Source organism: Electrona antarctica (assembly GCF_951216825.1).
Source record: "Electrona antarctica genome assembly, chromosome: 14".
Taxonomy (NCBI): domain Eukaryota; kingdom Metazoa; phylum Chordata; class Actinopteri; order Myctophiformes; family Myctophidae; genus Electrona; species Electrona antarctica.
This window is the reverse complement of record NC_136795.1, coordinates 36,374,894-36,518,197: the sequence shown is the minus strand read 5'-3', so window position 1 is coordinate 36,518,197 and position 143,304 is coordinate 36,374,894. Positions and strand designations below refer to the sequence as shown.

At 42.5% G+C, this 143,304-nt stretch overlaps 10 protein-coding genes and 1 long non-coding RNA gene across 15 annotated transcripts in view; 5 read left to right on the top strand and 6 right to left on the bottom strand.

Moving 5' to 3' along the window:
- Positions 1–4,325, bottom strand: part of LOC306937428 — a 13,033-nt gene extending 8,708 nt beyond the window's left edge. The window contains exon 1 of the long non-coding RNA XR_013791603.1: positions 4,286–4,325. This is a non-coding gene — a long non-coding RNA (uncharacterized lncRNA). The remainder of the gene's footprint in view (positions 1–4,285) is intronic.
- Positions 4,326–6,431: 2,106 nt separating this feature from the next.
- On the bottom strand, positions 6,432–11,309 carry rpl3 (ribosomal protein L3). Its single transcript, XM_079521160.1, has 10 exons — positions 11,180–11,309; positions 10,398–10,590; positions 9,973–10,141; positions 9,484–9,619; positions 9,093–9,279; positions 8,546–8,706; positions 8,356–8,457; positions 7,943–8,038; positions 7,406–7,525; positions 6,432–6,555 (listed from the first exon to the last, which is right to left on the bottom strand). Exons 1-10 carry the CDS (start codon positions 11,180–11,182, stop codon positions 6,511–6,513), a joined length of 1,212 nt encoding a protein of 403 aa, XP_079377286.1. The 5' UTR covers positions 11,183–11,309; the 3' UTR covers positions 6,432–6,510.
- Positions 11,310–12,933: 1,624 nt separating this feature from the next.
- On the bottom strand, positions 12,934–24,464 carry slc25a39 (solute carrier family 25 member 39). 2 transcript variants are annotated; one of them, XM_079521164.1, is made up of 12 exons: positions 24,267–24,462; positions 21,251–21,356; positions 20,835–20,894; positions 20,177–20,215; positions 18,555–18,670; positions 17,998–18,065; positions 17,515–17,639; positions 16,790–16,963; positions 16,319–16,428; positions 14,843–14,924; positions 14,653–14,733; positions 12,934–14,463 (listed from the first exon to the last, which is right to left on the bottom strand). In XM_079521164.1, the coding sequence occupies exons 2-12, from the start codon at positions 21,345–21,347 to the stop codon at positions 14,345–14,347; spliced, it is 1,071 nt and encodes a 356-aa protein (XP_079377290.1). In that variant the 5' UTR covers positions 21,348–21,356; positions 24,267–24,462; the 3' UTR covers positions 12,934–14,344. The 2 variants fall into 2 exon arrangements, with proteins under 2 accessions (XP_079377290.1, XP_079377291.1); XM_079521165.1 differs by lacking the exon at positions 20,177–20,215 and having other exon boundaries at positions 24,267–24,464.
- A 196-nt stretch (positions 24,465–24,660) lies between these two features.
- grna (granulin a) lies at positions 24,661–41,872 on the top strand. 2 transcript variants are annotated; one of them, XM_079521148.1, is made up of 15 exons: positions 24,661–24,808; positions 25,658–25,798; positions 27,107–27,244; positions 32,949–33,077; positions 33,201–33,282; positions 33,789–33,895; positions 35,123–35,276; positions 36,139–36,207; positions 37,347–37,531; positions 37,927–38,223; positions 39,157–39,339; positions 39,690–39,986; positions 40,268–40,504; positions 40,736–41,008; positions 41,518–41,872. In XM_079521148.1, the coding sequence occupies exons 1-15, from the start codon at positions 24,800–24,802 to the stop codon at positions 41,659–41,661; spliced, it is 2,445 nt and encodes an 814-aa protein (XP_079377274.1). In that variant the 5' UTR covers positions 24,661–24,799; the 3' UTR covers positions 41,662–41,872. The 2 variants fall into 2 exon arrangements, with proteins under 2 accessions (XP_079377274.1, XP_079377275.1); XM_079521149.1 differs by lacking the exon at positions 39,157–39,339.
- A 3,312-nt stretch (positions 41,873–45,184) lies between these two features.
- rundc1 (RUN domain containing 1) lies at positions 45,185–52,416 on the top strand. The gene is made up of 5 exons (XM_079521153.1): positions 45,185–45,783; positions 49,732–49,890; positions 50,094–50,292; positions 50,751–50,846; positions 50,960–52,416. The coding sequence occupies exons 1-5, from the start codon at positions 45,379–45,381 to the stop codon at positions 51,823–51,825; spliced, it is 1,725 nt and encodes a 574-aa protein (XP_079377279.1). The 5' UTR covers positions 45,185–45,378; the 3' UTR covers positions 51,826–52,416.
- Positions 52,417–55,660: 3,244 nt separating this feature from the next.
- On the bottom strand, positions 55,661–58,568 carry rpl27 (ribosomal protein L27). Its single transcript, XM_079521169.1, has 5 exons — positions 58,495–58,568; positions 57,835–57,917; positions 57,331–57,500; positions 56,017–56,127; positions 55,661–55,826 (listed from the first exon to the last, which is right to left on the bottom strand). Exons 2-5 carry the CDS (start codon positions 57,913–57,915, stop codon positions 55,778–55,780), a joined length of 411 nt encoding a protein of 136 aa, XP_079377295.1. The 5' UTR covers positions 57,916–57,917; positions 58,495–58,568; the 3' UTR covers positions 55,661–55,777.
- Positions 58,569–66,425: 7,857 nt separating this feature from the next.
- ifi35 (interferon-induced protein 35) lies at positions 66,426–71,161 on the top strand. The gene is made up of 9 exons (XM_079521163.1): positions 66,426–66,629; positions 67,025–67,129; positions 67,314–67,472; positions 68,172–68,288; positions 68,600–68,750; positions 69,357–69,466; positions 69,592–69,775; positions 70,071–70,180; positions 70,493–71,161. Exons 1-9 carry the CDS (start codon positions 66,615–66,617, stop codon positions 70,691–70,693), a joined length of 1,152 nt encoding a protein of 383 aa, XP_079377289.1. The 5' UTR covers positions 66,426–66,614; the 3' UTR covers positions 70,694–71,161.
- A 173-nt stretch (positions 71,162–71,334) lies between these two features.
- On the bottom strand, positions 71,335–94,918 carry LOC306937421 (branched-chain-amino-acid aminotransferase, cytosolic-like). 2 transcript variants are annotated; one of them, XM_079521162.1, is made up of 18 exons: positions 94,589–94,918; positions 94,450–94,488; positions 94,130–94,227; positions 92,048–92,114; positions 91,852–91,943; positions 91,576–91,680; positions 91,408–91,475; positions 91,198–91,294; positions 84,249–84,320; positions 83,278–83,478; positions 82,517–82,627; positions 80,747–80,866; positions 80,269–80,432; positions 76,492–76,634; positions 76,304–76,389; positions 73,896–74,036; positions 73,630–73,704; positions 71,335–73,433 (listed from the first exon to the last, which is right to left on the bottom strand). In XM_079521162.1, exons 1-18 carry the CDS (start codon positions 94,683–94,685, stop codon positions 73,392–73,394), a joined length of 1,818 nt encoding a protein of 605 aa, XP_079377288.1. In that variant the 5' UTR covers positions 94,686–94,918; the 3' UTR covers positions 71,335–73,391. The 2 variants fall into 2 exon arrangements, with proteins under 2 accessions (XP_079377288.1, XP_079377287.1); XM_079521161.1 differs by lacking the exons at positions 91,198–91,294; positions 91,408–91,475; positions 91,576–91,680; ... (3 more) ...; positions 94,450–94,488; positions 94,589–94,918 and adding an exon at positions 85,463–85,497.
- Positions 94,919–95,778: 860 nt separating this feature from the next.
- kcna7 (potassium voltage-gated channel, shaker-related subfamily, member 7) lies at positions 95,779–101,042 on the top strand. Of its 2 annotated transcripts, none has more exons than XM_079521157.1 (4): positions 95,779–95,952; positions 96,319–96,360; positions 96,862–97,582; positions 100,038–101,042. In XM_079521157.1, exons 3-4 carry the CDS (start codon positions 96,914–96,916, stop codon positions 101,031–101,033), a joined length of 1,665 nt encoding a protein of 554 aa, XP_079377283.1. In that variant the 5' UTR covers positions 95,779–95,952; positions 96,319–96,360; positions 96,862–96,913; the 3' UTR covers positions 101,034–101,042. The 2 variants fall into 2 exon arrangements, with proteins under 2 accessions (XP_079377283.1, XP_079377284.1); XM_079521158.1 differs by having other exon boundaries at positions 95,779–95,959.
- A 7,026-nt stretch (positions 101,043–108,068) lies between these two features.
- slc1a9 (solute carrier family 1 member 9) lies at positions 108,069–122,298 on the bottom strand (the record flags this gene model as incomplete). Its single annotated transcript, XM_079520833.1, has 10 exons — positions 108,069–108,273; positions 108,401–108,845; positions 110,550–110,684; positions 111,857–112,051; positions 113,519–113,752; positions 116,835–116,961; positions 117,083–117,188; positions 120,695–120,954; positions 121,614–121,766; positions 122,163–122,298. 10 exons carry the CDS (start codon positions 122,296–122,298, stop codon positions 108,091–108,093), a joined length of 1,974 nt encoding a protein of 657 aa, XP_079376959.1. The 3' UTR covers positions 108,069–108,090.
- Positions 122,299–136,987: 14,689 nt separating this feature from the next.
- The window catches only part of ntf4 (neurotrophin 4), a 10,010-nt gene continuing 3,693 nt past the window's right edge, over positions 136,988–143,304 (top strand). Inside the window, exon 1 of the mRNA XM_079521159.1 lies at positions 136,988–137,445. The gene's annotated coding sequence lies outside the window, so the exon portion shown is untranslated. The remainder of the gene's footprint in view (positions 137,446–143,304) is intronic.

Here is a 143,304-nt window from a genome sequence, read left to right as displayed (position 1 = left end):
TGTACTTTATCTCTGAGTTCAGGGGAACAACTGACATAAAAGGGCTGTTCACATCACTGCAGACAGTCTCAGTATTGTTAGCAATGGGTTACCAAATTCCAAGTTTGTGGTGGGACTGGAGACAGGTCTATCGCACCCATCTTAACCCATTCTGACCTGAGATCAGATTCTAAAAATGTCTTCTACATCCTGACAGTTTTCTGAAAAAGCTATGTTTATGTCAGTCGTTCTTCGATTTTTCAAAAATAGCAGACCTACAAGCTCGTAGCGCGCCACTCGGTGGCGCGCTATGAGCTTGTAGATCTGCTATTTTTCAATAGCTAAAGCACAACATAATGCTAACACCAAAATGGGTTAATGATGGGTTGGGTGTGGTGTGGGAACACCGGCTGCTATATCTTGCGCCACCCCTTACCCTGTATCCCTAAACTTATTTGCCATTTTTTACTATTTTGAAAAACATTTTAAAATAGTTCAAATAGCCAATCTACAAGCTCAGTCACAACGTGTCGATGTAGATCGGCTGGTTGAACTATTTTAAAATGTTTTTTTTTAGATAGTAAAATATGGCAAAGAAGTTTAGTGATAAAGGGTAAGGCACAGGCCTGGGCTGTGGCTCAGCGGTCCAGGCAGTTTGGCTGCGGCTGGTAATCCAGTCTGGCAGTGTGCTGCGGGTTCCCGACGGCCTTTATACTGCATGTCACCCCCCCATCTCTCTCCCCATATCCTGTCAGCCTACTGTCTATCCCTCTATAAAATAAAATCACACCCGTGTGAACCGAGTGGTGTAAGGTCTTATATAGACTGATCAGCTGTGGTCTGACGTAATGTCTGACGTAATGAAATCACACCCGTGTGAACTGGGTGACCATAGCAACCATGCTCATTTTTTGGTACGAACAGACAGACAGACAGACACGTAAACTAACAAAGCCAGTTGTAGGAGTGGTTTACACCACTCAAAAATATAAAATAAAGGCGAAAGCCACACAAAAAAACATTAAAAAGGGTAAGGTACAAAAGATAGGGCCACTAGTCTCGTGCATGACATAACAATTGCATTTGATTTTTTTTGTGTCAGTGTCCACTATCAGTGTTATTGGATGTTCCAAGAACTATATGCATTGCAACAGTATGGTGCAGTCTAGTTTACTTTGAAATAGGCAAATCTACCATTTCGATGTATAAAAACAGTGATTATGATCTAATGATGTGGTGCAACGGTGCAAGTCACATTTAGCTGTGTTGCAGTTATCTGCCTGACAGATCGATCGACCAGACAGGCTATGACAGTGGTTTTCAACCTTTTTCACATCAAAGACCATTTATTTATTTGGTATTTGAGCCACGGACCACCATTTGATGACATTTAGCCTCTCAGAACCGAAACTAAAGAATATGTTGTTATGTCGTTGGATAACATTTTGTCCACAATTCTTTCCAAATTGATGTTGGTATAGCATAGGAGACAACAGATAATTATTCTACATTCTGTAATTGTGTAGACTTCTTGTAAAGTAATGCAGATGTTTTAACAATAGCTTAACTCTTGATAGTGTCAAATGAAACCAAATGGTTTCATTTTACGCTCTCAATAGTTAAGATCTATAAGGGTCCATTTGGTTACCAACTCTCCATCATTTAGCTGGGGACCACCTGGAACCCCCTCAAGGACCACTGGTGGTCCCTGGACCACTGGTTGAAAACCACTGGGCTATGAGATGGAGAGCCCTGGTCCTTGCAGGCCTCCACACTCCCCTGCCTTCAAACCCTGTCCTCACAGAGGAGAGGGGAAGCCGGCTAGAGCCCATAGTTGTGGCGAGGCACACGCCCTTGAAAAGTCCAAGACTTTTCTTGGCCCTCTAACAGAGTTGGATATTCCTTGGTGACGTCACGGAGGGTTAGGGGGGGAGCTCAGTGCTATGCTAACGCTTGCTTGGCTGAAAGCTGCAGCACAGCGCCGTTTGCAGCCAGAGCAGAGCAGGGCCCCAGTTTGCATCAAGGCTGGATTTCCATTCGCTCTGTCGCTGCAGGGTACCCAGTGTCATTTTGTCTCTCTCTCTCTCTCTCACTCTCTCATTCCTGGTGTGTTGATCAAAGTGCCCGGCATGTCTCTCTGCAGTGCTGTGATCAAGGGGAGTGGAGGAGGAGAGGAGGAGGTGGTGGTATGTATAATGTGTATGTTTGTGTGTGCATGTGAGTGTGCTTGTGTGTGGCACTGTGTGCGTGCATGCATGGAGGGGTGGGATGGGGCGGGGGGGCTTTGAGGAGAGGAGGCCCGAGGAACATACTGTCCCCTCCTGGCTGGGAATACTAAGAGCAACACTCACTGCTTAGCACGGCTTTGTGTCTGCAAGGTTACATAACCCCACATCAAACCCACAATGACCTTTCTTTGACTTTAACCAGCCAGCAGCATCCCAGGACAGAGCACTGCCCCCATGGGACTCGGGCGCATCCCCTTAAGTCTCTGCCGTTAAAGTCAACTTACGATAAAAAGAGGCTAATTCATACTTTGTAGTATGCCGAAAATGACTGATTTGAAAAGAGACAGTGCGACAATGGTGAAGTATCTGCTCACAGGGCTAAATTCCACAACATCACTGGTGTCTCTCTCTACCCAATATGGGGGGGGAAAAGAGTTACTAATATCTAACTGGCAAATAAGTAAAAAACAAAGATGCTTTAATGTTTTTAAATAGTATACACTTATATAGATGTATGCATGCACACACACACACACACACACACACACACACAGTCTGTTTCTACACAAGCATGCACGTGTGCATGTCCCTGCACGCGAGCGCACTCAGCGCAGTGTGTGTGTGGTGTGCTCAGCTGACCAGAGTTGCTGACAGCACTGACCCCAGGTTATTTTTGGGTCATGCAGAGTTACAGAGCTACAAGCACAGTCAATGCACTGAGAGAATATCACCAGGAAAAAATGAGTCAACAAATCACATCACCATCAGATATAATACATACGGATTATAAAAAGGGAGCGGAAGGGGAGAAAAAAAACATGAATTCAAGAAAACTGCAAACTCTGTGGTAATTATTTCATGAAATAATTATAAGCCTTTAAATCTAACCCTGAATAGAAAGCAGTAAAAGGGGAGGGGTGTGTGTGTGTGTGTGTGTGTGTGTGTGTGTGGGGGGGGGGGGGGGGTAAAAGAAGTAAAGTAGGCTACACAACACAAATTGCTCTGAGATGCGTGAAGAACAAGGCCGACTCTGCTCTGCCCTCTGGTGGTGTGATGGGATAGTGAATGCAGGCTCCCTCTGTCAGCCCAAGGAACGCTGTGTCCATGAACGGGCTTGGAATACTGATGCCACAGTGCAGGGGTGCAGGAGGCTGCAGTCTGGCATGCTCAGGCAAACACTAAAGGGCTCATTTACACTTGCTTGTACGACCGTGTCGCTCCATAAAAGGTATTTTGCTGAGCGGCATGGTCATAGGCCTACCAGAATGTATAGGCCTACTTTAGGTTTCAAGGCCTCAAGATACTGTCCTTTTTACACATTATTGCCTGCAGAAATTGTTGCCGATTCAAGCCAAAATAGCAAAACCGTGTGCTCTTGACTCTAATCAGATTCTAGTCAGAGGAACTGGACTTCTTGTGTGTGTGTGTGTGTGTGTGTGTGTTTCACCATCAGACAAACAAGTTAGGTACTGTATATAAGCCATGACAGCAAACTATTCAGCCAGATCAAATAAAACTACACTTCACCTATAAACAATGAGATCCATTACACTCCTGCTCCACACAGCAACAAAGGGTAGTACATTTTATCAGTTTCTAAATAAGTCAATTCCTCTCTTGCTGGAACCAACCCTGGATAACCCTTTGTCTGTGGGAGAGAAGAATAGAACACAAAAAGCACCAAAAAAAACACCATGGGCCCAGTAGCTAGTAGCTACAACTGAAGCCTCCATCAATGTGTGTGTTCCTCCCCGACAGTCTGTCCCCCTATCAGTCACCAGTGCCACACACCATCACAGTCAGTTCCCTCACTTAGCTGGGAAGCCCAGCACTACTGACTCTCTGCCAGACTGCCAGACCTGGACACTCCTCACACTCCACACACACACTGCTGTGTGCTCACATTCATGCAGGCTAACACATGGGGATGCACACACATTGCTGCTCACATACAAAAGCAAACACACATTCATTCAGTATAGTATACTATAGGCACATTTGCCTCCTCTCGAACGCACACACACAGAAATCAAATGCTTGGCCCACTGCTCTGCTGTCCCAGCATGCACCCTGCTTACCTGGCTCCAATCCCACTAGCAACAGCTGCTACCTCAGGACTGATGGACACTGGTCTGCAGGATACACCATTTGAAACAATGAACACACACACACACACACACACACACACACAATCTTGTCCACATGCACACAAGAATGCTCACATACTGTACATGCTCATAGTCTATAGACATGCAATACTAGAAGTGAGAGATCACCTGAATGTATGCAGAATATAACTAATATGGTGGAATGGTGCAGAATGACACATTTAAAAAAAAAAAAGTGGAATCCCTAAGAGCAAATACAGACCCTAAATGGCATTGTGGGAGCAATTATTCTTGTAATTTTGGATTCCACATACTGTAGAAAACAAATGCTGCTGCAGGGCTAGGATTAGTGCCTGGAGAAAGTGGAGATTATAAAATAATGGAGCCACCTCCATGGGTACAAATAACAAACTGCTCTTCTCCACTCTTCTCAGATAACTGCAAGCAACACCAAACGCATACATATAGGCCAGGGGTTCCCAAACTTTTACATGTCAAGGACCCCCAAATTGATACTCATTAGCCTGCAGACCACCATTAGAAAATATATGCCAAGGAACCACCATAAGTTTAATGCATGATTTATGCTACAATGTGTTTTCACACAACCAGACCAGGGCTGCAAATGTTTTCAGTAATAAACCCAGAAAAGTCCAACAAGACATGTTTGAACAATCAAAGTGAGGAAAGTCTAAACACATTTCATCCCTTTATTCACAGAAACCAAGCAACATGTTTTGACCAAAACATGGCCTTCTTCAGGCAGTTGTTTAGAGGGCACGCTGGTCTGCTCTTTAGGTAGCCTGGCGCGGCCAGACTCATAGCGAGGATTCACTGACGCTTCATCAGTGAACCCTCGCTATGAGTCTGGCCACGCCAGGCTACTCTTTAAGGGCCACTTCACCCCTTTTTTAACCAAATCTTATTTCAATGATGTTTGGGAGACAAGAAACATTTTCCTGGACACTGGTCTCACTTCCTTCTTGGACTACATGTTGTCTCAGTAAGACAGCCCAGTTTCCATGACATCACAGAAAACCCCAGAAAAGTGTTTGTCTCCCAAACATGATTCAAAATAAGATCTGGTTGCAAAAGGGGTTAAGTGGCCCTTTAAGGTGAATGCTTTGTTGTTAACACATTGTCCCCATGAATTTGCTGATAATCATGTTCAGTATGATTTTTACATTATAGAAATCACACAAGTAAACATTTAAAACACTTACTCAATTGCATAAACATTCTACATTGCAAACCCAATAGATATCTCCCACAGTATTGTGCAGCAGTGCACTCTTACTAGACAGCACACTGCACCACTTCTTCAGGGGATGGGATAAAGCATCATTCTATAGTCCCATTGAGGCCCTTTTCTTTCCTCACTTCTGGAACTGCTTTGGTTGGGGATAGACAGAAAATCTAAAAAAAAAATGCTGCTTGGAGAACTGTCCGAGCTTCCGAGGCATTGGGTTAATGGTAAGTGAGAGAGACCTTGAAAGTCTTCATGAAAATCCACTTTTCTGCAAAGATTGCAGAATATTATGCAGAGTTGTCTTGCAAAGGCATTTTGAGAGACATCGGAATGGCTCTCGTGACCCCTCTCAGGGTTTCTCTCATTACCTGCTGAAGTGGATACTAATATTGGCAATGATGAGTCAGGGGGTTAGACTTATTACTGTAGTGAGTGATTACGTTTTCTCACGTCAGCCAAATACTCAAGGACACATGGCCAGCTTAAAGGAATGCATGTGGCCACTTTAAACACATGAATTTTGAACACCATGTTAAATGCATTTATATAGCCACTGAGAATGGAAAAAAATTAAATGCCCAATATTGCTCTCAATGTCAAGCTACCCAAACACTTTTAAATGCCTTCTACAACAGCACCAATGAAGTACCACTGCTGAATTAATTATTGACCAAGCTGTCATTTGCAGCACTCCCAATATTGCTGACTACAAGGTTACTAATACTGACCAAACTACCATTTCCATCTACAATCAAATGGTTTGAGTCAGCCACAAGATGTCATCCTGAGTCATATTCCTGAGCACCCATATACCGGTAAATTGATTTGTACACAACTCAAATTGATTTGACAAAATAAGCAACAGTCTTTGTAAGGTTTTTTTCTTTTTTTTAATCAAGAGGTGTACTGCATGATTACATCAAACCAGCACAAAAGGACAGGGGCTTCAAGCAGTCTCTTCCTTGACCAAGCGGTCCTTCTTGAGTGGTCCCTGTAGAAAGAAAAGTCAGTCAGTCCATGCACAGACATAATATTGCAATTGACCGAGTCGGTCAAGAGGTGTGTTCCCAGAGAGTGAACAGGGAGCTAGCACAAAAGGGCACTGCTCCCCTGCCTCACTGAAGTTTAATCTGGCACTGGAATGGAACCCAAGTTCATAATGGGGTGTGAACCAGGTTACGTTCAGTGCAGGGGTTGAATGTATACTGAAATACACTAGATGTATAAGTTACATTTGAAATATCCTTATATGTACAGGCACTAGCAGTGGTTTTCCACTGCATGGTATAGGCCCAAGTACTACCAAGTACTCACTGCATAATACCCCTGTACCCTGTGTAGGAGTTGCTAAAGAACATTTTTTATGGAAACTATTTCCATTACACCCATCCAGTCAAAGAAAATGTTTCCCATAACATTGATAGGCCATGGCAGTTATAAACTGCTGCACAATCAGGAGAAAAAAAAAAGAGACACTTATGCAATTCCATTTTGTGAAGAATCATGCAGTACTAGTTGGCTGTCCATTTTATTTTTAAATATTTATGGAAAAGACGAGAATCATGAGCTCAATTCTTGTGGAGGAAAATCGATATAGATATCACATTCAAGAATCATGCAGTTAAGCAGTCAGTTGTTGAAGCCAGTGACGAAAAGTAGTGTGCAGACCTTTTAGCATCACCTTAGCTCACCAATGGAACCGCTGAGTCTGAGGCAATAAGTATGAGGCACTCTCCACAACAGAAAACCCCCCAAAAATATGAAGTTGAGCTAGTACTATGGAGTGGAAACGAGTCAGAGGTCTTGAAAGCTGCTGTGATGCAATGAGAAATTTGTCTTACCATAAACGCCTTCTTCTCCTCTGCAGTTTGGAATCGACCATGTCCAAATTTGGAAGTGGTATCGATGAACTTTAGGTCGATCTTCTCCAGGGCACGACGGCTCGTCTGCACCAGCAGAGACTGAAAGGGGGGATAAAACGTTTTTTTATAATGCATTTACTGAGCAGAAGTAGTTCAAGCCAAAGGGTAGTTAACTTATATCCTCTGGGTTTCTGCACCAAGAGGTGTGTTCCCAATGAGTGAACAGGGAGCTAGCACAAAAGGGCACTGCTCCCCTGCCTCACTGGAGTTCAATCTGGCACTGGAATGGAACCCAAGTTCATAATGGGGTGTGAACCAGGTTACGTTCAGTGCAGGGGTTGAATGTATCTGAAATGTGATACTAGATGTCTATAAATCAAATAGAACAGTACTGGCTATGCCATGATTTTATGAAACAATTTTACATGGATGGACTGCTGGCACATTTCAGTGCATGGCTAGCCAGATGTCAAAGTTAAAATAGTCCACTCAAAATGTGCTTGCATCTGATCTCACCTTGCGCAGAGTAAGCACCCTCTTTTTGGTCCCGATCACACAGCCCTTCAGCATGATGAAGTCGTTGGTCACCTCTCCATAATGGACAAAGCCTCCCTGAGAAAAAAAAAATATATATATATATTTTTTTATAATGCATTTACCCAGCAGAAGTAGTTCAAGCATAGCCTCTGGGTTTCTGCACCAAGAGGTGTGTTCCCAATGAGTGAACAGGGAGCTAGCACAAAAGGGCACTGCTCCCCTGCCTCACTGGAGTTCAATCTGGCACTGGAATGGAACCCAAGTTCATAATGGGGTGTGAACCAGGTTACGTTCAGTGCAGGGGTTTGAATGCATCTACATACATGTATTACATACATTATACAAGTCTTAACAGGAATGCTACATACTTGCAGACACTAATGCACACTCACCATGGGGTTGATGCTCTTATTTGACAGATCATACTCTGTAGAGGCATTGTTCTTCACAACCTTTCCATCCTTGGTGTGGTAGCCCTGGCCGATCTTGTAGATCTACAAAGAAGAGGTGGTTAACGCCTTACAACTCTCATACGGCAAGTGCAATTTAGAATCTCAAACACTGACGAATGGCGTTACCCACCTTCTTGTTGATTTCTGTGCGGTGGTGGTAGCCCTTCTGACCAGCACGGGCCACAGAGAAAGCCACACGAGCAGGATGCCAGGCACCAATACAGGCAACCTTGCGCAGACCACGATGAGTCTTGCGAGGAAGCTTCTTTGTGTGCCAACGGCTGGTAACACCTACAAAGCAGAGGTAAAAGGAAACGTTAAGTCTTCACAAACATAGAACCTTGAGTCATACATGCATCCTCAAATGCTAAGATAGACTGCACTCAGTACTCGACATTCAGCAAGGGCTATAAACCCATTCAGTCCGCCCGTCGAGAAGCCTCATCACAGACAGACTACAATGTTATAGAAGGCATAACTTCAGCTACCACTCAGGTATTCACTCCCATTTACTGCATCATGTTTAAGTAAATGGCCATGGAGAATGCAATAAGAGATAATGATTCCCATATTTCAAAGAAAATGTGAGATTCATATTTCTCATGCAGGCCTAGGGAGGCACGAGTGCTGCCAACCACCTTGTTAAACAAAGATTACGCTTGATAATCATGTCGTACCTTTGTATCCGTGACCCTTTGTGACTCCAATGACATCAATCATCTCGTCCTGTGTGAAGACTGTGTTGATCGGCACGGCCTGTTCCAGCTTCTCACGAGCCCAATCAACCTTGTCAGCGATGGTGCCTCCGTTGAGCTGCACTTCCATGAGGTGCGACTTCTTCTGCCTATGGGGCAGTAGGCGCATCTGCAGTGATCAAAACACAGTCAATACATGTTGCATAAAAATGTCACCGCTCTCTGTAAATACAAATACTTGTGGTGTCAGAAGGAAGGCAGTAGAAAGTGTCCTCATGCGGTTCGGGCGCCATGCCTGACGCAGTTTCCATGGTCTCATCACATAAACACAAGGGGGACATTAGGCCTTAAGGTAAAGCTTCAATACACAAACCTGAGTGTGGGCTAGGACACGGATGACCTGGCAGTACTTCTTCATGGATGCAAAGTCCTTCTCCAGCTGCTTCTTGCCGTCGTCGTCCTGCCATTTTTTGCAGTACTTGGTGAAGGCCTTCTTCTTGGACTTGTACCTATGAGCATGCAGCGCGACCGCAGTATACAAGAGAGAAGCACAGGTCGGCACAGGTCCTTCATACACCACAGTGGGCCAGAGGAAGAACACAATGCACAGCTGTTCACCCTTTCCTCCTTGGGAGGAGGAGAAGGGCAGCCACAGCTTTTAAACCGGGAGGTTTTGGCTCATGGCTCGGCTTCTAAGAAGCACTTTCCACCGGCCAGAGGAGCCCGGAGCTCATCAGGGCACGAGGCACCTGAGCGGAGCTGCAGCGAGGGGCCACCGCAATGTTAATATACTTAACATTTGCTTCAGGTATTACTTTAATATATGTATTTGGGGGGAAAGAAATGATAAAAAATTACTCACCAGTTCTTATAGAAGCGACGCTTGCACTCGTCACTGATGTGCTCAGCGAAGATGGTCTTGAAGGAGCGCAGGCCACGGGGAGTCTGAACATAGCCCACAACACCAACCATCATCATGGGAGGAGTCTCCACTATGGTCACAGCCTCAACCACCTCCTTCTTGTTAACCTCTGTAAAACACAATAGTCTTGAGTCATATACACTTATCAGTTTGTTCTGAAATGCACCCTCATTCCAACCATTAAGATAGACTGAACTCAGTACTCGACATTCAGCAAGGGCTATAAACCCATTCAGTCCGCCCGTCGAGAAGCCTCATCACAGACAGACTACCATGTTATAGAAATGTTAACTTCAGCTACCTCATCACATTTACTGCATCACGTTTAAAGTAAAAGCTGGAGGACGCATCGGTCCTGCACTCACTTGAGCCAGGTCTGTCGACCTCACGGACAATGTGGGTCATGCCAGCCTTGTAGCCAAGGAAGGCGGTAAGGTGGACGGGCTTGCTGGCGTCATCCTTGGGGAAGCTCTTGACCTTGCCACGGTGACGCTTGCACCTCTTCCGGGGCAGGAAGCCCAAGGATCCGTGTCGTGGAGCTGAGAACTTACGGTGAGACTGTGGAGAGTGGACAAGACCAGTGGTTAGCAACAAGGCGTGTGGGTCGGGCGGGGAGCACACGTGGCGGTGCCTTTAACAATCCAATGCCCCACACATCCATTATGACATTAGTCAACAGCTATCATTCATGAAACAGTTAAAAACAGTTCTTGTTGTCACTACTGCACTGTCAAATATCCGCAGCAGCCTCGTGTAGAGACTAGACGTCATTCAGGCTGACGTTAGCATTAGCAAGCCTACTGGGCTACTGGGCCGTGACTTTCATTGCGCCAAATGTTGATTTTCAAACAATGTTACATCTCTTGTGACTAGCTGTCAACGAATTAAACCGACAAGTAGTGGCCTACTCCCACCAGCCATTTTAAACCTCTGAATAGCCGGTAGGCCTATGGCTAGACCAGAGTAGGGCTAGACATGCATTAATAGGAAAATATATGCAACTTCAAATGTTCGTGGCATCAATATCTACACAGGCGTGTTTAGCTCCTAAGCATGAATACTTTAAAATCGTAAGAAGCATGAATACACAGAGGATGGTTTAGATAACAAGTAGATGGCTATCCTTATTAATCTACGACATGCTCACCATTTTGTCTCCAAACCGAATGAAAGAGAGCGAAAGAGGGGAGGAGAGTGCATATATACAGACGCAAACATCGCGGGATCCGGCGTGAGTGACGTGACTGTGACGGTCCTCGTTCAAGAACCGCCCATTGAGTACATCACTTCATAGCCGTTAGATGTCGCTGTCTGTCCGATTGTTCGAATTAAAGGCTATATTCAGAGCCAGAGGCATGCTCTGGCTCTGGTCATAAAGTGTTTCTACTCTATATATGTTCATGAAGTGTTCCTACTCTATATATGGTCATGAAGTGTTCCTACTCTATATATGGTCATGAAGTGTTCCTACTCTCGCCTATGGTCATGAAGTGTTCCTCCTCTCGCCTATGGTCATGAAGTGTTACTACTCTATATATGTTCATGAAGTGTTCCTACTCTATATATGGTCATGAAGTGTTCCTACTCTATATATGGTCATGAAGTGTTCCTACTCTCGCCTATGGTCATGAAGTGTTCCTCCTCTCGCCTATGGTCATGAAGTGTTCCTACTCTCGCCTATGGTCATGAAGTGTGGGTCATGACCGAAAGAATAAGGTTGCGAATACAAGCGACAGAAATGAGTTTTCTTCGACGGGTGGCTGGCATCTCCCTTAGAGATAGGGTGAGAAGTGCAGTCACACGAGGAGCCAGCTTAGGTGGTTCGGGGCATCTGGTAGGGATGCCTCTCGGGAGTCGGGCGTCTCCCTAGGGAGGTCCTCGAGGCACGTCCCACTGGGAGGAGACCCAGACCAAGGTGCAGTTGGAGGAAACACATCGACTCACTGGCCTTGGAATGTCTCGGGATCCCCCAGGAGGAAGTCACTAATGTTGCTCTGGAGAGGGAAGTCTGCATGGAGCACTCAGGTGGAGCTGTTGCCCCTGCGACCCGACTACGGACTCGACTATGTTTTACATCTCATTTCAAAGAAAGAATAATGTTACTGTAGTTAGAAAACAAGCTCGAAGGGCACACTCCAATAGTGCAGAGGTGCTGACCACGGTGCAAAAGCATACAAATGAAAGAATAGGTCGCACAATGCAGCAGAGTAATGTATTAAATAAATAATTAAATAAATGATTAAAAACCCCATGTTAGGTTTCTACCTAACAAAAGAGGTCTTCTTCAGGGATCGACAACATCAAGAAGAGTGAACTTCACTTATATAGGGAAGAACACAGGTGAGTTCCATTTGGAGGTGTGTCCTCAAATCAGAGTACCCTAAGGAGGTGCAACCAATTATCCAATGTATTTTACATTGGATACATTTGTTTTGTAAATGTATTATGGATATTGCAATAGGCTACATTCTCAAAGCTTGATAAACTGATTGCCCCTCTGTAGTTACTAGTTAGGGCACCCTGATTTGAGGACACAAATGGAGTCTATTATCAATCACATACAGGTTATTTCAGAAATACCTGGTGTGACATTCACATTCTGTACAGTAAAAGAAAAAAATCCATTCCATTCAGAAAACTAGGAGAAAACCAATACCACATACATTCATGGAAAACACAGGGCACGTGTATTTGAACTTTGAATTTAATGATTCAGCGTTGTAGCTAGGTAACATGTTCTGATGACTTATGTTTCATAATATCTACACAGATTATTGAACCAATAATAAAGCACCCAAGACATCCATTAAAGTTTTCAACCCCCTATTATTGATCTCCAACAGCCCCTGAGAACAAATAGCCAGACATTACATCGCAAAAAGTTATCCCAAACAGGATTTCTTTTTCTCAGAACACAATACTCATATCTGTAATAAGTCTTGTGGGTGGAATTATTGGTTCAACAATTCCTGCACTTTGATGATTTGTGAAGTTTACACAAAGTGGTGAAATGAACATTTGCTTTCTTACAAACTGAAGATTAAACGGTGGAATCATATCACCTATGGCTTTCTTCCAATGAGAAGACATGACATACAAGATTCAACACAAACTATTTAATTGGTAGAACAGGATTGTCTTGCTGTACAAGCAAAGTAATATGCTCATCTGCGGACACGTTGTGATCTAGCAGACCTGATATTTTCAGTGTGCGACACAGTGTATAAATCAGGCTATACACTTCACCTCATGACATATTTACTTCTCATTCATCACATTGCCTAACTGGAATTTCCTTTTATTGTCTTGGCATTTCACTGTCATTACACTGACGTACAATATAAACAAAAACATTAAATGATAAACAATAAACCTATTGACTCTATTGAATTGTATTGCAATATGAGATGGTAATATTGTAGGGTAATTCAATGCCCAATTAAATGGAAATGCACATACTGTACCACCATGCAGTGTCTGAGGCATTGCTGGGGAATGAAGACCTGCTTGCTTGTCTGATTTTTCATGCAGTTGCAGTCATTGTCTCCACCAGGCCGAAGGCATGGGGAGAGTATGTTTTTTATTTATTTTTTGTCCATGATGCAATTACATATACTATATATACACACCAAGAATGAGCATGTCCCATTAAGAGTGTGTGTGTACTGTATGTAGTTGTACATGCGTGTGCGTGGCGTGCGCATGTGTGTGTGTGTGTGTGTGTGTGTTCCATGCCGATGTGCTTTGGAGTGATTCCTTTTGTAAGGCATCAAAAGACAATTCATCTGTGCTGTCACTCATGCCTAGAGTCTCATTGGACTTCTTGGCCATTTTTGAAACTAAGCCCTCGCCACTCGCCCTACACACTTCCACTTTGTTTAAGCATAGATATATAAATAATAGAGACAGCACCGGGATTCCCCTCGCCTCCAGTGCCGTCTCTATTATTCATATATCTATGCTTAAACCAAGTGGAAGTGTGTAGGGCGAGTGGCGAGGAGCTAGTTCCAAAAAGGGGGCTTGGCTCATCATGTTGTGCAGAAACTCTTGTCAGGAAATCCTGTCTAAAATCACTGCACAGTTGATGTCAGCATGTGGCACATATGGGGGATGTATGGAGCAACCTCACTGAAACGTGAGTTCATAAAAGAAGCAGACACTGGACTGCTGCACTGGAAAACAGCAATTCCAAGTGATCTTTTAAGCTTCTGTTTGAAGAGACCTGCCAGAACTGTCCTGCACACAGGTCCAATGTTATGTAAATAGCCTCTTCCCATTAATGTGGGATCAACCAACATCAAGAGGAGATCCTTCAAAAAGTGTGCTGTGCTCGATCAAGGTTCCTCTTCTGGAAGAAGGCCTTTCCAAACTCATAACTGCTGATCATAACCGCACAGGCTGGGGCCACTTTGATCACCCTGGGCAAGAAACCTACAGCACAAATGAAGAAGATGTACAGTCAGTAAACAATCAAATTTGAAGTGTTCATTTTACAAGTGTAAAATGGTCCTTTATGGATCAAATTATATGTGTAGTTCAGTTGAATTTCTAACATAGCTAAAGTAATATGGTATGGTGAGTTAAATCATTGAGTTAAAATAACAAGAGATAACTGTATACCAGCAAAAAGGCCCCTGTAGCCCAACTCGGACCGTATTTCCTTCATTATTTGCCAAGTGGATGTGGCCTTCTTCAAGGTAACTACAAGGAAACAACAATGGACAATTTTAATTCAGGCTAGTGCATTCCATGGAGTGTACTTTAGCATCCCTTTTGAATACAATACTGGTTAAGTAACACATTAACTGACCTCCCAGCGTCTCCATCTCCCCCAGTTGGATCTGTCTCCTCGTCTTGACAACATCAAAAGGCAGAGTCAAGATTCCAGCAATCTAGTAAACATGACTGAAAGTTAAGTCATATCTAGGACAATGTAAGCGCTCTCTGCCATACATTATAACACATTGTGTGTATTATCTCACTTCTTCATTGTTACTGGGTCAATGATTACACCTAATATGTTAAATGGTGCATTTATATAGTGGTTTTATCCAAAGCGCTTTACATAGATTGTAAATGGTGCATTTATATAGCGTTTTTATTCAAAGCGCATTGTGCATTACATTCACCCATGTAACCACACATTCATACACCGATGGCGGAAGAAACCATGTAAGGCACCAACCTGTACATCGGGAGCAATTAGGGGTTCAGAGTCTTGCTCAAGGACACTTCCACACTAACTCTGGGGGAGCCGGGATCAAACTGGGAACCTCATGGTTCCCATCTGGCTGCTCTACCGGCCACTCTACCCCAGAGCCACTCCCGACACCTATTATTCTCTCAGCCAATTGGTGGCCTGACCCTACCCATGTACCGTATTTCATTTGTGATCAAAACACTGATCCTTGAATTCAACAGTGGGAGTGTGCAGACTTTATCGTTATCTTTATGCATATCTAGCATGATGCCCAGGTGTGGCAACATGACTGGTACTGCCAGCGGTTAGAAAAACTTCATGTTATTGTACAAGGAAATAACATTTTGTATGATAAACGTTGCCTTACAGTCAATGAGGAAAGCTAAGACAAAACAACGTATTCTTTAGGTCAGACACGGCTCATGACAAATTAGTTGTGTGAACTTGTGTCCTGAATTGCAAGAGCTGGTTGAACATTTGTCTGCCTTTATTTGATTCGTTGTTCTATAATGGAATAAAATCAGACCTGTCCACGATGTTGTTAAAACATTGTGTAATTAAGGGTGACAATATGTACTTCTGCTAAATTTTCAAATGCCGTTTGACAGTTTTTTCCAGTATTATGTAAGCGCATGCAACAAACTGCTCCAACTGAATGCCGGATGGTTGAGACATTCCTCCATCCCGCAGGTTTTCACGTGTTATGTTAGTAATACTATTTCTTAATTATATGTAGGGCAATATTTCCCAAAAATATATATATAGCCGAGATTTCAGTGACAAATTTAATACACATGTGATGCTTTCCTTTGATGCAAGACATCTTTACCACACTGCACCCTACCTCTGTCCTGTTCAACCAAGATCATGTTTTATTGATTCATGTTTATTTATTCTACAAAAATATAGTGAAGTGCGTAACGGTCCTTTTTTCCATGCTGTAACGTGGTAGCTGCCTGCAGGTGTCACCTTCCCCGATAAAAAACACAAATGTTTTTAACCGTGTTAAATCGGTCAAACTTATTGTGGGCTAAAATGTAATTATTAACACACCTAAAAAGGACTGTGGTTTGTTTTGGTACTCACTGCTCCAGAGACAGCTCCTGCAGTAAAGCTGATGGAGAAGGTGGCCTGAGATGTATGGTACTGCTCACACAGCTGGGCCTTCACCAGTTCATAGTTAAACCAGTACAGCGCTTCACAAACATACAGAAAGAGGAACTTATTTAAATTACATACTTATGCAGCATAATGCGATAGTTCAGGTAGGCACGGAAGGCAGGAGGTGAACATTACTAGCTCACTCTCCCCGGACTGAAGTATAAATATACTGGTGTCTTCCTGTTGTTTTGTACTTTCCCATTTCATTTATTGTGAGGCCTAATTGTCCCTGTCCATGTGTGTTATTTACAATTTAAGATTATTCCATCACAGTTTCTGTTCCTGCACCAAGGTCAGCACAAATTCCTAGAAAGCTACTGGCCTTGGTAAATAATGTGACTGGCATATTGGTGATAATGCAGTGGTGTTGTGATTTTGGTGGGTCTCTGGTCTCACCCGAGAAAGGCACATCTCTCAAAACGGTGGGCCCCCAGCCCCTCCAAAGGGACAGCCAGCCGTCCTGGGCCAGAGCTGAACGCATACACGCGTGCAGCTCATTGTAGGACAGTTGGCGAGACTGCATCTTAGTCCGGATCAGCTCCAGTGGGCTGATCACACTCACAGCTCCCACTGCAATACACACAGGACAAAGACAGCAACAACACATCATCAAGACACCTATCAATACATCATAAACTCATGCTTTTTAATGTGGTTCGTGCATGCGTGTGTGATGTTATGCAACCTAGTATCATGCCCGCTAGTCCACTTTGTTTTAATCTATTCAATATCTGTACATGTCAAATGTATACACAAGTGAAAATGTGCAAATAAATACCCAAATAAATGACACATGATTGGTAGTAATGTTAATGTTAGGTGGGTTAAGGTTTTGGTGAGGCTTAACATCAGTAAGTTTAATGCTTGTTTAATGTTTAGTAAACATGGTCCACAGGGCGGATGTTTACTACCTTTTAATTTTATGATGTTGATTTACGACATAAGTACCAAGTAAGAGCGGCGGCGCATTTCTGTGTGTTTATGCTCTTACAGGTGTGTGCGAAAGGTTGCACACACCTGCTGACATTTTCTTTGGTTTCTTGGTGTGACACATTAAGTTCTGTAACAATGGGTGCATTACATGATTGGTCGTAATACTGGGTTGATTTTATAATACTTACATCTTGCGAGAGCTCCAGCAACTAGGGGGATATGGTTGCCTTGAAGACCCATGTTGTATCTCAAGAAGTCCCGGAGTTGATCATAACAAGTGAAGTAGATGACCGTGGCGGGCACTGCCATCACTCTACACAAATGATTAAATATCAACTATCAGTCACTGAAGCCAAACACTGCTGGTAATATATTGAAAGTTAGTTCACTTCATAGTCTGTTCTACCAGCCTCTTTGGCAAACAACAACCAACCAGTTGAGGTCTTATTCTTTTCCTAAATGTTCCATTGGTTTTCTTATGTGGCTGCAACCGCTGCATAAATTCATTAACACATACATGTTCATATTTGGCATTGTACACACAGTATCAGTCAGACCGGTCTAAAAGCTCACAACACGTGGCGATTTGATGCATAGTAATCATGCAGTTCATGCAGTTCTGTTTTCAACCCCAGAACAGTGACGCAAGTTAGCTTTTGTGTAACACTCACAGCGTTGGTGGTAACCCGCTCCATAAAGACCTGACACCCTCATGGCGTGTAATCTTCACAAAAGCATCCTTTGGGTAAGAAAGACAAAAACATAAATAACAATGGAGATAACCACAACATCAGCATTGTTTGCAAGTACCATAGCATGGAATAAACTCTCCTCTTGCAGTCAGAACTGCAGACTAATCCCCAAATTTCTGCCTCTACACCTCACCCCTAGCACTCTCTCCTTTTATCACTTCTTGTCACCTTTTTCTACACTATGCTAGTTACTATGAAGATATATGTTTGTTACATGTTGTCATGCTATTCTTGACCACTTAGTGTTAAGAATCTCATTTAGCATGTTTGGAAAGATGTTTACTTGGAAACATGCTGGGTTGATTATTTACCTGGTATCCTACTTTCTGTGAGCCACTATAGTGTTCTCTCAGCACTCTACTCATGTGACAATTTACTCTGTTGTTTGTTAGAGTTTGCAGACTCCAATCTCGCACTTGTAAGAAGAAGAGTGTCCGCTACATGCCTAAATAGTAATTGTAATAAGGATTACTTACTAGAGTCCCACTGAAGTGATTAGGAGTTTTATACCAGCTGGCACAGCTGGTTCCATTCTGAGTCTGACAGACATAGATGTGATCCATCAATCCATTACAATACAAGAAACATTTCCCTGAGAGAAAGACATAACCAAATAATCAGCAGAATATATTAAAGGAGCACTCGACTGTATTTCAACTTGATCTCTCTGGTGTACACGTGTACAGATGATGTCACCGTGTGAGACAACACACAACTGGGTATCACGTGTAAGCATATACATATAGATCTTCTAACATAGGAAACGCAGGCTATTAATAATACAGGGAAATGTCAATGACTATTTGGCCACTATGATGGTAACATCAAGGCTGCCGCAGGCAGTTTGTTTCAAGCCTCCTGAGCCCTTTACATTTCTCTCTCTTATACACAATGACAGAGCAGAGAATACATCGGAGGTGTGGTCAGTTAGCCTCGGAAACCCAGACGCTTTTTTTTCCAGGGAGAAAAAAAAAGTCTGGGTCCGAGTCCACTTCAATTCGGCATAGAGTAGTGCAAACATCTCTCACTCTCTGCTGATTTCTGATCCTTTGTTAAATTGACACGTACACATGTACACACACACACTCCTCTCTCTCTCTGTTGCTCTAAGTAATTAGTCTCATGTCGCGCAGCTGCCATAGTTTCTCCCGGCAGCTCCTGCCGGGAGCTGCCTATGCCATAAAAAGCATAGGTGAGTTCAAGGCTAGTGGTCAGTGGACATGGTCAAACATGGGTCTTATGTAAGAATAGGTCCTCTGACAGACAACCAACAGGTGGAAGCCTTGCTTCCAATGTTTCTAAGGGAGTGTAGTATTCTCATCTTGAAAATCCCATTACAGGTATTGGAAAAACCTCAACAGGTGTCAGGAACTGCAGAACAAGGGACTTTGTACAACCATTTACAAAGGAAAACAACCCAAAAAATGAGTTATATTCAAAATAAATTAAAGATGTGATTATAAGGTAGTGTGACTCACGTCAGAAGAAAGCAGCCTCTTAATTAACATAGATATCACGTATGACCCATATCACAGTGAAGTAAGACATATATATTTAACACTACCAGGTATTAATCCATTCATTCTTCTGCTGTGTGTGGAGGGGCAGTCGATCACTCTTTCACCCGGAAAATTGATTTTGTAACCGCGACCATCGGTTCTTTAGTTATGGGCCGTTAGCCGTGAGCTTGTTTTGACCAATCTGTTTACATTGAGGCAGATGGAGACAGAGTGTTCATTTCCGGTTGTATGATATCGGTCGCTTATGTATCTATCGTAAACCACTGAAAAGACCATTGAACGTAGTCTTTGGCAGTGAAGCGTTGGATTTGAAAGGACATAAATTGGCAGTCAATGTGTAAACAGCTCTTAGAACAACTTATGGACGTCTAATGGGCCCACTACACTTCTGAAACTACTAATAAATACGTTTCTTGTTATAGTTGGTGGTTATTTCGTTTTACAGAAACACTGTTTATTAGTTGGGCTATGCAGTGGCATTTGTTGAGTTACTGTTGTTTTATGAGCTACAATTATTGCCAGAATGTTGTTGAACTGGTGCCAGATTTGAGCAAGCAGAGGTCAGGTCTGATACTCACACTTAGAGGGGCGGATGACACCACTCCAGGGAGCGGAGGCTAAAGCAAAAGAACCAGAGATAAAGTACAAAGACGGTGCAAAAGACACAAAGAAGCAGAGAGGGTTTAGTAAACGCATGCAGATACAGATACAGAGCATCTACTAACAGCTCTCATGGTCAGAGGCCTTAAAGGGGCATTCCACTCATTTTCAACATTTTACTATGTCGTTAATATACCTTAGAGCTGGTGTGTGGAAATAATAAAAAGTCCCCCCATTCTGCGTTTCCTAGAACTAGAGGTCATCAAGATGTGTTTCACCATTTTAATGATTTTTTCCATAATTACAGTTCTAGGAAACACAGAATGGGGGGACAGCTCTAAGGTATATTAATGACATAGTAAAATGTTGAAAATGGGTGGTTTTCCCCTTTAAGCCCTAACCACACCAGAGGGTCACCATGCAACTCCTTGCAACATGCAACTCTTATTCCCAATGGCCGTTGCAAGGCGTTGCATTGGTGTGTTTGGGCCTTACGAAACCCGTTATGCAATCTACCTGGAGAAATAACTTAACACAACACAAGGAGACAAGCAGCAAAAAGAGACAAACGGGGGGGGGACACTAAATACACACACTAAATAAATGGCAAGTAGTCAGTGTGCTGTATCGTTGTACCTTGATGGAATGGTGTTTGCTGTGCCTGCAGTCTTGTCTTCACAACATCCAGCGGTGTGACTGTAGGAAAAGGGATGCGAGACAGATACAATTCAGTGATCTACTGTAATCACAATCAGCATTTAGGACGGTGGGTGAATTATAGTGCCTGGGACCTGGGTCAATAAGAAAACTAATGAGTAAAAGAAAAAAACTCTTTGGCACAAGTTTCTACTTTTCCAGATCAAGGACATTCAATCAGGATTGATTGATTGAAACTTGAATGGGTACATTTCAAACAAAAGCACATGTCAATACAAAAACTGCTACGAGGATGAAACCGATAAGCACTAAGAATTGTTTACATCAGGGTCCCCCCTTTTCAATACATCAGAACAATTAAAGACGTACAAATATACACACTGATGTGATCTCACCAAAAAGTGATGTGAGGAGAGCTCCAGTGCCAGACGCCAGCATCTGCTGAACCGGCGAGATCCCATCCCCAGGGGTATGAACTGTCCGCTCGTTCATTCTGGCCGCCTGACAGAGCAATACAAATATATGAAAACAGACAGAACACACGCAAGCACTCCTTAAGACCTAATGATGTGCAGCCAGTGTGTAGCTAGTTCAGGCAGACAACTCGTGAGCACGCCTACCTGATCAGGTTCTCGGATGCCCAGCATACACCTGCAGGCTGTTTCTAGACCCACAGAGTGTCTTAATTCATTCCCTGTAGCCCAATTCTATTTGGCTTATTATACCTCAACTAAAACATTTCATATTACAGGGAACGAATGGAGACAGAGCCCTGAAGCCAAACAATGATTCATACATCTATACTAAATTATGCTCAATATATATTCTAAATTCATTCTAAGAGTTTTCTGGCTGAACTAACTGTGTTGGTTATTCTCATACCGTGTGACATGGATGCCATTGCCAATAACTGCATGCTAAAGCTATAGCATTATGTAAGACAACAAGTAGATAAGAGTGCTAGTGTCACAATGAACAGTAACTGAATACTGACGTTGTGGTTGATGTTATGTCAGTGTCCTACATGTATCTGTTATGTATTGTATAGTGTGTGTAATGTATGCCCCTTGAGATGTTCCAAAATTGTCCATCCATCGCAATATGAATTAGGGGAGAAATCTATACGAAGTTACGAACCAAAAACAAGAGTTTGATGTTAGATTTCTAAGTCATCTGCATAAATACATTTAAAATAAAGCTACAGTATATAGACGAGTAGTCGGGCACTCAAAAAGAAAAGAAAAGAAAGAAGAAGAAAGAACTGCCTGAGCCTTTGAGAAGGGATTTTTTTTCCGAAATACTTAAGTTAGTAAGTACAGTTCTTGAGTAAAAGTGCTTCGGTACTTTACAGTTTACACCACTGTTGAGGAGGGCTAGTAGGAGGAGGTGGTATAACGAAGGGTTCGACGACACACTGATAACTTATCTGTTGTGTGCACAACCTCTACTACGGTGGTTTTCAACCAGTGGTCCGGGGACCACCAGTGGTCCTTGAGAGGGTTCCAGGTGGTCCCCAGCTAAATGATGGGAAAGTTAGTAACCAAATGGACCCTTATAGGTCTTTAACTCTTGAGTTTCATTTTACGCTCTCAAGAGTTAAATTATTGTTAAACATCTGCATTACTTAATTTACAAGAAGTCTACACAATTAGGGAATGTAAAATAATTGTTATTTTGATCAACGTTTGCCTGTTATCTCTCCTAATGGGGGGGGGGTTGAAAAGCACTGCTCGAAAACATGTCCCTGGTCCCTACAGCTAAACGGACTGACCCATAAACCCCACAGAGAATATTGTTTGTGTGTAAACAGTAACATGCACATTGCAAACACCCTCCATTAGAAGTCATTAAACCATGGAGGAAGATTACACATGTTATCCTGATCTGCCAAGAGCATGCCTTTTAATTAAATCACATTCAATGTAATTTGATGACATTTCATTGTGAAATAAAATTAAAAGTAAATGTGGCATTGACAGTTTGAACCTTATCTGTAGCTTATATATGTGTTTGGCATTTATATACCCTAGTAGTGAATTACTGAATGTTATACACAACATAACCCAAGGCCAATAAGCTACTTACTAAAACTTCAAATACATGACTCCTGAGTCAATTAACAGAAAATAATCTACCGGTAATCATTCTGTGTAGTTAAATTATGATAAATTCCTCAATTTATGATTCGCAATTAGGTTGATAATTGAGTTCAATCATATAATATGTGCATGACCACATACAGACATGACACAATTAAACTGCCTGACAAATTAAGATTAATTACAAATGGCCGCAGCAGCATAACAGCTAGCTCCTTTCGGAACCCTACGTTAAAGTTTCTGACATTTTGATGACTTTATGTAGGGTTCCTTCTCACCGGATTCAAGCGACATGGGATGCCATCTGATTTCCCCTGACTTAGCCCTGTGCTGCGGTGTGGGTGTCACGCTGACATATTCCAAACGAAGCATATGAACGCTATAGGAGACAACGAACCATCTGACCCCCCCCGCGAACGGCTCAGAAGCCGTTAAGTATTTTTAATGTTTGTACGACCGTTTTGCCAGCTCTGAAATTCTCTCTTCGGTCCCTCCTTGTTGACATCTCGGTTGGCTAGCTGCGCCTACGAGGCGCGTAGGGAGGCGCTGCTAGCCAACCGAGATGCCGAGAGGCGGTACAATGGGATGTCAACAAGAGAGAATTTCAGAGCTGGCAAAACGGTCGTACAAACATTAAAAATACTTAACGGCTTCTGAGCCGTTCGCGGGGGGGGTCAGATGGTTCGTTGTCTCCTATAGCGTTCATATGCTTCGTTTGGAATATGTCAGCGTGACACCCACGCCGCAGCACAGGGCTAAGTCAGGGGAAATCAGATGGCATCCCATGTCGCTTGACGCCGGTGAGACCGGACCCTACGTGGTAGGTCCAAAGGAGCTCAACCCGGGGGGTCCGGAGACGGGCTACATAACAGCTACCTTTCTCATAACTCAAAGTCAGGATCATACTGTAGCTCTGGTCCATAGCTCTAATGCCGAAACGGCAACGACATTAGAGCTATGGACCAGAGCTAAGCTAGATCATACTAGCTCTGACCTCTGTCTACAGTAGATGTATACACATAAAATAATAATAATAATAATAATAATAATAATAATAAATGTTGTCTAAACATTTGTTTTTGCTTTTACATTTTCCAAATATATATATTTTTTAACATTTTCGAAACTATACCCAATTTATAACACCCACCTATCCTGTTAGTTTAATACCAATATTTTTATAGAACGTATGAATCCTACTACCAACTGGCTCTGAAGCTAACTGTAGGCTACATGGCTAACAGATTAGCAAGGTAGAAAAGGAGTTAACGACATGGACAGCGTGGTGGCTTGAATTAGGTTAACTACTCACCGCTTCTTTTCCTAAGATTGTCGTTGTAAATCCGACGTGTTTTCCTTCATTTTTGTTTACAATATAATAACGTTACCAGCCACGTTCAACTGCTAACGTAACGTTACATAAAAGCATGCTAGTAGTAGCAGTAGCTCTCTGTACACTGTGTACACTAGCGTCAGCCATTTTCCATTCCAATGACAGACAGAATCTACAGCGCCCCTGGTGGATTAACCTTGACGTTCATAATAGTTTTGTAAACAAAAGATTTCCTTTCCTAAAAGGTATATGCGAGTTCACACCAGTTCACACCCTGGTTCACACACAGCACGGTACAATTTAACAGATCATCGCAGCATGAAGATGCTTTTAATCTGTGAATTAATTCAAACGTTTTGTTTGCAGGTTGAAGTTGAACACCAATGGGAACTCATACATGATGCATGATGGGATGTCGTTTCGTTTTTATCCGGGGCGTGTGTATGCTCTTTGTAATATAAAAGAAACTTCTCAAACACATGACTGACCAGTGAGCAGCAGCCTGGACGTCCATGGGAGAGGTAAGAGCAATTTATTATTAATTTATTATGCTATATTCTCCTTATGGAGATGCAAAGGTTTTTCATCCATTGTAGTCGTGGATCAGGGTGGAACTATTCAAGGTGTTTGTATCTTATTCTGCTTTAATCGAACAATATCCTCATGTCATGAGTAACTTGAGTGAGAGAGATTTTAGAAATTAATGCTTCCACTAGTAATAGTATAGCTTAATTCATATTCACTAGTAGTAAGTAACTAACTTATGTTCTGCATAGTGTTTTACTTGGCTTTCTACTGTAAATAACATTAAACAAGGGATTCAAAATAGGGAAATAGCAGAAAGTTTATTTTGATATTTGCTTTTAAAGTAGGGTAATATTATTATATAATAATAACAGACCCAAATTAAATATATCCCATGGTCATTGTTATAAACTGTCCATGTACAGTACATCTAGTCTGTGTACTTGAACTGGATTATCACACACCACCCAGCCTGCACACACTACCAGTCTGTCAGAACCAGACGAGGGTCCAGTTTAGAGATTACAACAGCATTAAACAAAATTATATTTTAGGAAATATTTCATCTTCAACCACATTAACCCTATAGCATCCCTTTTCTGATCGATATAGACATTTTGCAAAAAATATCAGATCCCTCGCTCACTCGCAACACATTGCTTTGCAGTTTGCAGGCGTTGTGAGCCTGTAGATATTTGTGGTGAAGAGATTTGGAGTAGTGAGTGAAAAGCACCCCTCCTTTTCACCCCTGGGCGACCCAGGTGAGGTTGAAAGAATAAACGGCACCTACTGTACCATGACTTCTCACTCTCTCTGGTTCTTTCTTCCCCTTTGTCTCCGTGCAGATGCAGAAGTGGCTTGTATTGGGTTGGGCCCTGCTGGCCCTGGTTTGTGCACATGACTGTCCAAACGGTGGTCATTGTGAGGACGACCACACATGCTGCAGTGCCCTGGAAAATGGCTATGACTGCTGCCCATTTCAGCAGGTAACACAGAAAAATATCGTTTTTTAAATGGTTCTTTGAATTACAGGCTGTATGATTCCGTGAAGAACCATAATTATTATTTAGTGAATGGTTCTTCATGTTCCTCTTAAGGTTCTAGAGAACCTTTTATTTATTTTAAGTTCTTTGAGAAACCACAAATGGTTCCTCAAAGAACCATTTTGATGATTCTTTGAGTCACCTTTAACCACCACCATGTCTTAAGCGAACATTCGCCAAAAGTCGCAGATCTATAAGCTCACGAGTTGTTGTGAGCTTATCGATCGGCTGGAGTGGGCCAAGTACAGAGCCCTGGGAGTCAGCGGTCAATGAACCATTAAAATAAATGGTTCTTTAAATAACCTTGGTCTGAGAGTAGCCCTGGTCCAGTGCTTACAGCGAGTAGAGCGAGTCTCTCTCTGACGCCCTGTGGAAGTCCCTTCCGCAGCCCTCTGGTCATATTCTCACTCCCGTGCGCGGGTTTTCAAATACCAGCAAATAAACAAAACGACGTAACTACTCACCGAAACAAAGCCTGCTAGACCTTGGTAAAAGTCTATTCTCGTAGCTGGGAAGCGTCTCAGGTCCCCAGCTTCTCTCTAAAATGCACTTTGTGCCATTTTAATAACGCAATGTACCCTGAATTTACCGGGCAGAATCATTTCTTCTACTATGGCATTTCCGGGTTTTGCCTGCGCCGATCTGGTTGGATTTATTTTATTCAATGATTAAAATAGTGCATTTTAGAGAGAAGCTGGGGACCTGAGACGCTTCCCAGCTACGAGAATAGACTTTTACCAAGGTCTAGCAGGCTTTGTTTCGGTGAGTAGTTACGTCGTTTTGTTTATTTGCTGGTATTTGAAAACCCGCGCACGGGAGTGAGAATATGACCAGAGGGCTGCGGAAGGGACTTCCACAGGGCGTCAGAGAGAGACTCGCTCTACTCGCTGTAAGCACTGGACCAGGGCTAGTCTGAGAGGTTCTTTCTGGAACCAAAAATGTTCCTTCTTTGGCATCACATCATTCTTGTACATGACTGTGCTTCACTTTACAGTCACTCAACCACTGACACAAAATGACATACAGTAGCTGAAAGATATGGTTGCTGAAATGTACACTGAAGGTGCTGTCTCTCAGATAACTCCTACTCTAAAGTAGATAGACCAAAGTTTGCACACGTATGCTATTCATCTTCGATTGTATTTAACTGTTTTATGAGACTGCCAGTACCATAACCTTCAATGATAGTATGATAGTAGCTTTAAAATCACTTTGGTAGTCAAATATTCCTTCCCATTGTTCCCTCTATAGGCTGAGTGCTGTGAGGATAATATACATTGCTGTCCGGAAGACACACTCTGCAATGTGCAGGAGTCTGGCTGTATGAATGCAACCATGTCATTCCCGTGGTCTGAGAGAGTTTCTGCCGGACCACCCAGACTTTCGAAAGTAAGAGATATTACCCCCAAATAAACATCATATCCCCAGTAGTAGCCCGTCACGTCATTGGCGGAGTAGCAATCAGCTCTTTGTTGAGAAGCTTCAGAAGATCGTTTACCTCTTGTTCCAGTTAAGTTTTCCATAGCTTTGTTTGATTATCTCGGCAGCTGGTTTGCACCGGAAACACACAGCGCCTTCACCTGTTTCCGGTGCAAATCTGCTGCTGACCCAATTAAGCGAAGCTATTAGGAAATTAATTGGAAGATAAAATCTGTATTTATTTTTTATTTTTTATTTTTTTGAGTGGTGTAAACCACTCCTACAACTGGCTTTTTTGTGCAGAAAAAATGAGCATGGTTGCTATGTTCAAAATAATTTCTGACGTAATTAAATCACACCCGGGTGAACTGGATGACCGTAGCAACCATGCTCATTTTTTCTGCACAAAAAAAGCCAGTTGTGAAATCACATCCGGGTGTGATTTCATTACGTCAGATCAGAGCTGATCAGGCTATATAATACCTTACCTTATATAATACCTCACATCGGACAAAAACTCCAGCTGAATCAACTTCATGGTCACAAATCATCACATCAGAAGACGACCCTACCTAGCCAAAGATCTTTAAAGACGGTGGGAAGCCCAATAGACGAGACGCAAGACAAAGTCTTGTTCAACACCAAGAGAATATTAGATCACGGCTGCTCTTTACCAAGACAGACCCTCCTGACCAGACCCCAGCCAGACCCTCCTGACCAGACCACAGCTCATAGCTGATTAGGCTATATAATATCTTACGTTATATAATACCGTACACCAGACAAACACCCCAGCTGAATCAACTGCATGGTCACAGATCATTTTCAAGGAAAAGAACATCAGAAGACGATACTTTCCATTTTTGTATACATCCTCTCTTCATAATGTAAATAATATCCCAAGCGGCACACTTTACTACTTATTTCGATGGAAATAAGCGAATTAGCACAACACCCCATAGCCCCATTCAATGCAATGCAATTCATTTAGGGCTTATGGTAGGGGAAATAGCCAATAAGGAGGTTTTGCACAAAAAAACACCTGGACCTCTTTGGTGGGGACGTAACAACTACAAAGAAAGATAAGAAAGCCTTCTAGCATGGAATTATCCTTTAAACAACGGTCACTAAAAGGAAGTGGTGGAAAAAGTACTCAAGTAAAAGTACCAATACTGCAATTTAGAACTACTCCTAAAATGCGTCGCGTTGCGACACATTGTGAGCTTGTAGATCAGCTATTTTCAATTGGCCAAAATGTATATGGTTGAAGTGGTTAATGTAGGCTATGTTTTCTAATCAAAATCTCCAAAGTAACTAGTAACTAAAGTTTTCAAATAATTGTAGTGGAGTAAAAGTACAAATTTTGGCTCCGAGATGTAGTGGAGTAGAAGTAAAAGTATTGGAAATTAGAAATACTCAAGTAAAGTACAAATACCTCAAAATTGTTCTTAAGTACAGTACTTAAGTAAAAGTACTTAGTTACTTTCCACCACTGCTAAAAGGGCATCAAGGGGCTTACCTGGTGTTGTTCTGTATGATGCCGTTTGTAAGGTCTGCAGGGGCTCAGTGCACGGTGACAGGTTTGAAGTGCCTGGGAGGTCTGCAGGGGCTCAGTGCATGGTGACAGGTTTGAAGTGCATGTGGGCCAAGTTGTGTCTCTTTTATACACAGAGCTTTAAACAGAAACTTCTCGGTTGAGATTCTGGTTGGTTTACATTACTGGTCAGGCTGCATTCAGGTGCTAATGGCCGGAGGTACTCGGGAGCTCTCCACCATAGATACCCTCACCAATACCCTCACCAATCCCGTATAGGCTATGTGCAGACTTTTAAATGATAGTGGATTTTAGATTTGAGTTTTACACCATTTGGATTTTTAGATAGGCTATTGCATTTTAGTTTTATATTTATGATCGGCAAAATAATTCAGTGTTTGGGAGGGGATATCTCACTTTCATGAGGACTTGTTACTGCTCTTTCTTTATTATAGTAAAGAGACGTTCAGGGGCCCCATAATCTATTTGATCCAACACGGGGCCCTCTGGCTTATATTATTTTTGTTGCACATCTACAAAGTCTGTAAATTTGGGCTCCTTAACCAATTTTAGACCTGAGAATGATTCTACAAATGTCTTCTAAATCCTGACCGTTTTCCAGTCGTTCTCAAACATTTTCACGTCAAGGACCCCCAAAAAATATCGGCATTTGGCCGCCGACCCCCATCTGGAAATATGTTGTTCCAGGGACCCCCCCATCTGAAAATATGTTGTTCCAGGGACCCCCCCATCTGAAAATATGTTGTTCCAGGGACCCCCCCATCTGAAAATATGTTGTTCCAGGGACCCCCCCATCTGAAAATATGTTGTTCCAGGGACCCCCCCCATCTGAAAATATGTTGTTCCAGGGACCCCCCCAGCCGCAAAGATTTGAGTTATGAAAAACGTTGGCTCTGAAAGAACATAATATTCAAATATTTGCACCACATATTTACGAGTTTTCAAAAATAGCAGACCTACAAGCTACGAGCTTGTAGATCTGCTATTTTTCAATAGCTAAAGTCATAATGCTATAAACACCGTCTAGAATGGGTTAAAAACCTAACCTAATTTAGGGGTCCCTAAATTAACTTAATTAAGCAGTCACCGTCTCTGTGTCATGTGGTTCCTTGTTAATTATATGAGTATACTACTATACTGTATAGAGATCGACTACTATACAATCAAATAAATCTGTATAGGGGAGGGCATAGTGACGCGTTCGGTAGGATTTTGGTTTATTTGGGCGCCACCTTGCTGCCTACATATAGGCTAGTAGTAGTAGTAGGATGCTAGGCTACTTAACTGCTACATATAGGCTAGTAGTAGGATGCTAGGCTACTTAACTGCTACATATAGGCTAGTAGTAGTAGTAGGATGCTAGGCTACTTAACTGCTACATATAGGCTAGTAGTAGTAGTAGGATGCTAGGCTACTTAACTGCCAGTCTTTAGTTCCTAAATGTGCTTGTCAGTGACGCTGGTGTGTATAGAGCGTCGCAGTCCCGCCCCCTACCATGGACCAGGAAATTAATCCCAATGCATTTTTCCCATAGACATTTCAACAAGTATTTATTTAAAGACGGTTACGCCACGGACAAGGCCAACTCGAGTCGTGACAACTCATGACAACACAAACAATATTTTGGACCAAACAAATAATTACAAAGAAGAAAAACAACAAAAAAAGTGTTGTAACCTTTTTCTTTCTAATTATTTGTTTGGCCCAAAAAATTGTGTTTGTTGTCATGATTTGTCACGACTCGAGTTGGCTTTGTCCGCGGTGTAAACGTCTTTAAATAAATACTTTCTGAAATGTCCATGAGGAAAATGAACGGAGAATAATTTCCTGGTCCATGGTAGGGGGCGGGACTGCGACGCTCTATACTGTCACTGCAGTACACCATCTTCCATCTCTCTACTATTATTTTGTCATCTGACACCCAAACCATACAGTGTTTATAGGCTAGTAGGCTACTAGGCTACTATAGCCTACTAGCCTACTGGTAGGCAGGAAAATGGTAACCAGAATAACCCGTTCTGAGTGAAACTCCTCCCTATACAAGATCATTTCAGATTTCAGAGAGGGAGGGAAATACTAAATGAACTGTTAACTTCATTAAAACATTTTGGACTGAGGTCGATTAAAAAAAAGGCTTCAAAATCCTAATTTTTGAGTGGTGTAAACCACTCCGACAACTGGCTTTGTTAGTTTACGTGTCTGTCTGTCGGTCTGTTCGTACCAAAAAATGAGCACGGTTGCTATGGTCACCCAGTTCACCCGGGTGTGATTTCATTACGTCAGACATTACGTCAGACCACAGCTGATCAGTCTATATAAGACCTTACACCACTCAGTTCACACAGGTGTGATTTTTTATATGGACATAACAATCACATTGCTCATTGCACAGTTGTACAAATAGTAGATGCATCATTTACAGTGTGTTAGCACATGTGCTAATTTTCACCACTTGTCCACAGTAGACTTTTCTAAAAAATACAGGGACACTATAGTTTAAAAAACACCCAATCAAATACAAAAATGTATACATTCTAATAATATTTACAGCACAATTACAATATCCATTACATAATCGCTAATACAAAAGTAAACATACTCACTCTAATAACCAGTCAGAAGCTATACATGTGAACACAGTTGATTTGATTTCAACCATAGTTTGAGTCCTCTGTAGAACACGTTACCATCCGACTCTAGTTTTAGAACCGTAGGCAAAGAGTTCCATAAGTTTGCTCCCTTTACTGAGAAGGCAGACTGTCCGAATGAGTTGTTACACCTGGGAACAATACAGTTACCACTTGTTGAGGCTCGTGTGGTTGCTCTACCAGAGCTCGGAAGTCTATCAACCAGTCCAGAGAACAAAGGTGAAACATGACCGTTTAAACATTTAAAAAACAATTTGGTAGTAGAAAAAAACACAAAATTGTCAAACGTAAAAAGGTTGTGTTTTTTTAAGATACCACAAAGGTGCCATCTCATCGGTTTTTGATCCATGATTTTTATAGCCTGTTTGTATATTGATGTTATTGGTTGTAAGACAGTTTTAGAGGATTGTGACCATGTTGTAACGCTGTATGCTAGGTGTGAGAAAATCATAGCATGCATGTACAGTTGTGCAGTTTTAGCTGATAAGTCCCTTCTGATATGAATTTTAAGTTTTTATCCTAAGTATTTTACTTCACTCATTTCAGCAAGAGTTTCATTTTTGATGCGTACCTCAAAGGTATCCGCAGCAGGCCTGCTGGAGATACACATTGAAACTGTTTGTTGTACATTTAAAGTTAATTGTGACGACTCTAGCCAGTTTGAGATGTTCTCCAATTCCTGTGTCAGCTGCGCAGCTGCCATGCTGGCTGGTTTAGCAGACGTGTATATAACAGTGTCATCAGCATACATATGCCATCTTCTGATAACTGGGACTACGGTTATGCACAGAGAAGTTTGTGTGCTCATGTTGTACTTGAGCAACACACTTACCAAAGATGTTGTGATCTCTCCAATGTCTGGCTTTCACTTGTGACGTCATGTGGCAGCCATGTCTATGGACTTTTAATGTGTCTTAAGCAGGGCCCCACTATAGCCACGTCTATGGACTTTTAATGTGTCTTAAGCAGGGCCCCACTATAGCCAAGTCTATGGAATGTTATTCTTAAGCAGCTTTTCAGCATGCCCCCCATGGCGTCATGTGGCAGCCACAGTGGGCACCCCTCACTTCACACAAGTGTGAAACACTTTAATTGTTCGAACCTTTGCTTACTATAAAAAGCAAGTCTCAATTGCACACCTGCAAAGGTGACGGGTGCGTAGTAGAAAACCAAACGAGGGCCCAACTTTCATCAGGTTATCTTTCAAAGATAACCTAATGAAGGTCTAACAGACCGAAACGTTGTTTCCCATTTAAAGAAAAATATTTGCATTTGAAGATTTGCATTTGAAGATTTGAAGTGTGCGCGAGAGTTTTCTTTCAGTATTGTTGCTTACTGACTTGACCTAAATTGTGTCGCCAGTGTTAAAACGTGTAATATATATATATATATATATATATATATATATATATATATATATATCTGTACATCTACTCTCTACTTGTCTAATAAAACGATGCCATCCCTGCAGTCTTTTAGAATGATCAGGCCGTACTTGGGGGAGGATGATGACAACATCTGTCCTGATTTGTCTCGCTGTCCGCCTGAGTTCTCCTGTCTGAGGACTTTGACACGATTTGGCTGTTGTCCCCTGGCCCAGGTAATCCAGCCTGGGCCGAACACACACACACACACACACACACATGCACACACTTAGAGTTAGACCTAGATTTAGTGAATGAACCATTCCATTAACTTCAGTGCATTTCCTGAACACTCGCAGGGAGTCTCATGCTCTGACGGGAAACACTGCTGTCCCGAGGGCCACCAGTGTAGCGCAGACAGCCGCTCCTGCATCAAAAAAGGTTGATGTTTTCTCTGTCTTATTGTCATCGTGTACATTTGTTGTAGATTAAATAATCTTCCAAAGATGAAGGAATGACAAAGTTCTTCAGGGTGAAGTATTGAGAATTTATTAAGAAGATTCAGCAGAATAACAACATACAGAGAGTGAGGAACAGGCCTCCTTGCCTGTTCCACCAGCCCCTCCGGACGCAAGCCTCCTCCACCCCATTCTCAGACAGTCCTTATAGTCTTGTCTTAACAGAGATGCAAATACTAACTGTCCATATACGGATCTGCACTAAAGATCCGTAAGGCAGACACAAATAAGTATACCTTTGCTGACAGCGTGGAGGGGTCAAGTCAGCTGTTAGATAGACAGCTGCATGAATTAGACTGAGCACATTGGTGAGCAAAGAGACTTAATGGAAGGAAGATAAATACACAATGCATATATTTGGACTGTAGTTGGCATTCTAAAATACACATTACAGTTTTCAAACAGCCCGTTCCTCTTCCATCTTTGCAGAGCTAGTCAGCACAGTGATGTGCAGTGACGGGAAATCCGAGTGTCCTGAAGAAACCACCTGCTGTGAGGCCCCAGATGGTAGCTGGGGTTGTTGTCCCAGTCCAAAGGTATAGATCTAACCAGTGGCGTGCACAGACATTTAGAGGGGCAGGTGCTCAAGTTAAAAAAGGGCACCTTGTGCAGCGCGTGGAACTGGCCGGTTGCCTTAATCTATTTTGGGCGGGAACCCCTTTTGGTGTTAACATTATGTTATGCTTTAGCTATTGAAAAATAGCAGATCTACAAGCTCATAGCGCGCCACCGAGTGGCGCGCTATGAACTTGTAGGTCTGCTATTTTTGGGAAAAAAAAGAAAAAAAAAAAGTTTTTTTCTTCTTTTTTTTTCAAAAGGGCACATTGCCAAAAGGGCAGGGGGTGCTCTAGCACCCCCTAATGTCTATCTGTGCATGCCACTGGATCTAACTAAGGGTATTTTCTTCACCCACAGCAAAAGAAGATCTACCCAGTAAAAGTTTACTTTCAGAGTTAAAAAATAGTTTACAGTACTGTGTAGTGTGTAGATCACATTCTAGGGTCTTTTGGGCCCAAAGGGTTAAGCAGATCTTGTGTTGTGCTTGTAAAAGTTGCCCACCAATGGTCTATATAAGACAAAAAACACCAGGTTATTTGACCTCTGGATTATTATCCCATTGAGAGATACTTAACCCATTCAGGCCTGACGTCGAAATTTAAAAAAAAAAGTTTTCTAAATCATGACAATTTTCGGAAAGATTTGAGGCACATTTTAACGATTTTTCAAAAATAGCAGACCTACAAGTTCATAGCGCGCCACTCGGTGGCGCGCTATGAGCTTGTAGATCTGCTATTTTTCAATAGCTAAATTATAACAATGTTTAAAACACCAAAAGGGGTTCCCGCCCCAAAATGGGTTAATGGTTAATGTGGTTAAACGCTAACGTGACATGGATGCGTTCCAGGTCTCAATGGATTAATGTTTCTTTATTAGAAACATCGCGCACATTAGAGCCTATCATTCGATGATGCAAAAGCGTTGATCCAAGCTTTTGTTTCTCGACTCGATTACTGCAATGCACTTTATTTTGGCCTGCCTAAGAAAACAACTGACATGCTACAACTTGTTCAGAATGCGGCAACGAGAGTTTTAACTAAAACTAAGATGAGAGAACATATCACTCCAGTTTTAGCCTCTTTACACTGGCTCCCAGTTGTTTTTAGGATTGATTTTAAATATATTTTACTTGTTTATAAAGCTCTAAATGGTCTAGCACATGTCATGAAAGGTGCTCTATAAATAAAGTTAATTATTATTAACAGGCTGTGTGCTGTGAGGATAAGACACACTGCTGTCCTGAAGGTAGCACCTGTGATGTTCAGCAGTTGAAATGCATGTCCTTATCCACCAATAAAGCTATGCCCATGTGGGCCAAACTTCCTGCCAGAAGGAGAGCAGACTGGGAGAACCAGAAAGGTCAGAGTTCATTTTTTTTATATATAAATCCAAACCTATTTCCATTGAAGGAAGAAGTACTCACATGTTTCACTTAAGTAAAAGTATCAATACTGCAATGTAGAAAATTAGAAATGCTCTGTTACAAGTACAATTCCAGTATTAAAAATGTACTTAAAGGGGCATTCCACTAATTTTCAACATTTTACTATGTCATTAATATACCTTAGAGCTGTTGTGTGGAAATAATAAAAAAGTCCCCCCATTCTGTGTTTCCTAGAACTAGAGGTCTGAAAAAAATGATTTTTTTCATAATTACAGTTCTACACAACAGCTCTAAGGTATATTAATGGTATATGAATGACATAGTAAAATGTTGAAAATGGGTGGTTTTCCCTTGAGTACAAAATGATTGGCATCAAAATATACTTAAAGTACCAAAAGTACAGTGTGCAGTATTGCACTTTAAGTATATGTTGTACCAAGTTCAAATTGTATAAAGATGTTTTGAAAATAGCAGATCTACAAGCTCAGTGCATCGCGATGCAATGCATTGTGAGCTTGTAGATCAGCTAATTTCTTTTTAAAGATTTTTTTGGGGCCTTTTGGCCTTTTTTGGCCTTTTTTGTTTTTAATAGATTTTAAAGTAGTTGACCGCTCGGCCAGCCCAGGCCATAGATCAGCTATCTGCAATAAGTAGTTAACTAAAGCTGACAAATAATTGTAGTGGAGTAAAAAGTATAATATCTGCCTCTGAGATGTATTGGAAATACTGAAGAAAAATACCACAGTCACTTTACACCACTTCCTGCTCACCCTGATCACTGTCTAGATGGGTACTGTGTGTTCATGCTGCTCTCTCTGGGTCTATGTTCACTTTCAGAAGGTGCACAAGTAACAGCACAAGTTATGAGGAATGAAGTGACCACATCACCTGTCACTGAGCAAGCAGGTAAATGCTTCAGTCCTTGTGGTGCATTGTGGAAGGTTCTCATTGATATCAAGCTATTCCTGTTTTCCCAAATAAATGGGAAACCGTTGGAATGGAATATTGCCCTCTAGAAATATGTATGTGGTTCTTTGGGGCCCCCAGTAGCCAGGCAACATTTCTTGATATAGCATCACAATCATTCTCATTCTAACCACTTTATACATATTTTATACATTAGCTATTCAATATATACAACCTAACGGTGTGTCACTTCGTTCTGCTGCTGCTGTGAGCTTAGTACATCTGCTATTTTCTAAAAAGAGAGAAAAAATAATAATAATACTCCTTGAAAGTATTAAGAATAATAAAATTACCACAAACGAAAATCTAAGACTAATCCAGTATAAAGCAATGACAAGAATGTACTACACTAGAGATAAGATTAATACGTTTGATCCCACATCCTCTGACAGATGTTTAAAGTGTTGCACACAAAGGGACTCCCTTAAACATGCCTTCTGGTACTGCAATAAAGTTAGAAAGATCTGGGAGAAAATTGAGTTTTTTAAATGAATTAATAAAGTGTGCAGTCGTGTTTACACCTATGATCTGTATTTTTTTAAATATAGAGGAAACCAGATTCCCAATTGGCAGACAAATTCTTTTTTCATGTTTAGTATATAAAAAAACTGTTATTGCAAAACTGGAAAAACAAAGAAGCACCCTCCCTTCAAGATTGGAAATCACTAATGAAATATTATTTGACTATTGAGAAAACGATGGCGGAGGACAGTCATAAAGAAAACCAATTTAACTATCTGTAGAGTTCAATTTATGAGGCATTGTAGAGAGGTGTGTGTGTGTGTGTGTGACTGTGACTGTGACTGTGTGTGTGTGTGTGTGTGTGTGTGTGTGTGTGTGTGTGTGTGTGTGTGTGTGTGTGTGTGTGTGTGTGTGTGTGTGTGTGTGTGTGTGTGTGTGTGTGTGTGTGTGTGTGTGTGTGTGTGTGTGTGTGTGTGTGTGTGTGTGTGTGTGTGTGTGTGTGTGTGTGTGTGTGTGTGTGTGTGTGTGTGACACACCACTCAATCACCCAATAAAAAAGAAAGAAAGGGGGTCCTGTGCTTGCGATCCACTCCTGTAAACACCTCTATATATTCCAGAAACTACTGTTACCTGCGAAGACTGTGGGCAGGAAAGCACCCAGGGCACAGAGCATGTACTAACAATGCTCGGAGATGCTGAAACGGCGTGTAATGTATCCTGTGATTCCAACACCGCTTGTCCAGACAAGACCACCTGCTGTAAGAATACAGAAGGAGGATGGGCCTGTTGTAATCTACAGGAGGTAAAGAGAATACAAGTACATTATCTAGAAGTATTTAAGGAAGAGACTTTTTTTTAAAGTCAATGTTATTGGAAAAAGGTCTAACGTGACTACACCAGACTGTTTTGGCCTGTTGTAAACATCAGCGAAATCTTTAAAGTGGCATAATAAAAAGGTGCCTCTGAGAGTGGAAACCACAGGGTCACCACATTCAGCATGGTTCATTCTTCAGGGTGGCAGGTGAAATGATCAACCCCTCAACAAAGAAAATACATGGAATTTTATGAGGACTTGCATGAGGAACTAATTATATCCTTAAATTAAGTCTTTTCGATAACTTCAACAATTATTTTACTTTGAGCCCAAACCCCAGTATAGTGGCCATAATCTTTGTCCCTCTCATTTTGCTCATATAGGCTGTGTGCTGTGAGGACCACATGCACTGCTGCCCCCGTGGCTACACCTGTGATCTGACCACCCAGACATGTCTGGGTCTCTCAGGGTCTGTGCCCGCTGAGAAGAAGGTACCAGCTTATACAACGGTGGCCCCCAGTAGTCAGGGAACCTCCCAGGGCACAGAGAATGCACCAACAACCCACAGAGACGATGGAAAGGCGTTTAATATTTCATGTGACTCCACCGCCTCTTGTCCAGACGGGACAACCTGCTGTAGGAATACATCAGGAGGATGGGACTGTTGTAATATGCCTGAGGTAAAGAGATGGCCTACATGTATAGGCCTGAATAATTTAAGTATGAGAAAATGCAAGGTTTTATAAAAAACATTAAAGATGGAGTGCCGTGATTTATTTCCACCCTAAAACATGATCCTCAGGTTTTATTGTTATAAGGAGGTATAATTCTTTCAAAAAAGTTTTTATGTGGGCACGCCCACCAGTTCATTAAGTTTGCCTGGTGGGTGGTGATGGGTGGTGATCCACCTGAACTGAAGCCGCACCCACAGCTGTAATTGTATGATAAAGGGGGAGGGGTTAGGGGAGGGGCTGATAATGTGATGTCACTATATTACTTCTTATTTCATTGGCCCGTTTGACTGTCAAGGGTTCAGCTTCCAGGAAGAAACCCTAAATACAAAGTTAATACACCATTGCACATAAAAACAACTCCAGGGTGTCTAATGAAGTACTGTCACCTCATAGACACATGAAAAACTGGACAAATACAACAATTGTGGCACTCCATCTTTAAGCAAAACATAATGTAGCTGTATTGTGAAATAAATAAAAAATGTTAAAAGAAGATTAACAAGATCACACGCTACCAGACAATTGTGTTCTACTTCTGTCTGTTGTAACAGCAAAAGCTTAAAGTTGAATAAAGTGCTATATTAAGAAAAAAGCTAAAAAGTGCCTTTTGGCCTAATAGTGCCGCTAGAGGAAAAAAGAAAGGCCACTGGGTCACCAAATTCAGTAGGATTCATTATTTAAATTGGCAGGTGGGCAGCCAACCTTAAGTGCAAAAAGGTCATTACCACCGCCCTTACACACACAAATAAAATACACCATCTTATGAATGTCCCTGAATCCTTAAACTTGCTGTCCAATAACCTAAATAATTATTTTACTTTATGCCCAAACCCTTCAGTAGTGGCCATAATCGCTGTCCCTCCAATTTTCCTCATACAGGCTTATACAACGGTGGCCCCCAGTAGTCAGGGAACCTCCCAGGGCACAGAGAATGCACCAACAACCCACAGAGACGATGGAAAGGCGTTTAATATTTCATGTGACTCCACCACCTCTTGTCCAGACGGGACCACCTGCTGTAGGAATACATCAGGAGGATGGGACTGTTGTAATATGCCTGAGGTAAAGAGATGGCCTACACGTATAGGCCTGAATACTTTAAGTATGAGAAAATGCAAGGTTTTATAAAAAGAAACATTAAGCAAAACATAATGTAGCTGTATTGTGAAATAAATACAAAATGTTAAAAGAAGATTAACAAGATCACGCACTACCAGACAATTGTGTTCTACTTCTGTCTGTAACAGCAAAAGCTTAAAGTTGAATAATAAAATACACAGAATCTTATGATGGCTATGAATGTCCCTGAATCCTTAAACTTGCTGTCCAATAACATAAATCATTATTTTACTTTATGCCCAAACCCTCCAGTAATGGCCATAATCTCTGTCCCTCCAATTGTCCTCATACAGGCTGTGTGCTGTGAGGACAAAATAAACTGCTGCCCCCAAGGCTACACCTGTGACATGGCCGAACAGATGTGTGACGGTCTTTCAGGGTCTGTGCCCGCTGTGAAGAAGGTACCAGCTTATACAACGGTGGCCCCCAGTACTGTGGCAGCCACAACCCAAGAGTTAGAAGAAGAAGAAGAAGAAGAAGAAGGGGCAGAAGACGGTATTCCATGTGACCAACACACCAGCTGCCCAAAATACACCACCTGTTGTTTCATGGCTTCAACTCAGAAGTGGGGATGCTGCCCACTGCCAGAGGCGAGCTACTCTCCGTAACTAATAACTATGTACATCATAAGACATTATTATTTACCATATTCCCACACTGGTCCCTTTGCCGTTTTGCACACTGTTAAGAAACTTTAAGTTCTGTATAAGAATGCCAATGCCTCTATATTGTATGTGTACAATGAGTGAGAAACCTCACTCTGGGAATATGATCAATAAATAAGCAACATACCACTCATGGTTCATAAAAGCACTAATTAAGACATAAGACTGAAGTAAATTTGAATACATCTTCTTTCACTTCCCCACAGGCGATATGCTGTAAAGATGGAGTCCACTGCTGCCCCAAAGGCTACTCTTGTGATCCGAAGAAAGCCACGTGTTACAAAGGGGAAGTTGAGATTCCATGGTACAACAAGCTCCCAGCTACCAACAGCCTAAACGCTGCTCCCAACGCTGTTGAGTGTGATGTCCAGAACGCATGCCATGAACACTCCACTTGTTGCCAGCTCTCCACAGGACAGTGGGGCTGTTGCCCTCTGCATGAGGTAGGTGGGTGTGCGTGTGTGGGTACGCGCAATAGAGAGAGAAAGACAGAGGTGAAAGTAAAAGAGAAATATTATATAAGAGGTTTTTTTAATCGGCTTACATGACCTGCAATATCGCTATGGATTAACCCTATCAAAAGTAACAAAATGTAAAACACAGGACACATGCAGCAGTGTATAAATGGTCTATTCTTTACCAATAACATCCTTTTGTACCTTGTCTTCCTTCAGGCTGTGTGCTGCCCAGATATGGAGCACTGCTGTCCACAAGGCTACAGCTGCAACCTGGGCTCAGAATCCTGTCTCAAAGTCACCATGCTACAGCTACAGAGAGTGCCGCTAACACGAGTTTATGGGCTGGCATCACTGTCGCAGCCCACACCCCAACCCAAGTTGTATGACTTGGGGAGGGTTGTCCAATGTGAGGGTCAGTCCACCTGCAAAGACGGAGAGACGTGCTGCAGGACATCCACCACTACATGGGGCTGTTGTCCGTCTCTGAATGTATGACATGCACTGTACAGTACAATAACATTAAAGCACAAGATATAGACTGGAAAACGAGCACAACTTACAAGTGGAAAAACAAAAAGTTTTATTCAGGTGTCTAATTGCTACTTGAGGCTGTGGCCTACGGTTGGTCTCGCATAGCCAGACAATCAGACTTCTCCGCCTACTGATATGTGTGGAGAAATGGGTGTGGACGCTGAAGAAAACTAGCAGAAAACCAATCCTGATAACATCCCATATGAACACACACGCTGTGATGCGGGGAGGGGGGGATCAGACATATTCAGTTCTCTGATGGTATGGCTATGCAAGACTAGCCTACAGTGAACCTACAATTGTCTTGCATACTACCAAGATAGTTATCAAACTGGAGTAGTATCAACAGTAGGAGAAAGACACCATATCAGTATGTCATTTAAATATTGCATTCGGCTGAAGAAGCCTTATTTGAATATTCAGTTCCATAACAACTGTCCTCTCCCTCTTGCTTTACTGTCCACCAGGCGGTGTGTTGCAACGACATGAAGCATTGCTGTCCTGCTGGCCATACCTGCAGTAAGGATGGGACCTGCTCACAGAACACAGAACTCAGCTGGGACAACTGGCAGCAATTCTTCTTCAACAAGAAACGAGCTCTGCTTGTGTGAAAACGCACTGTTTTTCTCTACTGTACTTCATTTCCATATACAATGTAGTTTAGGGAATTAGACAATGAGTCTATGCTTTTTTTCTCCTTAGGGGACATTTTGAATGTAGGTTGGGATACTTAAATTGCATTAAGCTTGCACTCTCAGGGCTTGAGACAAATTGCACTAGGGTTGCTAAATTTTCTACTTGAAACCATCCTTTAGGTTAAAAGATAATTGTGTTTAATTTTAAACTCTCCAAGGGCACGATACTTGTATGTGGTTTAATGTTGTGTTTTTACACTGCCAATTATTAATAGCCACCATATTCTTGTTTGCTTGAATTTAAACACACTACTTAGGCTATTTTTCCATCAGAAAATAATTGTGCACAATCCAATATAATGAATTGCTTATATTTTTGGTTAATTAAAGAATTCTTATGAAAAGAGTGTTTGTATTTAGCAGACAACAAAATAGTCACGTGTTCTTCTTGTGGGTTAATACTAATGTGACACAGCTACTATAATAGCATATTATTGAATGTAAATCAAAAGAGTCAGAGAGAGAAAGCCCTGAACATTTGCACTTTTAAAGGAAGTCGTGTGACTTGCTTCGCAGTAAAGTCGTGTTCATTTATCCATCTGTACTCAGAGTGTACAAATATTATTATTATTAACCAAATGGACCACTCTGTTAAATCACTGAGGACTTTACAGTGTAAGTGGTGTGCCACTGTCAGAGTAATTTCAGGACTTTACAGGAGTGTGAAGCAGAATAGACAAGATTCAGAGAAGGGCATTAAGACAGTAGTTGGTGTGCTTGACATTTGAACAATATTGTATCTGGACTGTTGCAGGCCAATGACCAATGCCATATGAGGTGACATCTCTCAGATGGTTCTGTTGCTGCAGAGGATGTGGGAAAGAAAAGTAGAGTAAGAGAAAAAGCAGTGTCTGCAGCTGTGAGGGGGATTACTGCAGGTTCAGCAAAAATCCTATTCACTTTCACTAAAGGATGAAGGAAGTGAAAGATCTTTTTTTAAACAGTGTTTATTGTTCCCTTTGCATTTAGCCTAATAAGACAGTAAGACACATTCTCAAACATACATCATGACAAGAACTGAGAAAAACTAAACATACAGACATTAACACATTAAAGATTCTGGGATATTGGATATCATGTGGGGTCATATCATATGAATAGTTCGCCAAATATCTTCAGAGTTTTTTGTCTTAACAATATAAAGTTACCTTCCCTGGACATAGATGAGGCCATTTCGGTACACCTGACCACATCTATGAATTTAACCTCTTCTCTTTGCGAAACAGCTGTTTCTTGGAATTTATTATTTAGCTGACACTACATCTTTGTAGAAGGAAGTGAAAGAGTAAATAATCCAAGCAGAAAAGGCGTGTATTATGCTGAAGCTGTTAAGACAATGGAGACAGTGCAAACTTGAGGAAAAAAAGGAATGGAGCTGAGCTGACCAGAATATCTGCATACCAAGGTTCAAGGTTCAAGGTTATTTTTATTAGTGTCCCCGAAGGGCAATAGGTTTTACAGCAGTTCACAAGGCTTGAAACACATATATCAATCAAACCAAACTTATTGCTGCTCCATGGACAAGAATGATCATATTTGACATGCATTGCCATGGATATAACTTGCACTGTTGAACACAGAAGACATCAGAAAGGATTCAGATGGGGCAGCCACAGCTGAATTATATGTAGACTCCGAAAGGCTACCTTGGGAAACAGAAAGTCACAGGTTCAATTCCCAGCCCCAGAAATGTGTCTGGGTCTCTGAGCAAGTCAACACACTTGACCCCTAATTATTCCCCAGACCCCTGTGCTATAGTCTGACCACTTGGGCAGCAGCTGAAATTTGAATTTCCCCTGTGTGATCGAACAGGTCTTAATGTGTGTTTAGATGATGCAGGATATAGCCAGGAGATTTTCGAACATCATGTCTCCACATCTCTAGAATAGATAATACAGAGGGAAGATTTGCACCAACTCAAGACAATTTAGGCTGGATTATAGAGTAGACAATTTTGTGAATGGGATCACTGGTGGACACTGCTAACCTGATTTTTAGGACACTGCATGGACACTAAAATAATTTGCTGTGAAACCGTTTACAACCCAGTAGATGGCGGTAATGCAACATTATGGATGCCAAAAATCAACAGTGTCAGTAGATGACGGTATTTTTTATGGCTAAATAATTAAATATTGCTACTTATTTATTTATTGTTAAAATCTTACGCATGTCATGTATTTATATCCTTTCATACATTTGTTTTTTGTCGTCGTTTTCATGACCATGTTGACGTTGTCATGAGTTTTAGTTTAGGGGAGCCATGGGTTCAATTTAAATTCGATTCACTCATTGATCTCCTTGTGGACCACCAGTCCTTTCGCGATCAGGTTCGAGACGTCTTCGACCGTTAGCCAGGGACCTAGTCCGAGGGCCACTGGCGGGTGGGCCCATCCGAATTTGGGCACGTTCCGGGCCCAGGGCGGGTTGAAGTGGTCCGTCAGACAGATTTTGCCCCCTCGGTACATTTTGGACGTTTTTCCGTCTAGTTCTGGGATGGCGACTCCGGGGGCGGTCGAGGGGTAGGTGGCCGACTGACCGGTATCTCAAACTCCACGGCAAACTCTAGCTCTGGTAGCATACTCATACTTGAGATTCGAGAAGGTCGTGGATCATGTACCAGCACTTTCCGAACCAGCGCGTGCGGCGTTCCCTCCTTGTTGGACTCGAGTCAGACTCATAGAGGGGTCAGACTCAGAACCAGTCGTTGACTCGTTGTCGGCCGCCTTGTTGTTCTCAACGTACTTGATGAGAGGGGCGCGTTCGGAAATACCGCACCGGAGCGCACTCGCCTATTAGTTTGCATTGCATACTGACTGACCATAACCTGACTCCGCCAGATGGGGCAGCAGCCAGTGACCACCACCAATTTACCAAGCACCAATGTCCAGCTGTTGTGGTTTTGGACATCGCTTTTTAAAGAAGGAGAGGTCAGATACGTCCCCCTTTCCTTTTTTTTAAATTCAGTGTGAAACTGAAATAGCAACAGAAAAATATTTGTGCCCTTGGTAATGTATTTTTATTGAAGTGTCGTCTAAGTTTTCCCTTTTTTACTATCTTTATCTGTATATATGATGATTTCCTTTTTTCCATAGAAGTGTACCTGTGTATTTGTTGTACGTCTTTAAATGTTCTGATTAATTGAAAATGGAGGACCCTGATCTGATGTAAACAAGTCTTATTAGACTTAGTGCTTTTTCTTCTTTCATCCTCATAGAACTTTCTGTATTGACCTGTACTTTCGTTTGAACTGTACCCATTCTACAAAATGTAAATAACATTATCATCAATCAATGATCAATCAATCAATCAATCAATCAAACTCCCAGTCAGACTGCAGTCAGTCAGCAGCACTCCCCCCAGTGCGTAGAACAGTGTTCTGTGACCTCTCCTTCTTTAACAATACTCCTTAAGGAAAGAAGGAGAGTTGACGTTGCATTGTTTTCAACTATTCGCCCCTCCCCCTGTTTGACGTATGGAATCACCCCTGTCTCAACTCAAGATGGCGATGCACCTGCTTCATCGGCGGTAATCCCTAATAGTATGTGCGCTGTACAGCCGTAGAAAACGAGTGGAAACCGTGCCATAACAAGCCGCACCGGGGTACTTTGATTACGGACTGAAAACTGAAACATGTCTACAGAAGAGCTGTCCACCTCGGACAGCGAAGGCGTCACAGCTGCTGGCGCCGGGGAGCGATGGGCGCCCGTCGGTGCCGTCGCCAGTCCCGAGAATGATGAGACCCGGAGTGCAGCGGACACTCCTTTGCCGAGGCTCAAAGCCTCGTCTTCGGCCGCGGAGGAAGAGGCGTCCGCCGCCAGGATGAGGAGACTGGAGGAGGAACAGGAGCTGGCGAACTCGTCCCTCCTCGCCCTCACGTCCCACTTCGCACAGGTGCAGTTCCGACTGAAACAAATAGTCCACGCTCAGAGCGACGACAAGGAGAGGATGTTGGTGGAGCTGGAGGAGTTCGCGTTCAAAGGGTGTCCTCATGTCGTGGGCTGCAGAGCGCAGGATGCCAAACAGCTGGAGAACGCGGTGAGAGTCTGGTTGCTGGTCATTTTACAACACAGTAAAAACCTGTGTTCATTTAACTTTGAGTCTGAGCGTGAACTAGCCCTGATACATGACTGCCATGATAATCATCATGATTATCATGGCTAAGCGTGAACAAATGTTATTGTAGTATAGCGTACTGCCTTACTCGCTCAGTTAACATGTCACATATGTGAGTGAATTAAGTGGATAAAACAATCAATAGCAGATTATAGGCTACAACTGAATTAGGCAGTGTTCTATAAAAACAGTTTCCTGTACACCATATGAACATAAATGTCCAAAACTGTAATTACATGCTTATTTTTGTGTCCATAGTTGATTCACTTTCTTTGTTGGGTTCCAAACAAAACAAGCCCCTAGCCCGTCTCCGGACCCCCCGGGTTGAGCTCCTTTGGACCCCTACCCCGTAGGGTCCGGTATCACCGGCTTCAAGCGACATGGGATGCAATCTGATTTACCCTGATTTACCCCTGTGCTGCGCTGTGGGTGTCACGCTGACATATTCCAAAAGAAGCATATCATTTCTATTGTACCGCCTCCATCACCGTGGCTTGCTACCTGCGACAGAGCGCCGGAACTGGCTATCTGCGCGTTCCTGCCTCTGTCGCAGGTAGCCAGCCACAGTGATGGAGGCGGTACAATAGGATGTCAATAAGGAAGTCAAGGAAGGAAGGAAGAGAGCTGCCAAAACGGTCGTACAAACATTAAAAATACATAACGGCTTCTGAGCCGTTCGCGGGGGGGGGGTGAGAGGGTTCGTTGTCTCCTATAGCGTTCATATGCTTCTTTTGGAATATGTCAGCGTGACACCCACACCGCAGCACAGGGGTAAGTCAGGGTAAATCAGATTGCATCCCATGTCGCTTGAAGTCGATGATAAGGAACCCTACGTAAAGTCATCAAAATGTCAGAAACTTTAACGTAGGGTTCCGAAAGGAGCTAACAAGCCCCCTGAGGCACCTTAGTGAATATAAATGTAATTAATCTAGCAGCTGCATCTGCCATATCACCCAGTGGACATCAGCTGTCAAATGAGATGTCAACAGACTCAACAGTCAACACACACTGATACACACACGTATGAATGCAAATTACATACAGCAGGCAACAACACAGAACCGAGCAGCAGCCACTGTTCACAGGAAATTAAATTATCCTGCTGGGTGGCTGCCTGTAAGGCTGCTGATTAAAGCTTTGTGTCGGGGCCTGTTGCGTCACACAACAGGACTGTTTGTGTTCCCTGAGATCTCTTATCTGAGGAGGAAATCGTCACAAAATGGTGGTGTTTGACAAAAGCGGGTGACTCAGAGTGCACAGGCTCAACAAACATGCCTCCAGCAGATCTGTAGTACCTGTCTAATGGGCTCAGTAGCTTCTATGTGTACAGCAGCATGGAACCCAAGCACTTAGGCCCTGCCAGTGTTTACTCTGTCCCTGGTCACAATCTCATTCCATTTTGGGAGACCTAGCCTAGTAGGAGTTTATCTCCTTTTGTAATCATATTCCAATTATCTCTCTTCATGTTTTTCTCTTGTCACATGCTTTACATGTAGAAGGACCTGGTGAGTATGATTCCTATAGGTAGATTGTGTCATCGTTGTATTGTGCACATGTACGGCATACTGCCCCAAAATGCTCAGCACAGTAGATTACAAGTTTTCTGCATTAGGACTTCATTACAGGATTGATCAAACATACATGCTATTTAGTATTTAGGCTGAACTTTGCTCATTGTTCAACTTGCTGTGGGAGGTAAACATTTGTTGGAGGTAAATATATATTTAGCCGTTAGGCCAATAATCTGTAAATTATTAGATTTGATTTTTATTAGGATCTCTTTTAGCCTTTTGGCTAATCTTCCAAGAGTCCAGTCAGAAATAAATTAAAACATTACATTACAAAATACATTGCATTTCAAAAATACATTACTAAACAAAATACATACATACATGGATGCACCTGGGACGTATCCTCAGTGATGTATCCCAAGGTCATCGGGGTTTCGGGTCTCGCAACATCATACCCCTCACTCAGGTGACCCAGCCGGGGTGATCAAGTCCCGACTTACGTCCCAGTAGCTACCCTCGATCAGTCCCATTAGGGAAAAACCAGGGCCACACAATCCGTTCCTCCTGAACTACTCTGCCGGGACTGGGAGGTACCATTCTGGCGCGTGGAAGGACTAGGCTCTGTGGGTTGACTCCTGTCCGGGCCCCTCCTACGTCTCACCAGGTCAGGCCCTGTGCGTTGCACCAGACTCCCAGCACCAGGCACTTTATTCAGGAATGGTGGATTCTCGAGCCGCAACAGTTCCGCAGGCTCCACCTTGCCCTTGGTGGTGCCGCAGGCTCCGCTTGAGGCCCGAATGGCCCTCCTAAAGGCCTCACCGTGGGTTTGTTGGGCTTCTTCCTCACGGAAGACACAGGCTGGGGCGCCAACCCATACTGCTCCCGGGTGCCGTCTAATTTCCGGCTGCCACCCGTCTCTCCGGTGGTCACCAGACTATTCCTGGTTGTCACGTAGTCTATTCCTATGAGTCACTATAAATAGAATAACTAAACAAAATACATACATACAATGGATGCACCTGGGACGTATCCTCAGTGATGTGAGGATACGTCCCAGGTGCATCCATGTATGTATGTATTTTGTTTAGTTACACATCAGTTACACTGATGCTAAAAGACAACAGTGAGTCATGTATTACAGCGTAACAAAAGTACCTATACCTCTAATCCTCTACATCCGCACACACTCACGCACACACAGGCACAGCATATGCCTGCCCACAGACAGACAGATACAGTACATTCACCTATCTATAGTGGACTATGCATGGCAGGGTCGTCCTCTTCCCTGAGCCAGCTGAAAGCCTGACCGCATACCAACACAGAAACTAAAAAACCGAAGCTAAACAAAAATCACAACATAGTTGTTGCGAAGGCTTTCACTTAGAGTTCCATATATGGGATAACCCATAGTCCCATATATGGAGACAACAGCGCTATCCAGCGCTGACATCAGATTAATGTAGAAACTCCAAAGATGGATATACACAGTGGTGACATCATCGTAACACTAGACTTGCACAGCATAAAAGGCGGCTCCCATGGCTTCTAAACCTGAGATTCCAGGCAACGCACGCGGTATCTCCAACAGGTCAACATATACGAATCAAGGTATCTGGCTTTACAACCCATATACCTTGAATGGCTTGTATTACCTTGGGTACGAGTCTTCTAGATGAGACAGAATAACTGGCTAATGGCTAAGCAACTCGTAGAGCATTGAAGTAGAGGTTTCCACATCCCGGTTAAGTTCGTATCGAACACCACTGTAGTGGGTCCTAACGAAATAATCAGCACTGGTTCGAGCTATTTTACATAGTAATGAATCAATAAAAGCAATCCCAGCTATAATGACGAGTTCCATAATTTAACTGCCCTAAAAATAAAAGATCGGCTTCCCATACTAGTTTTTATTTTTGGTAGAACATAAATATCTTTGTGTCTTGATCTTGTGTTGACCTGATGTTTCTCGCGAACTAATGTTAATTTATTCTTTATGTTTACTGGTTTATTAGATGTTTTTATTTTTATACATATTGCAAATTATACATATTGCAAACATAATAGGCTAATGGGTAAAATTGTGTAAGCCTATATTGATTCATAGAATATTGTAGATATTTGATAGACAATCTATTTAGAAGTATAGCCCCTTATTTTCAGAAAGAAGTCCCCCGTACGTCAGTGCATTTGTTCCAGTGTAGCAGAACGTGCAGCTCTACTTGATAAACGAGACACCAAACCTCTCCTCTCTTGGCAGGCACTGCCTGTGCCTCCATTCCTCTATGGAAAAGCCTACTGTCACTCCGTTCTGTAGATTTGTCTCTGTCTGACTGTGCTGTTCTGTTTGTCTTGTCAGAGTGAGAGGGAGAAGAGGGAGCGCCTGGAGGCTCAGAGGGAGAAACAGAAGGACCTCATTGTCCAGCTGAAGACTCAGCTGGATGACCTTGAACACTTTGCCTACCAGGAGGGAAGCTACGACGCCCTACCACAGTCGGTCGTGATGGAAAAACAGAAGGTAGATACAGACTCAAAGCACATTGGGGAACGAAACCTAGTTTATGTTAAATACGTTGCCCTCTGGTGTTTGTTTTGGCAAAATTCACATTGAGCATTCAATGTTTTTCCTTGTCCTTCTGAGTGTGTAAAAAGTCACGTGTGACACAGTGCACCGGCTGCATTGGCTACTCTAACATTAACCACCTGTCTTGCATGTTTCAGGTCATCATTGATGAGCTGATTAAAAAGCTGGATGTGAACCTGAATGAGGACATTGGGAACCTGTCGCCTGAGGAGCTGAGGCAGAGAGTAGATGCTGCCATTGCTCAGATCGTCAACCCAGCCAGGGTCAAAGAACAGCTGGTGGATCAGCTTAAAACCCAGATCAGGGACCTGGAGATGTTCATTAACTTCATCCAGGGTGTGTACTGTAGATCCACTTGGATCGGATGTTGGTCATTTAGTGGTTTATATTCATTTCGTGTCCACATATTTCCTTGTGTGTTTTGCTAGTCTGATTATATAATTATTATGTAGCGCTGGTCCATAGCCCTAATGCCATTGCTCCCGAAATATGTATTTCTTTTCCCGGTGGAAAACAAATCCCTTTCTGGCCAAAATGTAATTTTTTTACGTGTGGTGGGGGGCTCGGAGTGCGTCCACTAAGGAAAGTAGGCTTTGTAATGACACAACCCGTCTTTGTATTGGTGAGTAGCGAAAACGTTCATTATATTTCCGCTGCAGAGGAGACGCTGGTCTGCATTTCATGCAATACAAGGGCAGGACGCCAAGAGTGGCATAGCCTTAATCCAAGGCAGAAATGGCATTAGCGATATGGACCAGAGCTAATTATTATGTACCTTGCTCCTTTCCCAACAGATGAGGTGGGGAACCCTCTACTGTCCGATTGCGAACAAAGGCAGCAGCCACAGGCAGCAGGGACTAACCCCAGAGTTCCTGGGGTGAAGAAAAGAGGTCAGTCAGTCATTGTATAACTGTAGTCGGCATTCACATTATTATATTATAGTCCCCTGGACGGTTGTGGACATACTGTACATATTCTGACGGATCTCCTCTTCCTGCCGTAGTGGACCCAGAGCAAGCCCAGAAGATACGGGAAACAGGCCTGCAGCTTATCCAGAAGGCACTGGCTGTGCTGCAGATCTTTGCTGTTAGCCAGTTTGGCTGTGCACCCGGGCGCGTTCCCCAGAACGTGTGGACTCAGGGGGAGACAGGACAGGACTATGGCCCCTTGCTGCAGCGTCTGGAGGCAGCTGTGGACAAGGTGCACGTGCAAGCTTCGTGCAGACAATCTTCTGTCGAGCATGTGGTGAACTACACCAGTGATCCCTCCCTGGAGCCCCGAGATGAGCTGACAACGTCTGTGAGGAAGGAGCTGGCTGTCACCCTCAGAGATCTGCTGGCCCACGGCCTCTACACGCCCTCCCAGGGCATGAGCCTGGTGCTCGCACCCATCTCCTGCCTGCTTCCTTCTTACAGACCGGGTCCACAAACAATGCACCCCTGGGAACTCTTTGTCAGCTATTACCATTCCAAAAATGGAAAGGCCTTTGTGGAGGCTCCAGCCCGCCAGCTGTCACAGTCCTTTAGTATGCATGTGGGGGGTGGCCCAGTCACCATCACTCCTAAACAGTCGTTGCTGTGGGCCATTCACACTGTGCTTAAGGAGCATGGACGCTACAAACGAAGTGCGGACTCTGAGTTTAAGGCACTAGTGTGTATGGCCCTAAATGAGCAACGGCTAGTGTCGTGGCTTAACCTGTTGTGTAAGTCAGGAACACTCATATACCCACACTACCAGCCTTGGAGCTATATGGCCCAGACTAGTTTTGAAGGGGCCATGCGATCCCTCGGTCGCATCAGCCACCTCAAATTCAACCTCCCGGTGGACCTGGCTGTTCGGCAACTCAAGAACATTAAAGACGCTTTCTGAAACGGACCAAAGTGGCCAACATATCATGGATTCATCAGGAAGGGCAGAAGAGATACATTTGTTTATACATTTGATTCCTTTAGGCCTATATGTTATGTTTCCTTTAGGCCTATATGTTATATAACATCTATATGTTCTGTAACATGATTCTCTATGTTTATGGTTACCCTGTACTGTCCTTACCTGGAAATTAAGACTACTAATGCCTTTATTCCTGAAGTATTGCACCTTTGACTCTACCACACCCCTTAAAGAGGTTACTTAAACAGCCAGTCGACTAAGATACAGTAACGTTTGTTATGTGTACATGCATGGATGATTCAACTGTGTGTTGTGTAAATCAACTTGACATGGTCTCCAACCATGTTCACTAGCCCACAATTCTGAGATGTCACAGGGACTGGGATAGCATGGATACTTGTACTGTTACATGCCTTAGAATGAAGAATGAGATTACTTCTTCATTAGTAAAACCATTGTGAGCTGTGCTTATTAGTGTGGTTGCAAAGGGCAACCAGACTATTGTAATTGTAACACTTTATTATTTTTTTTATTATTTTACTGGAGTAAAGACTTTTTTTTAAAACGCTACCCCTCCCACAGTTTTGACTGTACGCACTTGAGCTATATCTCAAATTGACCGGCTTCATCGGGAAGGATGTGCTTGTATTTTTTTAAGAGACATGTTGTATAGTTTAATTGATATTAATTTATTAGTGAATAAAATTTATGGGAAAATGCGATTTTTCGCATTTTCTCACATTCAAGTATTTTTTCCTCAGACTGTAAGCACTATAGTTACAAAACTTGGAGGGTAGGTTCATAATAATTACTAAAATTAATCAACGTATAATGTTATCGGTCGGCCTCATGGTGGCGCTATAACAGCCCACTTTACGTTTTGGCTTATAACTCTTGAACCGTAGGTCGTAAAATTATTTTTTTCCCTGGCTTCCTTGGGTCATGACGCATCTCCCCATATAGGCCCATTTGTGTCATGATAGATTTTCCGCCATTTTGAATTTTCTCCAAAACACACTTTTGGCTCCTCCTCCTACAGACTTTGTCCAAATCTCACAAAAATCGGCACACATGATCTCCGGACCCATCCGATTACAACACCAACTGCAGAATTTTGGTAATGCGTGTCGTTCGGCCGTAATCGTTGTCCGAAGATAGTAGGAGGGGCCTACTTTACAAAAAACGCCACAAATCACGAACGGAATGTCCAATCCATCCCAAATTTGAATCACATGTCTGGGGTGGTTTAATCAAGAAAAAGCCAAAAGCAATTCCATTTTCATCTATAGGGGGCGCCGCAAATGCGAAAACTAACCATTTCTCGCAAAAACATGATTGGCTGGCAATATCAGTGGGAGGGGCATATGTAAGCCACTGCGGCAACCACACTTTGCAATTTTTTTAAATTGCGACCTTTCTAGTTATACCATGTCCCTCTGTAGATATTATCTTGACCTATGCAACAGAACAGATGTTGTGTCTGTCGCTGATGGGATGCATGGTTACCAGTGAGACATTTCATTTGCTGCATATGCTGTGGCTGCTACACAGAAAACAAAAGCTTGCCACATATTCTGGTGCTTGTGTTAGTTTTCTGATTTCTACAGTGGAAGGATTCGTTTTTGTGGCAAATCAGCTCTTTGTTTGTAGCAATGTATTAGGCTAAACGGTGCACTCAGGACAATAGGAGATAGACGGTGGTATTACCCTTGGTGAATAATGTTCCTCTCTTGAGACTATTTCGATTTTGTCAGTTCTTGCACATTGTGTTGGGGGACATGACCTTAAACCCTGTATTAACTGCTGCTTTTTTCTATTCTAAATAGTGACATTTGAAAGAAAATGATGTATGTAAACAAAACAATTTAAATCATTATGTATTGCTACATATTTCATTCAAAATCTAAGGTGATTGTTGGATGTGAAAGGTTTTAAATGTTAGTTTTCTTTTAAATGAGGAAATTAAATCTTTTATCTTCTTGTGACATGTGAATCACATGTAGTCTATCCTGAAATACTGAATGTAAAAAAAAAACAGATGCTGTCAAACTGACTCATGTTGCGCCTGTGCCACATTAAAGTTTGTTCATAACTATCGTTTGTTTTCTCAATTTGTGGTACTGTGGTACTGTATGTAGACTGTTAGAACTGCCAAGTGTTGATGGAGAATGATCATTGAATGGTTATTACAGAAACTAGGAACCGATCATCTATCTACACATTTTGAGAATTGTGAAAACAAAGGAACCTAGCTTCTGTAAATGTGCTTGGAATTGTGTTTCACTTTTTGGTTGTGTAAAATTAAATGCACCATACTGACCTAAAATATTAGCGCAACTTTCGTTCAACTTTGACCCCTTTATCACATGGAACTATTTTTTGGCCGTAGTGATGGACACATAGTTCCATGTGATAGAGGGGTCAAAAATGAACGAAAGTTGCACTAATATTTTAGAAATGGGTCAATACAAATGCCCAGTGCCCCCCACAAAATGACCGGAACTACTTCATATTTCACCAAAACTGGAGAAGAACTCCCACCACAGGACTCTTGGCAATCAAATAGTTGCAACCCCTATTAATGGCAAGTATTTCATACAGCTTAAGTTAAAAAAAATCACACCTGTGTGAAGTGAGGGGCACTCTTATCATTATACATCAGCTTATGAACAACTGAATTTGGTTTGCTTGTCTACTGATGTCGATTTTCCTGGCTTACAATAACAGAATCCTGTACACATTCTCCCGATACCTGTTGTGTATGGCAACTATGTACACATTCAACTTAGCCTCTTGGTATCTGGCAACCAGATTTTTGGAATACCGGTACTTAAGTTTTCAAATAGTACAGTGGTATGATTATACAATGATACTGAAGGGATAAAAAGCCCTGAGGGCTTATTTCCATTGTGGTCCTGTGTATTAAATTCAGACATTTAAAGACAAACATACCAGACTGAGACATCAACATTAGTAGCAATAAAACATTCTGTATGTACAGTTGGAGGCCATCGATATTGTCCTTTTCTTTTTGCTGAGGTTTGCGTGATCTGCGCAAAACCCCTTGGTGTTTTAAACATGTTATAATTTAGCTATTGAAAAATAGCAGATCTACAAGCTCATAGCGCGCCACGAGCTTGTAGGTCTGCTATTTTTTTTAAATCGTGAAAATATTTATTTCAGAAAACTGGAGGATTTAGAAGGATTTTTTAAAATTTTGAGGTCAGGCCTAAATGGGTCAAATGATAAGGGACAATATCGGTGGCACCCAACTGTAGGCTGCAGTAAACAGTTGACAGAGCTGGTTGAAAATGACAGCTCCCAAACTTCAGGCCTAGCCCCCAAAAAAAAACAATCATATTGGAAGTGTGGTCCAGACAAGCACTTGGAATTGTAGACATTACATTTATAATGGTTGTAATATGTAATAGACAAATTCACATTAAAAGTAAATAAATTTATACTGTGTTTATAGTTAAACAATGTCTTTAGATTCTTGCCCATTTATCTATTTTTAAGTGCATTTATCTATTTTTAAGTGCAGTTGTATTTGTCATCTCATATAGCAACTTGTGGAAATTTATTAGATTACACATTTGTCACCTTAAAAAATGCTAGTTTTTAAAAATCCATTATGAGATCCATTAATGAAATCAGTTATTCCCAGAATCATACACCCAACACCAAGTAGTGGATAAAAAGGCCATTTCATTATACACCGATGTTGGCCGGTTCAGTTTTAGGAGCCAACCAGACACCCGTTTATCTGGACATGGGAACACAATTAACTGTAAAAACCAACAGTACCATAAGATGTCAATACAACAAACAGATTTTATTCAAGCCACACCCAAAACATGACGAATATAAAAAGAAAAAAGACAAGTCATGTGATCATTTTTTGTACATTTATTTGTTGAACCAAGGGAGCCTAGAATCTAAGTTTTTGGAAGAACCACTTGTTCTTGCCGGTCTTGTACCTGTGGGGAAATAAAATTCAAACAAGACTTTAGAAAGTATTTACATCATAGGGAGCTGTCTATTTTCATGCCAAGACAAGGTTGTTAGACATGATATTTGTTGGTAACACTTTGACAGAAGACATGTGCATATACATTTCCACAAAGACCCAATAGAAATTTGCTCACAAAAAAACAAAACAAGTCTCACCTCTCCTCAAACTTGACCTTGGCTTCCCGCCTGGCCTTTCTCTTCAGGGCAGGGTCCCTGAAGATGTCTTTATTGACGACGGTTTTGTCGAGGGGGATGTCGACCGAGTATCTGAAAAATAATTACTCCATTAGTCAAGATAATGGTAAATGGTGCATTTATATAGCGCCTTTATCCAAGGCGCTTTACAGATTGTGCATTACATTCACCCATTTTCACACACACACACACACACACACACACACACACACACACACACACACACACACACACACACACACACACACACACACACACACACACACACACACACACACACACACCAGCATCAGGAGCAATTAGGGTTCAGTGTCTTGCTCAAGGACACTTCGACACTGGCTCTGGGGGAGCCCGAGTTCGAACTGGCAACCTTGCGGTTACCATCCAGCCAATTGATTACCAGTCCATAATTTGTATTGTTGACCCATTCCTACCATATAGAGCAAATTCCAGTCAACTTTGACTCCTCTCACATGGAACAATGGTTTTGTGCTGCTGCTGGCGTAGCGATAGTGGACACAAAAAAAAAGTTGCACTATATGGTTGAAATAGGTCAACAATACCAATGACGCTAGTTTTGTCTATTGATTCATTTTTAATGGGTGGCCCCCAGACCCACACAAAATGACCGCAACTACTTAATAGTCACCAAAACAAGAACTCCTACCACGGGACTCAATATATATTTAGACTAAATATATATATTTGCAACCACTATATTATGGCAAAAATATGAACCAACCCTGTAAAGCCTAAACCACACCAAAGGGTCAGGTTGGGACAAATCGTTTCAGGTAGACTATACCAATGAAACTCATGTGGTTTGGGCTTTAGATCTGGGGAATCAGTAGTTCTCATTTTTTCAAAACTGTAGATGTACAAGCTTGTAGTTTTTGACTAGCCAATGGAACAATCTAAAATGACAGATGCTTTCCTGGTTTTAATGGGTTATTATTAGACGTTTGCTTTTTTTCCCCTCTCTCAAACCAGTTTACTGGTATGTGCACTAGAAAATCCCCCGATTGCAATTATGAGTCATTTATCATGATTTGTAGTGCAATTAATGGCCAACAAAAATGTACACAGTCGTGACAACAAGTGGTACACTCATGCGTGCAAAACAGAACTGCCAACAGGATTTTAGGAGAGTTGGATGGTCTGACCAAACTGTTAAATCTCTAATTTCAACATCTGTTATAAACAAAAGACAATTTTTTTGTTATAGAAAACACCTTATTAGATGGAACTATTATCCACATCCAAGCTGGTACTGACCTGGTGGGCATAAGGTGATTGTAGTTGAACACCTTTACAAAGGCCTTGATCTTTGACCTCTTGGCAACCTTCTTCTTGCTCATGGATGCGGTCACCTTGCGAGGGTAGCGGTCGATCCCCGAGACCAGAGCGTGGCTGTAGGGCCGGTCAGATGTGCCGTCATCGATGTTCTGCAAAGAGAAGCAAAACGTGTTGACAGTGTGCAACAAGACAATCTAGGCCAGTCCAAACTAAGCGCAGCATCTCTTTGGGCTAATTCCACTGAATGACCAATAGCCATGTATAATTAATTAAACTGATGTTTCAATCTGAATTAAATTCAGTAGGTGGATATAACTTGAAATGCATGCATGTGTATGTAATGCTTTATTTGTCATTGCAGAAATCATTTTGCATTAAGCAGCCATCAGGACATAAAATCCTCTTACAGAGATGAAATAGAATAAGCTACCAGTGCATGATTCACACAGATTTTAAGCACTAGTGTAGAAAAGTAGACTTTACCTTCACTATCACGGCTTTACGCCCGGCGTAGCGTCCAGCCAGGACCATCACCACCTTGCCCGGTTTCATGAACTTGCCCATATCTGTCACAAACAAAACACCGTAAGCTCCCTCATAAACACAACATATTAGTCTAGTTACCGGAGGCTTTGTATGCCGTTGTATGCACCGCACAAGCAAACAACGTTATGTAAAATCACTTGCGACTTGAGTTATTATGAATATTGGTTTTGAAGCAGCCAGCTGAGCCAGCTTGATTAGCAAGCTGAGCTAACATTAGCCACAATAGCCAGTGGCTGCGAAACGCCGGTTGCAACCACTATTATTATAAATGTTTCTAGTGGAGAACAGATCATTGGTCAGATTACGTGTTGAAAGCAGGTCGGTGTCCAGGCCATGGAAGCTTAAAACAACAGCTACAGCTCAAGACTGTAATCAACAGAGCATCTACGTGTAGGAAGCTGCCATGTTGGAAATGACGGCTAGAGACAAACTTAAAACATCGTTTATTTTCCTCCACTGAAAAATGGAAATGAACCGAAATAGAAACATATCTGAGCTTCATGTAGGTTCACTGCACATACGTCGTAGATAAAACAATTAAAATGACTAGGTTTAAGAGGATGATTGAAGATTATAAAAAGGAGAAATATAACTCACTGGTGCTGTTCTGACCACCGCTATCAGGAAAGGAAGTTGGAAAGGATTTTTTTTACCTTTCAAGCCAAACCGGTAGACGTCACTTCCTGCTGAACCTTCAGAATAAACGTCTAGTCAGAAATGTTTTGATTGATTGATTGAAATATTTATTAACAGTTTGCAGAATTACAGTACATTTCAAGCACAAACTCAATACAAAGGCTGTTAACTGTGAGTGGACGACCCAATTAAGCATTACACTTGTTTACAAGAGGGTCCACCATGTTCAATTCATCAAAATATGTGTTTACTTTATGTAAATGTTTTGCATTTTCTTTTTTCCTCTTGATGTTTAGTAAACAGACAATGATGATTGTGGTGAAATAACACAAATCAACAGGAAGTAAAAATAAAAATCACACCCGTCTGAAGTGAGGGGCGCTAATATATTAAAGTCTAACTCATGTTGATTAGGTGATGTAATGGTGATGTAAAACAAACGGTGCCAACACAAACATTAAATGCCATTAACAATAAAGAGACATGACGTAATGAGGGACAATATGACGTACGTTTTCCCTGCATTGTCAATGGCGTTTTTAAAACAAACATTGAACTGAAAAAAAAAACATTAAACCTGTATAAGAGGAAATCAAAATATAGGCTCACTGATACAAACTTACACCTGTGAAAAACTGAATCCATTCTCTTTGGATCAAATAGTAATCCAGTAAAGCAGACGGCTTCTCAGTTAAAGTGTGTGACAAATATTATCACACGAAAAGATGAAATCACCTACCTAGGTTCCAAACTTCCATCCTGGAGGCAATCTTTCCGGTCCAACCAAGAACTAGATTCCTGTACACATGGATCTCTTATTCTCTTCACTGGTCAACAAAAACACCTTGAAGACGCTAACAGGAGCCCTCATACAAGGTTTCTTCGACTATATGCGTGCACCTCTTGTATTGTTTTTGTATTGAGTTGTGCTTTCATTTGAAATGTACCCATTCTATACTGTTAATAAATATTTCAAGCAATCAATCAAAACCACAACTACAGCACCTCAAAGGCCCTTAAAACAATGCTCCAGACTTCCCAAAACAAACTGATCAGGCTACTACTTGGCCTCACTCCCAGAACCCACCTCACCCCTGCCCATTTTGATAGGCTGGAATGGCTTAGGGTTGACGACAGAGTACAGCATCTTGCAATGGGTCTGGTCCACAAGATTCACCATCCACCAAGATTCCTATGTACCTGTCTAAATACTTCCTTAATGTCAACGTAGTCCACACTACACCAGAGGGAGTTCAACAAACAAACCACGTGCCACTGCCGCCCAAATTCGGCTCAAACAAGGGGTTAAATTCATTTAGCTCCTATGCATAGGAGCAAAATGAATTTGTCCAAGGACTGGACAAATGTCAAAGTCCATCAGTCTTCACTTGTGGGGACAGTGGACATGCAGGCAGCTGTGTCTCAGCTGGAGAAGACACTTGATCAGTCAAGAGATGAAGAAGAAGCTGTGTGATTACGAGGAGGGTCTGGTCTCCTTTTATGATGTGGAGGCCAGAGTTAATCTATACTCTTTCATTGGCTGCACCTTCACTGAGAGACTCAGCCACCTAATAATATGGCGGTAGAAACTCTGCTCCTCTGATCATCTCTCCCGTCACCACGAAGAACAACATGGAGTTTAGTAAGCAGTTAAGTAAAACGTTTAAATAGCAGATCTACTGTTCAAGCTCACGTGTTGCATTGCACATATTTGGTGACAAAGACAAGTGGGGGGTGCCAATGTTTTGGGGGGACTGTTGATGTTCTCATGTTCGTGGAAAAAAAATACAAGATGATGTATATCAGCGAGATGACGTCTTACATTTACTGCCCTGAACAAACATTAAAGTCCATAGACTTAGTTGGCAAAACAATACAAACATTAAAGTCTATAAACTTGGCTGGCAATACATTTCAAATGGGAATGTCACTATATGGCCATATTGTGACAGTCTCATGATAACCTGTGTGGTTGCCGCGACACAAGTCACACTTGCAAATGAACCAAGTTGGTACAAAACATGGATCTCCATGTGGAGCTGACTACCATCACCTTGATCTCCTGTATACAATTTCTCCATTAAAATGCGTTTGAAATTAAACTGTAGTAACACTTCTAGCTGGTGGAGTTAACAAAGCTAACTGTTGAAAGATGCAAGATAATTTATTGTATCAAGTGGGATGAAAATTAAGTAAGATACATTTTTTTCAAGAACCTTTTTATTCATAAAACATAGGTTAAAGAGCATGGCATTTGAATGTACTGTATAATGCAAAGCTTAAGGAACTTTGAAGGAATTCACACATACAATAAGCTCCAGTATGATGCCAGTAAAACAGTTTTTTCACCCTTTTTACAGTGAATTTCATATGTATTGGATAAACACTTGAGTGTTATTCTGCCTTTTTATGTAGTCAAGATAAGCCAAGATGAAAAGTGGGCCACCGACCAAATACTTATGGAAATCACTACCAATCACTGTCAATTAAGATAAAATTACATTAGAGCGTTAAGATAACCACAGAAAAATCATTTCTGGAGTTGTGCATGTGAAGGACCCTCATAGACTCTGAGATCATCGAACTGGTGTCAATTTGTCAACTAAGAAAGCCTTGTGGAGCACGTAACGAAGGCTTTCACCTATGAGCTCCATATATGGGACAACCTGGCAGCGGTGGCCGAACGGATTGCGGTCCGACACGTTAAAATTACCACCGCTGAAGTGCAAGGCATTGAACCACTACCATGAAATGTTCTATGAGCAGGGCCTGGCTGGAAACAAGTTCTTGAGCTTAGCCCAGATACCCTGGGTAAATATAGTAACTTTGCTTTGCTTTGCCATGTATGGAGACAACGGCGATATCCAGCACTGACATCAGACTGATGGAGAAACCCCATGTGTGGCATCGTCATGGTGATACTACTCAGTTGGCTGGGTAGTTGACTCACTCACTCACTTAGCCCAGATACCCTGGGTAAATATAGATTTCATTTCATTTCATTTCAAATGCGGCCAGAGGTCGGGCCGTTTCCGGCAAGCCGCCCCGCATCCGAAACGGTCGAGAAATGACAGTTACCAATGGGGTCCCCGGGGGATGGATCCTGGTGCAGCAAGCAGCTCGGCGTGACTCTTGGATGGGACACAATGGCTTGTTTTGAGACAGATGCATTAATTCATTCATATATTAAAGTATCATATTAAGTGTCCTTGGGTGATCTGTGTCAGTGGGGTGACCTGAAATAGCCTGGCTAATAAGCCAGACTCAAATCAGGCAATTTTTTTTTTGCCAACGGCTGATTCGGTCTGGCTTATTAGCCAGGCTAGACCTGAAAGGCACTGACTGTATAAATAATGTTTTATGTTGTGCATTTAAGGAGGAACAACACATTTCAATAAGAGGCCAAGTTCATCCTCACATGTACTGTAGATTAAAAAAATCACACCTGTGTGAAGTGAGGGGCGCTCTTACCATCTTACAACATCAAGAAGCCAATAAGAGACCACTTTTATCCTGACATACCCAACCGACTCGATAGCATTGCACCGATCACAGTATCTTTTACTCACCCAAGATATCATCAATAGGCAATAAGGGCACATTATGGTATCATTTTTTTTCCTGACAAAGACTCAAACTTAATACATACAGTATGTTTTACGTGTAACCTCTATTAATCTAAATCTAATTTATTAAAGTCTAACTCATGTTGCTATGATTAGATGATGTAATGATGATGTAAAACAAACGTTAAATTGTCTTTATTGTTAATGGCATTTAATGTTTGTGTTAGGGACAAGATGATGTCAATTTTCTCTTCATTGTCAATGGCGTTTTTAAAACAAACATTACATTTTCTTTATTGTTAATTGCATTTAATGTTTGTGTTAGGGACAAGATGATGTAAATTTTCTCTTCATTGTCAATGGCGTTTTTAAAACAAACATTGAACTAAACACAAACATTACTCAAAAATCACACCTGTGTGAACTGAGTGGTGCAATTGCTGTGATGTCAGTGACGTCACATACTAACCATAGCAACCATGCTCGTTTTTTTGGTTGCTAACCATAGCAACCATGCTCGTTTTTTTGGTACGAACAAACACGGGTTGGAGTGGTTTGCACCACTCAAAAATATATATAAAAAATCACACCCGTGTGAACTGAGTGGTGCAAGGTCTTATATAGCCTGATCAGCTGTGGTCTGACGTAATGTCAGTGACCATAGTAACCATGCTCATTTTTTTGGGTCCCACGTACAGGTACACACACGTACAGGTACACGGGTACAGACAAAGCTGGTTGTTGGAGTGGTTTGCACCACTCAAAAAATAATAATAAAAAATCACACCCGTGTGAACTGAGTGGTGCAACCATGCTCATCTGTACGTGGCCCCACGTACAGGTACACACATACATAGATACATAGATACATAGATACAGACAAAGTTGGTTATTGGAGTGGTTTGCACCACTCAAAAAGAAAAAAGAAAAAAAAAACAAGAAAGGAAAAATATATATATATATATATAAATCACACCCGTGTGAAGTGAGGGGCACTCTTATCATCTTACAACATCGAGGAGGGAATTCGGTATAGCTTGGAGCAGCTATAAATGTTTTATTCAATGGTCATCTATGATTAGGTGATGTAATGATGATGTAAAACAAACTGTCACATACTGTCACATAACTGTCACATACTAAACATATGGTTAGTATGTGACGTCACTGACATCACAGCAATTGCACCACTCAGTTCACACAGGCGTGATTTTTGAGTAATGTTTGTGTTTAGTTCAATGTTTGTTTTAAAAACGCCATTGACAATGAAGAGAAAATTTACATCATCTTGTCCCTAACACAAACATTAAATGCAATTAACCATAGCAACCATGCTCGTTTTTTTGGTACGAACAAACACGGGTACAAAGCCAGTTGTTGGAGTGGTTTGCACCACTCAAACATATATATAAAAAAATCACACCCGTGTGAACTGAGTGGTGCAAGGTCTTATATAGCCTGATCAGCTGTGGTCTGACGTAATGTCAGTGACCATAGTAACCATGCTCATTTTTTTGGGTCCCACGTACAGGTACACACACGTACAGGTACACGGGTACAGACAAAGCTGGTTGTTGGAGTGGTTTGCACCACTCAAAAAATAATAATAAATAATAATAAAAAATCACACCCGTGTGAACTGAGTGGTGCAACTGTTCACACACTACGTCACACACTAACCATAGCAACCATGCTCATCTGTACGTGGCCCCACGTACAGGTACACACATACATAGATACATAGATACAGACAAAGCTGGTTATTGGAGTGGTTTGCACCACTCAAAAAGAAATAAAAATCACACCCGTGTGAACTGAGTGGTGTAAGGTTTTATATAGCATGATCAGCTGTGGTCTGACGTAATGTCTGACGTAATGAAATCACACAAAATATGTTAAGTAAAAAAAGCTATCATTTTTGATAAATGTATGTATCACACCTGGATGTGATTTCACAACTGGCTTTTTTTGCGCAGAGAAAATGACCACGGTTGCTACGGTCATCCAGTTCACCCGGGTGTGATTTAATTACGTCAGAAATTATTTTGAACATAGCAACCATGCTCATTTTTTTCTGCACACAAAAGCCAGTTGTAGGAGTGGTTTACACCACTCAAAAAAAGAATATATATATATATATAAATCACACCCGTGTGAAGTGAGGGGCACTCTTATCATCTTACAACATCGAGGAGGGAATTTGGTATAGCTTGGAACAGCTATAAATGTTTTATTCAATGGTCATCTATGATTAGGTGATGTAATGATGATGTAAAACAAACTGTGTCAAAACAAACATTCTCTTTATTGTTAATGGGATTTAATGTTTGTCTTAGTGACTAAACAAACATTAAATTCTCTTCATTGTCAATGGTGTTTTTGAGTGGTGTAAACCACTCCTACAACTGGCTTTGTTAGTCTGTCTGTCTGTCTGTCTGTCTGTCTGTCTGTCTGTCTGTCTGTCTGTCTGTCTGTGCAGAAAAAATGAGCATGGTTGCTATGGTCACCCAGTTCACCCGGGTGTGATTTAATTACGTCAGACATTACGTCAGACCACAGCTGATCAGTCTATATAAGACCTTACACCACTCAATTCACACAGGTGTGATTTTTAAAACCAACATTGACCTAAACACAAACAGTAAACCTGTATATAGGAGAGGAAACAATAAAAGAAAAACTTGTCTGAAGATTCTTGCCCGTTTATCAATCTATTTTTATGTGCAAGTTGTATTTTACAGTAATCTTCACTGTGATAAAATGAATAAAGTATGAATCATAAAAAAGTAATCACTGTCATATCACCATATAGCCACTTTACACATTTGTCACCTTCAAAAATGTGCAATTTCTTTTAAATCCAATCCATTATCAGTCATTCCCAGAATCCAACTCCAAGTAGTGGAAAAAAAGTCAGTTTTATTATACACTACTGTGATGATTGCCAGTTCAGTTTTAGGAGCCAACCAGACACCAGTTTATCTAGGAAATGGGAACACAATTAACTGTAAAAACCAACAGTACCATAAGATGTCAATACAATAAACAGATTTTATAAAAGAAAAAGCGACAAAAGTCATGTGATCAATTTTTATACATTTGTAGAACCAAGGGAGTCTAGAATCTGAGCTTCTGGAAGAACCATTTTGTTCTTGCCTGTGTTGTACCTGTGGAAAAATCAAACAAGACTTTAGAAGCGAACACTTTCTATTTTGTGTATTTTCATGCCAAGACAAGGTTGTTAGACATGTTTCTTGGTAACACTTTGACAGAAGACAAGTGGATTTGATGTCCATGTGCATATACATTTCCACAAGACCTATTTGCTCAACAAAATAACTGAGTCTCACCTCTCCTGAAACTTGACTTCCCGCCTTTGCGTTTCAGGGCAGGGGTCCCTAAAGACATCCTTGTTGACTGTTGACAACAGTTTTGTCCAGAGGAATGTCCACAGAGTATCTGTAAAATAATTAGTCCATTAGTCAAAAGCCCATAAAAGCTTATTTTCCTGATAATGCACACTTTAATCTGCTTTTCATTTTTTGAGTGGTGTAAACCACTCCTACAACTGGCTTTGTTAGTGCAGAAAAAATGAGCATGGTTGCTATGTTCACCCTCTTCACCCGGGTGTGATTTCATGGCTTTGTTAGTCTGTGCAGAAAAAATGAGCATGGTTGCTATGTTCACCCTGTACACCCGGGTGTGATTTCATTACGTCAGACATGATTTCATTACGTCAGACAGGCTATATAAGACCTTACACCACTCAGTTCACACGGTTGTGATTTTTTACCTATAGTCAAGTGGCAACATTGAGCGGTGTAAGGGCCGATTCATACTCCTATTTTAGAGCTGAATAAAAGTCGGTTCGGCGCTGTAGACTAGAGCCTACAATGTGAAGTAGACCAGAAAAATGGCAACCAGAATAACCTGTTCTGAGTGAAACTCCTCCCTATGCACTGGCCCTATAAGGTATTTGTCATATCTTCCCTGTACACCTTTTGTTTACAAAGCCTGAAGCCAAACAAATGTAATTTTCATGGATAAAGTTCCAATGTTCAACAACAAACACAATTAAATTGTTAATGAACAGTTTGGATCTAGTCACCCTACCCCCCAGCACCGCCACTTCCCTCAGCCATGAGGACAAGGGTCGACTGCAACAGCTTTATGACATTGTTCCACCCTAGTTGCAGGCTCAACCAGTGACGACCCAGACCGCCCTCCAGTGGAGACACCTTTGTATTACAAGCCATCGATCCTGTTTAGTTGGTGGCGAAATAGAAACCGAAACGTATTTCAATTTAGTACGCATCGACACAACTGGTGAGTTGAGACCGTATACCTAGCTGTGACGTTATTACCCTAGTCAAATCCTTTTTGACAATTTGATTAAACTTGTTATTAAAACCAATGAACGTTCAGTTTTAACTACATGTTGAGGACTATTATAGATTGAGTTAAATCGAGTCTAGGCTACTCAAGATTTAAAGATCGTGGGGCCTTTTGCGTACCATGTCTTCAGATGAGGTGAGGAAAAATCGTGTGTGTGTGTGTCTGTCTGTGCAGTGTGTGTGTGTGTGTGTGTGTGTGTGTGTCTGTGTATACTGTGTGTACGTGTGTCTGTCTGTCTGTCTGTCTGTGCAGTGTGTGTGTGTGTGTGTGTGTGTGTGTGTGTGTGTGTGTCTGTCTGTGTATACGTGTGTCTGTCTGTGTATACGTGTGTCTGTCTGTCTGTCTGTCTGTCTGTGTGGGTGTGTGTGTGTGTGTGTGTGTGTGTGTGTGTGTGTGTGTGTGCGTGTGTATCTTACAAAAGACATTTACTAATTTAGATAATATTATTGAGGTGAGGTCAACCCTATCTGGGTGTTTATTGTGAAAGTGATAAATGTGTGAATATGTTTTCCCCCTCTACTGGCCTCCAGGATTTTTCACTTGTGTTAGAAAACAGGCAGCCCATGGAGACCTTGGAGGGACAGCAGCCCATGGAGACCTTGGAGGGAATCCAAAAGTCAATCAGCAATTACAAGGTGGATTACAAAACATTATAAAAACAATTATTATAATAATTATATTGCATGACTGCATTTCTATTGAGTGTCACTTTTGAAGATGTTAAACTCTCTCCCCATATCAGTTCTTTACCCTGAGCAGTTGATTGGTTATGAACACTGCTAATGAAATACAAGGATTCAATACATCCTCTGTCCACAGCTGCAATATGAGCACCTCCTCCAGGAACAGAAGGAGCTCTCTGATTCCAGGGATGACCAAAAGGACATGGCAGAGAAGTTCAGGCAGCGCTCTCAAAAACTCATGGAGTCTTTGGAAGAGGACCAGCATGCCCATACCAAGGACCTTGATTTCCAGAAGGTAATTAAGGCTAGGAAGTACATTGTTGTCATTGAAAGGCATGCCAATCAGTGTCTTAAAAACAGGTTCACATCACTGTAGCAGCAGATCGACAAGCTCACAATGCATCGCGCTGCAACGCGTTGTGAGCTTGTAGATCAGCTATTTTCAGCAAAAGCTTTCCCCACAATAACATAAAACAGAAGAGACAGTAGTATATAGCCCCGAGGGACTCTGGTCCTCCATATAGGATTTAAGTGGTTAAAACCACTTAAATCTGTTCAACCCAGATTCGGCACAAACATGGGACTAAATTATTTTCGCTCCTATGCCACCAAAATGTGGAACGCCCTACCAACAGCCATTAAGACATGCGAATCCCTTGACTCCTTCAAGGGCACCTACGGACGTCTGCAATTCGAAAGTGGCCCCCGGTAAATCTGAATCCCCCTGTCCCCTTTCCCCCTTACTGTATATGTTTCCTTTCCTTTTTTACCTCCGTTTTTATATAGAAGTATATTATTTGTACGTCTCTAAATGTTCTGGTGAATTGAAAAGGGTGGACCCTGTTGTAAACAAGTGTAATGCTTTATCAGTGTGTCGTCCACAGTAACAGTCTTTGTATTGAGTTGTGGTTTCATGTGAAATGTACCCATTCTGTTAATAAATACTTAATTCAATCAATCAGACTATTGTGACTGATGTTTTGTCTCCCACTAGGAGAAGCTACACAACCTACAGCGAGAGGAAAACGAGCTAAAGAGTGAGCTCAAGGTGTCGGAGGCTGCCCTGGACGAGACAGAGGCAAATAACGTTAGACTAAAACAACAGACTGATGTAAGACACTGGTTCTCAAACTTTTCATGTGATGGTGGACCCCCACCAATTTATATGTATTTGTACCAGGGACCCCGATGCAAGATGTGTGTTGTTAAAATGTTTACAAAAAAAATACACAAAAAATCAGTCAATATAACTCTTGAGTTACAAATAATTACACTAACGATTTCTACTGTGAGATATCACCCCTGGCTATACATTGTGACTTTCTTTATTGTATTTATTTCTTTATTTGTATTTATTTCTTTATTGTGCTATTTTGTATTGTATTGTGTCTAATCCATTAACACAGTATATTCTGATCATAGTTGTCTAAAGCTGATGTGCCTGAAAAGAAGGTGGTCTTTTCTGGAGCGACTGGGGATGCAACAACCAGTGCACAGACATTTGACATGAAGGCCCATATAGTCTATCCAATGGAGGGGGGGACTGCACTGATTACTTTTGAGGATGAAATAGGTGAGGATGTGATTTGATCGTGATATTTTCTATATGTTAACAACTAGCAGGGTTTATCCGGACTTATCTATGCAAGGTAACATAGGTATATATGCCTAAATAGCAATGGACATGGTTTTCTGCCAACACTGAACAATATTTACATCAATTATTTTAAGCCTAGAATCAAGCCATCCAGGATCCTGGTGAATCATGACCATAAAACCTTTGATATTGTGAAAGAATACAAATTATAAAAATATATACACAGAATCAAAGGTATTATGGTCATGATGTAAATCTCTATGGGAAAAATGAATGGCAGATTTTTCAGTGGTGCCAGAAAACCATGCCCACTGCTATGTCATATAGGCTTTCATGACTTAATCAGTAGTCCTGCATTTTCTGAAGAAAACGCCGCAGTCAAGTCAACTATTTGAAAACATGTTAAATGGTTTTACAGTCTAGTCAAATACACATGGCTACAGTTTGAACACGTACAAGCCCCAATAGTAATTCCTGTTGGAATCTGTTGGGAGTTCATGCACCTTTCATAAGAGTGACTGCTTTATTGTTTATATGTGGTAAGTGTTATTGTGGACTGAATGACTCATGTTTTGTGATCAGTGGCCCAGAAAATCCTAGACATGAAGAATCACAAGGTCGGCCTTGGAGACGAGTGTGCTATCACTTTGGAAGCAAAACCAATTCAGCTGATGATGCCCCGCATTGTTGAGGTACTGAATTAGACGGTGAAGGAATAGGTTCAGTGAGAAATAAATCGGGGTTTCAGCTTTTAGCTAACCTAGACCTTGGTATTCCTATTATTTATGTATTTTATATGTCTCTCTCTCTCGCTCAGATGGACACCCAGGTTTGTCCTCGGCGTATCCTGGTCTCCAATCTGCCCAAGAAGGACTGTGATATTCTGCTGGACAAGCTGGAGATCTACTTTGCGAAGAGCCGCAACGGGGGAGGGGAGGTGGAGGACTGTGACATGCTGCATGACTCTGGCAATGTGGTCATCACTTTTGTTGAGACAAATAGTGAGACACTTCTAATTTGTACCTTTATCATGACTTAATACTTACTTTTGATCTGTGCAGTTTTACTCAATTTAAAGCAAATTGTATTTTCTCAATTTACTTTATGAAATGTGTCTTATAACTAACGTTTGATTTGTTTTTGATTTCTAAGTTGAATTACACCGAAGCTACATTATCACAAAACCTCAACCATAGAACTAGAGGCCATTTTGGACGATAAATATCAGCAATATCCGCCCCCTTTAAGGGCAATTCACTTGTATTAAATGTGCCTGATCTTTTTTTTTATCAACAGTTGCCAAATATTTGGCTGATAAGCACTACCATGAAGTGGAATTTGAGAAGGGGAAGAAGCAAAGAGTGAAGGTGACTCCTTTCCTGAATGGAGAGATCACAAAGTTAAAGGTAAGCAGTTTCTTTAAATTCAGAAGGGCGCAAAAGAGTTTAACTTACTCATTTGTTTTGAGAGTTACTGAGTAACTGAGTAGAAGTTATATTGTATCTTTTTTAATGATTTCTTTCTGCCTTATATTGTTTAGGCTCTATGAATGTATTAGTTATTAGATATGTGTGTTTTGGCTTTGTTTCTAGGAGGGCCTTTCTGCTTTTTTGACATGCTCTTGTAAAATTTGTTTATTGTACAGTGTCCTTGGGTTACTTAGAAATTGGGTTACTTAGAAAGTATAAATGTGTGGTTTTGTGTCTATTCTCTACCAGAATGAGCAGGCAGTGTGTGCTCGTACTGTGCTGCTGACAGGCATCCCTGCCATCATGGAGCAAGATAACCTGCAAGACCTGCTTGAGATCCACTTCCAGCAGGCCAGTAATGGTGGAGGGGAGGTGGACGCTTTCCTCTACAATCCCCTGGGTCAGCGCACCTTGGCCCTTTTCGATGACGAGGATGGCCTTAATGTGTAGAGCAACAGCGATGGTGCACTGTGGCATCACTTTATATTTGATGTGTTAATTATTGTTTACTTAGAACACTCACGTCGTCTGTTAAAGATGGATGGAGGTGTGAGTGAGGGTGCACACACATCCCAAGTCAGCTATTCCGACGGGTGCTGGATCAGAATAGAAGAAAACACTAGAGAAGGAGAAGGTCTGAACCGTCCTAATGCTCCAAAACATTTATTGAGCGGTAAAAACATTTCGTTTTCCTACGTCAGGTGTCATAAGGGCTAGGTGGTGGGTATGTAGTAAAGTATTAAACCATGAAATTGGCACTGCTCAGTCGATCACAGAACACCATGTCAATATCTCACTCAAGATGGTGGACCCTGTTGTAAACAAGTGTAATGCTTAATCATGGTCGTCCACAGGAAGTTGTGCTTTTGGTTTGAAATGTACCCATTCTGCATACTGTTAATAAATTCATCAATCAAACTCATTATTGCGTAAATTACATGCAACAGGGTTGTTGTCCATTTTATATCTTACATTTCAAACTTTCTTCCAGGCGTAAGGAGATGTTTTCCCTAACAGCTGTAGATAAAGGTATATTCTCAAACTTACTAGTACACTACTGACCATCTTAAAAGAAAGGGATGCAACAAACATTGTCCACAGATCTGGTTTATTGTAAAAACACAACCAAATAAAAGTAACAGCACATTTAAAAGTAATAAAAGTCCCACAAATAAAAACTAAACTCACGTCACTAACAGAACAAAGAAAGAATCCAGCAATAGCCCCTAGTGCAGTCACTTAACAAAACAAACCAACAATGCAGGATATATATATCAATGGAACACAGTAACAGACGTATGTACTACGTAGGTTAGGCACTTTAGACAGAGGGGAGACGGGTATATGGAGTGACAGGTACAGGTATAACCTCCCATGACAACAACGTAAAGGCAAATTTATACTTTGTATGCTACTGGCCATAGATACGACCACGTGTGGCAAAAAACAACATACTTTCAACTGAAAAAAAAGTGTCGATTGTTGTTGAAAGTACGTTATCATTTGACACGGCTGGTGAATTATAAATTAGCCTTAGGAATACATTCAAGGACAAGAAAAGCAGCAAGAAAAGGACATAAAGCTGGAGAATACACAGCAAACATTGGTTATACAGCAATGCAAACACTTGGGAAGACAGTAGTTAAGATTCCATACCCAAAAGGACAAAAATAATTTAAAATCCCCCTAATTTGTCTTTTCTTTTTTTTATAGAAAAAAATATTGTTTTGTTACAATACAGTTTACATAATGATAACACGCAAACTAGTGCAGTGTTTGCCAGCACATCTATAGTGGTCTCTTTCTCATTGCTTAAGAGTAACTATATCTAGAGCATTTAGGCCACAGCCTATTGTTACCCCGCTATGTGTGCGTACTTACTGTACGTTTACCTAGACCTCACCTTTAAAATCACGGTCATTTGACAAAATTATTTTTTTTGTCGGCAGTAACATCTTTACAGTCAAAATAGAAGGACATAAAAGCCACTCTATGTTCCTTTTAAAGTAAAACAAACAAATTCACATGACTGACTGACATCATCCAGGTCATAGCAAACCTAGTTCTACTGTACGACAATGATTTAAAAAGCACCTTTAGTGTCACACTGACATGGACCCATGACATCTAAAGCAATACTCTATACACTAACATCCCCCGTGATTCGTTATATATATATAATATATGTGACAGTATCAGTACTACATCCAAGGTTGAATTTCACCTTTCTAATTCTTTTTTAAGGCCGTCTTTGCTATGCGATTATTTAGAGATTAAATTAGTAACATAAGAAAATAGAATATGATGTTGCTGTTGCACACTTAAAATAAACATGTTAAAACCTTTAAATTATGAAGAACAGTACCTGTAGAATGCACTTCACTAACCAACAAAACAAACATGTAACCGCTTCTGTATTGCTACTTGCTAGTACTTCAAGTCCTAGGATTGGATTATGTCATTTTGTTGGCTAAAATGACCATATTTGCTAGCTTAAGTTGTGTTTGTGCAATGAGCTATGAGGAATCTGCACGAGGAACACTTTGTGCAGCTCAAAATGTGCAGAGATATGAATGCATACAATGATATGAGACAACATGAGACATTTAAAGATAATGCACTTTTGAATGGAGTGTAGCCATTTTCCAAGCAGCATAATTGAGCTGTTCAGCTATGTTTTTAGTTAGTTATATTACCCATTAGACAAGTAGAAAGGACATGACTGGCCAATCCATCAAATGTAATTAAACCAGTGCAGTATCCATCTTCTTGATTCGTTAGTTGTTTTTGCTTATAATCTTTCTTTTTTTCTAAACACAGCTTGTTAACACTGGGTATTCCCGCTTTGTGGCCTGTACCCCTTGGGGTTAGGGTCAATGCAAATACAGTCGACATTGCATATCGTTGTTAATATATTGCTTTCAAATGCAAGTTTTCACATTCGAAAGATGAACCTTATTCCTTGGAGATTCTGTATTGAAATGTCAGAAACTGTGATTCAAATCTAACAGGGGAGATGTCTGTCTTCTCTGGGCAGCCAATCATTAGGAGTGCATTAGTGGGCTGAGGGAGGGGCAGGGACTGCTGGTGTTCCAAGCTGGAATTATGGGACTTTTCTTGATACAAATGGCATGTGCAAATGGTGAATTTAAACCACCAATGGAGCCCAGTCACTCTGTTTGCGTCCATACTGGGTAAAGCAAGGGAGCAAGTGCAAAGAAAGGACAGGAAAGGAAATTAGAACTTGTTGAAGGCTTGATTTGTTGTTTTGTTACAACTAAATTTGTAATGACTGAAATTAACATTTAATGTTAATTACAGTATGATCCATGGTGAGTGTAAAAGTAGAAGGTGAGCATTAGCGCAATTAAGGCTTTTAGGCTTACCTGAATATCAGTAAGTTCTTTGTGGAATCTCTTGGCCAAGTCTGGACCATTCTGCATAGTGGGAATCTGGTACGTCTGAGAGAAAGAGACAGATTGAGAGTTTAAAGATGCAGGGAATAGAATAAAGAATGTAATCAGTACTTTCTGATGTTAAGGAAGAACACAATGGTTTACCCTCAATATGAGACATGATGAGTCCAACTCCTAACATTTACAGAAAGCTAAAAGATATGAGGGAACTAGTTGGTTGCACTAAAACGTTGTACCTTTCCTTTGTACAGCAGGCTGCCAACAGGACAAACGACACAGGCAGTCCCCGCTCCGAACACTTCCAGGATCCTTCCTGAGTCCAGGGCTCCAAGCAGCTCCTTCAGGCAGATTTTGCGTTCCGTCACTTTAAACTCACCCTGAAGGAAACCAGGGAAACGAGGAACAAGACTCAGTCAGAACAGGATTGGTGGCTTTGGCTTGGTGACTTTGTGTGTGCCCTCGCCGACCTCATTCACTAGCCTCAAGAGTAGAACCAAAGATGGTTTATGTATGAAGATGGGCCAACTTCATTGGAGCCACTAGACGCGAAATGGTACACAAAGCCTACAAATGGTCTCCTAAATATAGTAGGCGTGGTTTGCTTCTCCCCGACCTCCACCTGACAACAACACGGTTTCCACACTCAGTCTAGTAGGTGGCAGTAATGCACCATTTAGGTTTGCCAAACGCCATGAAACCCGATAGAAGATGCATTATTAATACATATTTGTACAGTATTTGAACAAAAATGAAAACAAAATGAAAACAAATAAACAAGGCCATTTTACATGCAAATGGCCCTCCTCCTCATTGACCAGGTCTTTTCAAGGAATGAAGTCCTCCAACCATATATATGTATGTATTGTATTTATATACAATATAAATTCATGATTTGGATCTATCTTATTAAAAAGTCTCTCCCTAATAGAGTTGTAGAATGGCATTTCATTTTCAATTTCCTTTAGATCACACAGACTACATAATCTATCCTCCTCAACCGTGCCTACATATCTGCCTGTCACAATAGTATGCCAGCTCTAATTTGGGCACATAAGGATAGTTTCTAATCGTTTTAATTTAAATATGTCCATTCATTTCACGTTATAATAATCACATATTCACATATTCTCATCTTAAATATGGTGTCAGAGCCCCCTATGTGTTGTCCGTGAAATTGCAGATAGACAGAGAGAGGCTTCCGGACTCATCTCAAATCTCGCGAGAGTTTGTTGCTGGGATAAAGAAATGTCATTAACAAAGTAGATTTTCTCCTGATTTGTCTCGCTAAAAGAAGCCACTTTACTATGAATATCTTGTAAATATTGTGTGCCTTGTGATGATTGGGTCCAGTATTTAGTTCAGTGACCATGGAGTTAAGGAATGGTTCAGAAGCTGTGTTCACGTTCATTCTCCCATTGGAAATGAACATTCTTCCTGTCTCCTAATAATGTTACCGCCCACCTCACGCAGATACGGGAAGTAAAGCAAAGTTGGCCTCTCTCTCTTGCTAATTCTCCTCTTGGGTAGAACTACAGCGAATGGTTGTGAAGCATAGCATGTGACTATGGTGACCAATGACCATCCTTTGGGCACCAGGCAAAGCGAGGAAGAAATAAAACACTTAGACAACTAGTCAAAGGCTCAGAACTAAAACACTTAGACAACTAGTCAAAGGCTCAGAACTAGTGGAGCAGTGTTCCACTGCACGAGCAAGATAAATATGGGGGATTAAATTATTAGCTTCATCATTTAAAATACCCTGTTCACTATGAAACAGACCGTACAGACTACAGCCACTTGGACACAGACCCTGGTACGGGAGGGGGGAGGGGGGGTTATATGTATGTGCACACAGGCATATGGAAAAGGGGGGGAAATGGCACATGAATAACTAAAGAAAATCACACGAGAGCACAATAAGTTGTAAATGATCACTCTCCTCCCGGTTCTGCTGTATAACTGTGTATAATTGTGCTTATCAATAAACAGAATTAAAATACCCTGTTCACAGTGTTCAGCATTTGCCACACTATCAATTACTGTACAGACGGTCTCTTTGCTTACTTGGCATTTTGTTTCCAAGCCAAAATGGAGCTGGCGTTGGCTGTGGTCAGCCAAGTTCATAAAGTAAATGCATTGTCAGAGACATTGAATCATGGTGTGGAATTAGATTACGGTAGACATTTATCTCTCAAGGATTGATCAGTAAATAAGCAGGTCTGCATGGTAACAACCAGGCCAACTGGCTGGGTGGGAAGGAAAGACCACTGTAAGGTAGCACTGTAGATGCTTCTCCTAAACCACAGGTTCTCAATATGGACCCCAGAAAAATGGCTGATATCTAGGGAAACAAATGGACACCAAAAGGTATGTAACTGCGTCTGCGAGAGTGTACAAATGGACCCGTATTTGTACACTGAGTTAAATGAACACTGAGGATTTTACAGTGTAGCTGTAGCTCCAAGAGATAAACATTCTTATCAAATGGGGGTATGTGGGCTAATGGACATCAAATGGGCAGTTCACTTGAGCATCACTGTCTTCCACTCTCTTAAGCCCAATTTCTACTTTGCCACACACAAACCTTCAATAACGTTTTTGGCAAGCGACACTGTCATGCAAGGAAGTATAAAGAAGGCGTTACCCATTCCCTGGCCAGGTCTAGCAAAGACTGCCTTGTGACTCCAGGTAGAATAATGCCATCCAGAGGAGGGGTGAGCAGCTCCTTCTCTGTAGAGACACAAACAAACCTATATATTAATACAAATATATATTTTCAATAGTTACCGTTTAAAATGAAAACACACCCACACAAAGACACACAGGCCTGACCTCCAGTCTCATTGGTCCAGTAGATAAAGAGGTTCATTGTGCCGACCTCCGTGATCTCCTCCTGTTCTCCATACAACCACAGCACCTGCTGACAACCCTGCTTGATTGCCTCATTCTGCACAGCTATTGTGGGGCCGTAGTTACTGAAGGATGAGAACAAAACATTTGAATGATTATTATCCCATATCCCATGGTAATCCCATTGTGTAACAGGCTAAAAAGAAAACACTCAAAGTGAAGCCCACGTCCTGCATCACATTAAAGGAGCATTCAGTGATTTGGAAAAAAAACCCTGGTCCGCCCCAGTAACAAGATGTGCACATGCACACGCTCTACAGTGGGGGGGAAGTGCAACAGGCCAACAGCACGTGGACCAAGGCCCGCCCCCACTCGATCATGATTGGAGGAAGGCCCCTCTCATCCTGATTGGATGAAGGCTTTCTCAATTCTCACCCAGCACCAAAACCGAAACTAGGGTTTTTTGACCCCATGCCTTTTTTGCTTTTTCTCCCAATGTAGTCATAGAGTGCCGACACTTGGATTTCCCCATGTGTTATTAGTCCCTTGTCACTGCAGCTAAGTCCTACAGTTAGTCCTTGGTATATAATGCAGAAATCAGTACACCTTCTTTAACAGCCACCACATGACACAGAAGAAAAACTAAAAAACAAGCTAGTTAATGCTATACCGGTGAGTAAATGTCCGACAAAGTACAATTCAACAGAAAGCTCCAGTCATGAAGTGTTCATACAGTATGACATTTTATCTTTCAGTGATAATCAGCTTCTACTGAGCGGTCAGGTTGGTGGCTCTGAAATAATAACAATACTGCAACAATAGCAAGGTATACTGATACTGTATGTGTAATACAGTCATCACTGCATGCCTGGCTGACATCTCACAGTGGATGTCTTCCAACCACCTCAAGCTGAACCCAGACAAGACTGAGCTTCTGTTCTTCCCAGCTAAGTCCTGCCCTATGCGGGAGCTAACTATCTCCGTAGACAACGCCCTGGTAAAGTCTGTCCCGACAGCCAGGAACCTTGGTGTTGTCCTGGACAGTCAGCTCTCGTTCAAAACACACATCACAGCTGTCACTAGATCCTGTAGGTTTACACTCTACAACATACGACGAATTAGACCGTTCCTCACCCAGGAGTCAGCCCAGCTCCTAATCCAGACAACAGTCTTGTCAAAACTTGACTATTGTAACTCCCTCCTTACTGGCCTACCGGCATGTGCACTTAAGCCCCTCCAACTGATCCAAAATGCCGCAGCCCGCTTGGTCTTCAACCAGCCAAAATTCTCACACGTCACCCCCCTTCTCCGCTCCCTCCATTGGCTCCCGGTCGCTGCCCGCACAGAATACAAAACTCTGATGCTGGCATTCAAAGCAACCAAAGGCATGGCCCCCCCATATCTCACAAGTATGATCGTACCCTACAAACCCTACCTCACTCCCAATCTTCCGCCGTAGTCTGAAAACCCACCTCTTCAGACTCCACCATGGCCCGTAGCACTTGCCCTAGCCTAGCCCCTTAGATAGCACATTATGTAGACTTAGATAGTATTTTAAACAGACTTATAGCTTGTTACGTAGACAGCTCTAGAATTGCACTTTATGTAGTCATAGCACTTTATAGTACACATGTATAATATATTATATAGTATAGTATGTATAGTTTACATAGATACTCCACTGTTACGTTCTTAGTCTACGCATGATTCATGATAACTACTTTTTATATATGTGATGTATGCCATGCTTTTGTTATTGCTTAATGTAAGTCGCTCTGGATTAAGAGCGTCTGCTAAATGCCTAAATTGTAAATTGTAAATTGTAATACTGTAATTTGTCCTGAATGTGCATTTAACCCAGGCTAACTATTAGGAGCAGTGGTGAAGTGTCAATAATATGGCACCTTAGTGGAAACACTCTGAGCCCCCCGCCACACGTATAAAAGGTACCTTTTGGGCAAAAGGTATTATTTATTTTTCCATCGGAAATAAAATACTTTTAGTTACTCCACTGCGCCCTCTACCGATATTGCCAAGAGAAAACCCTCATACAGAATATTTTTCCTCCGGTGAAAAAAAAATCCCTTTCTGGCCAAAAAGTACCTTTTATACGTGTGGTGGGGGGCCTCAGAGTGCTTCCACTAAGGAAAGTAGGCTTTCTAATGACACAAACGGCCTTTGTATTGGTGAGAAGCAAAAAGTTGAACTTTTTATTTACGCTAAAGACGAGAGGCTGGTCTGCATTAGCCCCTCTCGGGACCCCCCGGTTGAGCTCTTTTCATCGCTACAAAGAGCTCACCCGGGGGGTCCCGAGAGGGGCTAGGTCTGCAGCCCCGGAAGTCATTGGTAACATAGCTCTAAATGGCCAACGGCATTGCAACGGCATTAGAGCTATGGACCAGAGCTAAGTCTACTGATGCTTTTAAAAATGGACCATTTAAAAATGGACTAAAAACCTTCTACCAAAGCATTCCCCCCCCCCCCCCCCCCCCTTTTTACTTAGTTTTAACTTGACCCTTTTAGTTTAGCCAAGCTGGGTCCGACAAAATTGATTCTTGATGCATTTGCTGTTTTTAACTCTGTAAGCACTCTGAGATTCGAGAGAATGTAAAGTGCTATATAAATAAAATGCATTATTATTATTACATTTACTCTAAAGGCTTGATCAGTGAGTAAGCAGACTGGTACCAACCAGACCTATGGTGCTTTTCTTTTTGCTTACAGGTTCTCAAATATGGACCACAGCAACCCCTTTACCAACCCAGCTATGGCAAATGTTACCAGTGTCACTCTGACTGCTAAAGAGTTGCTAGCTAATATAGCCCTGCCTTTATACCTCATGGGTGGACACAAGATGGCGCTAGTCCTCACATAACCTCTATTTGCTAAAACGTTGCTGGCTTGAAATCAGATGAAATTCTTTCAACTAAATTAAGTTTGACCTGAACTGCCAGCCCCAATATTATATAAAGCAAAGATTTATATCTATGCCTTTAGGACTCTGAAGCTGATGCAGAATATTCTGGCACAGAACTCTGTACAGTTCCTTCATGCTAATAAGTATCCCTAAATGGGCATATGGTGTACAATGTTCCTGAATTAAACGAGTGAGTGACAGGTGTATCAGCAATGGAAAACAAACGGGGAGTGTCTCGGGGGAAGCTCACAAGTCTAAACCACATATGGGCAACATGCAGCCCAAGGGCCGGAACCATCCCATAGATAGACCATCTGGCCCATCCTCAAAGGAAAACAAATCAACCCCCAACCCCAAACAATCTAAACGATAAAAGGATTTCAAGGAGAGATTTAACTCAATTCCAATTGATACATAACTGCATATATGTCATCAAATGTTTATAATTGTGAAAGAGTCTGCCTTGAGTCCATATTCATAACATAATGCAAAAAATCTAAATATTACTAGAGTGTCATGTCTTTAACATAATTCAGCACTGTGTTTCAAGTTTCATTTCAACTATTCCAATGTGTGCCCCTTTGCTCACTTTATCAAAGTCACTATGGCCCTCTCAAAGGAAATGCTACCCATGCAGTGCCCACCCCTGCACTAAGCCCTTAGGATTGAGATCAATGTGCAATTGTGCATAGTGTGCGTCAAGTGGCATTATATAATCTAAGCTGAGCAAATGCAGCAGACAGGAGTCATGTGGAACAAGCCTGCATGTTATTAGGAACTAAGTACATGGAATCATGTGTGGCCGGGGGTGTGGCCATATCACGGTAGGGTCCAAAACTCACCCTCCCATCTTATATTCACCGACGCCTCCTCTCCATGCCCTGACAAAGGCAGGGTCCGCCAACAGGGAAACGGGGTTGAAGGAGCCTGTGGCAAAGTATGGCCCCACGGGTCCGACGATTACAAAGATCAGAGCGCTACCTGGCCTGGACACTCCTAAGGAGGGCTGAGTACAGTGAAGGAGAGAGATTCAATATTTCTTCTCAAAACGGAACTCACAATGTATTGTACAAAATCTTCATATGCTCAGTTACATTATAGACATGTCATTGCACGTTCCCAAACGAGCTGAGAGCATTTTATTATTATCCCATAGCAACAACTACCATTACCAGCAGCATGCAACAGCCATCTGTTAAGTGCTACTAGCAAAACAAAGAGGAGCCCAGTGTGGTCACAGGGGCTAAAAATAAAAGGTTTGTTTTTCTTTTCCTTTTTTTCCCTGTACATGGAATTAGCTTAATGTCACAAAAGGCTCACCTCCATTCCTATGAAGGTTGGTCTGATGTAGAGACTAGCATCCAGGGAGAAGGGAACCCAGTCCTGGTCTACCTCTACTAGCTTCTTTATGCACTCCAGGAGTTCTCCTTTGTCAAACGACTAGATGCACCAAAAGAGAGACAGTAGTTTAATTATTTCACTTCAAAATGTTGCATACAAAGATTAATGATTTGGTATTTCATAGAGTTAACAGGCCTTATTAAAAGGTGGGACATTGTCCATGGTGTGTTATTCCACACCCCAATGGACACTGATACACTCCAGCAATTCAGGAGGCAAACATGTTTTTGACTTTTTGTAGTCGCTTCACTGGGAGAAATATGTTCCCTAATTATACGTGCAAACACTGTGATGCAAATAAGTGTCATTTTCTCCTCCCAGCTTTCCTGAGTGTGTGGAGCTCACATGAGGAGGTGAGACGCTTGTTTTAACAGAAAATGTGCATAATTAGGGACTCCTCCTGCATTCTTTCCTGTAACTATAACAATTAACTACATTGTTCACCACTGTCGTCGTTATAGTTGTGGTGTGGACTCCCATTACTACCATTCTCTTGAGTTAGAACATATAAAACTATATAGTTATAGTGCTTGGTGTAGACAGCCTGAGCTCTCTATTTCAATTCTGAGAGTGTATAAATGTAACCAAATGGAGCCGTAACCATTTGGTTACATTTGTACAGTCTGTACTCAACCCTCTCTTCCAGATAATACCAAGGCCTTTCTCTGCGCCATCAACCATGTCAAATATCACCATTGTTGTACCTAGTGTGGAAGTCCCAGACTTGGCACAATGCCAGCTCTTATGTTTGGGTACACAATGAACAAGAACTACATGTACGAGGTACTCCATCCCAGCTAGTATGTATGGAATGTTTATTTCCAAGTCTCCGGGGAGTTGCAGTTTCATAATTGCTGTGTCAAAATCAATTAGAATTCACTGAATATAAAAAGGCACTATGATTGGCTGTTGTGACGCGAATGTTTTGCTGAAGTTGTTGCTGGAACTGCCTCATCCATGCCACCAGGTGCAAACTTGTGGTTATTTCAAGGTTCATGGTTGTACTTTGTTACATCTTGTGTACAGGTACATAAGAGTAAAACTTGTTTTTGTTTGGCAATGCAGCACCAAATACATAATATAACATCAAACAGCAAACACAGAAAAACACAGCAAACCAAAAATAGAGCAAACAGAAAAAGAGTATCATATGTACATGTGCATGTTTTCCTTGTAGTAGCAAAGTTAGATGAACTCTTTTGTGAACAATGTTCATTTTCACAATGTTCCATAAAATATACAACAAAAATTGTTTAGAAAGGTGCAATTCGAGCTTAATAGTGCGAGAAGAGAACGCTCTGGTTCTTATCAGTTTGTTCATGTACAGTATCTGATTGTTTGGGGAAAGAAGCTTTTTTGCAGTCTATTTCCAGTGGCTTTGAGACTGCGAAACCGTTTCCCATGCGGCAGCATCTCAAACAGTCTGCGGTTGGGATGGCTTGAATCCTTCATTTGTCTCTCTTAATTGACTTTGTATGTTATCATGCTGCACGACAAAATATATATTCACCTGTGTGAACACACCTTTAGAGGCTTATTTTGGCCTAATATATTCACTGGTAAACACTTGCTAAGATATTATGGATCATTTGGGATTGACTGAAATTCTTTGGCTGTCAATTACTATTGTCAGACATTGAGTTTAGTGCAAGCTGTCATGAACAGGGGAACAAGAGGTTGAATGCTTACAGGGAGGCTGCTCCGGTCTGCACTGCGATGCATCCTCTCCATGTTCAACATGGGCCTGAACAGACGGATGTGGCTGTCATTGCCACGGAATGCCTTCATGCCTTCAAACAGCTGACGGTCAGGAATGAATGACAAATTACACACAGATTTCACACAGTGAGCATGTATGGATAATGGATTATCACTGGAGAGCTGACAACTACCAGCCAGCACACTGTCACACACAGTAAATGCTGTATGATGCATTTATATAGCACCCTTATCCAAAGTGCTTTACAACGTGCGATACATTCACTCATTCAAACACACATTCACACATCGACGGCAGAGGAGACCATGCAAGACACCAGCCTGCTCGTCGAAAGCATTCAGGGGTCCAGTGTCTTGCTCATGGACACTTCGACACTAACACAGGGGGAGCTGGAGATTGAACCAGGAACCTTCCGATTCCTAATTAGTGACCACTCAACGCCCCAGTAAAATGTGTTTATTTAATTCTGAGAGAGCAAATATTAGCCTGGGTTCCAGCCTGATTTGCAGGTCTGAAATATCACTTCACTTGCGAAGTGACATTTCAGACCTGCGGAACGCTAGGCGGAAGGCTAGGCAAATATACCCAAAAGGGGCCACTTGCACTCCCAGAGTTACAAATAGATAAATGAACACTGAGGATTTTCCCTGTGTAAGAGCTGTGCACATTTCAACCCAGCGCATCACATATGCTCGAGTGTGGGGGGGGGGGGGGGGGGGGGGGGTCTCACCTCTATGGAGTAGTGCAGGGCAGAGGTGGCAGGGTGTAAGGACAGGTTCTGAAAGGGCTTTATCTGAGGCGCCTCCCAGCCCTTCTTCTCTGACCAGTAGATGGTCAGCATGTGGTCAGAGAAGTGTTTGCCGAACACCAGTTTGGAGGAGTCGGGTTTAGGCGCACAGTTTGTGTTCCGCTCAATAGTGAGGTCTGCCGCCTGAGGTATGTCGAGGACAAGGGGAGAAAGGAAGGGTCCCAGAGAAAGACGGGAAGCACGGGAAGAGAGCAAGCGACGAATATAGTGATTTTCTTCATTATTGATGGCGCATGCTTTGAAATGGGACACTGGCTGACAGCATGCTTATGACGAGACTTTATTTTACATCACGAAAAGCCAGTAAAGCCACAGAGTAATCAGTTCAATTGTTATTATTTCTTTTTAAATTAAAGTAAATTAAATAATGACAACGTACACACAGGGAAAGAGGGACGGGGGAAGAAAAGAGTCACGATTGTATATACTGTAGGCCTGAAACATGACTTTACAAATGTTACTTTATACTGTTTATATATACTTATGTTTATATATACTTTATACTGTAGGCCTGAAACATGACTTTACAAATGTTACTTTATACTGTAGGCCTGAAACATGACTTTACAAATGTTACTTTATACTGTAGGCCTGAAACATGACTTTACAAATGTTACTTTATACTGTAGGCCTGAAACATGACTTTACAAATGTTACTGTAGGCCTGAAACATGACTTTACAAATGTTACTTTTCAAACTCCAGTCAAGGTTAAGCAAGAAAAAAAGCAACAATGTTTGTCATGTTTGTTACTGCCTTCCTTCCTGTCATAAAGACACAACACCAGGCTGTGCTAAACCCACACTCAGGCTGTTGTTAACGGTAATAAATTCCATTTGGTGGCCACTAGCCAGGGCCAGTCAAGAGATATTTGCTTTGGGTTTTTTTAATTACCTTAAAGGAACTGGCAAACCGCAGTGACCCCAAGGAGAAAGGGAAGGCCTGAACAATCCGTCCATGAAGTGCCTATACATACAAGAACAAGAACAGAAAACAAAGTTCTAATATGGGAAATGGCAAATTAAGCGTGTAACTACTGCAGTGTGACAAACGAAATACTATAGTGTTGTGGTGAAAAATGTCCCTAGTGCAAAGACATTATGCAAAGGACTTTGCACAACAGTGGAGAAGTAGGCTATGCCTTTCAGCCAAGGTGACACTATTTTCATTTGCAGGTCCCATGCACTGTCACACCAAGCCAGTCTGTGTTTGTGTGTGTGTGGGCTCAGTCTCAGAACACGTGCGCTTTGTCGGCAAAGAGACAAATGCATCCAAGTGGCGAGCTTTAAATAGCATCACACAAGCACACATGACAGCAGGTCTGATCAGTGACAGCAGAGTGACAAAAAGCATCATGATAAAGTAGCCCAGGTGGCTCATGTATTAAAATGATCTGTATTTCATCCATGCAGTTGTAACTCTGAGACCATCACACTGTCTAAATTAACAGCATTTGACAGTGTACACAATCAACAGGGCTGCAAATGGATCATATCAGTGAATGAATGTAACAACACTTGGTGTTTTCACAACTTTCACAAAACTCCCCGGGCCACGAATATTTTCATCATGAGACTGTGTTGGAACAACACAATATGCACCATTAAGGTGTAATAATAACGTTGGTGAATAATCAGTAGGAGACATGAAATAAATTAGGACCCAGGCTGTTTCTTGGCAACGCATTTCCACTGACAAGGATCGAACTACTAAAAATCAAGCATGACATTTAGGTTTAACATTTAACACCCATAGCCTATAACAGACAATTAAGTGACACGTCTCTATGGTACAATCAACTTAATTACTGCAATAAGACACACGTAATAAACATTTGCGCCGGGCTTTGAGATCATATGGAGGAGTGTAAATAATCAATGTAAAAGGTAATAACTATTTCATAAGACATTACACCCGCATCTAAAGCAGAGGGGGGAAAACGTCTTAACGGGCTGCCTAGTCAAGCAAAAGCAACTGACCAAATATCAATCATCTAGCTATTATCTCTTAACTAGTGGGTTATTCCTTTAGTTACTCATTGATGGAGACCGTCCTGTGAAAGAAACGGACAATATTATTGAGAGATAAACGGCGATCTTTGGACTCACCGTTCTGATGGCTGCCATTGCTGCTATGTAATGAATGCCAAATCTGCCCGTGTGGGAACACATTGCCACATAAGTTCCGGTTTGACAACAGCTGAAATATCCACGTGAAAACTGCCTGAATAATCCTCGAGCGCAAAACAATGACGCATGTATTACCACGATTTACTTTTTAGGAATCAGTCTCTTTTTAGTTTTTTTTACATATTAAATGTTATACCAGATTTTGTATTATTTTTATTTTCAGACATGTTTTAATATATCTGAGAAAAGGTTATATTTATATTGCTCACGTTATATTTACCCTTCTGTTTTTCTTTTATATATTTGAATTATTATTCAAATTAAAAAAATATGACAATAACGGGGGAAATGTTGTATACGGAAGTAATTGGGTAGGCGTGACAAATGTCTGCCATGTGGTTGGACAAAAAAATTGTTCTGTTCACACAGGCCATTGGCCTATCAGTGGGGAGTGGTGGCAAACTAGCAGATGCAAAAATATTTAGCTGGTGTGAGTGAAAGCCAAAAGAAGGACACAACCTTACTGTCCGTCTACAGTAGGCCTACACAGCAAAACAAACAACTGAAATGTATTGAAATATGTAATTAAATTAACCTTTATTTCATAATAGAGTACACTATAGGTCCCACTCAGGCTTTCCTTTGTGGTCATTCCTGAGTATAGTAAATTCATAACTAATAAGTATAATAATAAGTATAATAATTAGTATAGTAAATTAATAACAACAATATTGAATTGAATAGCTATTCCTTATTAAACTAAGGAGTCAGTTAAATGAATAAAACAATAAAACAAAATCATTTCCATTCTGTCATTGGTCATTGAAGTGGTCCAGGCAGGTGGTGTGGTGTGGTGGTGCATGCCTCCGATCAGGCTCGTGGTGGCACGTGCACGGAATGCGCACAAATCACTTGTGTGATTAATGTTGAGGGGGGGGGCCCTTCATTTGGCATTGCCCCACGGCCCTGAGAGATCTGTGTCTGATGGGATCTGACTCTTGAAGCCGTAGTTCAGCTCAGCTCCTCCACTCATCAGCATGTCGATGCCAGTGCAGAAGGTCGCATCAGCAGCGAGAAACAAGGCAGCCAGCCCCATTTCAGCTTCCGTCCCCATGCGACCCATCAGCTGTTGGGAGTACAAACAAACATACATCTTAGTTAGTGCACTGGTTTGCAAAGTGGGGTCCGGGGACCCCCCAGGGGTCCTCGAGGGTTCCAGGGGGTCCCCAGCAAAATTAGGAAACACTTAACACTTAAGCCCCATTAAATTTTTTCGACTATTAGAAAATAAGTGAACAAAAGGTCATCATCTGAACTAAACATGATACTACTGACACAAATTATGCAATTATCAGTTTTGGGATAATTCTGTTAGGCTTTCCCCAGCCTTGCCGAACTGCAAATGAGCAAATTATGTTAGTCTAGTAGTTGATTGAATCCAACATGGAATAAAATACTGGTATACATTTTCCAACACAAATACAGACTTGCCATCTTCATGACCCTCAATTATCTTAAGATCAATAGAAAGTATATAGTCTTAGATGGTGTTTTTTTCCCCCTTCAAATTAGCCAGAGACTTCAAATCCACAAAACATTCCTGTAAATAGAACAAAGGCCTTCAATCAGCCACCTTCTGCTATGAATAATGAAGTGCAAGTTGAGACTCTATCCTCGAGCCAACATTACAATACACACCCTGCAAAGTTAAAAGACTATAGACCCACCCATGACGTCGCTTTGGAACAAACTCTGTGTTTAACATAGGAGGGAGTAGTATAGTTCAGTTCAGTATAGTTAGTTCATTCCACAACCTGTGTGCAAATCTCTCTTGGAAGAGCCACCCATCAACAAATCTAATATACGTCAACCTCCCTGTGTTTCTTCACTAGTCCGATCCAGAAGAACACAGTTTGCCCTTGAGCAAGGCATTGAACCCCAACCATGAAATGTTCTATGAGCAGGGCGTGGCTGTAAACAAGCATCTCGAGCTTAGTCCACTTACCCTGGGTAAACAAAGAACTTTGCTTTTTTTGCTTTGCTTTGCTTTGCCGGCCACTGCTACAGAGCTGACAAGGAGGTTATATATCTTCCCTTCTACTCTGTAATCCTGCCTCAAAGCAGACCAGAGGTAGAAAACTGTCGTTCCCTGATGTCATCGCTAGGGACACATGTATCAGTAAGCAGGAACTGAGGATGGCAATGAAGGACCGGAAAGTCTGGCGTAGCATTGTGAAATCTATGATATCGCCTGCGGTCGAAAAATGTAAGGACAGTTATTTCAGCACTGAGTTCACAATTATGTATTTTATATTTGTTTCCTTCCTCTAGTCTAACTCATCACTTGTTCTAGGTTTGAGTACATGACGTGGTTCTTCTGTTTGGTCATTTTAAGTACACATTACAAAGAATCACCATATACTATTGTCCATGTCTTGTATTGGGCAGTGTTGTGTATAATAATATTATTATATACAAAAAGTAACTTGTTGCAATTTTCCGCCCTCTGGCGGAACTGCAGGCCAAGACATAGTACGTCATGGTCATTATTATGATTTATTGTTATTACTCTCACAACTGTTATGTTCCCATATCCCACAGGGATGCCTTCACAATGTCTGAATGTCACAATGTCTGAATGTCCCAAAATGCATCAAAAAAATTCATACAGTGTTTAAGAAAACACCCAAAAATACATTGATCTCTTATCAGATAATACTGTCAAATTTTTCACACACAAAATATCCCAATCGTTTCGAAACGAGGGGACAGCCCATTGTCAATTTTATATCTTATTGCCTGGAGGACCCGTTACATGTGTACACTCTTCATAGTTAAATCAATAGTGAGGACTTTTGCATAAGAAGGCAGCTGGGGGAAGGGGGGGGGGGGGGGACGGGACTGCTAGTAGTGCACATGAAAGTCCAAATTTCAAGAAGAAAAGGTTGCAAAAGCGGCAAATAAAAATAACAAGTAGTGTAACTAATTACTGTTGGCAGAGAGTAATAAGTAGCCTAATAAATTACTTTTTTGAGTAACAAGCCCAACACTGCTCATGTTGTAATGGCTTTGTGTTTCTTTCACTGGTAAAAAGATGGGAGATCTGCTTCTCACAGACTGTGTGGTTGTAGTGGTGCATTTTTATCCAAAGTGCTTAGCGCCATAATTATGCACATACATTCACACACCAATGGCAGAGGAAACCATGTGAGGCACGAACCTGCTCATCGGGTTCCCTATCTTGCTCAAGGTATATGAAATGTGTTGCTGTGTTGCTTTTCAATGTGTACACTGTGTAAGAGGTATCTAAAGAGCAGAAAGTACGTTTCTGAACGTGACAAATATCACGAGACTGTCCACCGTTTCCTGTCTGGCAGCCAAATCTCACAATACCCCCGGAACAGAAACAATACCTGCTGCTGTTTAAATCCTCAAATAAAATGATGTACTGTGCACATCGAAAAGCAAGTGATTAGAAAACAAACTGTGATATGTCTTCTTTTATATGCCTGAACCGATTATATGACACAGGTCTCAATGGTTCATAAATAATGTTTGTTATGAGCTGGTCAAGCTTGCTCCATTCACTGCTTTGTATTCATGTAACTTCCGGTGCGAGATTTGGCTCCCATGAAAGTGTCATGGCGCAGCACAGTCACGTGACCATGACACTTCCTTCTCTAAGCTTCCTTGATCTTGCTCAAGAACACTTCGACACTAATCAATGGGGCGCCGGGCATCGAACCGTGGGAACCTTATGTTTCCCAAGCGGCCACTCTATCTCCTGAGCCGCAGCCATGTAGGCACATGCATACCATTACTAGGATGGCTCGACGAGAAGACAGCTTCAAATACTGTACTTTTACACTGAATGGGGTATCATAGTTAGTACAGTAACTATGAATATATAATATGTTTAATTAAGTGCTTCATATTCTCCTCCACAAGTATTTTCAGTTACGTCAGCAGTAGAAGCACCCTAGAAGGCGCTCATGCACCACAAGGGGGGCACGAGTTACACCACAAGGGGGGCACGCACCACAGTTTGGGAACCACTGTATTAAAGAAACAAAGCCAATTTAGCGGCCTAGCTTCATCTTCATCCTATAATCACCATGAACTTTGTTTCGCCTTCATATTAACAAAAATGTACTTCAAGGTAGAGATAGTCTATAAGTAACATTCATCAGTCTATTTGAGGCACAGTTCAATGGTAACTAGCCACAATGACAGAGCAATTATGAACATTTATATACTGTTCACTGGCTGGAATGTTGTCCATGACACAGGCAGAAACACACCTGGACATATTCCATCGGGTACAGTTCCTTTATCTGGCTTCAGTCGGTTGTTAATCACATGATGATCCTTCTTTTGATATGATCGGACCATCCAAGAAGGCACCCTCATAAATTGTGCTGTGCTCAGTGAGGATATTATTTTGCCAGCAAGGGATTGAGTAGCCCTTCCTTATGCTCCCGGAATTCAGTTTCCGAAGGCCTTGCTCAATGCAGGGTAGGATCAAATTCCCCTTTCCATTCAATGGCCTGCCATAACATTTTTGCATCATCACAGTCCATTATGCGCTGCCATCGAGGTGGCAAAGATTCTGGGGCTATAGGGGCAGGTCAGGCAGTGTGTGCTCAGCCTGGGGTGTCTAATTTATTTATATAATATCTATATCGAAAGGCCTTTTATTGTTTCTCTACACTTTATATTGTATACATGTAAAAAACAAAAACAAAAAAAAAACATCATGAAGTCTGATGATAGTATGTCATTTTGCCAGCAGGTACACTTACGTTTTGTCTGTTTTGCACACTAGTTCAGTTTATTGGATTTGATCTTCATTTTCTTTGTGAAGCACTTTATAACTTTATAGGAGAAAAAGAAAAACCAACCAGGTGCTCCACGGAGATATAAACAGGTGATGATGATTACACGGATCAAACGGGATCAAGGCATAAAGAAAAAATCACACCCGTGTGAACTGAGTGGTGTAAGGCCTGTCTGACGTAATGAAATCATGTCTGACGTAATGAAATCACACCCGGGTGAACAGGGTGAACATAGCAACCATGCTAATTTTTTCTGCACAGACTAACAAAGCCAGTTGTAGGAGTGGTTTACACCACTCAAAAAGAAACGATCCGGGCACTCAAGGTTAAAATGAAGCTTTTATTAAATTAAAAGGGCAACTGCCAACATGTTTCTACCTAACCGGTCTTCATCATCTGATGAAGACCGGTTAGGTAGAAACATGTTGGCAGTTGCCTTTTTAATTTAATAAAGGCTTTCCTCCTCATTTTAACCTTGAGTGCCCGGATCGTTTCTTTTTTCTTTACACTTTATAACTTTGTTTGAATAAGTAAAAAAGTACTTATTGATAAATAAGTTCAATAAATATGAATACTGGTGGTGGTGGTAGTAGTAGAATTAATTAAACTTTGTTCCTACCTAGTACTTTTCCTACCACTAACTTTATTGTTCATATGGGAAGACAATACCTGACAGAAAACAGAAAATTAAATAATTATCATAATTATTTAATTATGGAATGACAGTGGCAGACACCATTACATGAGATATCCGTCCCTGAGGAATGAGCAATACCTTTCCAGATTCCAATTCTCCTAGACCTAACCCTACTTTTCCTAACTCTCTAGATCAGCAACCCTGTATTCAAATACGTTTCATTCTCCTTGAAAACTTGCCTGACAATTCTCTCCTGCTTTTATGGCTGCAGCAGCATCTGTCGTCTGTCCAGCTAATTCTTCCCACAGAGGTGTCAGAACATTACCTGGGGAGAGGCTGCAATGGAAGTCAAATAGAATACAATACAATGCATAGTTAAATGACTTAGTTTATTCTGTAAACCAGGAAACTTTAATTCGCAGTTATGTGAGTAAACCTGTTCAGCTCACCTATTAACTCTCACTTTGTAGCGGCTCTCATCCACAGCCATTGCTCTTGTCATGGCATTTATCGCCCCCTTGTGGAAAAACATTCATACAACAGGGCTATTTTATTTTTCTATTTGAGACTGAACTGAGAATAGATCTGGGCATTTCTTGTCTGGTCTTGTATCTCACCTTAGTGGCCACATAAGGTGCAGCATCTTTCTGACCAATAGAGCCCACTAGACTGGACACATTGATGATGCTTCCGTGACTCTGTCGCAGGTAAGGCAAAGCAAACTGGAGGAATACGGAGGAAAAGTAATTGAAACATCCTGTGTGTGTGTGTGTGTGTGTGTGTGCGCGAGCTCTTAGTGAATTGATTTTGACAAGTCATATAAAAGGTATTTTGTCTTAATATATTAAAATTATATTAATATTAAAATATATATATTAAAACAATATGTATACTTTAGAAGCCAAGAAGTAGCTGATGAGATTCAGATTCAACAGATCTCTAAATTCATCTGCAGTGGTCTCATCAGTAGGCTTATGAGGTGGGTCTGAGGGGGAGAAACAGATACAAGCATAGTACCAAGACAGTTAGACCCCTGCTCCTACACAACATCATCTATTTTCTTCAGGGAAAGAAAGATAAGATACTCACGCCACCCAGCATTGTTAACCAGGCAGTCTATTTGTCCATAACGCTCAACAGTCACTGCAATGAGTTTCTGGGGAGAGATATTTACTCTTTTAATTCAAATAAACTGGAATGAAGTGGGCACAGGAACCGGTTAGGCACAATTCATCACAGTCAAAGGCACAATGCAAAGCATCAGCTATAATCCAGGTGAACAAACAGAAGCTCTCAAAACATGGAGGTGCATTGTCATATTATTCACAAAGGACACACTAGGGAGTGTATAGGTTAATCTGTAGCAGTACTATCATGTGCGAGATCTCTACCTTTTAGAATTATGGTACAATTATACCGTATAATGTTATGTTGTTCACCTTTGGCCTTGTGTTATGATCGAATTGTTTTGGGTACAGGTTGGTCCCTTGTCAGAAGTAGTTCCTCCATTAACTTTGGATATGCTTTTTCCTTGCTTTAGAGAGCCATGGGATCTTGACTCTTTCATATTCAGAAAGCCTATTTTGCTATATCATTAAGGCCAAATATGAACATTATAATAGGCCTACACAAGGTGTAGTAATTCTGGAGCGCCCGCTAGTCAAGTGGTCCAGGCGCATGCCACATATCGCGTGTTCGAGTCCCGTTCATGACGACCTTTGCTGCATGTCCCTCCCCTTCTCTCTCTCTCCCCCCCTTTCCTGTCTCTCTTTAGCCTGATTATCAGGCTGACTGTAGCTTTCAGTCCACTCAGAGAGTGGGTGGGGTTTTTGGGCTGGATCCAGGCTAGTCTCTCTTCACTTGATACCATCAATAAAAAAGGTAGAAAAGCCAAAAACAAATCTTAAAAAAAAGAAGAAAAAAGTGTAGTAATTCTACCATATAATTCTTATGATATTGATAATGTGCCCCTTTCACCAGTAATGGATGCTTGGGAGATGGAAACCATAAACTAAAAAAAAGGTGACGCATATTTGATTATTCTGCATACTTCCACAGTGAATGCTGCAACCAAAAATGGTCATACTAAGTAGGCCTACATGTTTATTGGCCTTGGTCAGATGAAGAATTGGATAGAATCCAAGCCTTTCTTGTGACCATGTATCATCACTAACGTAAATACCACAGTAGCTGGCAGTGGTGGAAAGTAACTAATTACATTTACTTAAGTACTTAATACCGACAGAGGCCTTTAGGAGGGCCACTCAAGCCGCAAGCGGAGCCTGCAGAACCACCGTGCTGCTCAGGTGGAGTCTGCGGAACCATTGCGGCTTAGGAATCCACCACTCCTGAATGAAGTGTCTGGTGCTGAGAGTGAGGCCTGGTGAGAGCAGGAGTGGACCTGGTGAGACGTAGGAGGGGTCCGGACAGGAGTCAATCCACAGAGCCTACAGTCATTCCATGCGCCAGAAGCATACCTCCCAGCCCTGGCAGAGTAGTTCTGGAGTAGTTCCAACGGATTGTGTGGCCTTGGTCTTTCCCTAAATGGGACTGATCAAGGGTAGCTACTGGGACATAAGTCGGGACTTGATCACCCCGGCTGGGTCGCCTGAGTGAGGGGTATGATGTTCGAGAGACCCAAAACCCTGATGACCTTGGGATACATCACTGAGGATACGTCCCAGGTGCATCCATGCAATGATTTTTGTTTATGTACTTAAGTACAATAGGAATTTGTTATTTACTTGAGTATTTCCAATTTCCAATACTTTTACTTCTACTCCACTACATCTCCGATCCAAATATTGTACTTTTAATCCACTAAGTTTAGTTACTAGGTACTTTGTAGATTTTGATTATTATTATTACAAAACATACATTAACCATTTCAGCCCATACATTATGGCCATTTGAAAATATACAATCAACAAGCTCACAATGCATAGCATTGCGATGCATTGTGAGCTTGTAGATCTGCTATTTTCAAAATGGGACATTGTGCAAAATGAGTACTTTCTACTTTGTGTACATTTTGATGCCAATAATTTTTTACTCAAGTAAAATTAGAATTCCAATTGTTTACGTGTATCAAAGTATTTCTATATTGCAGTATAGATACTTTTACTTAGTAAGTCAAAAGTAGGCTACGTTTTCTACCACTGGTCACTTTACCTTGATGTCATCCTCTTTGGTCATGTCACAAATCACAAATTTGCATGACCCTGGACCTGCCTTGTTGAGCTCCACCTCTAGAGCTTCACCTGATGCAGCTGAAAACATTAATATAATTGTAATTAATTATTATATAGCCTAATAATTATTAGTATATATAATAGACCAATTATAGCCAGTCTCATTAGTGCTCACTGCTCTTTCAGTTACAACGAATTGGCTAATATACGCCTATAGCATGTTTTGGGTAGGTATATTAATTTCTGTACTAGTAGCATGATTTATTTTAAAGGCAAGAAGTAATAAGACATTTTACCAACCTCCTCTTGCACAAAATACTACTTTGGCTCCATTCTCCACTGAAATATAAATGCGAAATTGTTAGTAGCCTACATCCTCCTTCCCTGATCGAGGATCATCACAAACTGATTCAAGTGCAAACAGAATTATATATCCTACCAAATACTTGGACAATGCCCTTGCCAATTCCTTTTGATCCTCCAGTGACAATGGCAACTTTGTCAAGGTACCGCAGAGAACTGCCACTGACAGACATGATGTCAGAGAAAGAAACGCAATGATTTGAGTTATAATCCGCAGAACACAAATGCCTAAAAATGTAGGAAGTCACGCTACCTGTTGCACTTGTTTGTCGAGCTCTGCGGGCAAGAAGCTATTTGCGTAAAGTTTTACTCACTCCTGTTTCCACAAAAGACACGCGCGTGACGCTTCCTTTTTCAGTTCATGTGATTTCCTGTGTCTGGACTGTCAACACAGTTGATTTACCTTTCATTTTATTCAAAGTTCCCAAAAAACATGCGCGAGTCAGCGTGACCTTGTGGGAGTTGTAGTTTTCTTGACCACAGACATACATGCGGATTCTATATAGATCTGTAGTAGGCTATAGATCTATTGTGTATTGTTAAATAATTCATTGTAATCCAATATGCTACTTATTCTCCCTGCCCCCCCATTTACTTTTTTATGAGCCTGATAGGTTGATTGCCTTAATAAAGAAGAAGAAAAGAGCATCAGAATGGGCTAATTTGAAATAATCCAGAATAAATTTGATTTATAAATATGACAAAAGAGAGAGAGAACAAGAGAAGTGCTTTTCACTTTATGCCTTTATATTACTGAAAAGTGATTTATATGCATCCCATTGCAGTGTTGTTCACCACTCCACTGCATTACACATCTTTCTAGTGTGTATCCGTGGGTCACTATAGTCTACTTAAAGACAAGTACACAGTAGCTGCTCACTTAATTTGAACAATGTGTGGCTGCATGTAACGTATTTACTACGTGTCCAAATGGGATTATTGGGTCAGGGGGGGGGGGGGGGGGGGGGGTGTAGGAGGTTGACATTTTAGGGTGGGTAGGTTGTTAGGGGTGGGGTAGGGGGGTGCGAGGCTGCACTTGGATAGAGGGTTGAAGATTGAATTTCGACCTGACAGCATTCCCCGGAGAGAGACTCCGTGAGCGTGAGAGAGTGAGAGCGAGAGCAAGCGAGGGTTGTCTGCAGATCATAGTGACCTACAAGCAAGCTTAGCTATATCTTAACTTCACCCAGGGTGGGGAATCGGGAGACAGATTAACGCTGACCCTCAGGGAGCCATGGTGCTTGCCCGTCCCCTCCCAAACTTGGCACACGAAGATGGCATGGGACGGGAAGGGTGCAATGAAGGAAGGGATTGGGGGGTGGTGGGTTGTGTCTGAGAGAGAGCGAGAGATGAAAGAAGGCATAGACAAACAGTGTAGAAGGCACACACAAGCAGACAGGCACCTGGAGGAGGTACAGTAGCAGAGTCATACACTCTGGGGTGAGAGGTCGGCTTCTATTGTAAACGATATCAGCAGTCTGGCATGCACTGTAGTATGAAGTGGATTTGCTTATACATGCTAGTAGTAACCTATGTGATGTTAACAAGCATGAAGCTGATACTGCAGGGACATTATTTGCATGATGATGTCTAGATGAGTGGTCTGGGAACCAGAACTAGATTAACTTTTGAGTGGCACTGAATTTACATTGCGATGTTAACTGACCAATCACACGGATTTCAGAGTAATGTAACGTCACACTTACGTGCATCCACTTAATACATCTAATTATTGAATAGCTTTAGTCATGGATATTCATTTTGAGTGTCATCAAATTGAAGATCATTTCATTTTGTGATTTCCAGAACATTGATTGAATCTACGTTGAATCTACAAGGAACATTCAGGTGAGATTCTGAATTTCTGAACATAATAATGCACAATAATGTTCACGAACATGTGTAATGAAATCAGAGAGTTTGTTAGACATGACAATCTTCACTTGGACATTTGATTCGTTTCATGCAAAGTTGTGCACATAGGCTACTACATCAGGGAGCTTTGCATTTGTTTCTTTCACATTGGCCTATTATAGCGCCACCAGGAGGCCACAACCTGACCTGCCCTGGTGGGCAGTTTTTTTTTTTTTGTGGCTTTCGCCTTTATTATATATTTTTTATGGAGGGACAGACAGTAGGCTGACAGGAAATGGGGAGAGAGATGGGGGGAAGACATGCAGTAAAGGCCGTCGGGATCGGGAGTCGAACCCGCGGCGCACTGCCGGATTACCAGCCAAGGTGCCTGGACCATTGAGCCATGGCCCAGGCCCCCCGAGGGGCACTTTATCTAGTTTTATGGCTTTTATTATTACATGTTAAAGTTGATGTGTTCAATTTCATTCTCCCCAGAGACAAGCAGCAGACAAGTACAACATCAAGCAAAACAGTCTAGGAGTGAGGGATGGAGAATCATGACAAGGGAGGAGAAGGTGAAGGTGGAGAAGGGGATACAAAAGACAAGGAGAACAAGGAGAACCGCAACAAGGCAGAGAAGGGAGAGAAGGAGAGCAGTGAAAAGGAGCGAGGCCATAAGAGGGTGAGCCGTCGCGTCCCGTGGAAGAGTGGCTGGACCCTGACGGAGCGCCTGGCCATCAACGTGTCTGGGATGCGCTATGAGACTCAGCTCCGTACTCTTGCTCAGTTCCCCGACTCCCTGCTGGGCGACCCCCAGCGGAGGCTGCGCTACTTTGACCCCTTGCGGAACGAGCTCTTCCTGGACCGGAGCCGCGTCTGCTTTGACGCCATCCTGTACTTCTACCAGTCTGGCGGGCGGCTGCGGAGGCCAGCCAGCGTGCCCCTGGATATGTTCTTGGATGAGCTAAAGTTCTATGAGGTCGGGGAGGAGATCACGGAACGCTTCAAGGCAGACGAAGGCTTTGCTAAGGAGGAGGAGAGGCCGCTGCCCACTAACGACATACAGCGGCGCCTCTGGATGTTGTTTGAGCACCCAGAGTCCTCCCATGGAGCACGCATCATTGCCATCATCAGCGTCATGATCATTGTGGTGTCCATCCTTATCTTCTGCCTGGAGACACTGCCCGAGTTCAGGGAGGATAAGGAAAGGAGAGAGGTGAGAGGGAGCAGTGTGTGGTTGCTGGGTACCGGATGGGAGGGGGTTGTAGAAATGGGATAGTCAATGACCAAACAATGCATCACTGAATAAGCGTTGGTGACAATGAGTGAAAGACATGAAGGCATGAGAAGGCAGGTGATAGAGTGCTAAGAGAACAGGGGTTAACACAGCAAGGAACTGATGAGGCAAATGGAAGCATGACAGGTGCTGACAGGTGTCAACTTGCCAAACATAAACGGAAACACCATTTGACTAAACATGCTCTATCTGCATAGGGTTAAACATAAGAATTCGCCTTGAGTCCAATTTCACGTCATAAGGCGAGACATACAATAGTAATACAATGCATGTAGGGGGCAAGAGGGCAAGGGAACAAAGGCACATTATAGTACTTAAAGCCGGGAAGGGGGTTACGGGGTAACGGTTTATGTCAACAAACTCAGTATGAAAGGAGAGGCTCCAGGAATCGATGCAGTGAAAAGGAGATGGAAGTTATGAGAGATTATTTTAGACTTGTCGTAAAATCTGATACAGTTGAGATTTACGGGGAAGGAATGGCAAGAATGAGGGGGGCAGTTAATCCACTGTGGAAAGACAGCAGCAAAACACAGAAGATGATAGAAAAAGAAAGCGAGATGGTTATTGAAGGGGGGTGGGGGGGGGGGGCGTGTGAGGAGAGAGAAGCAAGAGAGGGGTTCAGAAGAGCAGCTGGTTTGAGTTTAGTTGGAAGATCATTATACTGGTCCATTACATTATAGTGGTGGTGTTATGTTCAGGTCTGTTTGTCTATCACTGAGCTGTAAGGATCACCGTAAGACCCAGCAAATGAGTGTTGCTTTGTGTTGGACAGGAGAGGTAGAGATGGTTGAACCAAGAAACGTGACAGAGCGTAGAGTCGAGACGTAGGTGGACAGAAGTGTGAAGGCAAGGGAAGGAGAAGAGCTTGTCTCACGTTACCCCCTTGGAGATCTAAGGAGCTATATATAGAGGAAGGACAACCCTAAGAGCATGCATCAACACATAAACGAATGTCTGTATTAATAAGCACGGTGACTCATACACCCAGAAAGTGGCATGGAAAGACACTTACAGATCACCTTTTTGATGACTGTCGCAAAATGAAATTAGCGCCGGACATTTAGTTGCATGGGGACACATGGGGCGGCTTTGGTTTGGGACACCCGTGCAGCATTACGCTGAGATGCAGCACTTACTGGGTTTACGCCCTACACTGCCACCTTCAAACATCGAGAACTCCCATACATAGACTCGCTCTCCTGAGCAGAGCATTTAACACCTTGGATGCAACACAAACAAACACAAACAAACACAAATGCACTCACTCACTCACTCACTCACTCACTCACTCACTCACAGATGATTGAGATAATGTACAATTGACAGTGCTGATGACAGATCATGATGCATAGATTGCATAATTCTGGTCAATGAGCCACAATCTTGTCTTTCAAGTAGGATAAACATGTCACTTATAGTGGGAGCTAGGGGAGAGAACATTAAGCGTTAGCATATCAGGTTCTAATGCACAGTGAGAGTGATAGAAACAAAACAAATAAAACACAGAGATATAAGATTGAATGGACACAATTTTGAAAGAAAGAGAGAATTAATCTGAAGAACATGGTATGGCCAGCATGTTGTAACAATTTAGATTAAAACAATCCTTTACATCAATTAAGCAGCAATATTTATAAGAATGCAATGCAAAGTAAACAAGTACAATTTTGCTCAAGTAGTAGTAGTACCTTTTTATGCCAATCCTAGAGTATTTCTAGTGGTATTTCTTGTGGTATTGCTACTTTTACTTAAGTAAAAGGAAGACTTCCACCACTGCTATATTAAACAACAGTGTGTAGTGTGAAATCACATTCATCAGCCATATCAGTGTATGTCTGTAACCTAAGGCAGGGTCACATGCTCTTAATGTTTTTTTGTACGTGTTTAAATATAGACTAACAGATTCATATAATTCATATTCTGTGAAGAAACATAGAGAGGGTGAGTGTAGGAAAGACGAGCGTGTGGTGAGAGAGAGCGAGAGAGAGAGCGAGAGAGAGCGAGAGAGAGTGAGAGAGAGAGTGAGAGGGGGAATACGATATGAAAGATCTCACAATCTCAATAAGAATGTGATGACAGACACATGCTCTGAATGTGCTGAGGACAAACTCAACCACTTTTATAATGATCATATGTTCTCACTTACCACCCACACTAACTTGTTTACTCTCTCCTTGTTTTCACTTGCCTTAGGGCTCCAACCTTATTCTCCATAGAGCTATTGATTATTTCACCATGCATTTATCTTTCTCACTCCTATGGGCTAGATTAATGACAGAAGATGGTAGTAGAAAGTGAGTTGCATCTGTGTGAGAGAAGTGTGAGAATGTCTGAGCGCAACTGTAACCACTCTTCTTTTTCTTCTCCATTCCAGGCCCCCATCACCATACCTCACCCCACCATAGCTAACGAAACCATAAGGGTCTTTCCTCCTTTTGCCCCCTTCCAAGACCCTTTCTTCGTGGTGGAGACCATCTGTATTATCTGGTTCTCCTTTGAGCTCATCATGCGATTAATCTGCTCGCCCAGCAAGGTAGTCTTCTTCAAAGACGTGATGAACACCATCGACTTATTCGCCATCATTCCCTACTTTGTGACGATTGCCACGGAGATATACAAAGACCACGACGCCCCACCCTCCATGTCCCTGGCCCTGATCAGGGTCATTAGGCTGGTGAGGGTGTTCAGGATCTTCAAGCTCTCACGTCACTCCAAGGGTCTCCAGATCCTGGGCCAGACACTCAAGGCTAGCGTGCGAGAGCTCGCCCTGCTCGTCTTCTTCCTCTTCATCGGAGTCATCATCTTCTCCAGCGCGGCCTACTTCGCCGAGGTGGACAACCCCACCACGTCCTTCACCAGCATCCCCGAGTCCTTCTGGTGGGCGGTGGTCTCCATGACCACGGTGGGCTACGGCGACATGTGCCCCGAGACTTTTGGCGGGAAGCTGGTGGGCTCCATGTGCGCCATCGCCGGCGTGCTCACCATCTCGCTGCCCGTGCCCGTTATCGTGTCCAACTTCAGCTACTTCTACCACCGCGGTATGGAGTGTGAGGACACCTCTGACTACAACCACGTCCCCACGTCTCTCTGGGAAGAGGACGAGGACGACGACGAGTATGAGGACGCGGACGCCGTGGAGGGCGAGGGCGAGGACGGCGGGGACGCCCCTCCCGTGAACGAGTACCCGCCACTGTATATGAGCAAGGTGAGCGTCTGCAGCCCACTGACACTGAGCGAGAACGTTGTGTCCGAGCTGCAAGCGGGGCATGCTCATGTGAACCTTGTGTCCGAGCTGCAAGCGGGACATGCTCATGTGGATCAGAGAGGGGTGAACTACTCCCCCAGAGAGTCTCTGGTCACTCAGGTTTGACGGAGGACGGAGGTCGGAGTATTGTGCCAGACTAACTTTGGATCACTTCGGAAAGAAAATACAGATAGAAGAGAGGACTGGGATGGCAGAGTGAAGTAGCATGAGAACACGAGGCCGATGCTATATTTAAACAGGGACTGACTTGCACAGACATTACTTAAAGCTGCAAACTGGAACTTATTTGAATGAATACAATTATTTTCGCCACTCTGTATTGGTAGAGTATGTTAATTCAATATCTGCAATGATTGGAGGTGGACTCCCCTACATATATCCACTGAGACATTTAGACGCTGGTGGTGTCTGTGTCGGGTAGGACACCTACTGGTTGATAAGGAGTACTGCCTGAAGCTCATAAGTGCCATACCTCTCCTGGTCAATCAGGGACTCCACAAAGAGGAGATCCGGGTTCAAATCCTGGGAAGGAAAACGAAACATATGGATTGATTGCAGACTGTAATTTGGGATTAGATAATTATTTATTTATTAGAGTGTTTTATTTATTGTATATTACTATCCTTAAAATAGACTGCAGTGCCATTAATTGTTGCAGTGCACATAGTGCACATACTGTAAATGACAGTATTTAATGTGAATGAATCCAACTGGTGTTAGTACAGAGGAATTGAATGCCACTATGCCAGGCAGGCAGGCAGGCAGGCAGGCAGGCAGGCAGGCAGGCAGGCAGGCAGGCAGACAGACAGACAGACAGACAGACAGACAGACAGACAGACAGACACTTCACGCCTACGATTTGTTGTCAGTTTATATGCTATAATGTAATGCAGGCCCGGTTCTTCCTACAGGCCGACGAAGCAACGGCTTCGAGCGCCATGGGGGAGGGGCGCCAAAAAAAAAAAAAAAAAAACATTTTTTTTTTTTTTTTTTTACTATGTCCCAACTCTGTCTGCACCGTGCCCCCCAGTGCCTCCCCAGTGCCTCCCCAGTGCCTCCCCAGTGTCTCCCCAGTGCCAGTGTCCCGCCAGTGCCTCCACAGAGCCTCCCCTGTGTCCCCACAGTGCCTCCCCAATGGACCCCCAGTGCCTCCACAGTGTCCCCACTGTTCCCCCGAGTGCCTCCACAGTCTCTCCTCAATTTTTGGGACAGAGTAAAAAAAAAAAAAAAACTTTTTTAATTTTTTTATTTTTTGAGGGGGGGTATGCAGTATGTGCAGGGGGTGTAGTATCTTTATTTGTTCTGGTGACTGCAAGTGAGCCATGTCGATATGTCTTATACCTTATTTAATAAAGACAACTGCATTTTATCACCTGCAATAGTGATTTCTGACTTTTAGTATAGACCCAAGTAACTAAAATGTTTCTGTCTGTCTGTCTGTCTGTCTGTCTGTCTGTCTGTCTGTCTGTCTGTCTGTCTGTCTGTCTGTCTGTCTGTCTGTCTGTCTGTCTGTCTGTATACATACTGTATGCAGTACCTTTTTGTAGCTATCACAACATATAGGCTACTTTTCAGACTGCGATGCGAGAGTGCAGACTAGCCAACACCAACTCGGGAATCTTGAATCCAGAATCATAGGGTTTTGAGCTCTGCAGTGTTGTTAGATCTGCTGTCGGGCTGCAGTATACGTGGTGCGTGTCTTTCCCTTCCTGGCTGTGCCTTGGGTTGGCTTCCACAGTGTCAGTTTGCTTGCCACCAGTTCTGGGTGCCTGACGGACGGTGCCAAGCCAGCCAGCATCCTTCTCTCTATGAACTTGTTTGTGACTCATGGGACTGGGAGGCCCCCGTAGAGGTCAACGTTTCTGGTGTGGTCTGACCGGACCGTCCATCTGTCTCCATGTGCCATTCGCAACATCGTTGTGTAGACGCCGTCCAGAGCCTTTTCTTGCTGTACTGTGAGGCTGAGAGTGTCTCGGCCCCATATATACCGACACCACTGTACAGGGATTTGGAGAGGCAGGGGCTGGAATTTCAAAAGGCGCTGATCGGAATTATTTTTTTAGGGGCGCTATAGCCCCTCCAATGCATGGCTTTTGAAAATTGTCATATGGCAACCAAGTCCATGGGATTTTAGCGCTTATGATGTAAATCCTTTGCCAACCAAATCTATGGGCTTTAATGTTTATTTAGGGCACTAAATGACGACGTAAGACGTCATGTGGCCGATATAAATACAGTGGGCGCCCCTCACTTCACACAAGTGTGATTTAAAAAGAATTACGTTACTACCCAGATTTAGAGGAATGTTCATATATATTCATATATATGAACAAAAGTTAGTGGTGCAATTCAGCATGTATTACTTGACTACAACAGGGACACAACTCGTTGACAAAAACAATCTTTGCAAGAAGAGCCACATCAACTCCTAGCCTATGATATGATTTGACTATGGATTTGACTATGGATTTGATCCATGACTATAAATTTGACCATGGATTTTTACAGAGGGCAATTCCTTCAACATAAAATGCTGCACTCAAAACAGTTTTAAGGACATGTCACACCAATGCAACTCCTTGCGACTGCAATTAGGGATAATGGTTCCATGCAACTGCATGTCATGCAACTACTCACAACCATCAGCTGGAGAGGACACCTTTTACTTATGGGTAAAGCAGGAGCTCAAACACCCTTTCATGTCTAGCATGAAAGGGTGCCTGCCACATGGAGCTACAAACAGCTGCTGCTTGAGGTCAACTCACGTCTTTTCTTTTGTCTTTACATTTGATTTGTCATCATACTGAAAATCATACAGACTACTAACAAACCGTCAGTACATACTAGTCCACATCATGCAATATACACTTCATACCTCTAGATGGCATAAGTTGTTCTAAAAACACCACCACTGCATCAAACCTGACATCACTGATGCTGGCAATGGATTTGGATTACACCAACTTTCTATAGTTTGAGTAGGACACTGTGTAGTGGTAATCAAACTATTAAAACAACACTAAATTGTCAAACCATGTGCAACGCAGATTCGGCAAAAACAAGGGACTAAATTATTTTCACTCATATGCCACCAAAATGTGGAACGCCCTACCAACAGTCATTAAGACATGCCAATCCCTTGACTCCTTCAAAACCGCTCTCAAAGGGCACCTACGGACGGCTGCAATTCCAAACTGGCCCCCCTAAAATCTGAATCCCCCCACCCATCCTTTTTTCCCCTCACTGTATATATGTTTCTTTTCCCTTTTTACCTCCTTTATGATGAATTCCTGATCTGTTCTTTGGCTAAATAGAAGTGTATATTTGTACATCTCTAAATGTTTTGATGAATTGAACAATGTGGACCCTCTTGTAAACAAGTGTAATGCTTTATTGGGTCGTCCACTTACAGTTAACATATTTTGTATTGAGTTGTGCTTGAAATGTACTGTAATTCTACAAACTGTTAATAAATACTTCAATCAATCAATCAATCAATCAATCAATCAATCAATGAATGTCTTTCAGACTGGTGTATGAATGCAATGCATTGCACCCAGTGTTTGAATGAGGTGTTGCATGTTCAGTCATTTCTTCATCATTGCCAAAATAAAGTAGGCAGATCGCTGTCTCCGCTAAGCTGTAAAAGGTTATTTTCCTGGTTGTGTGTTGAATAATGCTGACAATTACAGACTAGCCTACTCTTGGCCAACGTACCGACCAAAACCTAGAGGGCGTAGCAGTGGCGGCCATTTTCTGGTTCCATCGATCCAGACCCCATTCATTTTTCCCAGAGATTTAAAAACTCAGACCTGTCTGAAGTGAGTGGTGCTGTACTGTACTGTGCTGTGCTGTACTGTACTGTACTGTACTGTACTGTACTGTACTGTACTGTACTGTACTGTACTGTACTGTACTGTACAAGCCCACCTCCCTGGCCTGTGTGTGTGTCTGTGTAGGCTGTGCAACAGTGACACTTGGTGGTGAACAAACGCTATAACGCTATTTTTGTACTGGGACAGACCCAGGGACCCAGGAACACAGGGACAGACCCAGGGACAGACCCAGGGACCCAGGAACACAGGGACAGACCCAGGGACAGACCCAGGGACCCAGGAACACAGGGACAGACCCAGGGACCCAGGAACACAGGGACAGACCCAGGGACCCAGGGACACACATAGCTGTCTATATAGGAGTGGTTGCACCACTCAAAAATATATATATTTATATCAATTATTTCAAGCCTGGAATCAAACCATCCAGGATCGTGGTGACTCATCATGACCATAACACATTTGATTCTGTGAAGAAATAAATTGAAAATAGCAAAACAAATGGTATTTATTAAATATAGTATTATCATATAATTAAATGTTAAAACAAATCACATAATAAAATGTTTTATGGACATGATTCAACCAGGAGCCTGGGCGGCTTACTAAACTACTAATAAGTAATGACTTATGTTACTACTGTATTTTATTTTATTTTCTTTCTGTGCCAAGTAATGCATTATATTACGTTTGTGTTTATTTTCACTAAAATTAAGCATAAAAGGACTATTCTTATGGCATATTAGATTGATAGGTAGAAGAATGGCATTATATTTTATTGGAATTATATTGTTATTTTAGCAGCTATATTTCCATGTCTTCACAAACAACTCAGAAGCTGCAGCACCATCTATTGGTGCAGGGCATATATTTAGCTAAATCAAATAAGTATAAGACTGTAGACAAACTGAATTGTTATTAGTGCGCATGAATGTGAGTTAAATAATAATGTGTTATAACACTGTTACTGAGAAATGAGGAAGAGTCCTGCAGATCTGAAGCTTTGTCCTCCTCTTTTCTTCCTAATCCTATCTGTCACTCTATCCCATTGAGGCCGATTGTACAAATGTCTTCTAAATCTCAACAGTGTTCTGAAAAACGTATATTGCTATAATCAGAAGTGCTCAAACCTTTTCATGTCAAGGACCGCCAAAATGATACGTGTATTTGGCCGCCAACCTGGAAAGGAGAAGTCCGCACAGTACACATCCTAGCTTTGGCCGCCAAGCTCCCATCTCAAAATATTTTGTTCCAGGGACCCCCAGAAAGGATTTGAGTAAAAAAAATTCAAAAACTAGTAGCACTAGTAGCAAAACAAGTAGCAGATCTAGAAGCTCGTATCGTGCCGCGCCATGAGCTTGCATATCTGCTACTTTTGAATATCCAAAGTATTGAAGGAAAACCTTTCGCACACCTAGAGTAAAGTCTTGGAGCAGGTGCGTAGGCAAGTGCACGTCAATAATAAAATAGAATACGCCCGCACACACTGTCGATCTCGGTACAAGAGAATATTTAGTAAAAGGAGGCATGCAACGTTTCTGTCACTGATGACCTTCTTCAGGATGCCTGAAAGTCATCACTCATCACGTCATCAGTGACCAAAACTTGCCTCCTTTAATATTCTCTTATAGCGAGCAGATCGACAGTGTTTATTATAAATATCCAAAGTATAAAATAATGCTTTTTAGCTCAAATCTAAAATGCTTCCACAATTTGAATGGGTTATATATGATGCTCTAGTCAAGTCTAGCGTCATGGAAAGGGACCAGAAGGATCATAGAAAGGGACCAGCGTCATAGAAATGGACCAGCACTAACGTCAGTCCCCTTTGCAATTATCCACAATGCCCTTATGCTGTCTGGGAAGAATGAGAAGGATTGACGTCTTTCTGGCCATCTGCCGCCCTCCTCTCTCCCATGTTTCACTCTCTCTCTTGCCTTGCCCATCCCCAGCTCTGCTTTGAGAGGATTAAGTGTTGTGGTACGCTGTGTCTTCATCTGTATGTGTAGTATTACTATTGTGTGTAATGTGTGTGCATGTCATGTAGTACTGCGTGTAATTTTCTTGTGTATGTGTGTAATCACTGTAGCATTCTTTGCAATGCCAGCATATCCTATATCATTGTTGTTGTCCACACAACTTGTCCTGTCTTAGTCACCACACACTGATGTGTGTTGACCCCCCCCCCCCCCCTGCCCCCCCATACAAGGTTCTTAAGCAGCACAAAAATGCCATGGAATTGGCGTTCATATAAATCTCCAAGATTTTATTACATATCTTACACATACAACCTGGGTCTGTAAAACTGAATTAAAACCCTAATTTGAGGGAGGTAGTCAATGATTTTCAGTTTGAAACAAAAGGCAATTTAGACACAGAGACAGAGAAGGTAAAGTAGTAGAGGAAGTAAAGTATGAGAAAACCCGATTATGTTGTTTTACAATCTTGAAGAAGTCTGCAAGAACAAAAATACGAGTAAAAGTAAAGTAATAACTTAGAACATGGAGCAAATTTAAAACAAGTATTGTGCATTTGAGCAAAGACAGCTAAATATTATTTTGGAAACCAATAGATCAAACTACAGTAAATAACAATTATACTTCAGGGGAGAATTAGGTTAAATTAAAATGGAGGACAAATGACAAGAATACCGTATTTGCATTATGCAAATACATAATGCAGTTTGTATTCTTGAGGTACGGTAACTTGAATGACATACTTTCATTCACTTCCTTATATAAGGAGAGATGCATGTCACTATACAGTATATACAAGTGAACAACAACATTTCATGGTTGGCATTTCCTGAATGCTACCCAAATAAGACTATATAAATTAAATAAATACATCTAGCTGCAACACCACAATACTTCTCTCATCAGGGGCAGACATACAATTGACCGGTATCAGGCAAATTACATGAAGGATGCATGACTTTGGTTATTAAATGAGAGCAGCAAGATAGCAATTTCCACAACTGTAAAAAGGAATGAACCTTGAACCGAGTAAAACAATCCCCATTATAGCATTATTTTACAAACATTGAGTAAAAGCCTCTGGACTGGCTTCAAAGGCCCAAATTGGGTTTAACCATGAACCCTAGCGTCTCTATTACGGGGGTGAATATTCTGCAAAAACCTGCAAAAAAAAAAATCAGCTATTTGCTACTTGCGACAATTTCATGTGCCTGAAAGCCACTGTGAGCCATGGAACCCATAACCACACCCTTGCAACACAGTGGAGAACTGTGCATGAAAACGGGGGAAGTGGCAGAACAACGGAATCAGATACATGTACAGAGGAACCTTTGCCATGGACGGATCCCATCAAGGCAGGTCAACGAGTGGAATGGCGTGCCTCCTGTCATACGCAGTGTCGTCACTCTCCTCCCCGTCGCTCACTTCTATCACTAACTCTTCCTCCGTTTCGCTTTCGAATCGTAGGCGCTCCTTTTCCCTTTCCCTGTCCCTTTCCCTGTCTCTGTGGGTGCGACGGGAAATCGTCGTGTTCTAGAAGGCACAAATGAGAGAGAACAGACAAAATGGCAGAACTGCTACAAATGCAAGCATTATAAAGAATGAATTATTTCACCATATTGGAGAACAAAGTATGTTATGATACGTTATGTTATGATACCTGGTTATCATGGGTGGACACGGGACAGTAGCCAGGCTCTGTCCTGTGGAGAAGGCATGGCGAGCGGGTGCGGTAGGAGGGTAGGGGGGAGTGGGCACGGACAGAGCGAGGGGAAGGCAGCGGCGACGGAGAGAGGACTGACCGGACTGAGCGGGCTGGTGAGTAGGACAGGGACAGGGAGAGCGACTGGGAGAGGGTGGGGCCGATGTGGTTCAGGGTGGGCGGGCGGGGGGAGCGCGGGGGTAAGTTTGGCGGTTTGACAGGGCCCATCAGGTCCATCTCTGTGAGGATCGGAGGGGGAGGGATGAAGTCGAGCTCATCCTCTTGAGGAAGGACTTCCCTGTCTGCCATGTCAAGCTCAGCGAGCTCCGCCCTTGACAAGTGGTCCACGATCCCAGCACCGAACGAGTCGCCCACGACGTTAATAGACGTACGCATCCTGTCACTGCACACACAAAAAGTATGAAGTGGAAACAAATAAAACGGATGATTTGCACAATATTATGATTAGTCTTTTAGTTTTTACTTACTACGCTCATTTCCTAAAATGATATATCCTAAAAACTATTTTAACTTTCAATCTGATGGCAATGTCCCTTTGCAATGTAGCCTGTTTGAAAACCACTGGTGTAGACAACCATACACATGGAGTCAACAGCCACTTCTTTTTTATCTGATAGTGAGGAGTTACACCATGTGGAGAAACACGTTCCGTCCCCTGCCAGCTCCCCACCCACAAAAATGGCCAGTTGTGTTCATTGGAACACCTGGCCAAGCCAGAGACACCATGGGACCCCAGTCAGTCTCCATGGTGGTGGGCAGGGACTGGAAGTACCGAAGAAAAACAATCTACAGGTTCACAACGTGTCGCATTGTGATGCGTTGTAAGCTTGGAGATGCTGTTTCCACTATTTTTGAATGACACAGTTATACAACAAAGTATAAAATAACACAATGGTTAATCAATGTCTTGATATAACATTTTGTTTAACTCTGTTATTCAATAAATCAAAACAGTTATCTATAGAGGGTATGCGCATGCTTAAATTGAATGACACAAATCGAGTGGCAAATCGAGTGGCAAAGCAACAGGCAAAGTGAGTTTAACATTGTTTAATGTTGTTTAATGCAATCAGATAGGACTTTTCTGTTTGGATGTACTGTATGGGCTGTCAAGGCCAGAAAGTAGTTTTTTGCCACTCAGTAGGCATTCCTGCATAACTTCCGGGTTTGATGATGATGTCACGCGCATACTATCTATAGAATAATAGCTAAGAAAATAGTTGCAGCCCTACACAAATGGAAATGTATCTGACTCATCTTTTCTGAAAATAAATTACTGATAACTTGTGACTTACGAGTCCCCACAATGGGCTTCATGCATACACGTCATTTTGGAAAGAACTTGGGCCTCTTCCTTACTTCCGGTGTACCGGTGTTTACAGGTGATACTAATTAAGGCTCTGTTCCATTATGGTCAAAAAGTCAGGGTGCTGATATTGTGCATGTTGGCTCACTGGAAACATTCTGCTACACCAGTGGGTCTCAAAGTGTCCTTGAGCGGGTTCCAAATGGCCCTGTATGGGTCCATTTGGTTCCATTTGTAGTTTTGTACACTCTCAGAGAACTGGGAAACCACTGTACACTAAATGGAACAGAGGCTTAATTTGTATCATCGGTAACACCTGTGAAGGAAGTAGGGAAGAGTTATTTTGTGTGCATAGAGCCCATTCCCTGCTTTACACTAGCTTTTCTGTTGTGAATTATTTTATTTAGTTTATACCATGTTGGTATTTATGTAATGACGTCAAGCGATGACGCTGAAATTAAGTTATTAAGGGGTAGGGTTATATTAACTTCTCCCTACTCCTTTCCGAACATATAAAAGTAAAACAATAATTATACTTGCAGCCAGTGAGGCTTGGTTTTATTTTGTTGTTGTTGTTTTTGTTTTGGAATATTATTTTTTTGTTCTATATTGAACTTATTTTAATTCTTTGACTTTTGTCTAATTTTTTATAATGTTCGGAATAAAGTTTTTAATTCAAAGTTTTTCATTCATAACTAGGCACCGACCCCGACCGACCCCCTTCATGCCCCTCCTCCGGCCCAGGGACAGATAGACGTCCCCCCCAGACACCTGACTCACAGCAGCCAGTCCACAGCGATGAGCAGGCTGATGTCCTGGGTGGGCAGACCCACGGCCGTCAGGATCAGCAGCATGGTCACCAGGCCTGCACTGGGAATGCTGGCCGCCCCGACACTGGCCAGGGTTGCAGTCATACTGAGGAGGAGAAATTAGATAAAAGAGAGACATTAGAGAGATTTTAAAAAAAAACCAATTTTATCTAGCATCGAGTGAGCAGTTCCACAAATAGAATTAACTCACTTATTTTTCCTTTTTATCCTGACAGTAATCTGTGTTTGGCAACATAAAGGGAAAATAATGATCTTCTTGATGTGTCCATATTTAGAGGGATTAAGACGCAGACAGATGTGACTGCAGGCTACGCTGGGTTCCAAGATAAAACATTATTTAATGCCTGGTATTTAATGCCTACTGTCATTATGATTAAGCAAGCCTATTTATCCTTGTGTGATCCTGGACTTAATTACTGGACTCGCCTACTGTATGTTTGCTAGTGTTAAGTTATTGTGTGTGATGTGTTATATCTGTACTTTCTTGGCCTTTAAAAGAGAGTCTCGAATCTTCTTGGTTAAGGAAACAAAGTCTTATGCACACCTGATCGGCTCAGAGACGGGTGCCTAGCCAGGGATCAACGTATTCAAAAAATGCACAAAAACTACACCATGATGATTCTGAAGCTTAAATTACAAAAGTGTTCATAAAGTACACAATGATTTAGCATAAATAATAAAAGTGTTCATTGTGCATTGTGTACTTTTTGTGCATTTTTTGGTTAAAATGATAAATCAATAAATCAACAATCATTCATCTCAATAATACAAATCCAAGAAGATTGTATTGCATTTTCCTTTGTTACACGCATAGCTACAACACAAATTGACATATCACTGTGACAGGGGGGATCAAAAGAGGCTTATAGAGATTTTGTACACATATGGATCTAATTTTAAAACACTTTCACCCACAGACAATGTGATACTTTTCCACAACTATCTGGTAGGCAGATGATGAAACAGCAGTTGGTGAACAGCAGCCCTCAGACAGAATAATTGTGGCCACGACATGTAGCGCTGTATCTAATCAAAATAAATCCCCTCTAGGTACCGTTTTGCCAAAACCAAATAAATGATCTCACCACATAAATAACATAATAATGTATTTGGAGTCTATTCGCGTGCACTCTGAAACTACCGCACATAGTTCATCCTAATGGGTTAAAATGCCTCCAAAAAAATATGTGTGTGTATATGTGTGTGTGTGCGTACATGCGTGCGTGCGTGCCAACCACCTCCAGGCAGGGGGTTTACCTGACAGTGACGATTTGTCCCAAGTCTAGGTTGATGTCATTCATCTGGGCGATGAAGATGGCCGCCACAGCCTCATACAGGGCCGTGCCATCCATGTTAATGGTGGCGCCAATGGGCAGTACAAAGCGCGTTACGCGTTTGTCAATCTTCAGATTCTCCTCCAGACAGCGGAAGGTGACAGGTAATGTCCCCGCGCTGAGAGTGTGGAAGAAAAGAAGAAGAAGAAGAAGAGGATGATAAAGTAAACATGTTCTGCCAATTCAAATGACACAAAAGTTGGATTAATTTCAATGGCCAAAAAAAGCAGGAAAGTATGTGGTAGACATGGTGGTGAGGAGAAATGTAGAGAGTAACAGGGCTTAAAACAACAGACAGCAGGGAAGAGGAGATACATTTGTCTTAGAGGCACACTTAGAGGCACACAAAAAAAAGAGAGAGAAAAAGTCGGTAGAGCATGAGAAATTTGAGTAGAGTGAGAGTCTCTTCCTAACAGCTGGTGCAGGCCAGTGTTGCAATCCTCCGACATATGAATTAAAGGAATTTGATTCCAGCCCCAGCAAAGCCTGGGTCATCATAATATAATTAGAGAAGAAGTTGATGGGATTACACATTACTCATGTTTTCAGCAGTATCCCAGCCTGGCAGGGCAAGCCAAGCCAAGCTAGGATACAGGATGCAGAGCGTGGCCAGCTTGTCCAGTGACGACTAATCCAGAGGCTTAAACATTTACGACACAGAATCTGACATGGACTTGGTCCGTGATAATAACCCGTATTCAGACACCTACGGCCCTGCTGCCATGAGTTGCCGTTTCAGTCAGTGTTGATTTTGTCGACTAATAATATGACGAACAATGTTCGTCGACTACCTTTTTTCACGGATGAAAACTAAATGGAAACTAAATGAAAACTAAGCTATGATGATTCAAGCTAACACTAAATATATTGTCAATTTCTTTTTTTTCAAGATATTTTTTGTGGCTTTCGCCTTTATTTTTATTTTTTTATAGAGGGATAGATAAAAGTAGGCTGACAGGAAATGGGGAGAGAGATGGCGGGGTGACATGCAGTAAAGGCCGTCGGGAGTCGAACCCACGGCAGACTGCCAGGCTGGATTAGCAGCCAAGGTGCCCAGACGGTTACGCCAGCTTTCAGCCGCCCGTATATTGTCAATTTCAACAAATAAAAACTAGACTAAAATGTTAGTGGACATAGGCCTTTCTCACAGCCATTCCCCGCCCCCTTTCCACGCCCCCTTTCCAGACCTAGTGGTGATGACGTGACGTCACTCCATAGACATTACATGTTAAAAGACCTACATTCAGAAGCCATAAACTACGCTTTTTCTGAAGGTAAACTTTATTCTATTTGGTTTAGCGGTCTTAACATCTTGTTTTCTTATTATTGGTCTTTTACATTTTAACATTTGGAAACGGCCTTAAATGGTGCAGAGAAAGCAGGTAGGGATGTAGCTCTGGTCCATGAGTAAGGCTATATATTCATTAATTCAATCAATAATTCTCTCTCTTTCTGTATTGCACACGCACGCGACGCACACACACACGCACACGCGCACGCGCACACGCACACGCACACGCACACGCACACGCACACACACACACACACACACACACACACACACACACACACTGCAGGCCCGTACCTGCTGGCAGTGCCCAGAGCAGTGATCCAGGCTTGGAAGATTCCAGAGTAGAAGGTCAGGGGACTTTTCCTGGTGACAGCGAAGAATATGGCAGGAAGGATGATGCCGCCGTGGATGGCGAGGCCTACAATCACAGTGACCATGTACAGGCCCAGCTGCCTGGCCACTACCTCCAAGCTACCAATGGCGGCGATCTTTCCCGCTATCAGAGAAGCAATGCCAAAGGGAGAGTACCTGCATGTGCACACACACAGTAAACAAAAAGACAACTTTATTATGAGGTACAGACTCTCTCACTTGCTCTGTAATAACACTAAGCAGCTCACAACACATCCCAAGTCCGTGAAGAGTCAAAGTTATGATAAGCACCTCTGTTGTCGTACGGTATGCTGTCAGCGCCTTCACACGCTGACATGCAGGCACAGAGGGTGCATGTGTTAAGCATTAGCACGCTGAGAGACAAAGTTGAAGCCTGGAAATACCTTGGAGACAAAGGCATTCTTAATTTGGACTTGTGCCATCCACACTATTTCTATCATTAAACCTGATATGAGCTATATATACTGGAAGAATGGATTGGTCCTGAGATCAGATTCTAAAAATGTCTTCTACATCCTGGCAGTTTTCCGAAAAAGCGAAAATCGAATTTTCAAAAAAATAGCAGACCTACAAGCTCGTAGCGAGCCACTCGGTGGCGCGCTATGAGCTTGTAGATCTGCTATTTTTCAATAGCTAAAGCATAACATAATGTAAGGGGTTCCCGCCCAGAATGGGTTAAGCGTACTAAACTGTGCGACAGTGATCATACTAGCATGGGAAAACTGCATCTGCTGGTCACCGTCTTGGAGTTCAGTTCTTATCGGTGCTCGATTCAGTATGAGGAGAGATTAAATCCATTTACACATTACAGGGAGATATTCTTGGTTGCTAGCACGCTAGGCCTCAGGTGGGCAATCTAAATGATCTTAGCAATAGATTGTCAGGCCCATTTTAACCCCGTAAGAAAAAAAGACACAGAATTTATAGTATCAAGGAGAGCTACTTTATATTGTAAATATTTACAACTGTCTCAAAATAGCAAGCTTTCAGCCCTGGCAGTGTAAGCGAGTCCTGCCCCTAATCGGTGATGTCACCCAGATGTACAGCTCCATAGAGAATTAACTAAGATGGAAAAGATAACTGTTACATCATCTGGGATACGGCTACATGTTGCTTTCGGCAGTGGCTCAGGGGTAGCAGGTAGAACGGCCGGATGGGACAAGCGTGAGTTTCCCGGTTCAATCCCGGGCTCCCCCAGAGTTAGTGTCGAAGTGTCATTGAGCAAGACTATCTGAACCCCTAATTGCTCCCGATGTGCAGGTTGGTGCCTTGCATGGTTTCCTCCGCCATCGGTGTGTGAATGTAATGCACAATCTATGTAAAGCGCTTCGGATAAAAAGCGCTATATAAATGCACCATTTTGCTTTAAGGGCAAATATTCGACAGGTTTCCAAAAGTCCTACTCGTCGTTATTTGAGCATCTCCACAATGTACTCAATACAATAACATGGGAGATTAGGCTCAGCATATCTGAGTCCAATCTCGTTCATGTTTCTGAATACCAATCAGAATACTAATATGTCCTGGTGCTGGACAGAAGGAATAGATAGAGAGGAATCAAAATTACGGGGTGGTTTTCCATTCAAGGCCCGTTTCAGAGAAGCTCCCTGCTCACACCACAACCAGCTTGGCTCTGCACTAAGATCAGGTTGTGACAAACTGCATGTAACCGGGCGGATGTCAGTTGTTGGTGACAGTTGTTGCGGCACATATGAGCTCGTGGTGTATATGATCTGATGGAGGCGTGCCACGTTGCGATGTGCGTTTTGTATACACTGGGCTCTCTGTTTGGCTGGCCCTGTAGGCTCATGAGTAATCTGTTTACACTGCTGAGTGATATGAACAAGGGTACAATTCCTTTGGTGTACAGCTGCTCATCTAGACTGCTGTTCCCCCCCCCCCCACCACCACCACCACCACCAAATCCATCTCTCTCAGTGCTACTGGACTCTTTCTCTTTCTCTCTCTCTCTCTCTCTCTCTCTCTCTCTCTCTCTCTCTCTGCGGTGCTACTGGACTCTCTCTCTCTCTCTCTCTCTCTCTCTCTCTCTCTCTCTCTCTCTCTCTCTCTCTCTCTCTCTCTCTCTCTCTGCGGTGCTACTGGCCGGTGTCCTGTGAAGCCTCAAGGCAACACATCGATCTCTAAGGCATCTTTCCACGTCCCCCGTCGGTCCCCCTTCCTTGCAACTGCTCTCTGCTTTACAGCCACTGGGCTCCACTGCTTTACGGCCTACTATGGATGCATTACATTCTGGAGCGCTTCCACCCTGCGTCCCCTGGGAGCCCACAGCACTGCTCTGGCCCCCCCTCGCTGCTGCTACTCCTCAGCATTCCTCAGACCCCGGCATGTCCCGGGGAATCCCTCTCTCTCCCTGTCTCCTCCCGGTGTCTCTCACTCTCTCTCCAGCCCTCTGGCTCCTTCTCTCGTCTTCCTGTCTCTGTCCATCTGTCCCTGTCCTTCACCATCCGTCTCTCAGGCCTCTTGCATGTGCCTCCTCCGTCCTCTCATTTTCGCTGTTTTTAAACGGCCTGCCGCTGTTTGCTGGTTCCCACAGTGTTTCTTATGTACACAGTCAACGCTTTATCCATCACTGTCACTGGTACTGTGTGGGTGGTATCTCTACTATGTCCAAGCACTGCAATTTGAAGGAAAACAGGGAGACAACTGTGCATGCATAATTGCACATACAGTCATGCATTTTCACAAACACATACTGTACAAGGCCATACATACGCACGCACGCACGCACGCACGCACGCACGCACGCACGCACGCACGCACGCACGCACGCACGCACGCACGCACGCACGCACGCACGCACGCACACACACACACACACACACACAGAACAGAACAGAACAGCATGATGTGGAGTGTTGAGCTGGGTGATATATCAATAAAATATCAATATCGTGATATCACTGATATGAGACTATACTGTACACGGTTTTTGGTTATCGTAGTATCATGATACAGTTTAAAATGGTAAAGTTTCTTATGGTGTTAAAGGCTGCATTACGGTAAAGAGTAAAGTCTGAACTTATCAGACGGCAGCTGAACAATGCCTCTATTGCTCATGATATCCACATTATGCACCAACAGCTACTGCGGCACTGCCACATTATCAATGTCCAGGTATTTGGTCAAAAATATTGTGATTGTGCCAACATTGCCCAGCCCTAGCAAAGGGGGAAAGAAACAAAAGCAAGCCACTGACCACATGATCATGGAAACCATTGTCATGATGATCTCGTTGAGGACGGTGAAGAATTCACACATGACTTTCCCCCTCTCTCCCATCCTCCCCATGCATATCCCAAAGGCGATGAAGAAGCCAATCAAGCCTTCGGAAAACAACCACAGCAAAAGTGTCATGCAAGTCACACACAGGCAACATAAAACAATCCTCCAGCAAGCTCCTGTCTTTCAACAGAGCGAAGCAGGCAGAAACGAGTATGGACTCACCAAGGACATTCATGCCCCATTTGTACTCCAGCCTCCTCGTGCTGATTATCACAGGTTCTGTTTGGTTCGGCGGCACCACTGACACCTTCTTCAACACCGTCGACACCTGAACACAGGTGATTCACATGCAGGAGAAATGCCACAGAGCACATGTGTGAGTGTGACTTCACATCACAAAGAAGATACCGGTATACAACAGAAATTACAAAGAATTAGTAGGAATGTTCAAAATAGGGTGCCGGCTCAGAAAGTTGTGCAGCCATTTGTCCAATCACATGCTGAGTTCACAGGCCACGACAACCAGAAATAATATTGAATGAATTTGGGGATTATGAATGATACTAGCAGCAACTAGCATGTGTTACATCCAATTAAGATATGAGTACTTTGCATTTATGGCACCCCCATGGGTGTAGGCTGTAATGCTTTTGCGAACCTGCTTATCAAGCAGCCTTTTACCACTTAACTCCAGCATCCATGCATCATCTGGGGGGAACATTAGCCAAAAATAGCCATTTTTGCCTGGGCCATGGCTCAGTGGTCCAGGCACCTTGGCTGGCAGTGTGCCGCGGGTTCGACTCCCGATCCCGACGGCCTTTACTGCATGTCTTCCCCCCATCTCTCTCATTTCCTGTCAGCCTACTGTCTGTCCCTCCATAAAAAATATAAAATAAAGGCGAAAGCCACAAAAAAAAACATATAGACATTTTTGGCGAAGAGATTTTGTGTGAGACAGAAAAAAGCGGTCAAAGTACAGTACAGAGCCAACACAGGTCCATATATTATATCAATCAAGTGAAGACATTTTAAAGAGCTTTGTTCATACATTCAACTGGACAGACAGACGGGTGGTTCCCAATGGGAACCGGTTCAGTTCTTTTTGGTTCTTAGTCCATGAGCCAGAGCTCCAGAATTGGAACATTAATTATGATTTGAGTGTGCAAAACCATACCTATATTCGCCATGAAACTTCCCCAGTTGATTACTTACACGAAGACAATGATTTATTGTATTACAAAATGTATAATATGCAAATGAGGCATTATATAGGAAAATATGCAAAAACATTTAAAATATGAAAAATCTACTACTGTGGAAGGGTTATCATATATTTATTTACTTATATTGATCCTATAAACAATATAATGTAGGTATAGTTTTGCCCAGTCAATTCATAATTAACGTTCCAATTTTGGAGCGCTGGCTCATGGACTAAGAACCAAAAAGAACTGAACCGGTTCCCATTGGGAACCACCCGGTGGAAAAGGGGTCACGTCACGGTGTAGTAGAGTTTGCATTTTTGCAAGTATTATGTTTTTAAATGACAGCCCTTCAGGCTCGATAACTTTGAAAGAAGCGCTTAACCCCCCAGCTCTGAACCGTCGCTGACAGACGGACAGAAGCAGACAGGGAATGCAGGGCAGAGGAACGAGAGGGGGAGGAATCTAAGCTTGTGCACAGTGATGATGATGATGCACCTTCAACGCCATGCAGCAGAGGCCTTACTGTGGCAAATAAGGATGCAGCAACCCAGATGTACAGAGATTAGCAGTGGCAGAAAGGTTGACCCTCACCCAGTCTAACGCAGACAACTATTTCTAATCACCGAGACACACGCACGAGGGAAGATGAGAGAGAGAGGGGGGGATGAGAGAGAGAGAGAGAGAGAGAGAGAGAGAGAGAGAGAGAGAGAGAGAGAGAGAGAGAGAGAGACGGACGGACGGACGGGATTTGGACGAAAGAAGGCAAACGTCACAACATGATTGAGGCTTGGATTATCATTTAAAAATGATCAGCTTGGATAAACAAGCTAAATCTCTCAATGGTGTTTTGTGAATCCCACAGAGCCTTCTCCTGACCTGGACACACACCAACAACTTGACCTCTATTAGGTCAATGGGCTGACACTTACAAACTGACCTCTATTAGGTCACTGGGCTGACACCCACAAACATGTCAAAGCTAGAAACATGGCTTGTACAGTACCTGCATGCCAGAATTGCTTTGAAAATAAAGGCTTTAAAGAAACACAACGCAACATTTAATATGTACAGTAACTAGGAAATGAATTATGCCCAGGTGTGTTTGTCTATGTGTGTTGCTGTGCTCCTTGCACCACATCTCCTTTTTGGCAAATATCACTTTCACTACATAATGCACTACTAGCCTACATCATGGGGTACCAACAACCGGTTCGTTCAGTTCTTTTTGGTTCTTAGTCCATGAGCCAGAGCTCCAAAATTGGAACGTTAATTATGAATTGAGTGGGCAAAACTATACCTATATTAGATTGTTATCACCATGAAACTTCCACAGCTGATTACTTACACGAAGACAATGATTTATTGTATTACAAATTTTACATTTTTAAATATGCAAATGAGGCATTATGTAGAAAAATTTGCAAAATAATTGAAAATATGAAAAAGCTACTACTGTGGAAGGGTTATCATGTATTAATTTACTTTTTTATATAGGTCTAGTTTTTCCCACCAATTTTGGAGCTCTGGCTCATGGACTAAGAACCAAAAAGAACTGAACCAGTTCCCATTGGGAACCAACTGGTGGAAAAGGGGTCTCAGTGGCAACAAAATGATATGAGCAGTAAATCAGTCCTTCCATCCTGGGTCCAATGATAAACCTTTTTCTAAAGTATTGCAGTGTAATGTTAATCTGTTCAGAAATGTGCATTTTTGTGACATTGCATGCCCACTATACAATGGCCCCTTTGGGCCGATTGGTGTGAAAGGTGAATCATTTGTTCCTTGGCCCACGATCAACCTTTCTATCGTGTTTTGTGCAAGATTGTGTGTAAACTGTTCAATATATGCTGTTAACAGAGAGACAGACAGACCACAGAGGGGGGAAAAGAATTACTCCTTTGTGGAGGTAATAGAAGAAAATCATAAAAGCCCAAATAGAAATCTACAGTATAGGCCTACAGACCAGAACCCAACCGCTGTATACATACCTAGTAATATTTTCAGGGCAGTGCGTCTATCTGTCTGTATGTTTGTCAGCAGCTAATCTCATAATAAACCAAACCACTCTCAGCGGCAAATGTCTTAAGCACAGCCAGTGAGCTAAGGAATTAATTCTCTGAACACCCAATTTCACATATTGTGAATAATTTTGGGGGGGTGATTTTATGAGGGCCTATGTCCAGCTTTGAGGGTGTGTGTAAACACAAACATTGTCCTAACACAAACATTAAATGCCATTGGCAATGAATTGCCAGCTTTGAGTGTTTGTCCCAACACTAACACTAATTGCCAAATTGACGCAAATTCTAATTGGCTGGAATGCAGATGATGTATGATGATAAGAGCGACCCTCACTTCACACGGGTGTGGTTTTTGAGGTGGGTGACGGGCGGCAGACTGCTGGCACTTTGGGATGGGGGGTCAGATCAACATATGGAATGAATTATGTACTGGCCATATATGGAGCGTGTCTTGAGTGTACAGGGTTTGATGAGGTCAGAGGTCAGGTGAGATCTTGTTGGGTACAGGCTTTAGTTCCGACATACTATTGGTGCGACTGTCATTAGACCGACACCCAAAAACCAAACCTGTTTCACCATTCAGCATGTAATGCCCGCTTAGGTTTTACCTGTTGGAAGCATGCTTGCACGAGGTTCTCTGGGAAGAGATTCCTGATCAGGTCCAGGAAGGCATCCATGCTGCTAACGTCCATGTTCCTAGGGGTGACACTAGGAGCATGTGACTTCCCCCTTAGTTTGGGGTTCCCAGGGTGGATGCCGATGACCAGGATGACGCCTAGGATAGCAGCGATGACTGTGGTGGACATGTAGTAGACCATGGCCCTGCTGCCCATCCTGCCACTGGATCGAGCATCCAGACCGGCAAGCCCTGGATGGACATTAATGGTCACAGTGTGTGAGAAAGAAATCACTTGAGAGGCCTGGGCCGGCTTAGCGGTCCAGGCACCTTGGCTGGTAATCCAGCATGACAGTGTGTTGCGGGTTCGAGTCCCGATCCCGATGAACCTTGCTGTGTGTCCTCCCCCCCCCTCCCATCTACCTAGTACCCACTGTAAATCTATCAAAAAAGGCATAAAAGCCCCAAAAGTATCTTTAAAAGAAAGAAAAAAGAAAAAGAAAGAAAAAAGAAAGCGCTTGAGAAGTAGAAAATTACTAACATTTCAAAGTGAGTACATTTTAATCAGATCAACGAGGAATTCTGGATCAATCGGAATTTTTAACTTGTGTGAGTATATACCCTGACATATCCCCTACCCCTAAAAATTACAATGCAACAAAACGTGCTCAATGCCTAATATTTGACAGTGACCCAGACCCAGACCCCCTAATAGCTTTAATTAATGTATAGGAGAATGACTCGGTTTATTCCCCTTATAAAGGAGGTTATCTGATGGCACTGACACTTTGGATTGGTCTGACCTAAATGTGTCCTTTATATAATATTGGTTGCATTAAAACGATTTTGATAATATTTAAAGTAGTGTGTGTCTAAATGTGTAGGCCTATATGCTACAGTAAGTCTGGCACCTGTGATAAGGCTGGAAATGATGAGGGGCAGGATGAGCATCTTCAGCATCCTCATCAGGATGTCTCCAGGGAAGGAGATCATGGTGAGGGTGCCGCTGTCTGTCACCGCCATGTACCGCAGCAGCATGCCAAACAATGAGCCCACCACGACACCTGAGAGGAGGGGAGGGGAGGGGAGGGGAGAGGAGAGGGGAGGGGAGGGGAGGGGAGGAGAGGAGTGGAGAGGAGAGGAGAGGAGAGGAGAGGAGAGGAGAGGAGAGGAGGGGAGGGGAGGGGAGAGGAGAGGAGAGGAGAGGAGAGGAGAGGAGAGGAGAGGAGAGGAGAGGAGAGGAGAGGAGAGGAGAGGAGAGGAGAGGAGAGGAGAGGAGAGGAGAGGAGAGGAGAGGAGAGGAGGGGAGGGGGGGATTTCTTTGGTTAAATCAAGTAGTTCAAGAACCAACTCTATTGTCACATCACTGGGTAACATACAGGTGTAAAGATGCATCAGTTTGTTAGAAAGGAAGAAGAAAAAGACATGCTACTGTAAATGGTAAATGAGGACATCCATACCAAAGACAGTGAGTCCAAGCAACAGGGTGTTCTTGTCCCGTGGTTGTTTGCATTGAACTTCTGTGTTGTCATCTTGCTGAATGTCTTTGTCCTTGTTGTTCTTGTTGGACTGGTTACCTGGTGGCTGATTTGTCATGCTGCCTGTGGAAATTGTGAAGTGGGTCATTGTCTCAGAACGTCATGATATAATTTATATCATCTTCAGAAGTTTTACATTTCATTGGCTCCCTGAGCCATGCATCTATGTTTTCAAACTCACAGTTAATGAATCGTCCCACAGTCGTTTCATATATTATGACTAGGAGACTCTGTCTCTGACTCTGGGGATATTGGCTGCAAGTGAGATGCTGAGCATCTACTGCTCTTAGACCAAGAATATATTTTCAATTCACATCAATTTAATTTCAAAAGGGAAGGCAAATGGCGCAAACCAAGCAGCCCAAGAATAACACAAGGCAAATGAACAGGATAGGAAGAGGGAACTGGACTGATAGAGCTGTATAGTTTGAGATTAAAGTACTGTATCTGAATCGAAATACAGTAGTTTCAATACAAGTTTAAGATGTTTCTCATTTTAACGCGGGGACCCTCTGGGACCCCTTCTTTGAGGCCCAGACCCCACTTTGAGAACCAGTGACTGTGATCATGAAAGACACACAGTGGATGAAGAGCAGTCAATGGGATTCCTCCAGGCTTGCCTTAATTATGACTGATCATGTTTGATTGACAGGTCTAACACTGGACAACTGGAAGTGATGAGACATCAAAGGAAGGCCTTTTTTCCCCCAGAAACAGAGCCGCTTATGGGCCTTTGTAGTAACAACACAGGCAAGAAGAAGGTTAAGTACCATTATGGACCTCTGGTAGTGATGACATTTAAGCTTGGTTAGAGGTCAACAGACAGGGTTGGCGTACAACACAATACAAACAAGGCTATTGCATGAAAGAGGGAATATTTCATAAGCCGTGACATCTCAGTGGAGTGCAATCGCCTTGATAAAGTGAGAGTCAAGTAATAAATATGCGATGTTTGGCTTTGAGAGTCTCTTTCCTCTGCTGAGGTTCAGTGTCCATCCATCCTCAATGGGGGAAATGTTTCAGAGTCCCCTCCCACACCCCCACCCCCACCTCCAACCCCAAACACAGATTATAAACACATCTGGAGAGGAACGCTGCCAAGTCCAAGTCAGAACCGTGAATGTCACGTTTACTAAACAGTCTGACTCTGGGAGACAATTGCAATCAGATGTGATTATAATCCATCAGCTGAGGAGATGGCCTTTCTAGTGCAGCGCTAACGGTGCAGTCACACAGAAAGGCACTCCCAGTATACCACCAGCAGTCCAGCACACAAATAATAGCAGACAAGGACCTGAAGCCACTCTGGTACCTGGTAGCTCTGTTTCCACTCCCCGGGGGTTGGGGGTTGGGGGGGTTCCCTCGCTCTTTTAACTCAACTCTCTCCCACGTCTGTCGCTGCTGTTTAACTCTCTCCCTCTCTCTTTCTCTCTCTGGTTTAACCATTTAAACCCTGTACTTGGTTGACCAGATTCCCAAGGGGAATGTACTAGGAACACCTCTTGCACGCGATACACTAAATATCTTCACCGAAAATAGACGATCAACTATTTTCGACAGATGTTTGCCCTAGAATTGAGATGCTTGGGTTTAAAAGTGCGAGCATGCAAGCAGCGTTCACTGGATAAGCATAGAGAGAGAGAGAGAGAGAGAGAGAGAGAGAGAGAGAGAGAGAGAGACATACCTCCAGCATGATCATAAATGGCATATTCTTTTTTTTTGGGGGGGGGGGGGGAATGAGACTCAAGCAGTCAAGTTTCAGAGATGTAAGCCTCGTTGAACTGAGCAGCGGAGGAGAGGTGGGGGAGGGGCCCGGCCGCCTGGTACACTGTACTGTATATACAGTACAGTACAGTACAATACAGTCACTCCAAATCCTCTTTTCAGCCTTTGTAATTCTTAACATGAATGAACAATATCATGTAAGCTGATGCCAGACAAATCTACTGTCTGTCTGTGCATGTGTGTGCTTGTGCGTGCGTGTGCTTGTGCGTGCGTGTGTGCTTGTGCATGCGTGCGTGCGTGTGTGGTTTCTACCCACCTTTTACTTGATCAGTAATAAACTCTGTAAGAAATATGAGGACCCCTCCCCTCGGAAATATGAAAAAGGAAGTTCATGAACTCTTGTACTCTATATAACATATAGCTTGTATAATTCAACATACATACGTCTCCATAAATCACTTATTTTAACAACTCTGTCTAATAGAGTATGTCAATAGAATAGAACTAGCACATGTGCAGTGATTGGATGTGGTGTCACACCTACAGTTGGGTGCCACCGATATTGTCCCTTATCATTTGACCCATTTAGGCCTGACCTCAAAATTTTAAAAAATCCTTCTAAATCCTCCAGTTTTCTGAAATAAATATTTTCACGATTTTTCAAAAATAGCAGACCTACAAGCTCGTAGCGCGCCACTCGGTGGCGCGCTATGAGCTTGTAGATCTGCTATTTTTCAATAGCTAAATTATAACATCAAAACACCAAAAGGGGTTCCCGCCCAAAATGGGTTAACTGTCCTTTTGCGCAGATCACGCAAACCTCAGCAAAAAGAAAAGGACAATATCGATGGCCTCCAACTGTATTGGCTGGCTGACAATGTGAATAAAGTTATTTGAAGCGGACGGTGCACCAGATTGGACAGTAGATGCACTGCCATCTTTATTGTAGCGTGGACGTCGTTGTAATTACCTCTCTCTGTTAGGAGAGAGGCAACGCACTTAAAATGTAAGCCTACGGATTGTTTGTTGATTGTGGAGAAAAAACAGTTGCACACATTGCTCTGACAAAGTATAAACAGGCAACATAAAGACAATCAATCGGCGGAATAACGGAGCCACATCCACCACGTTTTTTTGGCAGTGAAGCTGGATGTTAAACCTCATGCATTGAACAGGTCAGATGCTGGGTTAATGAGTCAACAGCTGTATTGTGAAGAGGGTGGTGAAGATTTCAGCTGCACTACAGTATAAGCTCAGCGGACATACTCAAGAGCCCGAGGCTGTGCTGCAAATCTATCTTACTTTAACGACTCAGGGATTATTTTTCTTAGAGTCCTAGAGTCGCCTGAAGACAAAGTCTTCATGGTTCAACGGGTGAAGTTGAATGTGTTTTGCAATGTGCAAAATCTGTCTCATTAACGTTGCTGCGTGCGGTCACCTCCTTCTGTCTATTTGCCAGTTTGATTAGATTTATTTGATTTGCACGACAGTTTATATATACATATGCATATATATATGTTAGTTCTTCTTCCCATGGGAAAGTTGTTAGTTGTTGTGCCAGACAGTGTGGAAAGAAACCCTAGGGAGGCTTATGCAAGAACCTCACTGTTTTACATTACATATACAATATGAATTTAATATGCTATTAACAACACGTGAAACTTGTTGAACAATAATATTTAAAAAGCAGCTGGGATAACGTCTTAGACATAAGAGGCAGAAGATCTATACAGTTAGACACGTTTTTTTTTGTACGAGTCAAAAAATCACAACAGTGTGCCTGACATAGCATCCACTGCAGACTGGTCATATTATAGCCTATCTATTACATCATATTAGAGCTTAGAGCAGCGGTAAAAAAGCAGAGATGCAAGTCAGCGGGTTCAGCATGTTTGAGCGGAAAGCCTTACGGCAAATCCAGGATTTAGTAACGACATGACACAGGCATTACCTCTCTGCCAGGTAGGCTGTGGACCAGGTATACCACTCCCTTTGAAGGGAAGTCAGGTCCTTGAGGAAGCTTTGGAAACACATGTTAGTGATGAGCGTTAGGGCACCAGCAGTGCACGCAGAGGACTTCAAAGCAGCCAGGCTGATTATAAGACAAGGCTGCAGCTTGGTAGGCCAGCCGTGGTGTTACATCCATGTTTGCGTGCCCACTGCCCTCTCACGGGCCAAGCGCAGCGACGAGACAGGAAGTCTCCCACGGCTACTTTCAAAGTGGATACTGTTAGATAAACAACGCACTCATCAACATGAATATCCTCGTAAACCGTCTAAACGACTGTAAAACATTATGTGTGAACTCATAAAACACAACCTTCTAATGAGCCATTTAAGATTCCAGAAGCCATCCAACACAGCAAACCCTTACCGTAATCATATATACACATAACATAATATCCAAATGCACCAATAGTCATCTAACACAGGGGTTCTCAACGTTTTTGGCCGGGGACCCCCGAAAATGCTTTGGCAACGTCTCGGGACCCCCGCCCCGCCCCCTCCCGACCCCCAATATAAATTGACTGCTACAATAACCTTAAACCATTTTGGGCGGGAACCCCTTTTGGTGTTTTAAGCATTGTTATAATTTAGCTATTTAAAAATAGCAGATCTACAATCTCATAGCGCGCCACCGAGTGGCGCGCTATGAGCTTGTAGGTCTGCTATTTTTGAAAAATTGTGAAAAAAATAAAGAAATAAAGATCTTTATTTTTTTTATTTTTTTTTTAAATAATTTGGGGACCCCCTAAAATAATTTGGCGACCCCCCGAGGGGTCGCGACCCACGGGTTGAGAACCCCTGATCTAACACTTACAACATATCTTCTTGATAGTCATGGTGTTCAGGAGGCATGGTGCCAACAGGACGAGTTCATCTCCCTGCTGAGCAGGCTTTGATCACTGTAATTGATCCTATGGCGCTGAGCTATAGGTGTGCATACCACCGCTGTGTGTGAAAACAAACGACCTCACCCCTCATTTCAATCTGGCGGTCGGTGGCGAGGCGGCAGCTGATCTTGAGTGACAGCCGTAACCTTCCCCCCAGCCACCCACCCACCCACCCCCACTCACCAAGCCAGCTATAGTCTTTCCTATCAGGGACCTGCCCGGATTCTGGCCAATCGGTGATGTTGATGTTGAGACTCAACAGATGTGTGGCAGCTATACCTTTTATAGCTATACAGCTGCAACCCCCACCCTGACCTCATGTCTTCTGCAGCGGACTGAAACTCAACATTGAGCTGCTGCACGGTTCTGAATACATACTGTACTGTATATGAATATGTGTTATTTTGCCATTAATCCCTTTAAAGCTACATGGCAACTCAGGTTGGAGGTTAATTTACATTTGTGGTTCCATAAGTGCATAGTGAAGAATGATCTATGGTTGCGCATATTGTGTATACTGTAGTGTCAAAGTGAAAATCCATCTTCAACACATTCAAACAGGGAAAGCATCTTCATTCATCTGTCGTTTTAGATTTTAGCGCTGGGCTGCTGGCTATTCAAAACTAGCAGATATACAAGCTCATAGTGCATCACTTCGTGCCACGCTGCCAACTTGAGTAATTTTGAATTACGAAAAAGCTTGAGAACTACTGATTTAGAAGGCATTCGCAGAATCGGTATTAGGTCTTAAAGGGCTAAGCAGAATTGAATATGTTATCTACAATTTTTCCCCAAATGACCTTTCAATAGAATTTCATATTTTAGTAATAATCTCTATCATTTTGTGTGAATGTTAAGCATGCTAAGCTCTCATGAAGGCACAAACCAGTGATTTTGTTTGTGAAGTGACTGAGGGCATCAGGAGACAAAACATTGCAGTGCTCCGCTGACAATGAAATGAAAACTGGCTTTGCTGTGGATTTGTAGAATGTTTACTTGTGCTTCTACAAACAAGCAAGCATTGCTCGTCATTGTAGCGTTAACATCTACACACCACAATGTGCCTGTAATATGCCCATGTAAGCCCATTGTGTCCAGTAATTGAGGCCACAAAATTGGTTTCCCATTTGCTGCCAGTGGAGCAGCAAAGCCATCAACAGCCTCTTGGCTCTGTTATCATCTCTGGAAGAAATCATGGATGCTCATAGACCAACATTACAGTCCCAGCTTCTAGTTATAATGTGAAACTCTTTACAGGAGGACTTTCCCTTAATCTGCATAATATGGATTCTAATGATGTTGTCTGTAACATGTGCGTGCGTGCGTGCGTGCGTGCGTGCGTGCGTGCGTGCGTGCGTGCGTGCGTGCGTGCGTGCGTGCGTGCGTGCGTGCGTGTGAAAGTGTGTGTGTGTGCATGCTTGTGTGTGTGTGTGTGCGCGCGTGCGTGCGTGCGTGCGTGCGTGCGTGCGTGCGTGTGTGCGTGCGTGCATGCATGCGCGCTTGTGTGTGTGTGTGTGTGTGCGTGCGTGTGCGTGTGTGTGTGTGTGCGTGTGTGTGTGTGTGTGTGTGTGTGTGCTGGGGGATTATTTGCTATGGTTGATTATTTGGTGTGAGCTTTGCAGAGAGATGCAGATATAATCCCATAACCCCGGCTCCCTCATCACAGAGCATAGTGAGAGGATGCTAGCAGTGAGCGGACAGTGGCGATACTACGCAGCACCATGGCATATGGCATTAATACGGCCTCCCAACACATACACACAGTAGCTAAAGCAATGTAACGATCTGTACATACAAACCACACACACGCAACCAGACACGCTGGTGTCCTCACGTTAACTTCAAAGCACAGAGACTTAATAACTAGCTGCTACAACACACAGTACACAGCCATGCTGTCAAACACATGGCTTTGTCACTCCATAAACATAGCACGAGCAGAGGAATAGTAGTGTGTATTAAATCAGGGGTGGGCAACTTTGAAGACGGAGATGGCCACTATAGTTCCACACTCACTCCAGAGGGCCGCTATAGTTCCACACTCACTCCAGAGGGCCGCTATAGTTCCACACTCACTCCAGAGGGCCGCTATAGTTACACACTCACTCCAGAGGGCTACTATAGTTCCACACTCACTCCAGAGGGCCACTATAGTTACACACTCACTCTAGAGGGCCACTATAGTTCCACACTCACTCCAGAGGGCCACTATTGTTCCACACTCACTCCAGAGGGCCACTATAGTTCCACACTCACTCCAGAGGGCCACTATAGTTCCATACTCACTCCAGAGGGACACTATAGTTCCACACTCACTCCAGAGGGACACTATAGTTCCACACTCACTCCAGAGAGCCACTATAGTTCCACACTCACTCCAGAGGGCCACATTGCATTGTAGATCTGCTATTTTCGCTATATTTGAATTGAAATCCTGATTAAAAAAAAAAAAAAAAAAATGTAATCCATGTTTATTTAATTTTAAATGCATTTAGTTATAGGTTACTTGTGTTAACTTTATGAACTTAAATGCAAATACATTTGACATAAAAAAGACAACAAGTTTTAAATTCTAGTAATCCAGCTACTAATATAGACTGAAGTAGTGGGTCATGTTTGGAATTGTAACAGCTGAAATACTTCAATATTCGTATATTAACCTGCGGGCCACATTAAGTGAAGGTGGGGGCCACATGTGGCCCCCGGGCCACCAGTTGCCCATGTATGTATTAAATCATACTAGTAGTCAGTGTCTGTGTTGATCAGCTATTGAGCACTGTGATTTGATATTATCCATGAGACTATGACCACAGCGATGGGTCACACACAGTGTGTGTGTGCGCGCGCGCTTGTTTTTGTGTGTGACTGTGGGTGTGTGTATTCTGGGTTGGATGGACTACTGGTTCTCAATGTGCGGTCTGGGGACCGTCAGTGGTCCTTGAGGGGGCTCCAGCGGGTCCCCACTCCCCAGCTAAATTATTTATAGTTAGAAAATAATATGCTTATGTGAGTCAAATTAGAAAACACGCTCAGAGTTAAATTTACACAGTTTGGGGTCCCGGAGACAAGAATGGGATCAAATGGGGGTCAGTGGCCTAATGCATATCAAGCTGGGGGTCCTTGGTTGAGAATCACAGGGGTAGACAGTGGGTGACAATGAAAAAGAGAAACAACATGCGATTAGTCTACATCTGCGTATGTTTACGTGTCGTCTACAGTGTATGTGTGGCTGTGAGCCCTGCTGTGCACATGGAAAGCACACGTCACGTCACGCCCCACCCTGCAGGTCTCTGAATATAATCTGAGTGTATTAATCTGTTGTTTGAACTCCTTAAGCACAGACTGTCTATCACATCTGCTCTCTTCACCCTCCTAAAGCTTTGCTATTTATAAACTCTGACTCTTTTCTATTGGATCTGTCACTGCAATGTTCCATTCAACCCTCGCTCCATCAGGACTGGATTTCCCGCAGCTCAAATCGTTCTTACTTCCTTCTCATTTGGCCTTCCAAAGTGTCTCCCCTCTTACATGTAAATCTCTTAAGGTTGTCTTTCTCCGACTTGCAAAGAGCACATTACTTCAGTCCTAACCGCGTGCTATCACAGGGCACTTGTTCAAAAGAAGGTGAAAAAATGTATTTTACAATAATCTCCTATTACACAGTTGCTATTCAGGGAACGTTAAATTCATTCACAGTCAGTGAAAATATACAAAAGGCAAACGAACAACAAACAAATAATGATACAATACCATATGATACAATTTGTTAGAGCTGCATCGAAATACATATCAAATAAACAATGATTGTAACCAAGTTATACGCAATCAAATTAATAAAGCTATTTTGTACATTTCAAAATAATAATAATATATTTTTTGTACAGCAGTCAAAAAGATAATGCCTAAATTTCAAGTCATATTTTAAGTCATATAGTCCTGGAATGTCACTGCAGTGTGCAGAGAGGAGGTCGAGGAGAGGCAGTCAAGCCTACCTTCTGTGTGTCGCTGACTCCCATCCAACAAGAGCAAGGCATCGGGAGAGACACATGCAGTGAAAGAAGGGATGTGAAGATGAACAGAGGGAAGGGAAGGGAAGCAAAGTCAGTCTTTGCGTCATCTGAGAAAATTTGCAGATTAAAAGAACAGCTTGGTACTCTAAGCTCTCTCTCTTTCTCTCTCTCTCTCTCTCTATCTCTTCTCTTCTCTCGCTCCCTCCCTCTGCCTCATTTACTCACTGTCTGTTGCTTTCATTCCATGCTGTCATTGGTCATATTGCCTGTTGATTACACTGTTCTTTGCGGCGCCTTTCATCCGTAACCAGGAGAGGGTGTCACTCTCTGTCAACACAGGTGTTTTCAGCAGGAAGCGTGGAGAGATCCGACAAGTGAAATAACCTTAATGTTTCTTGTCATGCAGACCAAAAATGGGATGTGAGTTTGTGACTTTAAGTTCACCAGATGGGACCAACCATGATGATTTGCTTTGAATTGAGGCTATACCCTCCCTTCCACAGGAGGGCACTATGGCTCTGCTCTGGATTGAGAAATACTTTGACTTCCCTCAGAGGGATCATCTGACAGATATCAGTATCAGGCGCTGAGGACTCAACATGACGAGTGCATGTTAGATGTAGGTATAAGTGGGTGGAGTGGCCATGAGCACAAGGGGTTAGCATTTAACACTTCATCAGAAACGGACACAAGATGTATAGCATGCTGGCCTAGTTGAAATCAGGGCCTAGATGAGGAATCTAAAAAGTCTCTGGCATGGTGTCTTGATCTTGAATGTCATAACACATTCTCTCTTTAGGGGGAAATCAAGGCTTACTGCGGCAAAGAGCATTAGGAGTGGAATCGGAGTGATTGGTGTGCAATCAGACCAAGGAAAGTGTAACCTCCGCTCTTCATTCAAAATGGAGATTGGTGGCCCGGGCTGCCGGCGTGGTGGCCCAATGCTGCAATGGCAGCCAGACAGCGTCATGGGTTCCAATCCTGATCCAGACAACATTTGCTGTCACTTCCCATCTTTCTCCCCATTTCCCTGTCAGTCTACTGTCCTATCAATAAAGGCATAAAAGTTCAAAAAAAAAAGAAAAGAAAAAAAAAGGAGATTCATATGATGGTATGATATTGCAAAGCAAATTAATAAACAAACAAACACGCCTTCTGATGGAATGCCACATGCACTTCTCATGTCTCATGGCGCTCATTATGCACAGACAAACAAGTCTACATATATAGGCTATAGGTACTCACAGGCGAGCAACACATGTACACAAACTTGCACGAACGCACGTACACAGCTGCACACTGCACGTGACGTGCGCACGCGTAGGTGAGCACACACACACACACACACACACACACGCGCATGCACATGCACACAAACACCCTGTCCCACAGGACTGACAGATGGAGAGGGGCAGATGAACAGAACGGGAGCAGGGGCTTGTGATACAGGGTTGGTCCTTCCATTGTGCAGTAGGTGCGCTGTAAGTCTATACCCTACTAATTGCCAGAGCAGTTCAAACACAAAGTCTGCCTCTGAAATCCTACCCTACAGGGTGTCGTACAGTGAGTAAAGTTTACAATGTGTAACATTTTTCCCCTGGCAAAAAGAGAACAAAAAAAAGAAAGACATATGGAAGAGGGGATGCGGCGATCACTCCGGAAGAAAGCGGGAGCGAGACATAAAAGTGGACGAGCACAACAGAAGATGCATCGGTGCATGACAGACAGAGGACGGTATAGATTATGGTGCCTAGAAAAAGGGGCACAGCTACAGTATAAAGAGATCAGACAACATTTAGGCTGCGGTTCTAATTAAGAGGCACCCAGAATGCAATGAATCCGTCGCAAGTGAATGAAAGTGTACCCCGGTTTAAGTAGATTGGGTACTGTAATGCGACACTGTGGAGAGACAGATAAGGAGGAGAGGAAGAGTGATTGAGAGGTGATCTGGGGAGAGAGAACGAGGCGCTGTAAGGAGAGAAGGATCAGTGAGGCGGATGATGTAAACAAGACAAGTGCAGTGTGTGTGTGCACATGGCGATGATTTTCAACTGCAGTGTTTGTACAGTAACAGTAGGCATTTCATTAACTGATAATGTTCTGCGTATGGGAAATAATAATGAAAAAAAAACATCAACACATCATCTGACCGAATGCGCAAACTCAGAAACCCGGAGCCAGACGATAATGCAACAGAGTGCCAGTGTGCATTTTCACCCATTCAAACCTGGTTCTCATTAAGCATTAAGAAGAATTACCAAAGTATGTCCTCCATTCCCATAATTGGGGCATAGTGACTCTGATGTAACCGCCTCCCCAGACCTTTTCCTAAGGGTTAACATTCCACACACGACATTGATGTGTTTGTGTGTTCCTGTGTGTATGTGTATGTGTTGTATGTGTATGTGTATGTGTGTGGGTGTGTGTGTGCGTGCTTGCGTTTTTTTTTGTGTTTACAAGTGTGGACATACATTCCTGATTATGTTGGTGTGTGTGTGTGTGTGTGTGTGTGTGTGTGTGTGTGTGTGTGTGTGTGTGTGTGTGTGTGTGTGTGTGTGTGTGTGTGTGTGTGTGACTGTGTGTGTGTGTGTGTGTGTGTGTGTGTGTTGTTGTTGACATGTTTAAGTGTAGGCTGGCTGTGATGCTGGCTACTGTTTGACCTTTACTACTCGGTGAAATTTAATTTCAGGCTTGAGTGGATTTTCGGCAAAATTCTACACCTGTGCCATATATGTCTGTAGGGAAGCTGGACAGAGGTTAACTCAACCCGGGGCCAAGGATGTCGATCCACAAAGACAGACAGACAGACAGACAGACAGACAGACAGACAGACAGGCAGACAGGAAGACAGGAAGACAGCTGAGGCGAGACATTCATCTGAGACTCTGACCTCGTCCAAATGACCCCAACCTCTGACCCTGTACCTCTTTGCCACCAACCATGGCTGGTGACTGGGGCATTTCCAGGAGGCTCTGGCTAATTGGGTCAGATTGCGGTGAGTGGAGCATTACGCCTGAAATTGGAAACACATGCCGCCAAAGTCGAGTCTGTAAAGAAAAAAAAGATTATGTGTACAAGCGTGAGCGTGTGTGTGTGTGTGTGTGTGGGGGGGGGGGGGGGGGGGGGGGGTTTGATTTCGGGAGATGGGGGTTCACCAGTGAAAGTGAATATAAGGGAGATGAAAAATGAGAGATGAAACAGGCAGACAGAATATGAAAGGGGAGAGAGAGAGAGAGAGAACAGGAGTACTGTGAGAAGTGTGTGAGGTCCCTCAGAAAAGAAGAGATGTGACTGCCTGGGGAGAGCTAGGGGTGATTTGTAATTGAGTAAGTAACTGACGTCTAACTTCATGGTCTCGTTGGGGACAGACAAGCCTGTTACCGTTGCCTTGACAGCTCTGCTATTTTCAATAATTACCATAATAGCTACATTGCAATTACACTCAGATCCAAGTTTCAAGCTAAGCACACAAAATATTTTGTGCGTAATGACGTGTAGGAAATGTTTAATTGGAAATGTTAAGGTTGTAAAGTAGTAAAAGTGTCAATCAGTCACTTGTACTGTGTGCGTCTCAGGAAACCATGTGTACATTGAAATGGTTGGTGAATTTATCAGAATCCTATTTTCTTGTTTCAGACACAAAATCTAAAAAAGGTTTAAATAGTGAGAAGAATTGAGTATGGAAATTCAAATGAAAGCTATAGCTTTCTTCTTTTTTTTTTTTTTTTTTTTACATTTTCATGTTTAGATTTTTCAAATGTAAACATTTTTTGTCTGTGCCCCCAACCCCTTCACAAGTCATTGAAAGACTACACTGAATATAAATGATGGCATATACTACTATAGCCATAAAAAAGGATAAACATAAATAATGCCTGACACATCTGGATGAAATACAGTATTGGGATATATAGGAAGTATGTTTTTTTTCTTATGTGCAATAGACTGACAGTATGAATGAAAACTTGTTCTCTGAATGGATGTCTTAAGTAAACATCTATATCTTGAGCTGTATGTTAGGGTGGCTGGAAACCACTGTTGTGTTTGAGAGAGAGAGAGTGTGGGCAGAGAGACCGAGAGAGAAAGAGAGTGGGTGGTCAATCTGGGGAAAGTGAGCAGGAAAACGTTATGCATGTTTGGTGTTATACCCTTTCTCTCACTGTCGTTGTGTGACCATCACCCCTGGCAATACTTAGAAAACAATTTCACTCTCTCTGCCTCTATGTCTCGGTCTTGCGCTCTCCCACTCTCACTGATGTACCTTAAGGCGGAAATATCTAAGTGCACGCAGGGCAAGTTCAGACAAAGAAGGAGAGAGAGAAGAGAGAATGGTGGGAGGGTTACGAGGATTTTGAGTGACTTGACACTGAATGGCAAGAGGGAGGAATGCCGTGAGGGAGACACCAGGGGTTAAAAAACAATAAAATAATAATGCCGCTCCTGTTTGGCACATGAGTGTGACTCAGTGAGTGTGAATGAATGAATAAATAAACCACCCACTCAGTAAGAGAGTGAGTAAGACAGCGAGGGGAAATGACAGGGGAGCACAGAGGTAAAGAAAATGGAGAGACAGACAGAGTCTGTGATCGTGTGTGTTTGCGCAATCGGTCAATGACTGCAAATATATCAACACTCTCTGGCGTCTGGCATTACTGACGCTACTGCCAGTGTATGCACCTCCATCTTTGAGTGAATACTGCACTTTAGCCTTGCTCTCCATGCACAGAACTGACCCGTTTAGCGGTCGGGAGTTTGAAACCCCTCTTTATGCCCTCTCTTTCTCCGTCTCCTCTCTGGTCCCTATCTCTCCCATCCCAAAACTCTTTCATGAGCAGTCTCTCAGGGGCAGGGTTGTAACACAACCCTACCCTCCTTTGTGCCCATTCTTTTCCTTATCCTTTCATCTTTTTAAACATTCAGGGGGGAAAGGGTTTTTGGTGAGATGGAAACCACTACTTGGGTAAAGGAAAGAAAGACATAGAATGTGAAAGAGGGAGAGACAGGGGAAGGCAGAGAGTCACAGTGCTGCTCATCTACCAATTTATGGTTCTCCTTTTCAGCGAGACCATTCAAGGTGGGGAGGCTCAGTGGACACGCTGTTCCTACGGGTCAATAGAAGTGCGGCCTCGTCTAGTCTACATAGGGCCTACTTAACTCAGAGGACCCGTTGAACTGTCCGTCTGTCTTTCTGTCTGTATATACCTGTCTGTGTCCTCCATAGCCCCCCTCATTGTGTCGATGTGTCTGCTGGCCTACAATGAATTCCCCCAGCAAACACATGATGTTTGAGCAACCAGAGTATGAGCTACTAGAGCTAGACTAGTCTCTCAGAACAACACTGTTAATTGCAAAAGAGCACTGGGAACATACATCATGGTCAACTATATATGTTGGCAATTATCCCTTATTATTACAAACCATAACTGTATTTTAAACATGGCCAATTTTCAAAGCAATGCTGGGCAAATACAACCTGGCACAAGATCAGTCTATAGCAGCAATGTAAAACTGCATTTGGCAATTAGGAAAAACTTGCATCCAAAAAGTTGATTGTGCCAAAAAGGCTCATGTTGCAAGGTGCACTCCTAGAGACATGAATCCAATCACGTCATCCAATTAAGCAGAATCTTGTTTAGCCTATATGCATTATGGGCTAACTTTAGAAATGTGAGAGCAATTTACGCACACCATTATGGAGCAAAGCCAAGACACCTCAATGATTAAACTATTTTCTTGGATCCTGGGCGGGGTAGGGTGGCCGTGAGGAGGAGGAGGTAAAAAGGTAAATGATTCAGTCACGCACATCTTAGCCCGACTTCCCAAAACCATTACAACAGCTGGACTGCACTGCAACTACCTCTCTGGAAATGACACTTGAATGGCTCCGTTTGTTTTGAAATCTGGATTGTATTGTCATTTTTCTCATTTATAGTTAGATCTTGTCATCATATAATTTCGAGGGAACTGGGAATTGGATATCTCAACTCTCACAGATGTTACTCGTCTTGTTTTCGCGGCTTGGATCTACCCCTATGTCCATTACTTTTTGAAAAAAACAAAAAAAAACATCTTGCTCCGTCTTGTCTTCTCTCTACGCTTCAGAAGAAACCAGAGTCGATACGCGTTACACAGACCGACTTCAGATAACTTAAAACATTTGGCAAACTTATCTAATAGACTACGGCTTTGTTTGTATTTATCGGTAGTTCGCCGTGCAGTACATTTGAAGTGAAAAGTTTTTTTTTTTTGTATCGTCTATCAAGGAATACCAGCCTCTAATATCTAAATTGTGGGACATTGCATTTTGACAGTTTGGCATTAATGCTTTCCTGTTGGAAGCGCTCTCCGAATACTTTCTCGCGTGTCATTCGTCGAATTCAAACATGCCATCATGCCATGTCACGGACTATTAAAAGAAGACAAGATAGAAGCGTATGCGATTAGATTTATGCGTTTGTGGTCACAGTTATAAAGTGTTTTTTTAAGAGTTTTTACCAGTCGGGGAACTGGCAACCGGACTTTGTAACCAATGTGGTGTCAGCTGGAAGGACGCGTGGTCCGGGTCTCACCTAAACGGTATGGGAATAAATGAAACCAAACATAAATAATCTGTTGTTTTTACTTTACCTGGCTGTGCAGTCCACACACACACAGCGAGCAGAATCTGTCTGGACACTTGATTTTTAGCCATTCGCAACTCTAACGTGTGCCTCCGCCGCGCACCACAAAATATCCGGAGGCTCACCGTAATGGTAGTCACATTTCACTTTTTTGTTTTCCTTGGCAATCATGCTGTCATATTTCACGTTTGTTTGTTTGCATTGGCAATCAGTCAGAATGAAGTGAAAGCTACCGCCGAGTCATGATCCAAATCCGCGTGTTAAGATCACTCAAGTTGCCATACCGGCCCGGGCCCCTAATCAAATCTTGCCAACAGAATTGTCCAAAAAGACAGTTGAAGTTTATGTTCATCTGTAAGTGTGTTATTATGGTCTTAAGCACTGCAGACGTAGGCCTATATATCTCCCAATTGAGTCCCCCCTGAAATGTTACTAAATTACTACTGGGGAGGAAAAATCTATAACGAATTGTATTTGTATATTTTCAATGGGGGGGGGGGGGGGGGGGGGGGGGGGGGACTTGAATGACCAAACAAGCTACCACTTTAAAAGTAAAACCATGTTATGTGAATGAGTGGCTGAAACTGTATATACAGTAGTAGGACTACCTCATCATCATTGTCATCTTCTGACTGTATAGGCTACGTGTGTTTATGAGAGAGAGAGACCATTCACTGAGTTGCCCATATAGAGCCAAGGCTACAGAAGTAAAGACAGCTGTGGGGGGTTAGACATTGCATACAGCGCCTGGCATGAAACAATCATAGACCTGGAATTAATGGTTGTTTGCACAGTGGGACAGCAAGGCATTGTAAATGAGCACGTGTAAGGCCAAGGCTTTTTACTTAGCCCGAGAGAGAGAGAGGGAGAGGGAGAGAAGTGGAGACTGGAGACAAACATTTACTTGCCAATGTTTTCCCATCCCATGTGCCATGGCCACACTGCATGGTGACCTGTCATAGTTTCCATGGTCAAACTTACACAGTTCAGCCACTGAAAATCTGATCGAGGTGAGCTTCATCGGGACCCTGCCTATCAACTGTAGAAAGATGCGCTTAGTTTGGGACTCTAATCTTTTGAGAGAAGTGCTCAAAGGATCCAGACTTCCTCTTCACCCAAATTCATTGGGTTACATGACTTCAAAGAGTCAGGATTAGGACAACTGGGCCTAATCCTCAAAACAGTGCATTATCTCTCTGTCAGGTGGACATTTCTGACATTAGCCACCACATGAGGGGGGATTAGTTGTTAACAGCCTAATAGCACAGTAGCCATTGCCAGGTGTGGGATGCCTATACCGTAGCATCTGTTTCCTGGGGAGGGTCTAACATCCAAGGCCCGTCTAGTCTCATAATTCCCCTTATTCTCTCCATTATTGCATCTCCCCCCTCTCTCTCTCTCTCTCTCTCTAAAACCCCATGGCTTACACTAGCAGCATTCAATTGGAAGTCAAACCAATAGCCATGGCAGGCAGGTGCCACATTCACTTACAAATAACTTGTGTGAGAAAGCATTGGCTGTTTTTTGGCGAGATCATCAAGGCAAGTGTGGTTGGTTGTATGCGAACAAAGTGGTTTGATGGTTAGATCATGGTATGTTTGTTTATTCATTCATGCTTATAATTACTTTGTAGTTGTGTAATTCCTCTCAGTTTAGGCCTCCAACCTCATTGAGAGTGAGAGCTATATAGGCTCAAAAGTAGGACTAATCTACCTTGAGTGCCAGACAATCAACACAATGAGCTACTTTGATATAGCTATGTCAAATCTATCCATTCAGACACAGTAATACCCTCAATTATATATTGCTACAGGACACAGGAAGTGTGTGTAGCTAAACATTATGGGCACCTCAGTATTAAATTGGCAATTTTCTTTTGGCTATTTATTATTATTTATTGGCTATTTCACAATTGATTTATGATTTGAACAGGCACAGTACATTATTATCAGAACTAAATATTACTAAATATCAACTTCTTGTTTATGCCCATAATGACTGCTAACCACAGGTTCTGTAGAAATATTAGAGTTTAGCCAATGTAACATTGCGGTGCCCACCTTGGATACAATTGCTGCTAGCCTACTTCATTAACATACCATACGGTAGGGTACAAGAGGTTACAATGCTAACTATGTGGAAGAAAACTAGCCCAGGCCTTCTTACCCTAGCTAGACTACTTTTTTCAGTCCATATAGACTTCACTATAGATGCGCATAACATCATCATACCTGGAAGTTATGTGGGAAAGCCTACTGAGTGGCAAAACTACTTTCTGGCCTCGACAGCCCATACATCCAAACAGTAAAGTCCTATCTGATTGCATTAAACAACGTTAAACTCACTTTGCCACTCGATTTGCCACTCACTTTATGCATAAGCATACCCTCTCTATTCTTCATGGCTACATCGCATGGAAATGGAATATCTTGTGTCTTGTTCGGTTCACTTGTGGCACATGTCTGTCTTCCCTCAACTTTGTTTCTTCAGATTAATAATTTAGCCATATCCGTATTACAAAGTCAAAGTCGTACGAGTTGTCACACGTTACCGCAGTGAAATTTGTTCTCCGCATTTGACCCATCTCTTGGAGCGGTGAGCCGCAGCCAAGGAGCGGTGAGCTGCAGCCGTGCCGCGCTCGGGAATCATTTGATTAGTAGATTTGACCCCCCAATCCAACCCTTGATGCTGAGTGCCAAGCAGGGAGGCATTGAGTGCCATTTTTACAGTCTTTGGTATGACCCGGCCGGGGATCGAACCCCGACCTCCCAGGGGTTGCTTACTGAAAATGTATTATTTGTGTTTAAGCTTGTCGGCAAGCGACACCAACCGTTGTGAAGCACCAAATACTTTCCGGGCAAAGTCTCACGACTTCCATTCGTTTCCCTTGGGTTGGTGGGCATGACTCGGCACTTATGTTATTGTTAACTTTAAAACGTAGTGGCCTATTTCGTTATTTTTGTTTGTCTAACTACAGAGTAAAGCCTGATTTATACTTCATCGTACGGCGGTGTAACGTGCCAAAAATAGCCAGTCTTCAAGTTCACAAAGGGTCGCAACCTTGTAGATCGGCTATTTTGGGCGTTTGACACTTCAAAACTTCAGACAAGTTCAGCAAGTTTTAAGTGATTTGTTTTATTGGCAATGTTATGATTTGTAAAACTTCGTCTTTACTGTGTTTAATAGAATTATTAATTAATAAATCAACATTATTTATTTTTGTCCTAGAAAAGGTTTGACAAGCTAATCGTTGGCTGGCTGCTGCTAACATATAGCCCTATAACTCGCTGCCACAGGTGAGGGATGTGAATTGTTTTGGTAACAACAAGGCAGCAGCATTTCCTATTGGCATGCATTTGAAAAGTTAAGTGGCTTTTATTTACAAGTGAGCAGTTTTAGAAGCTCTGCTCTGTGTCCTTTGGGGATGTTATGGTCTGGTTGAGGGCAGGTGGGGAGGTGTGTGATGGTGTGTGGAGGTCCTTGTCTGCTTTGGAGAGAGCGCAAATGATGCATGTTCCTGCAGCAAATGGAGCGTGATGATGAAGTGTTGCCCCTGTGCCAGAAAAGGCACTGATACAGCATCTCTCTCTCTCTCTCCCTCCCTCTCTCTCTCTCTCTCTCTCTCCCTCCCCCCCTCTCTCTCTCTCTTTCTCTCTCTCTCCCTGTGTGTGTATTCCAGCTCATGCCTCCTGTTAAACTCCTACATGGGTTCCATAGAAACACATAAGCTAAGCCAACTCTCGTACCAGGCACAAGACACACTTTAACATAACAGATCCCAGAGATTTTTGTGTTATTGATTGAACATTGTAGTACTTGTACTGTAATGACTTGTACTCAAGTCATTACATATCAGCTTGCATTCCATTCTCTTGCATATTGTACCTTTAGTGGGGGTCTCTGCAGTCTCTAGTCATGGTGTGGTGGGGGAGAGGAGAGCGGTCTTAAGGGCCCTACTTTCGTCAGTGCTTAACACCCTTATCCCTAAACTTCTTTGCCTTTTTTTTTTTTTTACTATTTTGCAAAACATTTTTGAATAGTTAAAATGGCCAGTCTACAAGCTCACAACGTGTCAATGTAGAGGCTGGCTGAACTATTCAAAAATGTTTTTGAAAATAGTAAAAAAAAAAAAAAAGGCAAAGAAGTTTAGGGATAAAGGCAGGGAGGGGTTTAGCGGTGATGAAAATGGAGCCCTAAGTGTCCCAATGGCTAGTCTCTCATTGGCTTAGAGGCCAGCGAATCATGAAAATCTCGCCACTAGACCACGTGACTAGAGTAGAAGGTCATCTATCAGCTCTGCAAGCTGATAAAAATGTGCAGTTCTGGGTAATTGCAAGTGTGGTTGCACTTTCCCTCAAGCAGCTCGTTAAGTACAGTATGAAGATGATGTATTGGCCCACATGACGCCACATGACAACGCAAAAAGTTTGTACGGAATCAAAATTAGGGGCAGGGCAATAACTATAGTCTGGTTGCCTACTGCAGCCACACTAATTACAGTTTCTGTCAGTGCCAGAAAGTCTTCAACCCTTATCTGCTGGAACAACCTAGATTGTCGTGTAAATTGCACACCTGAGTCAACTGGCATGATAACCTGCATGCAAAGCAGTAGTCAAAAATGGCTTTGATGTGATTTGCTGTCAAGGAAGTCTAAGGCAAGTGCTCTCTTTGAATACCTGGGACAGCTGCTTGAGTGATGTGTCAACCAAACTCTCCAGGAGCTGTGTTGTTGGGTGTGACCATGTTCAGTGCACATCCTTTCACCATGACCCTTCTTTAACACTGTCAGTCAGTCAGTCAGTCAGTCAGTCACACGCACGCACGCACGCACGCACGCACGCACGCACGCACGCACACACGCACGCACGCACGCACACACACAGTCACACACACAGTCACACACACAGTCACACACACACACTAAACGGACATATTCATACTTTGTTGCATGCAGTGTTGCCTTGTTGCTATTCACTGCCTGAAGACACCTCGATGGCGCGCCGGCCTAGTAAAGCCACATCACTGACATTCTGAGCATTCCTGCTGCTTTAACTCTGTCTAAATGACCTCCTCCCTGCTTTCACACAAATAACAAACGTGGTGACGCTCACCTCTGCTAAAGTGTTCCTTTCCTTTTGGGAACCTCATCTTGCTTGACATGCATAATGCATGCTGAGCTGCCACACGGGAACATGTGACACAAATGTCTTACCTGTTAGCCCCTTCAGGCCTGACGTCGAAATTAAAAAAAAAGTTTTCTAAATCATGACAATTTTCGGAAAGATTTGAGGCACATTTTAACGATTTTTCAAAAATAGCAGACCTACAAGCTTGTAGATCTGCTATTTTTCAATAGCTAAATTATAACAATGTTTAAAACACCAAAACGGGTTCCCGCCCCAAAATGGGTTAATGGTTAATGTGGTTAAACGCTAACGTGACATGGATGCGTTCCAGGTCTCAATGGATTAGTCAGGGGGAAGACTCACTGTAAAAGCCAAAACCAATTATCTGCTACTTTGTATGTATAGATCATGTCAGGGCTGATGCACCAATTAGTTTTAGAGGTCTTCCGCCATCACATGCCAGGATCTATTTATGGTAACACAGAGCAATAATATTTTACAGTGGGGCAATTAAGTGCTTTGGGTAAGCACATATAGTGCTTAGAAAAGCGCTGTAAAAATGTGATCCATTATTATTATTCATTTACAGTCAGTTTGTGTACAGTGTACTGTTAATTAATTTACTGCTGTAATTATGATGACTTGGTGGCTTGTTATTATATGAACGGATTGGACTATAAGGGTTGCCC

Bases quoted from the DNA above. Each gene is read 5' to 3' on its own strand.
- kcna7 (XM_079521157.1), top strand. From the start codon at position 96,914: ATGGAGAATCATGACAAGGGAGGAGAAGGTGAAGGTGGAGAAGGGGAT. The intron at 97,583-100,037 runs GTGAGAGGGAGC...TCTCCATTCCAG, and splicing joins AGGATAAGGAAAGGAGAGAG to GCCCCCATCACCATACCTCA.
- ifi35 (XM_079521163.1), top strand. The intron at 68,751-69,356 runs GTGAGGATGTGA...TTTTGTGATCAG, and splicing joins TACTTTTGAGGATGAAATAG to TGGCCCAGAAAATCCTAGAC. The intron at 70,181-70,492 runs GTAAGCAGTTTC...ATTCTCTACCAG, and splicing joins GAGAGATCACAAAGTTAAAG to AATGAGCAGGCAGTGTGTGC.
- rpl3 (XM_079521160.1), bottom strand. The intron at 8,039-8,355 runs GTGAGTGTGCAT...TTTTTTTCTCAG, and splicing joins ATAAGAGCATCAACCCCATG to GGAGGCTTTGTCCATTATGG. The intron at 6,556-7,405 runs GTAAGACAAATT...TTCTTTCTACAG, and splicing joins AGGAGAAGAAGGCGTTTATG to GGACCACTCAAGAAGGACCG.
- rpl27 (XM_079521169.1), bottom strand. From the start codon at position 57,915: ATGGGCAAGTTCATGAAACCGGGCAAGGTGGTGATGGTCCTGGCTGGA. The intron at 56,128-57,330 runs GTCAGTACCAGC...ATTATTTTTCAG, and splicing joins AATCACCTTATGCCCACCAG to ATACTCGGTCGACATCCCCC. The intron at 55,827-56,016 runs GTGAGACTTGTT...ATTTCCCCACAG, and splicing joins AAGGTCAAGTTTGAGGAGAG to GTACAAGACCGGCAAGAACA.
- rundc1 (XM_079521153.1), top strand. From the start codon at position 45,379: ATGTCTACAGAAGAGCTGTCCACCTCGGACAGCGAAGGCGTCACAGCT. The intron at 45,784-49,731 runs GTGAGAGTCTGG...TTGTCTTGTCAG, and splicing joins CCAAACAGCTGGAGAACGCG to AGTGAGAGGGAGAAGAGGGA. The intron at 50,847-50,959 runs GTCAGTCAGTCA...TTCCTGCCGTAG, and splicing joins TCCTGGGGTGAAGAAAAGAG to TGGACCCAGAGCAAGCCCAG.
- grna (XM_079521148.1), top strand. The intron at 33,078-33,200 runs GTAATCCAGCCT...GAACACTCGCAG, and splicing joins GCTGTTGTCCCCTGGCCCAG to GGAGTCTCATGCTCTGACGG. The intron at 40,505-40,735 runs GTAGGTGGGTGT...GTCTTCCTTCAG, and splicing joins GCTGTTGCCCTCTGCATGAG to GCTGTGTGCTGCCCAGATAT.
- slc25a39 (XM_079521164.1), bottom strand. From the start codon at position 21,347: ATGAACGAGCGGACAGTTCATACCCCTGGGGATGGGATCTCGCCGGTT. The intron at 18,671-20,176 runs GTGAGTATCAGA...TCTTTCTCTCAG, and splicing joins TGTCATCCGCCCCTCTAAGT to GGAAATGTTTCTTGTATTGT. The intron at 14,464-14,652 runs GTATACAGTTAT...TTTGTGCTGTAG, and splicing joins CTACAGGGGCCTTTTTGCTG to GTTTCTTGCCCAGGGTGATC.
- LOC306937421 (XM_079521162.1), bottom strand. From the start codon at position 94,685: ATGTCTGTCAGTGGCAGTTCTCTGCGGTACCTTGACAAAGTTGCCATT. The intron at 80,867-82,516 runs GTAAGCATTCAA...TGGTGCATCTAG, and splicing joins CAGACCGGAGCAGCCTCCCT to TCGTTTGACAAAGGAGAACT. The intron at 76,635-80,268 runs GTGAGTTTTGGA...CTCATCCTTCAG, and splicing joins GGTGAATATAAGATGGGAGG to TAACTACGGCCCCACAATAG.